The sequence below is a fragment of the Tauraco erythrolophus genome, chromosome 12 (assembly GCF_009769465.1).
Source record: "Tauraco erythrolophus isolate bTauEry1 chromosome 12, bTauEry1.pri, whole genome shotgun sequence".
In the NCBI taxonomy this organism is placed as follows: domain Eukaryota; kingdom Metazoa; phylum Chordata; class Aves; order Musophagiformes; family Musophagidae; genus Tauraco; species Tauraco erythrolophus.
In genome coordinates this window covers 3,534,150-3,678,328 of record NC_141476.1, presented here as the reverse complement: position 1 = coordinate 3,678,328, position 144,179 = coordinate 3,534,150, and the positions used below count along the sequence as shown (strand labels likewise).

The window sequence follows — 144,179 nt, the reverse complement described above, 5'->3', positions numbered from 1 at the left end:
ACCGGTTTGAGAAATAGGCGTAATGGCCCAGGTCCTTGACTGATACAAACGACTGTGGTTCAGCTGAGGATGATTGAGTTACACTGACTTACACCATCTGGGCTTCTGGAGAATCGTGTCCGACGTCGGCGCGGGCTCCAAGCTGAGACAGGCTGCGAGCTTGGAGCTTTCTCGAGGTGTCTCATATCAAGTGACATTCTTGTCTCGTATTTTGACTGGAAACAAATAACCAGGAAACAGGAGTGAATATTCCTGTTTCCTGAGTCATACAAATTCCAAACGTTGTGCTGTGAGCTGTAGAGTAACAGTGATTAAAGGACTGTGCTGGCTGTGCAAAGCAGAGACGTACCTACTTCGTTACATTTATGGGGTTACCACTGAAACCCACAGTGATTGCTCAAGGTTTACTACGTGTGTGACATTTGCCCCTTGCTATTATGGACTGTGTGAGGTTTGGCTTAGGCTTTCACCTAAATCTGGGATTTTTTTATGATCTCTGATTATCGCGTTGAGTTGCGGCATCCCCGCTGGCCGTGTCTGCGCAGAACGCCGCCGGTGCTTTTGCCCACCCTGCTTTTTTGGCTGACACCTGCCCAGATGGTGCCTGCCTGCTGGGAAACACTCTGCCTCGCCTTTTCGGCTTCACGTTACATCCCAGGGACCTGCTGAAAACTGGGAGCTGTTTGAGCTGTATTATAGTAAAAGCTTTATTAAAGGTAAAGTGCAGCAAGTGAGGTGGCACCAGAAAGCAACACAGCTGGCCTGGGTATGCAGCCCCTAAAAAGAAGGAAGTTTCTCCCATTTATTTCCATGTGTGCAGCATCCTTTTGGAGCCTTGTACCTAATTATCCTGCCAGTGCAGCGAATTTTCACTGTCAGCCATTCCCCTTGTCAGACATTGCCGTGCACTGAAACCTCACATAATTCTAACAGCATTGCCAAGGTGAAAATTTCATCTTTGGTGCATAAGGAATCTGCCTCAGTGTTTATTAAAAAAAAAAAAAATAAACACCAGAAAAAACCCTAACAGACAGCAAACATCAAGGGCTATTCACAAATCTTTTCATGTGTATCACAAAAAAAAAAAAGGAATAATCTTTGTATTTAGCAGATACGCAGCATTTTCCATAGAAACCTCTTCCTCTGTCATCCCCCAAAATGTATGCTGAGCTCGTCTGTGCACAAAGCTCCATGTCATGGGTGGTGGCGAGACCAAACTTTTTCTCCTTGCGTAGCATAGGTTATAGGCTGGAGCACTATATTTTTGCCATGTTAATTGCATAATGCACTCACTGGAAAGAATAATGTATGCAAACTTTTGAAGCTCAGGCGATGGCAATCCATTTAACCATTTATAGCTTTATGCATTTTACAATCCCCAAACCCAAATATCCCTAGAGAGAGAACGCGCCCTTAAAAATTTTAGGCCTTTAAATTAAGTGAATTTAAATTCACTCATTTGCATACTTTTTCCCTTTGTTCTGCCTGAATGAGATATTACTTCAGTAATTGAACTGTAACTGTGCTATAGGTAAATAACGTAGGACAGCTTATATTCCAAACGCTTGACCGCGTTAGGGTTGTGCGGTGCTAATCCGGCAATTTGCCACACACCTCGGAGAGGGATGGTGTCCGGTCCACTTAGGATCACCCAGCGCTGGGCTGGAGCTTGAAAGTTCAATTAACGGGTGGTGCTAAATGTGCTTCTTGAACAGGGACTTGAAAGGATGCTGTGAGTGGTAAGAAACAGGCATCCCTGGAAAAAAAAATTCGAAGTTGATCTCATACACGTAGGCCAAAGCTGAATTGTCAGAAAAATCAGATTTTACAGCTAAAACATAACACCGAAGCCTCTGAAAGAGCTTTCATGAGTAAGCTGTGGCATGTAGTGATTAGACAGGAGGCAATGGCTTTAAACTGAAAGAGGGGAGATTTAGATTAGATCTAAGGAAGAAATTTTTCACACTGAGGGTGGTGAGGCACTGGCACAGGTTGCCCAGAGAAGTTGTGGCTGCCCCATCCCTGGAAGTGTTCAAGGCCAGGTTGGATGGGGCTTTGAGCAACCTGGTGTAGTAGAAGGTGTCCCTGCCCATAGCAGGGGGGTCAGAACTGGATGATCTTTAAGGTCCCTTCCAACCCAAACCATTCCATGATTCTATGATATCCTTTGCAGGCTGTATTTTTCTCTGTGGCTGGATTTGGCATCCCTGTACCTGTGCAATGGATAAACTGGGATGGATGGGCAGAAGCAGTGGCGAAAGTGAGAGGCGAGACTAGTCGAAGGGGAAAACATCTATAGGAAAAAGTCTTTTTTAGTATCTTTGGAAAAGATAGGGTGATATATCACAGAAGGGTGACAAAATATTTTTGACTCCATTATCCCACATGTCTTGGTATACAAAGAGAGAAAGCAGAAGGAGGTAGGGAATGATTGTCTGGAGAGTTTGGCACCAATCCCAGGAAAATAATGGATAAGTTGATAGAGGACTGAATTAATATAGAGTTAAAGAATAGAGAGATAATTAAGGACAGTCACCATGGCTTTCTGAAAAGGGAACCCATTCCTGATGGGTTTACAGGTTTGATAGATACCCATAACTAAGTATTGTGACAGTTTTCTAGGTGTTAGAGTTGGTACCTCCTGAAATCTCACTTAAAAACAAACAAAAATCCCCAACAAAGTTAGTATGTAGTATTACTAGCAGGCTTGTTTAATGGATTAAGATTTAGCTAACAGAACTGAAAAGGGATTTATTTGTCTGTGGAGAATCTTTATGGAAAGCTGTGTGGGTTTAGCTCAGCTTCACAAGAATGAGAACTAATCCTGAACTGTTTAACATCTCTATCAATAATTAGGACACAAAAATCAAATGACTGCTGCCAAAGTTGTGGATGAGGCAATATCGGTAGTGTGGAAGTAATAATAATTAATAAGTTACATGGAGCAGACTGACCGACTGGCAAGATGTTGCTTCTTCTCCCATCCACCCAACAGTCTGTGCCTTAACCAACGCACTGGAAGAGTGTCTTCTTGAGAAGACTTGCCATGAAAGGGTGTGGAGGGGTCACAGCGGACAAAGAAAGAAGGATGCTTTCCCAACGTGATGCTATGGCTGAAGGACTAGTGGGATCCTTTGACACAGGTTTTTTTTCTGACTGCATGAGAATGCTGGAAAGCCATGGCCGGTTTGGGTGTCAACAGCTGAAAAAAGAGTTTACGAAACAGAAAAGTCAAGAAAATAACCACAATATTGATTTGAAGAGTGGAGAAAATTCCCTGCAGTGAGAGATTTAGAGAGCTCAATCTGCTTAGCTCATCAAAAAGAGGATTGAGAGGGGACTTGATTACAGGGACAAGTATTTTCATGGGGAAAGCATATCCAGCTTTTTAATCAAGAAAAGCGAAGAAAAATAAGGTCTAATAGCTGGAAGCTGGAGCCAGACAATTTTAAATTAGACATTAAACACAATTTTTTTATCTGTGATTAACCACTGGAATGACCTATTATGTGTTATGTGTTCAAATTGAGACTGGACACCTTGTGTGATAGGATCAGTCAAACACGAGGTACTGGATAAGATTTGCAGGCGATAGGGCAAACAGCAGTCTGTGACGTACAGAAGGGTGCAAAGGCCTTAAAATCTGGGAGCACTGAAAGGGCAATCAAAGGAAAAAGGTAAGAAAAAGGAGGAACATACATGGGAAGCACAGAAAGGAGAAACAGAACCATCAAAATGGCAAAGAAATGAATTTCATCTGGAGAAGGAGCTTCTGTTTCTAAATACGGGAGCATATGTCTCAGCAAAGTGAGTTTTGGCATTGGAAACACCTTGAGTGTTGGCAGAGCTGGAGGCATCTGTTTCATAGTCAAAACAGCAATTTTGGATTCTGTGCTTTGCTAATGATGATGAAGAAACCTCCTTTTTGTGATTTGGGCTTTTGGCACGGTTGGCTCCCCGCTCTGCTGCTGTGAGAGAGGACAGTGCAATCAACTTTGCTTAGACGTGATGGAGCCAAGGGCTATATCCCCCCACGAGATCCGTGCCGCGTTCCCCAGGAGCGAAGGGCATGTCATGTACCGCCTGGGCTAGGGCACAATCTGCCTTTCCAGTGGCGAGCTGTCACTGCGGTCTCTCGTGTGACCTTCGTTTTATTGACATCACTGTTATAGATACAAATTCTAAAAGAAATCACGAACCCTATATTTATACCATTAAAAACACGTTTTTGGGAAATCCAGCAGGATTTCTGTCCTGCTATGTATTGTTTATCCTCTTGAAAGAGTTTCACCAGATCAGTGACTGTGTCTTATCAAGGCAGCAGCACACCGTATTTCAAGTGCTCACGGTGCCTAATAACCAGGTAATTGTTAATTTAAATATAATATTGGGTTGCTTCTGTGGGAAAGTGCAGTGGTTCAGTCAAGATCATGGTCCAGGTGAATTTACTGTTATTTTTTCTCCTATGGCTCTTCAGTTATAATGGAAGCGAAACAGATGCCTTAAGGACTGTAAGTTGCTTTGCTATCGTGGAAGCTCTTTAGGCCAGGACTGAAAATCACTTTTCTAGAAAAATTTTCAAAAGCACTCTCATGTCCACAGTGGAGGATACTACTGTAATTGTTATGTAAAGAGAAATAACTCACATGTTATTTTTTAGAGCTCCATCACAAAGCTATTACCTTTGGTTAGCAGTGCTTCCTGTATCATTTTTGGATTTGAAGATAGTAGTTCTTTCAGGATTTTTTCAATGGAAATTGGCAACGTGTCTCCTTTGGACTATTTCACAGAAACATAAGCTTTTTGTGATCAGTTAGAGGACCCCATTACCTGCAGCTCTACATGAGTCAACTCTTTCTGCCTCGTATGGCCGTAAATGTTTTACATTTCCAGTGATACCCAACAGCAGTTTTGTGACTTCTGGGCCAGAATGTGGGTATTTTTAAGACTGTGCTAGAACCTGAGCTTATTATGTTAATATTCTCCTTGGGACTAGGAAGGCTGATGAATTGTAATAAACTGTTTTCTTGCAAGAAAAAAATATCATGCAAGAATGTCTGCATTACCTGTAATAATTGACTAACTGGACAGTAATTATTCCAAAACACTGTTGGAAGTGTATTGACCTTGACGATCATTTTCTTTCTCAATGGACATCTGAATAATTGTCTTTGCCTAAGGATTCCCTAGAAGCTGTTCTCAAATCAGAGCAGCACTTCAGCATTTAACTCATGACATTGTGACATCCATTAGGAATGCAGAGAGGTAGGAATTACCCTATTCAATCTGATTAAAGATCCAATTAACTTAGAATCCTATCTCTGTTAGTAACTAATACGAGATGACTCAACACCCTGGGAAAAAAAAAAACCCAAAACTACCAAAAAAACCAACCCCACACCTTCTTCTCTTCTCCCCTGAACGCTCATTATCACAATTAAGGAATAAAGTGTTAAAGTGTCTCTGAAATAGTTTCTTTTTTTTTTTTTTTTTTTGTTTTTTTTTTTATTACCCTTCTTACCAAGCACTTGCTGCTTGGCTTCCATCCTGAAACATAAGATCAATAGCCCTTATAAATTCTTATCCTGTGGCTTGGGAAAGTGTTATTATTAGCACTTTAAATATCTAATCATTCTCCTAATCATTGTGCCCTTTGTATCAGTAACGTTCTTGTGTCAGAGAGTTCACAAAGTTAATGATTGTGATTTTTTTTTCTTTCCGATTTTAAATTTACTGTCTCTTACTTCCAGTGTGATCATTAAAGTGACTATTTGACCTTGTTTCACCTGTTTTCATAAATACTTGCATGTCATGGTCGTTCCTTGAAACACTTCATCTGTACATGAAATACTGATAATTCTTTTCATTCCTTTCTTAAAGGGACCTTTAATTTTTTCCTTAATTTTGACATGTCTAGTCCTTTCTATTTCTATAATTTTTGAATACAGTTGCACTTAACGTCAGAGGTAGGACTATATTAGCAACACATCTAAATTACTAATCTTGCACCATACTTATTTTCAGTCCTTCCTAATGCATTCTCTACAGAACCTCCCATCTTAGTTGCATCTCAACCACCTTGGCCTGCTGAGCAGATGCTTTCTATTGAAGTGATTTTTCTTTTTTGGATTGTTTTCCAGTAGAAACACTATTCACTTTCAGCCTTCTGAAGGCCAGGGGCTATTTGGTGAATTTAGCTTCAGTTAAATAAAATGAAACAAATCTATTATGACCCTCTGAGAAAGTCTCGTGTTTTAGATCATAGGCCATTTCTAAATATAGGGATCAGAAATTAATGTCTCCCTGGGTAGATTATTCTGTAACTGCCTCCTGCAAGGTTTTTCACAGTTTCCTTTGAACTGAGTGTCCTGGCCATTTCTTAAGAGACAGTAGTTGGAGTGGATAAAGTGTTGAGATGATACACTATAAGATATATATAGAGATATACATACACACAGAAAATTAGTTGAATTACTTACTAAATGTGTATGTTCTTGCATGGAATCCATCACGGCAGTTCGTGAAAAAGATGATCATTTGGGATATATATACACATAACACATATATATTATTCTAAACCTTTTAGTGCTTTTTGCCTTGGGTTTTTGAATCTGATATTAGTTTATCTTCCCTGGAAATAATCAGAGTACCAGCAACACCTGAAGTGACAGAAAGGGAAACAAGCAAAAATGAAGCAACTTTATATCGAGCATATCAAGTATTAAGATTTATTCCAGAGACATGAATTTTGAAACTTCAAATTGCACACCTATAATGTGTGTTTGCATGAGTATATAGGTACAAGTGCACCTATACCTTCTGTGTATAAATACATGTGTATGTAATTCAGATCTTTGTCTTGTGCAGGCACATGAGAAGTACTCAAAAGCTTGTGTACTAATGTTCATTGGTTCCTGATGTTGAACAGTTAGGTCTTATCACAGCTATGGACAAGTGATTCAGTTTCCTTCTATTTGGGGTATCACTTTTATTTGGGGGTTCTTCTCTGTAGCAGAACATCTTCCCGCATTTGGCTGCAGACACTCGCTGTAGCAGATGTTATGACTCGGAGCAGACAAGAAAATTCAGATGATTTTTTTTTTTGCCTTTTTTTATTTTTTTTTCATAAGTGACTTGCCCCCAGGCATGTTTTGACAGGGAGGATATCATTTCAAATTAAATGTGAATGTGGAGGCTTTCCAAAGCTACAAATTGCAGAGATTTCTCAGCGTGACTCAAAGAAAAAAAAAAAAATAGCGTTGTGTGTTCTGATCGCTTGCTGTGGTGGGAGGGTGCTGGTGTGGTGTAGCTCTGATACTGAAGCCCATAGTTTATTGCCTTGTTACAGATTTGGACACGAGAGGCAGTGTCTATGCGTGAGCTGCTTTGGCTTTGTTCCTTTAATAACCATTTTCCCCTGTAAACTTCGTTAAGGCCAACACGGCAGAGCTGGTTTTTCCCTGCTACCTTCAGGCAGGCTGGGATGGTGACTGGTGGTTTAAGTCTCATTTCCCTTACTTGTTTTAAATGACCAGGTCAATCTCTAGCATCAGTGAGTGGAAGATATTTTTCAGAGGATGAAGAATTCGGTCTGAAAGCAGGGAATTCAGGGGATGCTTCCTGCCAAAAACTGCCGGAGGGCTGCGAAGGGCTTTTTGTCTGCACCAGGATTGCTTTTCACCTTTGGAGTGGGGAGAGGTGCAATGAGGAGAGGAATTCCTTTTAAATGTGTTTTTTTTGTTTTGTTTTGTTTTTTGTTTTTTTAACTATTTCAGGAAAATTAATGGAGGGAACATCTATAGTTCTGAATGTCATCCCATGAGCTATTAGGGTCTGTGATATGTGTGTCCTTCGAAGCAAGAGACCTTAATACTCCATATCTCCAACATTTTAAAGTTTTTCTTGAGTTTGAGAGCAGAAATTTTTCTTCCTAATGAACCAAAGCAAAGAGAAACCCCCCGATTTCTTGCCTTAATCTCCAGATATATGGCAAGCCATAAGGAAGGTCAGATTTGCATTTTTTGAAGCTGGTACCTTTTGAGTGGATTCTGGCTTTCCGTGTATATTATCTCTCTTCTCAGAGTTTATCTTTCATTCTTCCCGCCTTTCTTCTCTTTATTCACCTTTTCTTCCAGCTTTTGACCTGTGTTTCATCTCCTTCTCTGCTTCTCCCTCTTCAGTTTTCCTCCTCCCACCACCCCACCACTGCTGGGTCTCGGGGCAGCTGTACTCAGGCAACAGGGTGTTTCTGCAGCCTCCGGGACCATCCTGACCACAGCGTTTTGGAGTTAACATGATGTCAGTAAAAGGAACGATGCTGATCAAAGACTGCTTTCATCAGTGTGTGACTTCAGCTGGGCTCTGTTAATTTGTGCTTCTCTTGGAAATCAGTGGAAGTTTGTATGCAGGCAGGATCTGTCCCTCATCCTTGGCTGTGATAGCCCCAAGGTCTGTAGCATCTTACCGTCCCTTTAGGGAGACGTGGACATGAACTTCCTTTGTGTCTCCAAGTTCGCAAAGTTTTTCCTTCCGTGCTGAGAACACGGCGTAGGAAAGGAACGAGAGCGAACTCTGATAGCTTTAACCCATAATAAGTCTGATGTCCTTGGGGAGAACGGAGATTAAAGAGCCAAAATTCTCTAGGAGATTGTCACTTGGCTAATGACGATAGTAGCCTATGGCAGTCAGGGATGATATGGCTGATACTTAGCAGGGGTTGTGAACCAATTAGTCTGCTCAACAAAATACTTGGTCCATTGGGTGCAAATGTTAAGAATATTTATAGGGCTGACTATGGAGTCAGCTAATCAAAACTGGAGAAAGCTACTTAAGAGGCTGTCCCGGGCTCTACAGAGGCTCTGAGATTACACAGCAGGCGGATAAACAAATGTTTGCCCATGTAAGTATTAGGACTTAAAGATTGTATTTGGACTCTTTTTTAGTTTTCTGGCATTGTAAAATCAATTAGAGGTGCTTAAAACATGCTAGAGTCAGCTTCCCCGGGGAGAGCTGACTTCAGTGATGGCTCCAGAGGTGATGTCCTGCAGGTTGGCTTCCTTCAGCTTTGCTTTTGGTGTGTGTCAGATGGTCCAGCTAGGAGCCCATTTCCATGAGGCCAGAGGATGTCACTTAAGCTAGCCCAGGTAAAACTGCAGCAGCACAATAATAATTCAGCATATACCAGCATGCTGTTTTGCATTCATTAACTGCTGATGCTCGGAGTATTCCCATTAACTCCTTAACCCATTACCTCTTTAACACACTAACTTGCTGAGTATGAAACTATTGCAACTCGAGGTTGGTATCACAGCCTGGTCTGTGATATTGGTAACATCCAGTGTGTTATACTAGTGGTGTAGAGAGTTAGTGCTTATCTAAGCTCTAACAGCACAGTTGGAGAAGGAATGCAATAATTCATCTAAATTTAGAGTGGTTTAGAGGTTTATAAGGGTTTCTTTCTTGGCTTGTTTATTTGCACCTCATGTTAAGTGCAATTAACAAAATAATTTTTCAGTGTTTTGCCCCTGTAATCTAAGGCATCGCTTACCAGAACCACTTCTGTTGAACAGATAATAGGATGAGAGAAATCCTCAGGCTTCACTGGAAAAGCTTTTTGAAACCTGAGAATATTGATTCCTCAGATTTAAGGCATAAATGTGGTTATACATGTTTTTATGGAGAATGTGCAAATAGAAGAACAGCTTCTAACCCTACTGCTAAGCTTCTGATCAAAATATTCAGCCTTGCCATTTTACAGCTGTTATTTTACAGCAAGCAATCAGTTTGAAATATAGCCATTTTGAATTTGGTGCTGAAGGTGGTTTTCTCCAGTACTTGTTTGAAAAATCAAATGTTAAACTGGGGCATTTATTGTATTTGGCAAGCTCTACACTAGGTCTTTGATTATAGAAAAATGAAGTATTAATAAAAGCCAGGTTGCAGATTGTTCTGCTAAGCACTATGTGATTTTTTTTTTTTATTATTATTATGTTTTTTTTACACCCCCCTGTGTAAAAGCTTTCTTTGTGCTGCTGCTATTCTGGCTGTAAGTGGTTTTAAGTGCAGCAGGTTTTAATATACAGATGTTATTTCTGATGGGTCTTATGTATTGAAAATGACATAATGTCTTTTTTCATCCTGAAAAGCACACTGCTGATTGGTAATGATAATTGTGTTAATAGCTTTTTTGTTGTGTTGGTTTTTTGTTGTTTTTTGTGGGGTTTTTTTTGGGGGGGGATGTGGGGGGAGGAGTGTGATCATTCATATGTGTATCAGAGATACAACATACTGGCAGTTAAATGGAGTAAAAATGGTCTTTTCAAGAGGAAGATCCAAGTCCGTGGAGGCTCTCCGGGGATCTCATTAAAGCACTCTTTTCTTAACATAGTGTACTGCAATAACAGCTATCAGAATCCCCACAGTGTGGTTTCCTGATAGGTTAGTTTACACAGAATTAATTGTCTAATTTCGCAAGCAACCAGTACAGTGCACATTGATTTGTATCTATTTATTTATTTATTTTTACTCCGATGTGTTGCTCTTGTGGATTCTGCTTCATCTTTTAAGACAGTTTTTACAATCCATCTTTGCTTACACCACTTTGTCATGGCACATATTGCGTAGGAATCATGATTTATTCTTACCATTCTTCATTTAGCCCTTCCATTTATAAGAGTCGCTGTTCATTCAAGCAATTCTTGCATAAAGCATTTTTAAACACCACAAATAAAAGGATGCATTGGAAAAACAGATTCAGATTTTATAAGGCTTCTGTGGTTTAGATGCTCCAGAGAGCAATCCTGAATGAGGAGAGGGGATTTCCCTTGTCGTCAGAGGTCAGCTTGCTGGTTTGCCTGGTACAGGAACAGCAAAGAGATGGGCCTTACACAGAACAAAGAACCAGCAAGTTGCAGTCAGTTGATACAGAAGCATGGAAGTATGTAGTTGAATAAAATCTCATGGGCTGCCTGAGAATTTGGCTCTAATGGGATTTTAAATGTATTTGGAGGCTTCCTTTTTAAAGTGGAGTTTTTTAAAAAAATAATTTGCACACGAACAGGAGACTTCTGTCTTACTACCTGTGTTCTTTAGCTGCACGAGAAAGATGGAGTTATGCAGAATATTCCTCAGCTCAGTTCAGGGCAGGACAGCTGCTGAAACCACTGCTGGCCTCAACCAACTGCTCAATATTGCCTTCCAGCTTGACTCTCGTCGTTGTGGCTGCCCTTGGGAGATGACTCTCCTTCCCTTACCTGCTCAGGCTTGTGCAGGTGGGGAAAAGATGATGGGCTCCTGCTGGTTCCTGGCCCCTGGACCTGGCTGTGTTCCTGCAGCCTGCTGATGCTTTTGCCCTGAGGCTCTGCAAAGCCCATCACAAACTGCAAACGTCTCTGCTGCAACTGTGGCCGTTCGCTTGTGTTCGGTGTGTTGGCTGGGGGAACTGGTGACTACATCCTTGGCTACTGTAAAACGGAGTTCTATGAGTAGCTGAAAGCTCTCTCTGCACAGAGTCTGGCAGCAGTAGGGGAGGTGGGGGGTGAGCATGGGCTGGGTATGAGCTGGGAGAAACATGGGAATCCAGAGACAGCCAGAAGAGATGTAGCCTTTGGAGGCTGTGCAGAAATAAGAAAATAGTCCCAAGTATGTGCGTTTGTGGATGCTTGGGTACCTGCTGTCTCGGTGTGGTGCTGGGTTGTTAGGACATCTCCTGTTTCTATAAGGTGAAGAGCTGAGTGGAGGAGGGAGGGGAGGGCTGAGGAGCAGTGCAGAAGAGGACTAGAACTCCATCATTTCAGTTGGGAGTTCAGGCAAAGGGAGTTCTCCAGCTGGGAGTGAAAGGATGTGAAAGTGAAACGCTTCAGTTAACGTAACTGAGGGAGAGTGAGGTGGTAGTACTAGCTGGGAGAAAGGGCAAGTCAGGATAGCTTATTTGGAGGGGGAAAAAACCCCAAACCTGAAAAACTATCATCAAACCTGTCATAATTCAGAGTGTGTTTGTCAATGCATGGGTTTTATCTTTAATTTCTCATTTACATACATGAAACATTCTCCAGGTGAAAACTATGACCTTTTTCTGTAAGAAGAGAGCATTTTGGACATCTTCTGTTATCCTTCTTGCCAGCATGTCTAGGAGAGGGAAATAGAAAGGAAGTCAGTGACAGGTGAGATTCCTTTGCCTTCTCACTCGTTGCCTTTTTAGCTCTTTCCTCTATTGAAGAAGTTAAGGTGCAGGGTACGCTGTGAATTTATAATGCTGTAGCTATTCCAAACTGCTTTTGTAGACAGGGATCATATCTCCCTGGCAGACACTAGATATGAAAAAGCCAGCCTACAGGCTTCAGCATGGATTTGGCCCACCAAGCAAATGAGATGTCTCCATCATGCTGGCAACGTCCTGCTGTTCCCAGGCATTACAGACCATGTTGTGTGCGCTGGGTTGTCCAGACGTGAGTTGTTCTCTGTTGGGAGGCACCTCAAATGTGAACGTGCCACTGTCCTGTCTGGTTCTGTGACAGGGATTTGACGTCATGCAGAGCTTTTGAGTGCTGTGTCCCATCCTGGCACCATTGCTAATGTGCATGTTGTTCTCGTGTCAGTTGTTATCTCAAAGCGTTGACATCATATACTAAATAACACTTAAGCAGGTCTCTTTCCATTAAAAGATGAATTCCCGACACAATTGAAGTCAACGGGGCTTTTGTCACCGACTTCAATAGGCCTCGGCTTCCACCTCATGGCTCCATGGGAAGAATAAATTGCTGCTGAAAATGCAACTGTCTCTGACATCCAGTGGGAAAGGATAATTAGCAGTCAGTCGTGGAGCTGCCACCGTGGTTGCCTGATGAATAATAGAACTGAGTACAAGTGATACGTTGCCTTCCAAGCGGGTAAAGTGATTTTAGCAGATTAGCACGAGTGTAGGCGGCCAAGAAATATGGTATGAAAACCAAGTGTGAGATGAGTTCTAGACAGTAGACATCGACTTTTCCGTCTGTCTGGCCTTCAAAACGTGCCACATAGTTTTGTGTATGTAAACACTAAACCAGTAAGGTGTTGAGAATCAAGAAGACGAAATCTTATGTTACTAGACTTTGTTTCTTTTTTTGTTGAATTGGATTAATGTTCTTAAAAAAGCATGACAGATTTCAATGAAAACTCTTCTCCTGTTTTGCTGCTTGTCAAGAATACCTCTTGAACTGGTTGGAGCTCAGTTGTAAGGCTGATGGTACAAGGTGAAGGGCCGTGTTTTATGGATGTGTGCAGCTTCCATGCGTTGAAGAACTCGTGGTTTCTAACAGAAAGACAGTTGGACCAGCTGGTGCAGCAGGTTGCTGGGATGAAGCACAAAGACAGGTGCTGGATTTGCGGATCTATGCCCTTTGAGCAAAATGAACCACAATTAAAGGAGAAGAAAGCAAGCCCACCGTGGTTTTGATCATCAGTTTCAGTCTGTACTTGGTCTTAACACCGCGAGCAGTTTTGTGAGAGCATAAAGATGGCACTGTAATGCCGTGGCTTTTAACCAGGCCTGTTTGTGCATTGTGATTGGCCAAGCTATTGACTTCGTACTCTTTCATGTTCTTTATGCTCCCGTCTGTTTTGATGTTATCGTGCAGTCGTCTCAGCCACGTATTAAACAAGAGACTACTTCAATGCGAAATGATCAAAGGGGTGAGGGAACACAGGGCCATAAAGAATATATGGAGAGCTCTGGGAGAACGAGAAGTTGAATTTAAAGGCTTTTTCAAGCTGCTTAATTCCTGCTTAGATTTCTGGTGCCACCAATAGGCAACAGTCCCTTTCTTTAAATCTTTTACTAAGGATTGACTGGCAGAATCACTGTTTTACACGGGGTTTAGAGAGTAAAAGGCCACCCTGAAGGTCAAGCCCCAAGAGATTTCCTCTAAGAGCTCATTGATTCTACTAGATTTTTGAGTTGAAAAAAGACCACTCCTTCCTAGATCTGCGGCTTGGATACAAGTGCCTTAGTATGTGCCAGCACAGAAGGCAGGAGCAAAAGTGTGAGTGCAGGAAAAAAAAAAATAGAGAAAGATGCTGTGGGGCAAACAGACAATGATTGCAGTCTCTGGCTTGTACGATTCAAACTGGTGACATTATTAGCTACTGGTCCTTGAAAAAAGAAAGTATTATTTTATTGGTTTCAGAAATGGGTTGTATTAACAGTGAAATTGGGCAGAATAAAGATTTATGGTCGCATCCTTGGCTTGGGTAAACAGGCAGAGGACCTTTGCTTGTGATGGGGAGAGAAGGGCTTGCTGGAGCTGAGGAGCTGGGCTGTGAATTCTGGGGCTGTGGTTGCTGCGAATGCATGTGCATGTAACTGTCTTCACATTGCACAGAAATTAAGATGAGCGTGTTTTGCCTCTCTAACCTCATTATCATCTTGGCTTTAGAAGTTGCCCAGTGCTGTGGTAGTGATTAGCAAAATGAATCTGGAAAGCTTACCCCATCAGCAAACTCTGTATTTGCGCTGTTACCTGCTCCTGTGATATTTCAATCTGATTCATTAAAAAATTAGCATTTTTATGGACTAATTAGGGGAAAATGTTGCTTCTACTCTGTCTGATATACAGAGATTTTCCCAGTTTACTAAAGCCAAATGGAACTGAAACATAATTTCCTCCCTCCAACCCACCCCCCACCAAAAAAAAAAAAAAAAAAAAAGGAAGAAAAGCAAAAGGATTACTCAAATTAACTCAAAAGATTGGGGAGATTTGAACTTCAAAAAAAAAAGGAATTAAGAAAAGATCAGTATACGATTGGCAGTTTATGCAGTTTTTTTGAATTCAAAATTTGAGATCTCTCAGCTATTTTGGTTCTTCAAGCATAAAAATATTTTTAAAGCTGTCAATCAGTCACCATATTTTTTGTGACGGTTGCAAAACGAACAGTAATGAGAATGAATAATAATGAGTGCATTATTCAGCATCTATAAATACCAATTGATTTTTGTTGTAAGTTTATGTATTTCAGTCGACACACATTTTACTTTTTCTCTTCGTTTTGAAACCAAACTCAGGTTTTATTAGACCATAGCTGTTCATTCAAACGTGTCTTGGTTTTTCCCACGTTACGCTAATGAACCACTTGCTTTTGAAGTTTAATTCTAAATATGCATGTGTGTCACTTGCTCCTGCTCACGTTCTCCGTTTGCCAGGAGGGTAAAAACGTGTGTCTGTGACTCAACATCTGAGGTCGTCTTTTTTGCAAGGGAAGTATTCTTTTTTTTCTTAGAGGATGGAATACCATTATTTTAATCAATGCAGGCATCTCCTGTTTTGATCGTTATGTTTTGATAGTGATCTTGATTTACAGAGACACGGAGCAGTGAACCTCTCATTTCAGGCTTCTGTGGAGAAGGCAAAACCCTCCATCGTGCACAGAGGGTAGAAGTTCAATTAGGTGTTTTGGTGTCATGGGAGGTTGATGGTGCTTTAATTGGCTCCAGCTGACTGGCTTTTAGGCCATGATATTCTTCACTTGCAGTTGGATGCTTCTCAACTATGTATGGAATTTTTTATTGTATTTGAATATGTTGCACAAAGTCAGAATAATTATTTCCCAATGATGCGTTACAAGTGAATTCCCTTTGATAAGCGTAAGTGAAGGAGAAAGGGTTAAAATTGTAGAATGATTTAAGTTGGAAGGGACCTTTGGAGGTCCAACCTCCTGCTGAAAGTAGGAGCGACTTTGAAGGTCGATCAGGTATCTCAGGGCTTTGTCCTGTTGCAAACAGTGATTAGCCTTCTCTTCTTCAGGCTAGACAAACACACTTCTCCTAGCCTCTCCTCACACATTACGTGCTGCAGCCCCCTCATCATTTTGGTCCTCTCTGCTGAATTTTTGCCAGTTTGTCAGTGCACATTTTGTAAGAAGGTGACACCAGAGCTGGAGAGCACCTGACATGCTAGGTAATGGGACATTTCCAGTCATCAGGAAACTTGCTATGAGTGTATTCCCTCTCATTGTCTAAGTTGTTAATGAAGATATTAAGTGGTTAAACAGATTGCCTTCAGGAGCATTCATTCTGTAATCTTTTTCCGGATTGGATTGAGGTGAGGCTCACGAGGCAGCTTGATATTTATGTGTGTTGGTCCTTCTTGCCTTTCTTGAGGATGGCCATGACAGTTGCCTTTTTCAGTCGTTAAAAGGATCTCCCAGTTTCTGCAATATTTCAAAAATACAAAGAGCAGCCTCAAAACGATGTCAGCCTGTTTCCTGCGCTTTCATAGACCTGTGTAGGTCAGTTTGATTAAGTGGTCGCTAACAAAATCTTCCTCTGCTGTAGATAGTACTTCCCTCCCTCAAAGACACTGGGAACGCGGACCTTGGCAGCCTGAGAGTGGTTCTTGCCAGTAAAGACTGAGGCAAAAAGTCGTCGTGCCTCATCCTTTTCTGTACCCCGTGTCAGTAGTTCTGTTTACATATTCGGGAGTGACTCACATTTTCCTTGTTTGTGTGTTTTGTTTTTTTGTTTTTGTTTTTGTTTTTCTGTGGAAGTACCTATGGGTGAGCTTTTCTTGCTGGCCATACCACCCCTTGCCAGTTTCAACTCTACCTGGGCTTTGGCTTTGCTAATTTTGTCCCTGCAGTCTGGGCAAGGTTTCTATAGTCCTCCCGGGTAGCCTGTCCCCACTTTCACCTTCTGTTCACTTTCTTTTTGTGTGTGAGCTCAGCCAGGGATTCCATGTCCAGCCAAGTCAGCCTTCTGCCACGTCTGCTCCACTTCCCACTCATCAGAGTGGATTGCTCTCGTGCTTTGAGGAGGTTTTCCTTGAAGATCAAGGAACTCCCCTGTGCCTTTCTGCACTCCAGGGCAGTCGTCCATGACATTACACCTACCAGTCCCCTGACCAAGCCAAACTTCTCCCCTGAAGTTCAGAATCAATATTGTCTTTGATGTATTCATAAAATCTCCATTGCTTTTGCATCCGCAGTGGCCATCTTAGCAGGTATCGGGGTGCTTAAAGTCTCCCAGGGTTACCAGGGTTTTTGGTTGTGAAGGCTGAATAAAGCTTCATCTACTTCCAGTTCTTGATTGGGTGGTGAGCAGCAAACACCCACAGCAGTGTCCTCCCTGTTGGCCTCTCTGATTCTGACCATTAGCATGAGCTCCTAATGAGCTCATCACTTGTTTCGTAGCAGAGCTCCATGCATAGAAGTCTTGAGAAATAAATCTGACTTGTTAGTCTTTTCTAAGGAACATTCTGTTTTCTGAGCATACAGCTTTTAATCCTATACAGCATCTCCTCCAGCAGACATATTTTTTTTTCTGTGAGACAAAAAACCCTCTTGAAATTCTTTTGGACTCCAAACATTTGGGGTACCAGAATAACTTAAGCATATGCTTAATAGCTGGGGGATTGTTTGGTATAAAGTCTTTATGCGTATCTTGAGTTAACAGCATGCTGCAAGTCTTAAGTACCGACGTAAAGCACTCATTGAATTGATGTATTTTCAGTTGCACTTTTCTCTTTGCACTTTCAGCAGTTCAAAAGTTGCCATACTGAAATTGCCCATCTTGACCTCAGTTGTCTTCTGTGTTAACGAAATGCCCTGTGCTGCTGCTTCTCAGTTAGGCCATTAGCCTGCCTCTCGGAAGCGTTATTTCTGGCTCTGCAATTATCCTGCTGCTGCAATTTCCCTATCTCAACTGGGGATGACAAAGCTTTCCTTCTTTATGGAATGCTTTGAGATTTGATTATGAAAAGTGCTGTATAAGGGTTCGATATTGTTACATGAACAAATATCACTTTGTTTGCATGACTTGACCGTCTTATAAGCAAGCAGAGAGCCCATGACCAAATCAAGATTAGAACTGAACAAATGAGTTATAATGACCAACTTCAGTCTATTGGCTTTATTTTTTCCTTCTGTTTGAAAGTCATTAACTCCTGTAAGTTGATCTCTAGAGAATTTTAATCTGTAAATAATTTGCCATTTGAGTTTAGACATCTTTCAAGTTTGCTTGTTTCATGGATTTACTTACCATTTTAGATGCCAAATAAGTTACTTATTGGTTTGTATGATCATTAGCAATCTGAACATAGAATCACATATTATAAAGTTAAGTTTCCAATTTCAGTGTTGAACCTTTTTCAAGTGCATTTAAAAGACATTTGCATGAAAGAAAAAAAAAACCAAAAACTTGAAAATTATGGATTAACAGTGAACAATTTTTACAACAGGAAAAAAGTATACCTTCATTAAAATATACTCTAAATCTATTGTGAACAGGGCAGCAGCGAAACTGTTTATTTAAAAAATAATTTCAAAAACCTTTCTACATTGTTCCTGTTAGACTCAAGGGTTAGGTCCTTCTGAACTGTCCGAGTTCATGTATCGTGACAGTTTGCATATTGACTTTTGTTTGTAGAGTTGACAAAAGCATCTTCAGTTAAATTTGCATACTGCACGCATAAAATTTTTACCCGGGAAACATTAGGGAAATAGTTTGTCAGGTGGTTTAAATAAAAATAACTTTGAAGAACCTACACTGATTTATCCTGGTTGAAGATTTGCTCCAGAATATGAGAGAATGACTATGTTTCGACACGAATGTGAATGGTTGAAATCTAATTTGTATCTGGAAAACACAGAACCAAGTTTTCTGGCTGTGTTCTTTCCTGAAACCCCAGTATTGCACAGGAATCCATGGGTCTCATGAGAAATGGTGGGCATTTTTTAGCTGGCATGCAGATGTTCACGATGCTGCCTTACCAGTCGAGGAGAAATCCTTTCCACAGCCCACGTGCTGTTCACTTTCCAGATACTCCGTGTTGAAGAGCACAGGCAGAGGTTGTAACGTGGAGTTGTGTTGTGCGTCAGAAGGCTACTAAAATCACGTGAGAGTGCGTTCCATACCTTGGGGACGTTAAATACGATATCATTCTAACTAATAAGCAGATACTAAGCGTGCCAAATTTTACCCCAAGGTACACACCGGCTTCTCTGGCGGTGTCGGTTTTGCTCGCTGACTTTTATTGACTATCAGGATTTATTGACCCAGGAGGGACATATTGATGGAGGTCATTCTTCCCAGTCACACTTTCCCTTAAGGGACAATAACACCAGGTGTTCACTGTAAATTTAAACTCAACGCGTGCGTGTGTGTCGTGGCACGGGGTTTAACCGCTGAACGTTTACCTGCCGTGATCCTGTGGCACGGCTGTACATCAGACCTGAGTGCTTTTGCACAGACCTTGACATTTTCTTTTTTTTAGGGAAAAATTCTCCGTGTTGTGCCTGAGAGAGTGAGTGTGTGTGTACGGATTAGCCTTTGCATGTATGTTAGAGCCAAGCTGATTTTCTTCTGGTAACTGTTATAACAGCTTTTACACACCTGAGTTATGTACTGGCAAAGTGCTATAACATTTCTTATACCTGAATTATTGTGGACCAGAATCTGGCCCAGTACACTTGATTTACAAAAACTTGTTCATGGCTGCCGTCTTTTATTGGTACAGTAAATCACAGAAATTGTTGGCTGACATCATGCGATGGTCTGAGACAGTTATGATCAGTATTTCAAGGCTGTCTTCATCTTCTGATAGTCCTTTCAGTAATAAATCAACAGATATTTGAGCAACTTGCAACATTGTGCTTGCAGTAATTATGAGCCACCTTATTCTAAACAGGAGACTGACACGAACCACTTTTCTTTTTTTCTAGTGGGAAAACTGAAATATTGGCAAAGCATGTCTACTAAACTGGACATCTCAATTTTATTCCTGTAAAATAATACTTTCCTACCGTTGCTAAAAAGAAAACAATCATATCATTTAAGAAGTGGAAAAACTGTTGCACTGACTTTTTCTCAGCAGCGCTGCATCTTTGTTGGGTTGTGTTCATAATGCACATGGGTAAAATTGCATGTAAAAATGTTTGTTTCTTCAATAATTAAGATCCCCTTTCATCTCTTGCTCTTTTTTTCTCAACCCATATTAATTTTACGTACTGGATATTGATCTGAAGACGTCATTGAAAATATTCCCTTTAGCACGGCGAAGCTTATTCCTCGTTCGCAGTGGTGCTGGAGCTGATGGGAATGCTGCCCGGGCCTGGGTGCTGGGATTTGGGTCCTTTCATCCCTTTGCCACCTGCGCATCACACGATGCACTCGGCGATGGGACAACCCTTCGTGTCCGCAGCATGAGGCCGAGTCGGGTCTCCGGAGGCTGGATACACGGAGCACGGTGCTGCTGGAGGGCATTGGCTTTGGGTGCTTTTGGTACCGTCCCGCTTCGTCAAGTCCTCTGGGCCAAACCTATTAATTATTTTCCTGGGCGCTGCGGGGATCTGCAGGAGGTGCAATTCAAGGAATGTTTTAAATATTAGTTTCTCGTTTTCAGGACGTTGTCTGAGCCTGACTCAGAGGCTCGCACTTCATCGATTCGTGTGTATTTTAGAGAGAAATGGATGGATGAAATGTGAAGGTCTCATTGCAGCAGGGACCACTCCTCCCTGCTCCGGGAAGCCTCCCATGCCGTGGCCAGAGGCAGCGGGTGATGCCAGCCCTAACCCTGGCTGCAGTGTTTGCTCGTGGTTCTGCTCAAAGACCAAGCAGTGCCCAAGGAGCTTGGCATGGGGATCAGAGATGTCTTAAAGCCATCTTTGTGCCCTGCTGCTTCTCCCCTTCTCTGCCCCGTGCGTAACTCTGTGCTGAAATGCAGTGTCAAATTCAATGAATGATCAGCTGAATGAATGAAAGTGTGAACTGCATTCCCTACCTTAGAAATCTATCCGCTCCCTCTAACCTTTTGGAAAATTGGAAGACCAAGTGACTGTCCTTGCAGAACGTCGTAACAATAAAATGCCATTGCGAGGCCGGGAGCAGGAGCAGCCCTGAGAATCCAGACAGGCAGGCGCTTTGCCCATGCCCACGGAGGAAAAGGATTATATTTTTTATTTCTCATCTTTATAAATCCCAACAGATTTACAAGGCCAGGCCACCTGACCCCATTGATTCAGGCCACGAGGTCTCTAGGACAGTCATCATAAATCCCAGCTGTAAGGTTGCAGGTTTTTCCCTTGTTGTACACAAGATTTTTTTCATTAAGACACACATTGTTTCAGTAATTCTTTCTTTTCCAGGGTAGCACTGGGTGCAATCTTTCTAGACCTTTTTTGCAGGTGCAAATTTTCTGCAACCTGGAAATGGCCGTGGGGATAATAACGGTGCACAGCCCAGTGTGCCACACGTCATCTTCTTATCCCTCTGTGAAATAAGCCTCATGGTCGATTTTTAAACTTAAGTAGTTTGATTTGGACAGAGAGCCATTTACCTGAGCAAGGGAAGCAAGAGCCATCCGTGCCTGTTGCGTAGCTGTTACATGGGGAGGGATGATGGTGTTTTCCTACTGGCAGCATCACCCCCGATGGGAACACCTTGGGACATAGACCACCGAGCCGTAATTCTTCCTTCACGTTCCAGAAGAGACTCGGGCAAAATGTTGGATAACCTTCACCAGGTGATGATGCGTGTTGCCAGGAGCTTGGATCACCTTTCCTGGGGAACTGCAGTATCACTGCGTGGGATATTGGATTTGAGGTGGAGAAGGGTTGTGGAGCTTTATGGTTGGCTTAGTTCCTTCAGCAGGGCAGTCCTGAGAGCTCAGGGGTGAAAGCCTACAGCGATGCCCCTCAGCAGGCTTTGAGTTGAAGCTACAATAGGTGCACTTGAGCCCTGAAATCAGCTCTGCTCCTACTCTGCCTTCTTAATGTTGAACATTTTTAGTGGGTTTGGGGAGTGCTGGATTCTTACTGTCTGTTTATGCTATGCCTGAAACAAGAACAACTGCTATAAATTGGCTGGCTCTAATAAACCCATTAAAACAGTGATACTGACTAGGTTACTGATACTGTATTTTGTGGGGTTGTTTTCCAACTTTTCCTATACTTTTCACTGGAACTGCTTTTGATCTAAATCCTTTCCTTCAATCTGTGAGCTCTATTTACCCTTCCTCTGGCTGTACAGTACACTGATAACTTCAGTCCTACAGCCCTTCTCTCCAGGAAATTCTATTAAGATTTTCCTTTAGCAAAAGTGAGTAGCCCTTCAGAAATCCTTTATCAAGTCTGTTCTTTCCTGTTATGGTTTGCCTCTGCTTCCTTTTTTTTTTTTTTTTCCCATGGATAGCTGTAATTTAAAGCTTACTAGATCGATAAGACCAAGATGCACAGCATAAATGGGAGAAGCAGACAAACAGCTGGTAAAGATAGGAGACAGCCGATTAAAAAGAATTCAGCTATAAAGCATTTGAGTTACTGTTCTCTGCTGTGATTTTTGAGTTAGATTAAAAAAATAGGTGGAGAGGGACATACAAATCATAATTTCCTCCTCCCTCAGAATCTCTGGCTAAAATAATGTTGGATTTCCTTTTTTTTCATGGCTCTAAATAATTTTTTGTTTAGAATACATGTTTTAATCAATTACAAGTGAATTGGCTTAGTACAGAGGTAGTTGGGGGAAATGTCATGGCAGGAAGTCTGGACCTGATGTGATAGCAGCATCTCTGGTCTTGAACTCTCTAAATGCAGCCCTGTGATAAACTGAAATCCTGAAAATAGCTTGTGTTTCACACTGATCCACGGCACAGGGGTTTTCTACGCCGCTTTGCAAGCCCCGGCGGAGGGGCGTGGGTTGGGGTTTGCTGTGCTTTCTAGCAGAGACATGTCTTGCAATCCTTGGACCAGGCTGCCCCAGCTCTGTTGGGTTATGCCCAGCTGGCACAAGCTGTAGCTCAGGCAATTTGCATTTGGCATTACAAATGGTGGTTGCATTACTTTGTGAAGGTAAAGGCGCTGGAAGAGGCTGAGTGGGGCTGTTCAGCCTGGAGAAGAGAAGGCTCCAGAGTGATCTTATAGCAGCTTTCCAGTGCCTAAAGGGGGCCTACAGGAAAGCTGGAGAGAGACTTTTTACAAGGGTGTATAGTGATAGGACAAGGGGCAATGGATTTAAACTGAAAGAGGGGAGATTTAGGTTAGATATAAGAAAGAAATTCTTTACATTGAGGGTGGTGAGGCACTGGAACAGGTTGCCCAAAGAAGTTGTGGATGCCCCATCCCTGGAGGTGTTCAAGGCCAGGCTGGGTGAGGCTTTGGGCAACCTGGTGTAGTGGAGGATTTCCCTGCCTATGGCAGGGGCGTTGGAACTAGCTGATCTTTGAGGTCCCTTCCAACTCTAACCATTCTATGATTCTATGAGTGTAAACATTCCTAAGCTAAAGCCTCAATAGAAGTCAGGAAGGATTAAGGTGTGGTTGAAAGTAGAATTGAGGCTCCTAAATCAGCAGAACTTTAGAAAATGTTTTCTCTTTCCATCAGAAACTATAATTTATTGACTAAGGGGTTGAGCTTTAAAATATATGTGCTAGTGAATTGCGTTTCAGTGAAACTGCATACTTCTTTTGATGGGGAGGTTCACATAAACGTTTTGTGTGTGCCTGTAACCACAGAAACTGTGTGAAAGACTAGAGGAGTGTGTGGCAATAAGCATGTGCAGCTTCTATGTGTACTTCTATGTATGCTGAATTTGGCTATATATACACCAAAATAGCAGCGAAACATTACAATATGAATTTGAAATGCTGTGGGAAAGGAGGTGCGTGTCTACGTGTGCGCTTTGGAAGAAGGATTGGGTCTGTCCGTGGGGAAATATGTCTGTCTGCAAGTGGTGAAATGAGACCAGATAAAGAGATTATCAAGTAGTGACAAGAAAGAAAATAGGTTAGCTGAATTTCTCTTTATCACTTCTTTTCCCTTAAGACATCTCACTGAATATCTTGTCATTCATACAGAGAGTCTGGAAAGAAAATCGCTTTTAAAGGTGACCCACAAAGGGGAAAAAAAAATTTGTGTGCTGCTTTTGTTCCTTGGTGGCAGAGGAATATGGCCTGGGATTTACCCTGTGTATGTATGCTCTTTGAGAGAGCAAGAAAAGTGGGCTTAAAGCTCCGAAGTCTTCCCAGTGCCTTTGCTGCTCCCAGCACGTAGCAGAGCATCCTATGGGTACAGAGCAGGAGGCTGGACGGAGACTGGAGCCTGTGGTGGGACAGGGCTCAGGCAGGAGTGAATGTCGAGGTGCTGGGTCAATAGCAGAGCTGCATACAAGGGATCCATATGGAAGTGCCACTCTTGGTCAATGTGTTTAAAGTGGGGAAATGTTATTGGGGAAAAAAAAAAAAAGACAGTTAAGGGATCTGTTTCCTCTTGAAAACACTTTTCTTTCATGAGCCTTTTTTTTTGTTTTGTTTTAAACGAAAGGAACTATTGAAAATCATTTTGAAATTGTGTTTCACATTAGTGAACTATTGGAGGGCAGTAATGTAAGTGGTGATTGATAAGATTTATTGTTTCTGGTTTTGTGTTATCGGGTGATTTAACTGAAAGCTGAATCTTATCTGTTTGGCACTATATAAACACTTCACAGCCTTTAGAAAGCTTGTAATCTAAGTAGACAAGAAATACGGAGAAAGAGAGGGGAAATAGAGGTGCAGAGGAGTGACTCGTTCCAAGGTCACAAACCAGATTTAGAATAAGAATCAGATCTTCTCACTTCAGCCCATTTTTTCTATTCCACGGGGTATGTTGCTTCTGTTATTCAAATATGGAAAAACCTGTCCTTTTCCAGTTAAATGGAGGGCAAAGAGAATGAGATCAGACATAAACTCAATGATACAGAGAAAAAGGAAAAAAAAAAAGAAACAAAGGAATTGTACTGATAAAGAGGCTATTTTTAGGTAAATTCAACATATGACATACCATTGCTCAAATCACAAATTTGTCTTTCTCTCTAGATGCGGTGAAGTGGGGAGAACGATTCAGATGTAAAACTGCAAATTGACCATGCATTGATGAAGAAACAGCTGCATGTCTGGTTAGAAATGCTTTTTTTTTTTTTTAAATTAAATATTTGTGTGTTGGATGTGAATTTTATTTACCTTTATTTCTGAATCATGACTGTTAAAGTCATCATAACTATTTTTCTATAAAAGCATAAACACGTGTGTGTATATTTATTTATGCATGTATGTATGTTCTGGGATAATTCCATGGGATTTTAATTACTTGAAGTAATGCTTTCACAGTGTGAAAGCTCTCTAATGTCAGCTGGAACTTGTTTGTCTTCTCTTTTTACAAGTTAAGCAAACAGTAATTTGTTATTATATGTGTAGCTGAGCCCTAATCTAGGCTTTACCCTGATGTAGCATCTAATTGGTAAGGAGCTTGGGGTTTTACATTAAAAAAACCCCTCAAATCTGTTTGGTCCTTCAACCTGTAGGAAAAGGTGGTATAATTTTTTCTGATTATTTCAAAGGAAGTCTTCTGCTTTGTGCATAACGGGTTTATTTACACTACAACTTTCTTTTGAGACACCATTTATTGGGATTTTCTGTGCACTGCTCACCAGCCTTGACTACTGCAGAGAGCAGGGCTGAGAACACCCTTCTTTTGTATTTGCTGCTGAATTTCGTTTTGCATATTTTTATGGTCTGTAAAATTCACAATGACAAAGTTATTGGTAAAACGTATTCTGTCTGAATATTGCTTTAACTTTTTTTTAGTAATTTTTTTTTATTCTTTTATTATACCCACTGATAAATTTATTTTTTCCTTACAGCCAGTGATTGTTCCAGTAGAAAATAATGCACTAATTTCTGATAAACCCCCACTAATCAGGCAGTGGGATTCAGGTGCTGTGTGAATCTAGATCTCCATTAAGTCTCGTTATATTTAGATTCATCTCTTTGTAGGAGCAGCTCTGAACTGAAAACCTCATTTTCTTGTCAGTTTGTAAGTTAGCTTATAAACTTTGCCTCTTTCAAGACCAGCCAACTGGAAAGGTCACCATGTGAAGGCTGGCTTTTTTTTTTAGGTATGCTTGAGAAAAGAGAATAAAGATTTACTCTGCTTTTCTTGTGGGACAATCTGTCTTGTTTCTTCTTAGACACCCCCAAGAAATGCATAAGCTTTTTTTTATTTTTTTTTTTTCTCTGCAAAAAACTTCTGCTGTATTCTCTGTGAGAGCATCCCATGGGTTGAGCTATTCCATTTCAAGAGAGAAATTCTGGAAATGTGGACATAACATTCTGAGCATAGACTTGAGCAGATATTATATAGAATCATAGAATCATTTAGGCTGGAAGAGACCCTTAAGATCATTGAGTCCACCCGTAAAACTAACATGGCCAAGTCCACCACTAAACCATGTCCCCAAGTGCCAAGTTTACGCGTTTTTGAAATACCCTGACCTTCTCCCTTAGCAAGAAAGGTCACAGAGTGGTGCAGCCTTTGTAACCAGCTGGACGCTTGGCTCTCAGGGCATGGGCAATGTGTTTGTTCGGGAAATGTGCTGTTTTCTTTCCTTTGGTTCACGACTTTAAGTACACCCACTTTTCTACTTAATATGCTCTTTCCTCTCCAGCTGAACCAGTTTCTCCATGCAGGGATCAGCCTGGCGACCTCTTTACCCTGCATGACCAGAGAATGAACCCGAAGCCATTCAGATGGGGCTTCAGACTTAAGTTAATGTATGCTCCGATGTCTCCCCCACAAATAACCCCATTTACTCCTGTTTTTTTTATTTAAATGTATTTCTCCCATTTGCCAGATAGGGGAACTGTAACTAAGATTTCATTGCGTTTAACTATGTGATGAAGTTCTTATATTCAGGTTTGTGAGTCTGTTGCCTTTAAAAAGTTATTTGGCAATGTGAAAGTTGGTACTCCTTTGTGTTCATTTAAAATTCAGAACATGATATGTGAAGCTGTATTTATAAGGAGGATACACCATCATGTCATTTTCTACTTGCTTAAAAGCCAAATAAGTGGATAAGGAAGCTCCTGTCCTGAGGAGAAGAAAGGGCTCATTAAAAACATTAGCTGATACAGAACAAATCGAGCTTCAGTGCCCTGCATAAAGATTATAATAACTGTAATAATAAATGAATTAATAATGCATTAAAGGAGAATTCCTCCAGTCACATTGTCACACGCTTATCTCTGAAAATTGACTTCGGTGAGGTGTGTCACATGAGCTAATGACCTTAACTGATGGATTTGGGATTTTTCCACACTCCATAATCTGCTTAAATCCATATTTCTGTACTTTTGACAGTTAGTCTTCTGGACAGACACGACGTAGGTAGGACCATTTGGTGTTGCAAGCTGGGGGGTAACTCTTTGCTGAAACAAAGTGGACCTCAGGTAATTGGAGGTGGTTAAATCCTGACCCACTTGCGAGGGAAAACCAGGGCACACACGCCGTGGGCTGATGGGGGTTCAAAAATTTCTACAGCCTCCATCATACAAAGAGCTTCCATGAAGTTGAAGGTTTTGGGTGATGCTCACATTTGTATGTACCACCAGCAAATTCTGTCTCCTGAAACTGCAGATGAGCCTATGGCCAAACTGCTGCTCCGAGGAGCGGAGCACAACTCCATTTGGCACCTTCCCTTCTGCTTCTGCAAGGGCTGAACTGGGGGAAGTGGGCATGTTCCAGAAGTGCCTGCTTTGGTACTAAATGTGGAATAACTTGAAATAGCATTTATGTGAAAATCCCGCTGAGTTGTGGGTTATAAATCTCGTGAGATTATCAGGGTTTAGGAATAAATGGTCAAGTTCAGCACTGAAATACAGGTGTCAACAGGGCTTTAGTAGTGGAAGTGTAGGTGCTGAGGCAGAAAAGTGAGAGTTTGAGGATTTGTACTGTCTCCCCTGGGTAGGGGCTGGGTTTATAATGGTTATGAGGCACTTGTGCTACGCTGCGGAAAAATTGCATTAAGGGAATTGATTCTCCAGACATCGTAAACCCGTGCTGGTTGTAAACTGCATCTTTAGGCACAGAGATACCTTTCAAAATGAATCCATTAGTCACTTTGGAAAACCAAAATGGCCCTCCTAAACCCAGGTGCTACTGAAGATGGAATTTACATTAGTCGTGAGTTGATTGATTTTTAGATATTTTAGAGTTTGTTTTTAAATAATTGAGGCTGGAAGGGACCTAGGGAGGTTGTCTGGATATCTCAGTTCAAAAAGGAATCTAGGGGTTCCAAATAGGGATTATGGGGACACTTGTCCCTGTACTATGTCACGCTGATGCTTCTGTGTGTTGCCATTTATACCTGCAAACGGGTATTTGTAGGTGTTAGCTTGCACAGGCAAACACTGAGCTTTGCCTATGAAAAGTACGAAAGCAAAATTCTTTCTGGAGTGCTTTTTAGGAGAATCATTGAAAATTCATCTTTCATTCTTTTTTTTTTTAAAAAATAAAAATCTCATTCTGTATAAAAAGGTAAGCAAAAGGACAACATCAGTGGGTTTCTTATCAGTGCTTTCCATCATGTTAATACTGTAGCCAACAGTAAATGATGTAGGCATTATTCTTGAACAAAGGAAATGGTAGCAGGGTTTTATTTGAGAAGATTTTGAGTTTGCTTGTCAAGTCATGCAATATGGGGTCTGCTTTATTTGTTGGCTAATATGAGGCCAGCTGAACAGTTGCTCTGGTTTGCACAGGGATTCTTCTCTTTCCCAGTGCATTGGTTTACTTTGGTACGCTATTTGATACATACCAGAAAAATAGGAAGATGTCAAATAAAGGTAATGCATTAATGTACCAAATTGTTACGGCTCAGACAAACGACCGGAGTGTTGCCTATGCATCATGTGAAGTGGTCACTCAGGGAGCTGAGAGCTCAATTCTCTTTTTCAACCCTTCAAGCAATAAAAGACACAGCAGCGCTGAGGATGTTGAATTTTGGAACAGAACAAACAGGTACCTGCTAGGAAACTGCTAAAATAGCGATAGCCTGGGGCTGGCACCGTCTAACAAGGCAAATACAACTCTATGTGCTGAATTGGATCTGTTCCTCAATACTCTCTCTGATTTCTGTATTGACCGCCGTCAGAGGCAGGAGAAGGGGCCAAAATGCTAAGGCTATTCTTAAATTTTTAGTAACAAGACTAGGTTCGTTAGAGCTCTCGTCAAATGGTTTTCAGTTACTATCAGTCTGACTTGTATTTGGATTGATGACCTTGGGATGAAAGGCTTTTTATTCTATTACCCGTCTCCTGAGCCATCAAGTCTTTAATACGCCGTGTAAAATCAGTTTTCAGATGGTATTTCTTTTATATAATATTGTCATTTATTATTAACAATGTCTGATTTTGAGTGCTGCTAGTTATAATTGTGCATAATACTACTTTTGTTATTCCTATTATTGCAAATATATCTGCTATATTATTATATAGTTGTAGACACAGAGAAAATAGATTGGTAATAGGCTATAATCCCAGTTTATATAAATGAGTTAATAAAATCACATAAAAATAAAAGCTAAAATAAATTCAGCATCAGCAAAGCTCATGTAATGCTTTGGTAAATTGAAATATAAAACTCAGTTTTGATGCCGAAATAAGCTTCCCTGCAAAGTACGATATAGGACTAACAAATGCATAATAAATTAAGAAAAAGGAATAAGAATATATAATACAAACCATCACAATGTAGGAAGTATATTTCATACCACCCTTTTCCTCCTGAATGGCTTTTCCCTAAAGGTAATATTGAGTAGACTATGTTAAGAAACCAATGTACACAGGAGTGTTAAACAGAAGTGTAACACGGTAGTTTTTTCTGTTTTGGTTTTATCTGATTGTGTTTCTTAGGAAAAGATAAAACTAGCAGCACTGGGATAAAGAGGCTCCTTTGTGGACAGATTCTTTGCAAACTCTCAAGAACAGATAGCTAATTGTACGTATTTGATCTGATTTGCAAGTATGCAATATGAATTTCGAGAGAAAGCTTCTAGGAAGCTGATGCTGTACTTGGGCAGCAGTAGTCAGTTGTACCAAATTAAATATTTTTTTTACCCTTATTTTCTTCCAGAGGAGATAACATTTTTCTAAGATGTTATTTCTTGGGTTTTTGACAGTGAAAGTGTTAGAATGCAAATCTGGCACAAGATCCTACGGAGTCATCCATGTCAGCCCGCTGGACCACACTACATAGCCTACCTCCAGGAGAGACATTTGCATCAAGGTCTTTTTAGAAGCTTCCAGTGATGGGTCTCAGCAGCCTTCTTGGAGATAACATATAGAAATGATTAACTATCCATCTAGCTCAGAATGCTTTTCATACTACTCGTCTTTAATTTTCCTTTCTGTGAATCAAGGCAGTCGCTACTCATGCTCACGAAGTACAATCGATTGTAGTTCTCTTAATTAAAACCTGTTATGTATTGGAATATTGCTGCTATGTCTTACTTTTTCAGCCCTCTCTCTATACAGAGTGAACAAATACCCTTCTTTCTAGGTCATGTTTTCTAAATCTCATATGAATAATTACCTCCTGTGTCCTGTGGTTAACATCTGTTAATATTTCCCAAAACACCACTTGTCTCTCTGGCAGCAGACTCGCGTTGCTGACTCATGTTCAGGTTTTATCCTTTCTAACCTCTGTTCTTTCTGTATTGCTGCCTACCTGATAAAGCATGTTTTAAAGTGTGCACTTGTTTATTTCCAAAATAGGTAGGACTTTGCCTATCTTTTTATTAAATTACCTTTGATTTCAGATGTGTTTTTTCCAACATATTGGGTAAATTGGTATGCTAGTGCTATCCTCTAGAGCGCTTGTAGATCCTCCACACTTCATGTGATTCGAGTCACTGATGAAAATATGGGACCAAGTGCAAACACCTGTGGATATACACCAGTGTGTTCCCACAGTTTGGAAATGGACAGTTGAAAACTGTTCTTTGAGTGTGTTTATTGTTAGTCTAAAATAAGAAGTTGGGAAATTTACCTTACTGTGATAAAGGAATATGTTTGTCTATTCAAAATGTATCACATCTAATTTCTTCTTATGATAGGGTAATTATTATCTTGATTAAAAAAAAAAAGACTACTGGATTGACATGATTAGTTCTTCACAAATACATTTTGACAGTTTCTTCTCACTTTGTATTCCTCTGGGTGCTTATAATTTCATTATTTAATCATTTGTTCCTGGGTCTTTCAGCGTACAGACTGTAGGCTGTGTAGTCTTCCTTTTTCCCATTTCTAAAAATAGCTGCTGTGTTTGACCATCTCTTAACCTCTGGGACCTCAGCCATTCCCTGAGAGTACTAAATAGTAATTACTAATAGTTTAAAGAGAATTTCAGCTGATACCTGAAGTATTTCAAAATAAATTTAATCCTTAATGACTTATTCAGCTGTATCTTGCCCACAAAGTCTTTTAACTCTCTCCTCAGCTTGTGTTCTGAGCTCCTAGTTAAAATGAATTATATTGAGAGACTCATCACTGTAAAACAGCTATTTGTGAAGACACGAGGAAAAAAAGGAATTGAATATGCCAATCTTTTATACGTGGAGCATGATTTGCTATTCTTTCCCTTTTAGGTAATGGACTAATGTTTCCCTTTATCTTCTAAATCCCTTTTTGCAAGAGAGGTAGGAAGAGGGGATCTTGTCACCAAAAGTAAAAGGTTCTTTAGTAAATTACCATCTTTTATGTTTTTGATTAATTACAGTTAATTCAACTACTGAAGGGTTAGAAAAACTCATTAAGATTTATATGAAGTATTTCTTATTGCTTAATTAGTCTTCATTAGTTGAACTGGAAGATGTGAAGATTCCTGGTTTTGTATTACTCACCAAAACCATGTTAACCATACAGCATTAATAAGTTTCTATAAGTACACTGAGGTTGAGGGTATGTTCTCCTATTGTGTTTTTTCCTGGCTGTTTTTTCAACACCTTTTTGCAGTCCTGCCACCTGATCCTTGCCCTGGCAGGAGTGCTGTGGGAATGTCCTGCTCCAGCAGCCTTGCTTTGGTGATGATCAGTCACTCTGAGATGGTGCATCTTGAGTCGAACAGCAGTAGGAATGAGAGGGATGAGGAGGTGACCTTGGGGTTTTGAGGGGTGGGAAGGGTTAAGCTGTGACATGTCACCAAAGTTGGTGTGCCGTGGGTTTTTGAGAGGATTATAGCTCAATAACGCTGCGATGGTTTTTCATGATGATGGACATGTCCTTGAGGGAGGTGGCATCCTGTGTGGAATTTGGAGGGGAAGTGAGACAGAGCACTTCTAGGAAAAGATCTTAAGGATTTGTAATATGTGCACAAGATTCCAGCGTATTTTTGCTAGTCTTTGCCCTGGGGAAATGGAGAACCGTTTTGGTTGAAATGAGCCAAAAGAATCTGCCCTGAAAACCAAAACTTTGAGAAACTATTCACTCTTTAAAAAAAAAAAAAAAAAAAATTAAAAAATAGAGAAGTGTGGTGGGGGAGGAACAAGTCCTCAGATGTAGGAAAAGCAAAGGTGAAGGCCAGTTCCCATTGTGGATAGGGAGGGAGGCCAAAACTGTGGCATGAATGAGCGAGGATGGACGTTGGAGAGATACTCACCAGTGACCGAGGCAGCAAGCCCTGCCTGAGGCTGCCAGGGTGGCTGATGAGGCCTCCAGCTGCTCGGAAGGAGAATTCCCTTGGTAGATATATCCAGGAATGACAGAGCTGCTGTGGTTGAGTCTGCCAACAGGCTGGATGACTTCTTGAAGTCCTTTCCAACACTCTGACTTGATGAGATAATGTAAATTAGACTTGGGCCAACTTTTGAAAGGGGAAGTTGTCACCAAAAGGAGCTCTTAAAATGCATAGTTTGCTTTGTTAGGGTTTTTTACATGTGGGAAAAAATGTGTACAATCTTGAGGCTTTACTACAGTTCTCTATATAAATATGGATGCAATTAATTAATGCTTTGGTTCCAATATTAGTTATAGGCTTGGACAACGTGTAGTATAGTGCTCTCCTCTGATGTCCACTATAGAGCAGAATAGTAGAGAGTATTGGAATAATAATTTTATGGTAAATATAATAAATGTATTCAAAAGGTGTACTAAATCATGCATTACAAGATTCTTTTGAAAAAGTAGAGCCTATTTTTTGTTATGTTTTAGTAGTTTGTTCTCTTTCCAAGTCTTGCCTCCATAGGCTTGAATGTTAATGTATTTCTTTCTGCTATGAAGAATATTCACCTTTTCTGCAATGCCACGGTCTAGTTAGGTATTTCTGAGGCAGATTTGATAACAGAGTGCCTACAGTTCTATACTTTGGAATAAAGGAAATTATTTTAAAAAAAACCCACCACAGTACCCATGATGAAATGAAAAGATATATTAATTTTCTGAAAGTGACTGAGCTATTGAGTTCCTTTTCTAAATTCATTCTTTGACAGAATAGCGTAAGTTAATGCTAGAGAATGGAAAGCGATTAAAAATGTAGGAATTAATAGCAAAAAGTAGATAAGCAAATGTTATGTGTACAGATTTGCATCCTGTGGCATAAAGAGGATTAAAGAATTAATTTACCACTGACATTTATTTTGGAAGTGTCCTGAGGCCAGTTCACATAAATAACACTCCTAATGTGCGAAGACCCTAATGAATTCAGCAGGGCAAACCCAAAAGAGTCAGATGAAGAAGAAGAATAGGAAAAATAATATTAAAAAATCTATATTGTTTTTTATTCTTTTCAGGTAAAATACTAAGTTAATAAAAACTATGAAGATGATCAGACTAGGAATTGCAATTACAATTGTGTCTGAATGTAGTTTGTAGTAACTAGGAATATTTAGAAAAGAAAAATGATTGCGTAAAGAGGTACGACTTGTGAACCAAATCATTAATAATACCAATATTTTATCTCGAGGCAACAGTAACTCAGTCCTTAAGCGATGAGGAATTGCTGTGTTTTCTGACAGTCTGAAAACCAATTCTGACACCCTGATCCGCCCTTGATTGGATTAACTGAACTGACATTTTTCCAGAAAAGAACAAACAAAACACACGGCATCCATCCGTCGATGAGTCGGCAGAGGCGGTGTTCGCAGACTCCCTCCTCGCCAGCCCGAGCCGTGGCGCCGTGCCAGCTCTCATTAGTATCAGCCCTCCGTTTCTCTTCCCAAACCACATATGCTTTGCAAAGTGCTCATGTCTCCCATGGATGACAAGTGCTTCGGGTAGTAACGGGAAAAGGTTTGCAGAAGTTAATGTTTGTCTGAAAGGAGTGCTGCTTCCTCCTCAGTCGTTTTGTCATCCATTATGGATGCATGGTATGTGCCCATATGGATTCCTGTTTTCCGTGCCACCGTGTACGCCGGGCAGACTTACAAAATTACACCTTGGCTAACCAAATCAACCACATGTTAGAAACTTCAGCCTTGAAAGTCGTTGCAACTCCAGTTTCTAAAAGCTGATGTCTCATTACAGAATGACTTGCATGCCTGAATCGGGCTTGACAGAGACGTGACAAATTACTTGGGGATTTTCTTTAAATGCTGCTATAATATTGACATATTTCCTCAAAACCCGTCTTGTCATGCTAGATCAAAAATTGTTGCAGTAGAAGTTATTTGTGTGTAGCTATAAGACAGATTATTGTTCAATTGTACTGACAGCCCATGTTTAGTAATCTGTTTATTTGGCTGCACCGTTCTCCTTGGCTGTGTAGAAGTAGGATTACCAAGTGGGCAGATACCTCTTGGAGATATCTCACTTTGCATATTTCCTCACTACTACCTTTGAAAAAAGAAAAAAAGTCATTCGCTTCTAAACACTTCCCTGCCAGGCTTAGCATTTTATACCCTGCCAAGAAAAAAGAAATTGCTGATGGTGTCTGAATGTGGCGAAAGAGGAAAAAGAGTAATTACAAAAGTGGCCTAATGCACCTTTTTCCCTTTAGAGCAGTTGCTGTTTTGTCCTTGCGTACAGGGCTAAGGGTAAGCACAGTGCACCAGCTATTCGGTGCCTGAGATAATTTGAATGGAATTTATTATCATTAGCATGCAGGAAGGGCAAAGCCAGTTGCCACAGGAGTTCATTACAAGGGAATTATTTCCTTATATACATTTAGCAAGAGTCAGCCCTAAGTGATGTTGCCTCATTAAATTCAAGAACCTGGATACTCTTATCTCCCTTCCAGATTTAACAGGCAGGCTTTTTCCAAAGGGTTGCTTTTCTATAATCTGCTGCGTCTCATGCGGACACCTGACAGATGCTCAGTAGATTTCTGCATCTGATGAGGGCTGGAGCTTTGATAAATGTCGAAGAAGGGCTGGCAGAAAGGCCTGAGGTGTGAGGGCACGAGGATGCTACCGCGGCAGATTTTGCATCTACTGAGAGCTTGGAAGAGGCTGCTGTGAGATGAACGTTTGTGGTGAGCTGGTTACCCGACAGCTTGCCTTGGCTGGAGGTCACCGCGTGGTTTCTGTCGTCATACGAGGAGTTCTGTCTCCGAGCGAGGGGTGAGGAGGACACCCACTAATAAGGGACTCCGCGTTGTACCCTCCATGTGCCGCGCCGGAAGACAAAGGGACACTGTCTATGCTCATAATCCCTCATTTGAAAATTAATGAACAAACGGCAGGCTCCAGACGTGATGGCTATGAAACCTCTTATATTGGGCAAGAAGTGCTTTCCCACTGAGTGCTTTCTGGTTAATGATTTAGTTTCAGATTTGAGTAACTCTTTGTTGCTGTGCAGTGGTTCTGTGCAAACTAGTTTTGGAGGAGAGACAGACCTTTTCAAGGATGCTTCATGACCACGTAGAGAAATACTTATTTTTCTTAATTCTTTCAAAGGCAGTATCATGAAATCATGCACATTAATGATGGAAAAGGTCTTTTTGGTCATCTGTTGAGCTGTGGTGTCCCTACAGGGGTAGTTGTTTTCATTAACCAACTTTGGTTTACGTTCCCACAATTCAGGTTTGTGTAAAAAGTTAGTAATACTCATACAGCACAAAATAACAGGCAAAGTAATTCTCTTCAGGTAATTAAAAAATCGATCCTTTCTTACCAAACAAGATATTCTGTAACCTGTGAGCCTAAAAGCCTGGCTTGGTTTCCTGCTGACTTACATTCCCAATTGCTCTGCACGGAGCAGTGCTCGTGCATTTTCTTTCTTCTCCAGCAGGCAGGAGATAATACTGGGTTACTCACAGCCTCTGTTATGTACAGACTGACTGGCTTGCCAGTAAATATAGTGAGATTTGCCAGTCAGCTGCTCTCAAACAGAATTTACAATGTCCTTTTTCTCAGTAGAGTCACTAGTTTGAGTTTCTTTCCTTTGAAATGTCCCTGTTCACCAGCAAGTGAGGGGTTTGGATAGATGGGAGAGGCTGCACGAGTGCAAAAAGCCTCGTTTCCTCAACAAACTGTCCCAGAAAATAGCATTTTTTCCTTTGCCAAGGGCAAAAGTTCTCGTCAAACCAATTTATTTCATTATAACCTTTATCCCCCAAATATTTGGCACAGTTTTTGCCAAACCCCTGCTCATTACACAGAGTTTGTACTTCTCTCTGAAGGGCTTAGGCTTGAGTTTCTATATGAAAGTGTGGTGGGTGAACTTGGATTGTGGGTGGATATGTGCACAGGATTACCCCCCTGGAGAGGTCCTGTCTTGTCCCCAGGGCTGGTGGGAGAGGATGGAGTTCGCCCCGCTGATGGAGGGGGATGCACCTTCCTTGGGGGAGCTGGGGGGGCAGGTCCAGAGAGTTGAACGTTTTCCAGTAAAAATCTGAAAACCAAGCCTGGCATCCATTGGGTAGAGGATAACTTTGCCCCGATGGTCTCAAGATGATGATCGAGGTGTTTTTACTTTTACACCCAGCGTTTTGGGAAGTGGTGGCGTTCTCGAAGGTTTCAGTCCGTTGGTGTTGCCAGGGCACTCGCGGGAGCACCGGAACAGCGATATTAAGAAAGCGCCTGCAAAACTATTTGCTTGTTGCTCACTTTGCAGCTGAGAAAAACTGAGGCCAGCTCGTGATGCCACTCATTATTAAACGCTTTCTTTAGCAAATGGGCTTGAATACAAACGTAGTCATTCGTCTCCCTCGGAGCTGCTAATGCTTTTGACATATTTTTTGAAGTTCCCATCGTGAGCTGTAGCCTTTGGACTCCCTGTGATTTGCTGGCAGTGTCCAGACCTGAAACTTCATTTTTCCTTCTTGTAAGTATTAAAAAATCAGTGAGAAAAGGTTGCTTAGTACTAGGATTAACTCAAGCTTCAGTTTCTCTTCAGTCCATTTTCTGTTCAAAGTCATTCTCGCACTTGAAAACAAGTGACCTGTCATTTAATGCTGTGTCTGATGGAGAAGGTGCCCCACTGGAACCCATAGGATCCAACAGCCATAGTCTGAATGCTGGTGGTGGGAGGATGATTGTGCCACAAGCAAATGGATGTTGTGCCATCACTTGGTGAGAAATCTGTGGAAAAAAAAGATAATGTTTCTGTGAAAATAGTAAGAAGTAAAGAATAATATTTTAAATGAAAGGTTAAAGGAATTGGATTAATTCAGTTTTTTTTTTTTTCTGTGTATGTGTGAAAGGGTAAGAAAGTGTTTTACTATAGACTGGTAGATCTGCAAAGAATAAACATTTTCAGTCCTAATATATCTAATTAATGTCATTGATTCATCTTCTTGATGTGAGTTGTGACCTTTACAGATCATATATATTTATCTGCACAGAGAAAGAGTAAATATTGTATTCTGTATCACCAGGTAGGAAGCTCTGACATCAAAAACACAGACTAACACCCTGCTCCTATGGGCTAATGAGGTGTTAATCCCTGCACCATCACTGTGTGTATATATGGGAATATCATTTTGGTATTACTTTCTTCAGACTTCCAGGACTAGTCGTTGTATCTTCTTTCATTGACAAGTAATTATAACATAAAGATACAGCTGAAACAATTATGGTGAATTGTTATTTTTTGGCTGCTTCTATATAGGTGGTTCTTCAGTTCCCTGCTAAGTTGTCCAAATTAGTGATCTGGATGCACTAGATAACATCATTTACTCATTTTAGACAAAGACATGAGACCAAAGCTCTTTTCTTCCTATTTCCAGTGATAAAATCCTTGGATTTAGACGAATTGTCAGATTTCTCTGACTTGGTTCTTTTTTTTCTGTCTTGAAGTCTGCCACTTTCACCCATCTGCAACCTGTCTCCGCTGCCTATTTGAAAAGAGAGCTAAAAATACTTATGGGCATTATCTTGACAGTCGGTTGCAGAGAGACAGCAATTTGTTGATATATCCAAGGCAGGTGCACACTGACATCTGCTAGAGAATTTAGAATAATCAAAAATAATACACTGATTGAAAATTTTATTAAAAAGAAAAGGTGCCACATCTCATAAATTGTTAGAAGGGCTTCTGGTGAATCTTGAGATCTTCCTGAGAGGAACCTGGTTGTCTCTGTAATACAGATTTGCAGCTGGGATACATTCAGTGTAGAAAAATGCACATGTAGAAGGTCCTTTCATACTGGTCTAAGAGAAACTCTTGTTCGAGGCCAGCATAGCCTAGCACATACTGATTGGAAGTGATCTTACTTGGGTAGTTTTAATTGCTTGTGTGCTCCATGGAGCCTCCTAGAAACTCTCCTAGAAAGTGAGTGCAGATGTAAGTGATAGGATGCTGGTAACTGAGAAGAAAAAAAAAAAAAAAGCATTGGAAAAGCTTGACGTTGCTATGACAGTCAGAGACAGAACTGATCTGAGTTTGGGAAGGCATTTAAAAAATATTTAAAATATAATTTGCTCAGCTGTAACAGAAGATAGAATTTAAAATCTGTCTTGTTTGAGTTCAGCTGACTTCTTTTGGAAGAAGAGTTCATTGAATAAAGGGCAGAAGTACAAACCCAGATATTTTAAGATCAGGCTTTGCAGACAGCACACGTAGGAAATATAGTGCTAAATGCTTTCCCCTTGATAAATGTGGCTCGGCTGCCATATGGTCCATATTTCCAGCTCCGGGATGTATCACCCTGAAAATTGCAAAACTAAGTATTAAGAAATCTGCCTCGGAAATGCGCCAGCTGAGTTCCTTAAAAGGATTGAGAAAGGATGACTCACTACTTAAATGGCCATTCATTGCATCTGCAGAGCATTTCAGGTTAAATTCTCTGAAATAGTCATGATTTCTTGCAGAAGCTCCTCTGTGTTGCAGAGCCAGTGCTGCAGCAGCTCAGTGCTGAGGTCCTGGTGAGGCGGAAGGAAGGGAGGTGGCATCAAACTAGAAGAGGGACGGGGTCCAACAGAAGTGCCTACAGCCATCCTGAGCAGTGAGGAGGAGGAGCACTGAGGCTACCCCTGAGAAGGTTTGAGATTCTCAAGTTGATTAAAAGCTGATCTAAAGCAGGTTTTGGGTGTCAAATGGCTGGTTAACCACTAGGGTCACCAGGAGGGAGCATACATGAAATATTGTCTTCTCGTCCCAGCGTGCTGTTTATGGTGTGTGAGGCAGGGCTTGGGCATCAGGGTGATATATCAGACTGCTTTGCTGAAATGTTTGTGACCTGTTGATGCGTGGACTGTAGTCAGTATTTCATATCTATGTCCATCTCTCCAACTTCCTTCTCTCTCCGCTGTTTTGTATCACAAAGCCTTGTTTAAAGCACATCTTGGTATAAGATCAGAGTTTTTTTCTATTGACAGTATTTCTGAATTTCTATTTTAGCCCAGATATTTTGTTTGGTTTCTTTTTTGTTTTTTTTTGGTTTTTCTTACTTTTTCTTCACCCTCTCTCTCAATAAAGCCTGCTTTTTCAATCTCTCCCTGCTGTTCTCCTGCAAGCAGTGAGCTTCTAGAGCACAGGTATGCCCGACGTCCCTTCATAGATCAATATGCTGATGGGGCAGACTTGAAGTGACAAATGTTGAACTAGTGCAAAGCTGAGACGTCTGAGTTTATTCTCAAGTAGCTGATGCTTTTTGCTTGTTAAAACACGCATAAAATAACCTTTACTGGAACAATTCCTTTTAAGATTTCTGTCTTCTTGGTCATTCTTCTTAGGTGTTTGATTTTTTTTTTTTTTCCCCCCCAATTGTTTGCTGACCAAATACACCAGACTTCCTTTACAAAGTATATTTCTGGTACAAAGTGCTTCGGTTTTGACCAACCTAAATTCAAATGATCTGTAGGAATTTACCTTTCCAAAAACACCAACTTCATCTGCTGGAAAGCAGACCCCTTTAAGCATTTATCAGAGTTTTAGAGTATCCTACTACAACCATTTGCAACCTTGAACAGTCTCAGCTGGCACGAGCAAGTAAAGCCACCACCAATGGCTTTTGGACTGGATGATCTCTAAGGTCTTTTCCAACCTAGAAATCTATGAAATCTATGAATGTGCAGGCACTCAATGTCTAATGAGCTCCATGTTTAGCTGCTGTGGTACGTGCCAGGTTTTGACTGACAGCCTTTTTTGCCTCCTCCTGAGAGGAACCAGCTTCTTTCTGTCTTTTCAATAAATGGAGACAGCTGCACGTCAAGGCAGTGTCTTTCGTGGTTATTTCTTGTGGTTTCTGATCCATATTTGAGGAACTTTTACTAAATTTTTCTATTTGGTTGGGTGCAGTGATATATTTTTGCTTCCTGTGTTCAATTATTCCTTTTTCTTCTTTGAACCTTGAGAGAAAAATAAAACAGGAAGAATCCAGTAATTTGTGCTTCCAGATTTTGAAGATTCATAAAAACTGTGCTATAGTCTCTTGCAATTCCTTATGGAGGAGGGATCCAAACTCTGCTGAAGTCAATGTGAATCTCTTGCTTTCATGTTACCTTAATGGTTATTCTATCTTTGGCTCTATGTGGACAGTAAGTAAAAATAAATGTCAATTATCTTTTCAGAGGTGCTTGTAGAGATACCACCCTTAATGGGACTCTGTCCTAGGTTGTTGTCATGAAAGCTCAGAACAAAGGAACTTAAATAAAATGCACGTATTTTATTCCTATTACTGGAAAAACCTCGTGTTAAGAAGTTTGGGTGGGACTGGTGGAGAGAAGAAGGAAGGAAGAATGAGGAAGGTAATCCATTGCCTAACAGTGATTGAACCTGGGGAGGGCAGAAAAATGCACCTGAAAATTAAAAATAACAGTTGTTTTCTCATAAATATCAAGATAGGAATTCAGATTGACATACCATCATCTAAATCCCCCAAAATTTGAATGAACTCTCTTCTTCTCTAGCACATTCTGTGGAAGACAGTGCAAAGAAAGTTCTGAGTTCATCTGATCTGAGGCAGAGAGGCAAAACCCTTGAGTACATCCCAGCACATTTTTGGATTGCAATAAGAGGATGTGATGGGGAAAACAGACATGTGTGTCAATGAATATGATACATGTTGCTGTGGATGTTAATACATACTACTTGTGTATGAAACGGTGTGGAAAACAGGATAATTTTTTTTTCTCTCTGCTGTTAGGTGTGATTGAATAGAAGAAATGCTGTGATTTATTTTACAAAGTTTGCACAAAGGCCTTATTTGCCCTGAGTTTGGGAAAGAAGGGGAATATTCTCTTTACCAATCACAGAATCGATTCTAATTTTAGGTATTGATTCCTTTTGTCTTCGTCAAAGTGTCCTGTATTCCTGTCTGTCCCCACCCTGAAATCCAGGTCTTTATACGGAGCATGTCTGTGTATGTTCCACAGGTGTGTGTTCTGCAGTGGGAAACCAATATTTTCCTTTACAAAATACAAGCAGAGCAATTTTGCCTCAGGTAAATTCTTTCTCCGGGAAAACCCATTCAATAATGCTCCAGGGCTTGTATCTCGAGATGAAACAGAAATCTGTCTTGCTGATAAAATGTGAGTAAATTTTCATGTCTATGACAGCTGAAGGAAAATTAGCAAGGAAAAAAAAAAATTATACTTTGTAAGGGGTTGGGAAAGCAACCAAACCCTCAGAATATATATACTTTTTCTTGGCTCTCGATGTGAATTTCTGTCTCCTGTGAGCTGCATGATGCTGTTTGAGCCTTTCCCTGTTTGCCCACTCGATAAACCTCCCAAATCTTTATTGGATTTCTTCCTCTGTCTCCTTCTCTCAGGCTCTGGGAAAAGACAGGTGATGGCCAGGCTGTCCTTGCTCAGGGTCTGAATCTGACAGTGCCAAATGATACTGGGTAATCTGGGGGTTTAGGGGGGGTTTGCTTGCCCTGGGGTTCCCTGGGGCCATGCAGGACCCCCGTGCAAGTCCAGTGCTGCTTGGGTGGGTGACCAGTGCTGTTCTGCTGTGTTGGATCTACACAGAAACTAGTGGGAATGGGTACACGTTGGTTGCCTTTAGAAGGAAAAGTGACATTTATGGTGGTGAATTTTCTTATTCTAAGGTAGAAGCTGTGTTTTTGAGGTTTGACTATTAAAGAAGACAGACATTTGAATTTTTATTTTTTTCTTCTTTTTTTTTTTTTAATATAAGGTCACATAGGTTTGACAAAGTATAAGGTACACACCTAATATTTAATTAGTTTACTTTTCTGGTTTGATAGCTGCATTTTTTTCATCACTATATTGTATTAATGCAGATTTGGTCTTCCTCTTTGCTCAGATCTGGAGGTTTGTTCTGCTGGAGCTTTCCAGGCAGCACAGGCACGAGCACGGCCACTGTCAGTCCGGGGTGGCTGTGCAGCAGCAGCAGAGCCTGTGACCAGCTTATAATTAGTTTGCATTTCTTTACGCCTCCTTTTTTAGGCAGGGGAATTGCATAACTTAGCATGAGTAATACTAATTATTTTGGATCTGTCATTGCACAACTGATGATGAATAATGCAGGTACTGCTGTGACACTAAATGCAGTTGTTGGGGATTTTTTGCCTTTTCCCCTCATCATCTGTCTTGAAGTATTGTGACATTGGATGACACAGATAAACCTGAATTCTGTAATTAAGTTTTATTTTAACGATCCTGGAAAATATTCAATTTTGCATGTTCTTGTAGTTTAAATGTGGCTTAATGAGTCTTTCAGCTTTCCTGTCTGCTTAATACACTGCTGACATTTCTCCATTTGGATAACAAGATTCAGTAGGATAAAACTATCTTCAAAATGCACCATACTGGCATATTTAGGTTTTCATATTAATGGAGATATCTTTGTGCCATTAGATCTATGGTTTTTCTTCATTTATCTATGGAAAGCCAGATCAGGCTTATTGCTAAGCAAGTAATACCAAAAGATGAGGGTAGGAAATTTCAGTGACTATGAATTTGATTTTTCTCCAAGAATTCATCTTATTTTCCATGTGCTTTGGTGTGATTTGGATTTTTTGCACTACTGCTTTCAGAAAGCAAGATTTAAGCCTCCTTATACAGGCTTTTGAGTTGTTGTTTTTTTTTTTAAATATATATATAAATTTTAAAAAACCCCATATTTGATGAAAGCAGTGACTGAAACCACAGGTTTCTCACCCCCTCACTGTAAACTGTGCACGGAGTCAATTGAATATGTAGCTATGCAGAAAAAGCTCTGGTGAGGTGGGATCTTCTCAATTTTTTCCACCGTATGCCAGCAGAGCTGCTGGCTGCTTCGCTGCAGAAAAGGCAGTTACATGTGTTGGGTGAGGAGTTTGTGTATATTAAGCTTGACTGTCTGAGCTGATGCCCATTTTATGAGAGCTCTGTCCACAACATGTCCAAACTGGGATATTTGTAGAGTGAAGTTGATCCCCTTTAGACATAGAAACGTATGAATTTAACAATCCTTTTTTTTTTCTTCCACTTTCTCCCTCTTTTTCCCCCTGTGGGTGTTTAATATTAAAAATACTGCATCTTTTGGTTTTAAAGTCAGCAGGGATCCTGCTGCTGCTGGATGTTCATTATCAGGGGTACAGAGTTCCCAAGCCCCTTGCCAGAGCCTTTGGAGCAGCCGAGGCAGCCGGCACGGTCGCTGTGCCATCGTGCCTCACCACGTGCTCCCAGAGGGTTTCGGGGTGTGCACAGAGCCCGTTGGCTTTCACGGGCTCAATGGGTGTTTCCTAGTGGAAAAGATGCCCCAGATTTACTCTGGCAGCATGAAAAGCTTAGCCTAATTTTTGGAGTTGATTCCTGTAAATGGAGGACATGCTGATGGTCAACTCTTTCCCAGAAGAGAAGTTTTGAAGGGTTCTCCTGGGCTCCAGAAAGGTGATTTTATTCAGTCTTGGACTTGGAAATAAATCTGATTATATTTTTGTTTTATCCAGCTATATCAGAGTGCTTGGGAATGTGAATGACACGTTTCCAACTGTAGTTCTCCTCCTCAATTGCAGTTGGAAAGGCTATGGAAAAGGACTAGGAACAAAATTGGCTGTTTGATGATTCTTGCTATAGAAGAGTCCTTTGAAGTTTAGCAAGTTACCTTCCCGAAGTCATGAGCCATTCGGGGGTGATGTGTGTTACAGTACAAACCGAGTTGGTATTTGCAGAAACGAAGTGCATTCAGGACATATTTATTACCTCTATGGCTTGAATTCAAAGATCTTCAAATGAGAAAGAAAGGGTTCTTCAATTTTCCCAGTAGAAACATTTATAACAAGAAGAAATAGTTTGAAAGTCTGGCCTTTAATTTCTAGCCCAAGGCCACGCAGAGCAATCGCGTATAGACGTATCAGATGTATTTTACGTATAGAGTGGTGGAAAAATCTGTGATGAAGCATCAGTTAACACTGTCACGTTATGATTTTTAGGTATGTAATTACAATCATGCAGTATTTACCAAGTGTGAATGCTTACATTTCAATGATTTGTTATCAAATTGGACACGGAGCTTAATTTAGATTAAATTCAAAAACTTTGTGTGGGAAAATTGCTCTGTGTTTTGTCTTGTAGGCATAAAATGCAGAGGAAAAACATTAGAAGATGGAGAGGAAATAAACACCCCATTTCTAGAGGAAGCGATACACTTATTTTTCTTTTTTAATTTACAATAAAAGTCCATGTATGATCATAGAAACAAATCAACTTGACGTAAATCCATTGCAAACCAGAGGTGTGCTACATATATCAAAGGGAAGATTAAGCACCCTAACTAGAGTCCTGTGAAGTTGTTTTTTTGGAATTAATTGTTGTGAGACTGAGCCGAAGTAACAAACATGAAATATTAATTAGGCTACTAATATATTATATAATAAGGGCGTTTTAGCATTAAGAAATGAAATTGAACCAGATTTAGAAGAAACATTTCAAACTGTTCTGTGCAATAGGCTAAAGCAAATATTGACTCACTAGTATGTTAATGCAAATAAATTAAATTATTAGGGATTAGTGACCGGTTTATTCTGTAGAAAATCCAAAGCAGAAAGCTTTAACCCTTTCACTGGTCTTCTTTGACTATCTTTGTCTGTAGCAGCAGTCACATATGTCTTCTGCACGGAAGGACTAGTGTTCTCTGGGGACGTCTTTGGTCAAATGAGTCCTTAATCTTTTGTAACACACTCTCCAGAGGGTCTCATTACTAGAGGCTCTTAATAAGTAATAGTATATGCAAAGTAGATCTGTACTCGTAGGTCCTGCCAGGTAATAAGTGATTGAAGTATAGCAGGGAAGTGCACTGCAGTAAAACCTCTATTAGCTGAACACAAGTTAGTAAAACTGTTGTCATGTGAAATTCAGGCAGGTCCCCCAGGCTTGCTTATCCACACTGCCCTGGATTTTCAGCAAGTCAGGATCATTCTCCAGTGACATATTGGTTGCCTGGGTCCTGGTGGAATGAGAAGAGGGAAAAGCACCAAAGGAGTAAGAAACAGTGAGCAGTTCTGCTCCCTTTGACAGGGTGAACTCGGTGAAGCCCATGAGGAGATGGGTAGGGGTGAGTAGGGCCATGGAGGTGGGATGTGCACGGAGTCGGGTATCGGTGCTTATCACATCTATTAGACCATGTGGGGAAGTAGCAGGAAGGAATCACTGGAGAATTTCTGGTTTTTGTCCTTGTCACTGATTCCTCCAGAAAGGAAGATCCTGGATTATCTCAGTTGTGTTTTAACGTGTGTGCCTTATAGCTCCTGCCAGTCGCCTCTGGACCAGAGGAATTCTGCCAGGATTTTTTGCCTGGATTTCCAGGCAAATTTGGAACAAATGCACCTCAAAATAAGGCTTAAATAGTACTTTCATGCCATGGTTAAATGTATTAAAATAGACCTGTATATCTCATGGGAAGACTAAGGAGCATACTCATTGCACACAGGTCCCATCCTGAGAAACTTATGGTATGAATAGAGAAGGTGTCCAAAAGATGGAAGAAGAAGGTACATCATGGCTGGACACAAAAAGGTTCAGTAAGATCACATGTGAGGTCTGTCAGAGTTGGGATTTGAATTTCTGCCTCCAGTCCAAGACCCCCTCCTTAATTAAAAGCACCACAATGAAAGCAAAGGACTGCAGCGACAGGGTCAGATTTGAGGTTTGTAATCCACGTCATCCTTTTCTGAGCTCACATTCTGCCCTTGCAAACATTTCATGGGGTGCAGGGTTGTGTACGAAGGTGGTAAGGTCGAAATGGAGACTGATGTGGGCCTCAGCTGCCCACCCTTACTGAGGAGAGCCTTTGTTTAGGTCCAGCAGTTTTGCTAGTGCGCCATATATGTCATTAGGAATCACTAGCCTAATTTCTTGTTTCATTATGGATGACAAAATAAAACATTAATAGGTTTTAATATGAACTGGAAGTTAAATATTCATTATTTCTTATTACTTCAATGTCAGTAAGCCTTTAATACGCTGTAACTCAAAAAGTCTTCTCTCTGCTCTCTACTTTGTACCGTTTGAATTTACGAGTGTAAAGGTCGTCTGAGCGTTGCTTCTGGCCTGTTTCAATCCTCAGCACCTCCTGGCTGTATGTCATGTCATCGACGGTGTGTCCTCATGGATGGCTGCTCATATGCATCAGGAATGTTATCTGACTTCTTTGTTATCTGACTTCTTTTCAAGCCATCTGACAATGGCTTTGAACTGAAAGAGGGCAGATTTAGATTGGATATAAGGAAGAAACTCTTCACTCTGAGGGTGCTGAGGCACTGGAACGGGTTGCCCAGAGAAGCTGTGGTTGCCCCATCCCTGGAAGTGTTCAAGGCCAGGTTGGATGAGGCTTTGGACAACCTGGTGTAGTGGAGGGTGTCCCTGCCCATGGCAGGGGGCTTGGAACTAGATGATCTTTGAGGTCCCTTCCAAACCAAACCATTCTATGATTCTGGCATGCGCTTTGGTTTTGGGCTAACCTCTTCCTAAAGCTGGACCAGTCCTTGATAAATGCTTTTTCAGCATGTTTCAAATGTGTGATATATAGAAGAATGGTCCTGTTAGGTGGGGAAAGAGAAGCATTGGGCCACCCGTGTGTGCATAGTGTGCCTTCATAGTTTCTTCTTCTCTGGAGATGTTCAAAACCCACCTGAATGTGTTCTTGTATGATCTAATCTAGGTGGTCCTGCTCTGGCAGGGGGATTGGACTAGATGATCTTTTGAGGTCTCTTCCAATCCCTGACATTCTGTGATTCTGTGCCAGCGGGATTTGCTGCTCAGCATCGTGGTGGCTGGGGAGCCATAAGGGGAATGCCGTGTTCATAATAAAACAGCAGTAGCTGAGGTGAGAGGGACCAACTTTGCAATTTCTTAAAGCTATTTGTGTCCTTCCTTTCACCTTCACAGCCCTTTTTTGTGTCTGGATAGTTATCTCATTTCTGCATCCTTCCAAGCCAGCTTGCATGCAACTTTCTATCCTAAATTCTCCCCTTCAGATTTGATTTTTGTTCCAATACGATGTGTTCATATTTGTTCCTAAGTGAGTGTGCTGAAAATATTGGCTGCCTGTTGTCCTTTAATGTCAAGTGTTTTACATAAAAATCACATTCGAATGCCATCTGCGTTTTTGTGGCATATTTCTACAGAATAGGAGCAGAATCTGTATGCACATATATAAAGTCGTCTTTGTGTCTTAGTCAGAACCCAGTCATAACTAAACCCTGCTAGTTAACACCAAAATACCTTCATCATTAGTTGTGCAAGTCATTGGATGTCCCTGTTAAGTATGGTCTTAGTTCTGCTGATGCAGATAAGCAGCAATGTGAAAATTGGTGTTGAAAACAGGGGGTTTTAAGGGGAAAAAGGTACAAAACTTGATTTTTATTTGTTATGAATAGCCAGTAATTATGAATAATGGGGTAAGTGGGCCTGTAATTCCAGCTTCTTGTCATACAAATTGCATCCTGTGGATCTGGGACTGCATTTGCTATCTCTAGAGCACGATGGCACCTTTGCTATCCTCCTAAAGCTGGAGCCACCAGCGAGCGCTCGGTGCACGTCCTGCTTATGGGTCCTGGTCTCTGCCTGGCATCAGCACAGTCCTCGATGCCCAGAGAGCAGGCTGCTGCCCTGCCATTTCTGTCCTTAACACCATTGAATTCCTCATTGCCCCTTTTTGGGCCATCTCCTTTGGATTGCTGAATGCAATGATCACAAGATCCTGGGAAAACAACTTGTTTCATTTCAATAATCGAAATGCAGTTCACAGCGCCGAGGCTGCAATGACACATGGAGTGGGATGTTCTGGTTTTATGCTATATTGCATCTGGACATTTTTGAGTAATAAGTTCCTCACATCCAGGTTAAAGAGAATTCTTTATTAGATACATAATCTCCCCTGAAAGAGGCTGCACGTTCTGCTTTCTGTACGATTAAATATTTTGCTACCAAGAAAAGCAAAGTAACTGGGAAGTTTGTACAACGGCAGATCTGCAGTATGGCAGACACTTACCTGGTGTGGTGATTGCTGTGCTCTCATGACCTGGGTTTTGTCTGCATGCAGTAGGATGCCGAGTAGCAAAAAAAAAGTTGCCACTCATGATACAACCTTAGAATGATAGATATTTTCTTTTCACATGAACAGACTTCCTCGAAAGTCCAGATTTCTGCCACAGATGAGACACAAACACTAATTGCTTACTACTGGGTGTAATGTTTACCACCACGAGTAGGGCTGTGGGTGATTTCAGCGTGGTAGGAAGGAGCTGGAATAGCAATAGTCCTAGAGAGAAACTCCAGCACTTGATGAAAAAATAATACAATCAATTAATAGATAATCAAGTGTTAATAATTTAAATGAACTTGGAGATAAATGTTGTTAATATTTAAACATTATTCTGATAGATTAAAATTAATCACAGTATTACCTATCTGGAGGCATCTTAGTGATAAATTCAAGCCTACCTCCTGATAAAATGGATTTCTGTAATGCACTTCGACGTCAGCGTATGTTTTGTGATTCAGGAGACATTGAACGCATTTCCTACATGTTATCTACATTTTTACAAGCATTCAGGGAAAAGAACCTCAATATCTACAATGAAAGGTATTCAAAAGGAATTTATTTTATTTTATTTTATTTTGGGAGGGGGTGAGAATTCAAAGGGTGTTGCTTTACTTCTGTACCACTGTGCTACTGTATTTTTTGCTAAGGGCAATATTAGTTATATTACAGGAGGAAATCACCTGTTTCATCTTTCTAGATCTTTCCTTTTTCAGCTCTCTACCCTTTTTGTATCATAGCTACAGCTGCAGATATTTTTATTTTATTTTATTTTGAGACACAAGTGAATTCTCCCAAATCATCTGTGGCTTTACAGATCAAAACGGTTATTGCCCATCTGAAATGGCAAGAGTGAGAGGTCAGGGAGCTTGAGGAGAGAGCTAAAGAGCTTTGGTTGTATTAAGCTGGGTGTGACGTTAGCCTAGGTGGACCAAAGTGGCCTGGATAGAAAATGGCAGATTGAGTTGGTTCCATTCAATTATGTGTGAACCACTTTGGAAAATTTAGTAGGTAGGATGTCACCAAAGCAAGCAGGGCTCAAACTACACAGATTATCTTGAAATAAAGAATAAAGTCTAGACTCTTATACATGCTTTAATTTTCCAGGTAATTTTAACCTCACAGATTCATAGCAATAGATATATTTCAGTCTTGAAACATGGCAGTTCTCCAGGTCCTTAGAAAAACTTGTTTATGTTGTTGTCATCCCCTTTCCCAGTTCACCTTCCAACTCTAAAGGCAATATTTTATTGGCAGCATTTTAGATCCTAATGAATAATGCTTTATTCAGGGACTCTGAAAGAACGGCCAGGATTAAAATTTGTATATTTATACAACTGTATGTTGTTTGCAAAACACATGGTCGCTCTTCTTTTAAGTGCTCTGACCTAGAGTTAAGACCATCTTCAGGTCAAGTCAGTGTTAGAAGAAAGTTCAGGTCTCTGGAGCAGCGCAGCCTACGAGCAGCAGATTGCTCGGGATGCTGTACTATGAGTGATTGTCGTTCGAGCTGATTTATTCTAAAATTACAGACTCGCTGTTCCCAATATGTGAACATCAGACAAAGTGTTTGTTTCGTATCTTTAATCCGTCACGGGCTTACATGCTAGCAATATTAGTTGAATGGTATAGAATAAGATACTGAGATTTGGATATATAATATGAAGAATAAGATTTAAGCGGTATAATTAGATTAATAGAATCTTTTAATTACTTGTATCATTGACTGAATCATCTACATTAGATTTCGAAGCATCTCTAAACCAGAGGAAGCAGATCCTCCAAGAAGATCTGGTTGAGATAATTGAAACAGGAGATAGATTTACACAGTCGACATTACAAAAAGAGAGACAAAGGATGTTTCCTTTGAGGTCAAGGTGCTTCTCTCTCCTGCTTTTAAGGTGCTTGAACAGAGTGCAGTTTCAGGGCCCCAAAGGCTGTTTTTGTGCATGCTGCAAAGTTCAGATGTGGAAGTCATCAGTGCATTTTGAAGAGGAGTGACTTGGATTTATATTCCGGCACTCGCTGGCTCTGGCTGGGGAGGGGTGGGAGAGCCACAGTCAGCCCGTGGCTCCGCCAGCCCACGCAGGATGGGAAAACACTGGAATGTTTTTTCTTCTTCAGAGCTCACTGCTACATACAGAGGGTTTCTGTATTTCAAATCAATACAGAATTACTTTGAGGAAAGTTCCCTGTTCATTTTTATGTTTGTCTTTTGTATTTTTTTTTAATTTTATATTTATTTTTAGAAGGGTTATGATTTTCATTGAAATGCACTTGATGCTTTTCAGTTTTACCAAAATCCCTGACATTCCTTGGATCTGTTGAGGTGAGGTGATATCAGTGGAATATTCTCTTATGAGGACAAGCAAATTATAAGGTCTGTGCTCGTGCTGCAGAGAGCGTTGCTAATCACAGAACGGCCTGGAAGAGGCAAGAAGGTAAAGTTGGGCAAAGTAGAAACTCTCCTGCACATCACTTTTTTAGGAAATCTTCCCTTAGAGAGGGATGCTGAAGGAAAAGGTGTGATTTCTCAGAGCCATGTTCCCATTTGAGCACGCCAAGACCTGTGAATCGAGAGGTGCTGATGGCAGCTCTTCTACCTTAAATGCACTGACTTTCCCTGGTTTAGCTGTTGTCACCTTAGAAGAATTGCTGATTGTGGGAGGGTGGGACTGGGCAGCAAGGCATGGCAGTGCTTTTGACAGCCAAAATCAAATCTTTCTGGTGACAACAAGGGAAGGAGTTTGTTGCTGTCCACCTCGGTCTCTTTTTCATGTTCCTACATATATAACCTGCACCCGTTCCTGTATATATACCTACGTGTATGCAGTGGAGAGCTCCAGCAGCCCACACGCACGCTTAGGAACAATACAGAACAACTTGAGATGTTACACCTACCTGAAATCACCAAGCCCTTACCAAGCTCTGTATTTGCTCACAAAAATATCTGCTCTGTCTCTCAGCTTCCCACCTTCCTAATGGGGAAGAGCTCTGTGCTTTCTCTTAGTGTTGCTTGTGAAGACAATTATAGGAAGAGGTGGTTGGAATAGTCTGAAAATGAGTGTGGCCAAGTGGGGAAGGGATATGAATCTCTGGAAATAATTCTTCATCAAATGGCTTCCAGTTTTGGGGCTTGTGTTCTTTTTTTTCTCTCCTGACCTGTTTTAATACTACTTTTGTCTTTTTTTTTTTTTTTTTTTTTTTGGTGAGGGTGTGTGTGGGAATGAAGGTAAGCATTTAATAGACAATACACTATATAATGACTGTGATTAACATTCACACAAGGTAACTCAGGGATGGGAAAAAGACAGCTCGGCAAATCTAATAAATGCTTTCGTAAGTGGATTTGCTTCCTCAGGGCTCGGGGAGAATACATAAACCAAAAAAGAAAACCAAAAACCCACTCTGGGCTTTTCCAATTACCCCTAGAGATTGGCCACGCAGATTGCTTCTGGTATTAATGTGAACAGAGTATCCAAATCCCTTGAAATATTGGTCTCAATCATGTCAAATGCCTGGAGGACTTGGTGCCCTGGAGGGAACCATTTCTGCAGAGAGCTGGGAGTTTGTGCCACTGCTCTGGGCTTCAGCGGCTCACAGGTTTCAGGCTGTTGAGTCCCAAGGTTTTAAATAAGCTGTGCTGGGTAAAGGCCTTAAAACTGCAAGTGAAATATGAATTAGGGAATGTTTCCTGCACTCTGCAGAGGGCAAAGCTGTCCTAGTGAACTGGAGCCGATCTGATATCTAGACAGCTTTCACCAGGACCTGCCCCATTATGGACATAGGCTTATTCAGAAGTCACCTCCAATCTGTCTGTTCTGTGTATGTCATCTGTCAAAGCTGCTCTGTCTGCTGGGCATCAGTGCCCTTGTGAACAGATTCGTGCTGTATACCCTGCTTGCACTATGGCCAATATGATATGAAACAGCAAAGGAAGCAGGTGCATGCTATTTCTCACCATTGGGTTTTTTAATTTTATTTTGATGTAAAAATAATTTCATTTTTACCCTCTTGTTTCTCATTTTTTTCTCCCTCTAAGAACAGGTTCCTATTTGTTTTCTTTTTTTTCCCCCTTGTTGTTACTGTAATGGGATGTCTCGGCTCTACAGCCATCAGAAACCTTGGTTTGATGAGGCTGCTATGAAACATTTAAAGGTTTGAATTATAAACTCAGAGTGAGAAAATCAGTGATGCATGATTAGTTGAAAGTTTTGAATATAATAGTCGTATTTTTCACATTCGTGTACAGGAATGGCTTATGTCAACTGTAAGGTGACTTTTAATGCATATTAATAGACTCTGTTACAATATAGATGGTTTGTACCCCTTTTGGCAGATGGCTGTGGTATTACAGCCTGCACAGTATAAATTAGTCATTTAGTAAAAGAAAACAATACACGAGCGATAAGGTCAATTCTCTTCAGAGAGGCAGTTCCAGTGCGTCGCTCCTGCTACCAAAACGATTAGAAGCAGGACCAATTTTGCCAGCGAAATTAAATAAATGAAGAGATAAATTCCCATGTCAGGAAGGAGCTCACTGGCGGTGCAGCTGGTCCACGTCCCTGCCTGCATCTCCATCTTTTTGCTCTTGTCTTTTTAGAGGTCAGATGGCTCAAAGCTGCAGTTGTGGCTCGGCTCACCCCTGGAAGGGCTGCGGTGGGGTAACATCTCCATCACGGAGCCCCACAGCTGCGTGGTTTGGGCAGCTCATGTGTAAGGCAGTAAGTAGTCTGCCTTAAAACTGGTGTAAAATACAAAAGGAGTTGATGCCTCAGTATTACCTCCTGTGGTTTTGGGTTTTCTTGTGCTGTTCAGGAAACAGAATGAGCTGGTGCCGAACCTGCAAGTTCTTTAAGTGTGTCACACTTTTCAGGTGGTGGTCTGACAGATGATATGGGTTTCGTAGGAAATGGCTTTAGCAAACACTGAAAGGGACTCACCTCTGAGCCGAAACGCAGCAGCTGCTTTGGCAATTCGTTGCTGGGCTCAAACACCTAATCGAGTCGATGGTTTGTAATCGCTTTCACCTTGGCATCACTGAAGTAGCGTATAGAGAGACTTTTTTTAAAGAAAAAAAACCCCTGCATTTTCTTTATTTGGAATCTTTTGAACCGTTCTGCTTCCTTAAGTTTTCCACAGTAGCTTTTGGCTTATGCTTTATCCAAACGACTGTCAGGGCGCTTAACGAGCTTTGTGCCAGACCGACTGCTTCAGGAACATATGTCTCCTGCAAGAACCTTGCTCCTGCTGGCTGGGCACGCCGCTCCCCGCTTGGCTTATCCATGGAGCATTTCAATGTTTCAAGACACCCATTTTGCATTAGGTTTTATAATCACCTTTGTATCGAGCTGGTCCCTTTGAGCAGCTGCTCTGTAGCGAAGGAAAAGTGGAAACGATTCCTAGCGCCAATCACGAGCTGGGAGAAAACTGCTGCTTTTTACTAGTTGGGGTTGTGTTTTCTCTTTAAAAGCAAATGTGAGAAAATTGTGCTTTAATTCTTTGAAAAGAAACGTTATGAGATAAGGTCGTAACTAATATTCATGCACAACAACAGCCTGACAGGTTTGCACCACGCGCTGACACGTCGTGTCAGAGTTGCTGTAGATGAAGCCGAGTTCTTTGCTGGAGATGTAGCAATTGCAGATCAAGTGATATATAATTTACTGAGCTGCTTGTTAATTCTATGATGTTATGAAATCTCCTGGGCATATAATTACTACAAATGTTTACTTGACTTCACCACATCGCTTGACGTTATAATGTAGAAGTTTGTACCTCAATGAAATGATGGCCTGGCTCTAAAATGCAACTATTAGGCAGCAAAACATTAAAGAAGTGTGGGTGAGACTAAAGGCATTTTAAAAATGCTTTCTACGCCTCGGAATTACAAACGTTCATCCCATCTCCCGCTGATTACACGCTTTGTAATAGCTATTGTTTCCCCGGCTGGGGTTTAATTTTCCGCAGCACATTGGCAGCGCCGGCGATCTCGATAGCGATCCCGCCGGCACGGCTGCGGAGAGGCTGGCGGGGAGGCAGCGTGATTGACAGATATTTTAAGCCTTTTTGTGGTTCAGGATTAGCGAAACGTTTGCGGGCAGACCTGTTCGAGTGGGCGAGGCGTGGGCCGACGGCCGTGCTGGGATGCTGTGGCACCCGCTGGAGGCTCCGTCGCCGGTGGGGGAAGTGGGATGACTTTGGGAGCGGGTCGGTGTCGTTGCTCCCTGCGGGTCACGTTTCAGCTCCCCATCTCTGCAAAGCCTGGGGCAAAGGTAGCACCAGCTTTCCGATGAAACCTAAAGCCACCCTCCTGACTATTCATTGCTAAATTGCTGCTGAGAGGCTTTGTGCCGAGGCTGGTTAGCCCCAGAGGAAAGGCGTGTGTTTTTTTTCCGAATATTTCAGGGTTTATGCTGCACCTTCAGCTATTTCACAGGCTGCTGACCTGTCACGTTAACCAGGAGTTAGGTTAGGCTCAGCCTGCTTTGCACTGGGACGTGTTCTGCATCACCAGTCCTGTCTATACAGCAGTCCATTAGGTCTAAAACCAGATAAGCCACACCATGCACCCATCTGGATATTTTTCTGGAGTCCTGGGTTATCCCTTTCGAGAGGGAGAAGTGGTTCCAGAGATAGCAGCCAGCTCCTGGGACGCTTCCTCCTGGCCTGCAGCTTGATGGTAGCAGCCCCAGAGCTGATTTTGCAGCTAGCAAGAGCCACTCCCAAACGCTTGGGATGCCCAAACTTGTCCTGGATTATAGAGGCTTAAAGTATTTGTTAAAAACACTGATTTCTTTGAGTGCAAAAGCGCTATTCCTCATGCCCAACAAGTTCCCATGAGCCCGTATAAACATTAGACGAGTTGAGAATGAAAACAGCTTTCACTCTCATAAAGCAAAAGTTGCAAAGTTAGAAACACTGTTACAAAAGAAAAGCAGGCAAAATTAGGAAACAGAAACTTAACGTTTACCTGGGGCAGGTTAGCAGCTGCCAAAGGCGTTACCTCTGAATGAGAAAACTTGTTTGTCTTTACTTTGATGCTCCCAGCCTAGTAGCGCTCAGATTTTGGGGAAGACTTTGAGAGGTGGGGGTCTGCCTGGAGATACTGCTTTTTTTTTTTTTTTTAATTTTATGGCTACTCCTAAATGTAAGAGGCGTTTTAAAGTAGTTCTCAGGCTCTCCCTGATTTCTCTATGGATTTGAAGGGCCTGTGTGTGTTCCCAGTTTGCATTGACCAGCCTGGTGCCCAGGACAGAGCTAATGAACTGGGGTCTACTGGTTCTGGAAAGCAGAGGGACTTGAGATACTAGAGATGACTTTTCTGTTCCTCTCAGGAAACACACTGAATTGCAGCTATTTGGTAACGCTTTATAAACCATATAAATTGTCAGTAAATTCCCCCTGGAAAGGTTTTCCTGGGGTGGGTAACAGAGTGCCCACAGCCCCAGCCCTGCTTTGCTTTACTAGTGGCTTCTGTGAGCTGGCAAGACAGGGCAGAGCTCTGGTGCGTGAGTGGAATTTGATAGGTTTCCCATAGAAACAGAAGATTCGATTTTTTTTTTTTTTTTTTTTTTTTGCCAGTGAAGGTGATGTCAGTCAGGAGCATCTATCCTGACCTCAAAAGGTACAGTCTGGTGTAGAATAGGGTGAGGGTCCTTATGTGCCAGTGTGCTGATGTAACTGAGTCACTTGTACAATCGTGTTTGTCTCGATATTTCTCACTTATATAGAGATAAATAAAATTTGCTTGGTGCTATTAATCTTTCTTTTTGAAATAAATTCCTGCTGTTTCTCTCAGCTTGGAGAGTTCAGGCAGGTTTGAAATACTCTGTCGAATGAAGAATTCGCTGCCGTGCTCTGCCTGGGTGAGCTGCTCTCCTCTCCTCTCCCATCCCCGCGGGCTCCCACTGCTACTGTGGGATCTCCTGGTCCCTGCTTGGTGTGTTGGGACCCCATCTCTCTTTCATTGCCTCCCCAGCGAGTCCCTGCCCTGCCTGTCTCCGCACAGACTCACCCCTCCCTCCTCTGCCATCTCTATTCCGACAGCACTGGTCCCCTCCCAGGATCTATCACTCGCTCGTCTACATCCAACGGCAGCTGCTGCCAGGCCGCACGTAGCTGTCCCAGCCTCCTTGGTATCTGCTCTAATTTCCTCACGTATTCCTCTTGTTGCATCTTTTTTGTCCTGAAACCTTTCTCTCTCCATCTCCCTCTTCCTCCCCCAATTCCTGAGCTCTCCTGCGCAGCTCCACAGCGCTTCGCCCGTTCAGCCTCATCCCCCACTGCTTTCTCACCTCTGCGCAGAGGGGTACCACGAGTGCCCGTGCCCACTATTGAAACATCTTAGTTCAAAGAGCATTTAAAATTATTTTCCTTTGACCTTTTCTACCTCCAGTGTCAAACTGGTTCTCTTGGATAGGGGTTTTTTACACACTAAGTTGGCTCTGTTGTACCTGGTGTGGAACCAGGAGAGAATCTCCAAGTCATGCTTGGACCAGGGAAGGATGAGTCAAGACACACGTTGGCTTTGTGAGACGTCGGTAGGAAAGCAGCTTTTCCCCCAGCAGGTCAAACCTTTTCTGATATTGGGTCAACCCAGTTGCCTTTAATGCTATTCCCAGGGTTACCTGCTGGGAGGAACATGGTGACAATTCTGTTAACACATATGGACGAGTGAACCCAATGCCTCACTCATCCTGACTGGGAAATATTGTAAAGCATAACGGAGGCATTGCTGAACCTGGCTGCTGACTAGGAAGAAATTATAAGTGAAAGAAATTTCTAAGAAATCTGCTTGAAATCCATATTTCTCAAGAATTCTGTTGTTCACATTGTGACGTTTCCCTCCTCTACACAAATCTGCTTAGTACGTGTTGTGATATCATTTGTCTGATCTACTTTTCAGTTACTGGTGGGAGAGAAGGAAGAGAAGGAAAAAACACAATAATCACTTTGTGAAGTGCTCTGCCGATTTACCATGCCATAAAAGAGATACGCCATAGTTATTACTAAAGTCTAATTATGTAAATGACCTAATTTAGGACTGATTATTATAGCAAGTTTTGTTTCTTTTCCATATCGTTGATGGTTGTCCTTGAATGCAAATGTCACGGTGAGTATCATAAAATTAATTTTTGTGGAGACATGTCGTTACAGGGGCTGGGAAGGCAGGAGGCATGGCGGGCAGCGGAGGCTGCTCTGCAGACCTGTTATCTTTGCAAGAACAAACGTCGTCCGCAAGGATGGCAGGGAGGGGAGGGAAAACTCACGCAGCAGCAAATATTTAATTAAAAGAGCTGCTTGGACCGACTAGTTGTGGCAGCAGCTGCTTAAACAGAGATCTGTCCTTTAAATAACTTCGGCTAAATAAAGGGAGAAAAAGGAGAGTGGAGAGAAAAGCTCAAAGGGCATGTGCTGTAATTGCAGAAGTGGTTTTCACTTTTGCATCGCAATGTCTTTAGCAGCCATTAGCTCCTTCTCTGCCTGTTTTCAAAACCAGGATGCTTCAAGCTCTGGGAGTTTTAGGCAGTCATCGAAACGTAGAGAGGGGAGCGTCAGGGAGGTCAATGCCTCACCTGGCAGCTCCCGTTACCGTGGCTTAGGTGTGCATGGTCTAATGAGGAAGGCTCCTGTTGGCTTTTCTGCCACGAAGAATAAACCCAAATGCGGTAGGGACGGGATTAGTTCTCTTCCCAGCGTTCACTGACTAAATTCCGGATGAGCACATGGCTCCTGCAGCAGCAGGTTTGGCCTCAGCCCCCGTGCCAGAGAGATCAATATCGATCTCTCTGTGAGTTCCCTTTGGGCCTTCTTGGTCTGTGATGCTGCAACCTGGACCTCTGCAGGATTTGTGCTATTCGTTTAACGTGAAATATTATTTGTAATAACATAGCCCCATTTTTCAGGTAACACCTAAGAGCATCCATCAGGCTTCCAGACACAGTTCAGCTATATAATAAATGATGTTGTCTGCCCCAAGGGGATGAACCTTATGGACACACCAGCTGGGTTGGACAAGCGAGAAGAGTGTGGTGTGTCCGTGCGTTTGAGCGTGCTGGGCAGAGCTGTTTGAAATGCTCAGATCTGTGAGGAGGGACCCATGCAGCTCATCTTCACCCTGCTCTGGGGACCTTTGTAGGCTCACAGCTGGCCGCAGGGAAGCGTGAAGCAGAAGTTAAGTCAGAGTTGTTTGAGAGCAAAGTGTATGAAAGGGGTTGTGCAGTTCTTGTCTTCTTAATAACTGGCTCCTTGTGGTTCACTTAACTGTTCTCTGGTCAGCCTTTCTGAGGTGAGTAATCAAGTACATGAGATAATGATTAGATCCAATAAAGTGGATCTGTCCACATGATGCGATACAAATGAGATAAAAAACAATATGACCAACAGTATTGGTGATTTCTCAATATTTTTTTTTTTGTTAAGAAAAAGGTAGAACAACATGTGCGATGCTCTAGAAGCTCTATATGACGTGTATAATACAGTTTTCATGTGTGTGACATGGAGAACACTTTTTCTCAACGTGCATGTAATTGATTAGTACGATACATCTGCAGACAGACTGGCGAGCAAAAGTCACACTTGTTCCGAAGAACATCGTGTTATGGGCAGAATGGGTAATGAAGACCGTGGTTCTGTGTGTTTGACATTTAATATTAGGATTCTCCTTACAGTTTTGTGCAAATTTGACAGATTTTAATCATTCAGGCAGAATTTTTCACTCCTAATATATGTTTCTTGACTTCTAATTTAATTTTATTTACTTTCATTTCCAGCAAGTTGGAGGTCAGGTTTTTCCAAAATTGAGATAGGGGAAAATATGGTGTGTTTGTGCCCAGCATTTGTACAGTCACATCACGGGGAACTGGTAGCAGCTCCAGCCTTTACAACGAGGACTGAATTTTGGTGGTGTAGTTTAGGTGCACGTGTTCTACTGTTCCCACAGAAAGCAAAACACCAGGAGTAAAGAGAAAGGAGAAGTAATGATGTAATTACACTTGCTTAGTTAGTGGGCTCTGCCTCTGGGCTGTTTCGAAACCATGCTTCTGGGGAGATGCTTTCCCCAACTTCCACCAGCTAGCTGAGGGAATGGACTTAATTTTGCCTAATTTCCTTCAATACTCTTTTCTCCTGGTATTTAGAAAATCAGTGAATAATCTTCTGTGTTTCAAGGCTTTTAGAGATTCTGGATAGTGTGTGTGCTGAGTGTTTTGCCTCCTCCTTATTCTCTGCTCAGGCACCTAGTTGGACACAAATTGCATCTCTGAAGATCAACTGTTCCTTAAAACATAGAATGCGTGTATGTGATCCGTCTAATCGAATATCTTCTGTGTGATCACTGAAAATAACACAGTCACGGACAACCACTGTTCTGCATCTTGCCTGTAGTGAAAGGGATGAGGAACGTGGATCCAAGGGAGAGAGAAACAGAATTACCAGGTCTTTTCCCTTTCTTTCACAGCTACAGTAGATGCATTCAATAAATTGTCAGTTAACTGTCTGCAGTTTAGCTGATTGATGTTTTGATTCAGTGCTCTGAAAGAAGGCGTTAATGGAGAGAAGCAACTGTTGCAGCTGAAAAATCATTGAGATCTGGAGCGTTTTGAACAACGAGGCTTTTCTCTTACAATGGTGAAACTGCCTAAGTGAGTGCAGAAAACTGCTACCCGTGCTCAGAAATAATCTCCACCTTATCAACAGCTCAGTTTTCCTGAAAGCCTTGGTACAAAATGTTTCCATTAACACAAGCCGTTGAAACAAAATGATGACCAGGTGAATTGTAGCAGTTGTGCTGCTTAGAAGAATGTCTCAGGCACTTCCATTAAGGTTATAAACACTTTCCTCCCTGGAGGTCCTAGTCAAAAACTTGTCCCATCAGTTTCTCGTATGCCTCTGCTGGGATTGGAACAGCTCCTGAAGAATATGAGTGAAACAGGAGTGTCTCTCCTATGTGGGCTGGGCTTTTGCCTGTGTATTTTTCTTTAAACTTAGTGTTTGTTTTTCAGCTGTAAAGTTCTTCATGGGAAAAAGGGAATCACTGTAGACTCCAGCATCTAAGGCAAACACAAGGAAAGCAGGAAATGCAGAATCAAGTTGAAACATCCATTCCTCTCTAAGGCTACCATGTTTACTCTCCTAATACATGAACGGGGCCAAATTCTACATTTATTGCCCTACGTAAATTGTAGTGGTACTTCCTTGGTAGACTGCAAATCCCACTGGTAAGTGGGGATGATCCTCCTGTAAAAGCAAACCCAAACTGAGATTTGACCCAGTGCCTTGGGAAGAGATGCTCCCTGTCCAGGCAGGACGTGCCAGGATTTCAGAATTTATCCTGTGGTGGCATGGGTGGTGTTTAATCCCTAAATGCTTTCATGCAGTGTCTGTGCTTACATCATTACATCTCACTTCTTTTTTTTTTTCCTTTTTTTTCCTTTTTTTCTTTTTTTTCTTTTTTCTTTTTTCCTTTTTTTTTCTTTTTTCCTTTTTTTTTTCCTTTTTTCCTTTTTTTTTCTTTTTTCCTTTTCTTTTCCTTTTTTTCCTTTTTTTTTCCTTTTTTTTCCTTTTTCCTTTTTTTCCTTTTTTTTTTCCTTTTTTTTCCTTTTTTTCCTTTTTTTTCCTTTTTTCCTTTTTTTTTTTCCTTTTTTCCTTTTTTTCCTTTTTCTTTTTCCTTTTCCTTTTTTCCTTTTTTCCTTTTTTTCCTTTTTTTTTCCTTTTTTCCTTTTTTCCTTTTTTCCTTTTTTTCCTTTTTTTCCTTTTTTCCTTTTTTCCTTTTCCTTTTTTCCTTTTTTTCCTTTTTTTCCTTTTTCTTTTTTTCCTTTTTTTCCTTTTTTCTTTTTTCCTTTTTCCTTTTTCCTTTTTCCTTTTTTCCTTTTTTTTTTTCTTTTTTTTTTTTTCCTTTTTTCCTTTTTTCCTTTTTCCTTTTTCCTTTTCCTTTTTCCTTTTTTCCTTTTTTCGTTTTTTTTCCTTTTTTCCTTTTTCCTTTTTCCTTTTTTCCTTTTTTCTTTTTTTCCTTTTTTTCTTTTTCCTTTTCCTTTTTCCTTTTTTCTTTTTCTTTTTTCCTTTTTTTTTCTTTTTCCTTTTTTCCTTTTTTCCTTTTTCTTTTTTTTCTTTTTTCCTTTTTCCTTTCCTTGTTTTTCCTTTTTCCTTTTTTCCTTTTTTCCTTTTCCTTTTTCCTTTTTTCCTTTTTTCCTTTTTCTTTTTTCCTTTTTTTTCCTTTTTTCTTTTTTTCCTTTTTTTTCCCTTTTTTCTTTTTCTCCTTTTTTTCCTTTTTTCCTTTCCTTTTTTTCCCTTTTTTTTCACTTTTTTCCTTTTTTCCTTTTTTCCTTTTTCCTTTTTTTCCTTTTTTCCTTTTTTTCCTTTTTTTCCTTTTTTTCCCTTTTTTCTTTTTTTCCTTTTTTCCCTTTTTTCCTTTTTTCCTTTTTTCCTTTTTTTTCCTTTTTTTTCCTTTTTCCTTTTTTCCTTTTTTTCCTTTTTTTCCTTTTTTCTTTTTTTTCCTTTTTTTCCTTTTTTCCTTTTTTCTTTTTTCCTTTTTTCCTTTTTTTTCCTTTTTTTTTTTCTTTTTTTTTCCTTTTTCTTTTTTTTCCTTTTTTTTTCCTTTTTTTCCTTTTTTTTCTTTTTTTTTTCCTTTTTTTTTCTTTTTTTTCCTTTTTTTTCTTTTTTTTTTCCTTTTTTTTTTCCTTTTTTTTTCCTTTTTTTTTTACTTTTTTTTTGCTTTTTTTTTTACTTTTTTTTTTACCACCCAAGTAATCCCTTGTATCTCTGGTAATGTGGAAAATGTTGGAAGCTTAATGGCCTTGACTTATCAGGAAAAGCAAGCGTCATGAGATCCTCCACGAAGCTGAAAGAGCTAATCTCTTTTATTGCACAGAAGGAAGAAAAATCAGAATAAGGCAGAAAGCACACGAGATTGCTTGCCGTGAAACTCTCCGTTGTCATGAGTCGCTGGCTGCAATTTAAATTAGAAACACACAGTGTCCCAATGACTTTCACTGTCTTGTAGTGCTGTTGTGCTGAGATACAAGAATAACATTGATGTAGAAGGAGATTTGCTTCGGTTTTGATGTTTTTCTTTGGTTTTAAGATTTTGTATGTGAAGCCTGATAGGATTTTCCTCTTGAGTTCTGGGGAACACACTGAGCCTCCCTTGAGTCCACGAGGGAGAGAAGTGCCGTGGACCTGTGTGTTACATGGCATGGGTGAAGCAGTGGGCTCAGATTTAGGAGTTTTGATATTTGACAGTATTTGCCAGTGATGTACATTAGGAGTGGGTTCACCTGTCTGAGATACATCAGGAAAAATCAATCCATAGTGGGTCAAGTGGGAATAATAGCTGTTTTCTGCTGTTTATAGAGGTAATTAATTTGCAATTAAATACCTTTTTTCCCCTCACCCCGTTCATATTGTCACCTTGCTGCTCGCACAGGGAGTAAACACAAACCCATGCTGTGAAAATCGCTAACACAAAGCAGAGCCCTCCTCGCTCCGCAGTGGTTTCTGTCATTGGCAGATGATTTTCCTGGCATGGGGGATGCTCCTGCACCACGAGCACCCCACACCCTTGCGTGGAGCCCGTTAGGTGCTGGGTGCTGGAAATTTCCCTCCTCCTTTACTGCCCGATGACGTGCAGCACGTCTCCTGGGGCACATCCCCCTCCCATGTCTCTGCGTTTGGGAGGGGGATATGATGTTTTCACTCAGCTTTATGCTGAATGAACAATCTCATATGAGATTCCAGGCCTGCCAGGAGCTCTGCCTGGCAGATCCCCTGCCCACATTTCCAATCCAATGGGGCTCTGCCTGGCTTTGTGGCTGCAGAGCGATGTGCTGCGGAGCAGGAGCTGGAATGGCTCAAACTAACTGTGGCATGAGCTGGTTTTCAGGGGAGGTTTTTAAGGTGAAGCAGGATTTCTCCTAGGAGGTGCTGCTTTGATAGAATGCATTTGTTTGTTGTTATGAATATGAGAAAGCTCATGATTTTGCTATTATTTTGTGCTTTGAAAGAGGGAGAACGGGCATACAAAAGAAGAAAGCGCCTTTGCCGCAAATTCATTTTGAAATTCCGGAGAATTTGCATTGCCTCCCTCGGAGGAGGCTGTCAGTAGCAGGCTCATCTGGAAACAAACTGCAACCTGCTTTTATTCCCTTTGTGCGCGGCTGACGCGCTGTGGTTCCCAGTCATCCAGCCCAGTTGCCACTGTACTTCGTTTTATGCTTCATGCTTGACCTATGAGCTGAAATGCTAATCGCTGATGAAAATTGCAATTAATATAAAACTAGTTTCAGCCAGAAATGTGGTAAGCTCATTTAGGGGATGTACTCTCTCAAGGAAATATAGGATGGCGAAAACCTCAGACAATAGTGTAATTTCTAACCGACTGGTGTGCCTTCAGATGCATCTGCAGAGCTCAAATCTGGGGCTGTTTTGTCACCAGTGAGAGGGGGTGGTTGTCACTGCATATTTGTAGGGCTGTGAAAAAGCCATTCTCACAACATTCCCCTACTACAGCGTTACCGCCTTGTGCTGGAATAATTTCTCTGTTTTCATTGGTTAACAAAAGATGAATGAATGTACAGCCATACTTTTAATAAAAGGAGATACAACAGATACATGTGGGGGAATTAGGCTGCTCTTACATATGTAAATGTACATATATGTAAAGCCAGGAACCTTATTTTATGGTGACTTGTACAAGTATTATGCAAAATACACTTTATAGCGCAATGAAATATAATCTAAAATTTTATTAAGGTATTTTTAGTTCAGCTTTAACTTTAGACACCTTAGGAACTTACTAATTAAATAATTGTTGATTTCTCAGAAGTCTGCAGAACGTTTACACAAGCAATTTATGCTGCAGGATGTGGTATATACAGCTCAAGTACACTATCTTAAATCCAGATTTTTCCCATGAAAGAAAGATTGCTGCCAGAGTAGAGCTGAAAGAAGGCTAGAAGATGACGAATATAAAGGTGTGGACTGGTTCCCACTCAAGGAAAGGCTAAGTTTGTGTCTACAAGACCTGAACTCATCTGTTACAGGAGCTGCTGTGTAGCTCAGCGCTCCCTCTGCTCAGAGTCGCTGCCCAGTTGACCTACTCCAAAAGTCAACTGGAGAAAAACAGTGTCCCGTGCAGTGGGGATGGCCAGGGAACCTGGACCTGAGACCGGACTAAGCAGCGAAGTTGCCCCACCACATGTGCGTGCTCTGGTTAAGCTGGTGCTCTTGGTGGGGTTCAGTTTGGGAACAGGATCGCGAAGGAGGGATTCGGGGAATTGCACAATCATAAGTGATCCGGAGGGGACCCGCAGAGAGTCAGTGAGAGCCAGTGAGACTATTGAGCCACAAGTTTAATACGGCACATGTTGAGGGACTCGTTATCTCAGGTGATGGAGGTCAAAGTACATCATCGATTAAGAAAAAGAAAGAGGTACTTAAAGTTGTGGAAGAAAGGCCCATTGGTAGCGATTATGAACAGAAGGCTTGATGCAGCATCTGGCTCAGAAAGTCCCCAGGCAGCTGTGGGAGATGAGGAGGATGTATGTACCAGGAGAGGATCCTCCTGCATTCCCTCTACTGCTTATCCACACCTTCCCCGTCAGGAGGGCTGACCCAGAGTGACTTCGGCGTGACCTGGTGTCCCGGTTGTTGTTAGGCACCGTCATCCTCCTGCAATCAACACAGATGCTTGTATTTATTTACATATTTAAGAACATCCATAAAGGTGGAATAAGGCTGCAGGGTGTTCAGGTTTATGTGCTCCTAATGGTAGGAACAACCACATCAACGCTTATCTCAATTTACTCGTAAGCGCTGCGTCAATAACGTTATAAGTGAAGTTTAATGACGTATTCATCATAAACGATGTGCTGCTCACAGTTAACAGTTACTTCTTTGGTTATGAAAAAGCCAAACCAGGTATTGATTTCCACACTGGATTTTCTCTTGAGTCTTTATTACAAGTGCTGCTCGGAGGCATTTTGAGCTCAGCGGAGGTGATGTGGCAAACCTGGTCTCCTGACCGTCTTCTCAGAGCTGCTACTGTTTGAGTAGCTTTCTGCTGTGAAGATTCACAGCTGCAAAAGTGAACTCCGTTTTCAGCAGTTGTGTAATTTGTATTAAGTTGGTGGTTTTATCAGACGTTCCAGGTCTTAAGTTTGCTCACACAAATTGTCACAGGAAGCCAATACAAAAGTGGGGAGTTTTATTCAAGATTGCTGGACTTAAAGTTTACAAATGATCCTCCACTGGGCTAAGGCAAGTCCACTTAACATTAGATGGGTTGAGCAGATAGACCAAAATGGGTACTGACAAATTATTTATGAAGTTTAAATACCACATGTTGCCAGAAACATTGCTCAGTTCGGCATTGTTTTTAAAAAATAAACCCTTGCAGACTTGAAAGGAGCCGTCCAATGGAGCATGTTGGAAGATGCAAGGGTGAAAAAGAAAAAGGAAAAGAAAAAAAAATCAGATAGCTAATTTATCTGAATCATATTGGTGAAACGATGATACAGAATCCATTTATTTACTTATTTTTAGGAAAACCTGAAGACTTCTCATTCTTTGTGGGCAAGTACCTTTAGATCCTGGGAAGGAGGCTTCACATTAGCAAATGTCAGCAGGCAGCTATCAACAAGCAGATCATTTGTACTGATTAGAAGCCACATTTCTTTGGTTTTCAATCATCGTGTGTGTGTAAAAGACGTGCAAGGCTTTAAGAAATATGGTCCTTGTGCTCTGTGATTTAGCAGTACAGCGCTTCAGCTACTAGATGTACGAAACAAATTAAATCAAATCTGTCAGGTGCTGCGCCGTTACACGGGCAGAGTGATGACCAAGAGAAATCTTTAACCATTTATAGCTAGCTTTTAAATGGTTTGAGAGCACAGGGTGCAATCTGCCGGGGCTCCAGGGGGATTGTGTTTTAGGATTTTGTTGGGAACAGCTGGGAGTAGATAAGGCAGCATTTGCAAAAATGGATAGCTGGTGCCGGCTGCCTTCTCCCGGGGTCGGACACTTGGAAGGGAAGATGCTCGTACACCTTTTCAGCTTCCACTCAGCTCAGGGTAGATCTCAGACAGACAGAAACAGCATCGATTGAGTTTCCACACAATCAGCACAAACTATCAAACGGAGAGGTCGGTCACGGCCGGGTGGCAGCAGATGTTGGCTCAGGGAGAGGTCCAGCCCTCACCCTGCTGTGTCCGCCTGCCCGGGGAGGTGCCCGGCCTGGTCCAGGTCTGGCTTCTCTTCCAGGAAACCAGGGCCTGACAAGCTGGGCTCCCCAAATCCCTCCTTACTTCTCACAACCTTGTCCCAGGGAAATTAATTCTAATGCTTACACCGTTTATTGAATTGAGTGTTTTACTGCAGCTTGTGCTGCAGTAAAACATTTCACAGCCTTGTGTGCGTATTTCTTTATCATTTATATTCGTTCTGTCATGTTTTCAGAGGGGTTTTGTGGTTTCAGAAATTGAAAGACTGGTGGATTACAAAATTGGGAAGGCATAATAGTTGCAATCATATTTGAAATGCACAAATTTTGTGAAATAATGTTGAAGTTGTTTAGTTGTACTGGAAACTTTTACTTTACATGTACTGGCCAATAATGTTTATAAAGTCCTTGGCAAGATAAATAATACATAGACTTTTCTCACTAAACCTCCTGAGAGCGGAATTGCATCTAAAAAAAGATCTTCATGCTTATGTGCTGCAGCCTATTTGGAAATATTTTACCACGGAAGGAAGAACGTCTTTCTGATTTGGATGATTGCTTTAATCACCCCCAGCGTATGCATCATGGGCTGCTTTTCTGAGAGCTGACAACATCCAAAAATAGGTGACTGGGGTAGAGTCAAGTGAAGGTTATCTTCTGGCTGGTGCTAACACTGGGATGTCAAAAAGCTTTTAGGGGAAAAGCTATGGATAACATTGACACCTGAAGTAAAACGATGGGTCCTTATGAATATTCCTTCTCATCTTTGCCAAACACAAGTGACTCTGCATGTGTGGGGTTTTTTTTGTTTCAGGGTAAAAAAGAAGATCTATAGCTGCATAAATACTGTAGCTGTAGCGTTACGTTTAAGGCTTCACTAGCATAAATCTTAACCTTTCTTAGCTAATTAGTGAAGTAGGGAGGTATTCCTGCTCACGGCATGGAAGAGCGCAGAGGTGATTAATCCTGCATGCTCCCCAGGGCTCTGCCTGTGTCCCAGGGGACCGTGGCTCCTGTTCTGGGAGCTGCTGGGGGAGCACTTTGTCCCATCCTGAACACATTTCCTCACCTCCTGTTTTTTTTTTGTCATTCATTTGCTGGAAGGCTCTGCAGTGGAGGGGAGAAACAGGCATGGAGGCTCATTGGGGTGGAGGTGAACGCTTTTTGAGTAGAAGTCCTTGTCATTATACATCTTGATATCTGTCCTTGACATCTGTGGTGTCCCCTGAACCAGAGCATGCAGCTCGGAGCAGCAAGTGTGGAAACAGGCAGGTGGAGCATCCCTGCCACCCTCCACTCTAAAATTCCTTAGCATGCTAGATCATTCACTATGATCTTTTATTGAGTCTCAAGTTTTCCAGGTTTTGCGCCACCAGCCTCACCAAAGAGACCTCCAAAGGTGGTAGGGCTTCAGGAAGCTTTCCTTCAGAGGGTGATGTGGGTAGGAGCTGCGATCCCAGCCCCTGGGTCCAGGCTGACCTTGGGCTGAGAACTGTGCAGGGATGGGTGCGGACACGTCGGTGCTCTCCAGGCTGGAGAGCGGCCGCGTGGTCTGGGGCTGGCTGGGACACAGCGTATGGTTCCCAGCACAACTGTCTGCTATGGGTATGACCCAGCCATCGCCCTTGGGGGGAAGGGACCACGGCTCCTTTGGGATGGGGGATGTTTTGATCGTGTCTGGGGCTTTTTTCTTCTTCTTCTTCCGTGACTGTAGTCGAGAAAGAGTGAGAGTACTTAATTAAGCTCCTGTGCTGTGTAGTCACTTAACTTGCAACATATGGTATAATTATATAACCAATTTTTTATTTCTCATACCAGGAAGCAATTTTTTTCCAGAATTTTTTTTTTCTATTATTCTATAACTGAGGCCACACCGAAGGCTGTAATTTCTAATTGCCGATGGCTTTTATTTAACAATCCTGTAACGTATATGTCACTGAGAAATTAAATCTGATTCCAGCTAATGAAAAGGTCAGCCCAGGAATGTCCCAGTATTAAGCTGTGGCAATCCAGTACTTTCATGAATATTGTGCTGTACAGGACTTACACGAGGACCAAATCTTACATATTTTAAGAGGGCACCAAATAGCTGAGATTGATGCCATATTTAGTAGTGCAATTTAATTTCTGTTGGAAGCAGTAGACCAGTAATCTGGGAATTTTGGCTGTCATCCTGTTACTATTTATGAGCAATTTTAATGTAGTAATTACATGTAGGGAAAATTGTTCACTAGGTTGATGAGATAAATGGAAATTTAATTTTTTTGTTCTCATTTAGTTTTCCGATGTTTTTGTTACACGCTTCTGGAAGCAATGGTATACAATAAAAGAATCTGGAACTGCATCGCTCCCTAGAAATACTGATGTTTTGAAAGATTTGCTCACTGTAAGTTAAAGGCAGCTCATTAAACAAACAAATGAGCTGTCCTTAGAGCAATCAGTATTTACTATTAACTGAACAGCACAGCAAATAATGAATTGCAGGTAAGGAAGTACAGATAAGTATTTGCAGCGAATTCAATTTACTTGACTTAAGCCTGAGGCTGAGAAAAATAAACACAAAGATAGGAATGGAAGGAGGAGGGGGGAAAAGAGAAAGGAAGAGGAGGGATCATAAATGGAGCGTTTGTTGTAACGTAGGTGTTCGTTCATCGTGCCCAGGAAAGGTTTCCTTAAGTAATCTTTTGCCCCCACTCCTTGGTGCGAGGGATGCTGCAGCCAACTCCTGGGGAGAACAAAGGAGGATGTGGAATTCCTGGGAAAGAGCAGGGACACACGGCAAGCTCTGGGCCTGATCCAGCACACTGGCTCGGGGCGCAGGGCTGACGTTTTTCCCCAGGTCAAGACTGTACAAGTTGCTCCCTGGCACTTGCGAGACCCCAGGAGAGTGTTGGGCTTTGGCACCAGCGAGACCGAAACCTGCCCGTCGCTGCCAAGTGCTTGCAGGGCCACCTCGTTCATTCCTCCAAATTCCTTAAGCAGTTAAATTGTTCATTTGCTCTGCGTTGGCGGGAGATGAGAAATTTTAGGTTGGAGTTTAATCATCCTGGGAGCGAAACGTCGTGCTGCCTGGAGTTTGGGTACGCAGCTGCGTAAGGCTGGGATGGATGGGGTGTCTGGGGGCCGTCTGATATTGCTCATTTCGGAAGGGGCTCGGGGTTATTTGGGCGCTGGAGATGAGAGGGAAGGCGGGTGATTTAATCAGGGACTCGGCAGTTTCTGCCGAGCTGCAGGCCTGAGGCTTGGTAGGACGGCCAAACGCGTGACAGCCATGCAGAACGCCCAGCACTTGGCAGCCCTGTCTGTACATCACCTGAAACACGGGGAATCGCCTGACACAGGTCTCCTTGTGGGGAGGATGTCTGTCTCGACCTGTCCATCTGCTGGGGACCATCTCAACCAGTGACTGGTTGAGTGGGGCACGTCGGGGCAGATGTGTGTTAAGTGTTACCCTTCCATAATAACCGCGGTTGCAACCAGCACATCAGGATAACGCCTCCATTACTCCGTTAGGGATAATACATGTAATATACGAACAGGAGGCTTGTCTTGCTGGGTGGTTATCACCAGGTCGATACTTCCACAAAGATACTGCTGCTTAATTCACGTCACCTCGGGATCGCACCTCCTGGAAACCGCCGCGGAATCAAACGGCGGAGGTTAAACGCAGCTGCAGGGAGATTTCCGCGTGGCCTTTGGAAGCATCCGATGGCTGCGCGCAGGTCCAGCGCCCTGGGCCCCCAAGTGCTCGCTGCTTCCCGATGCCGGCGCTGTCGGCCCCCTGCATTAGTATTCAGCCCAGGGAAGGAGTGCCAGGCGCTAGACAGAGCGGCTAATTACAGCAGCCTGCAGAGGCAAGGCCGGCTGCACCGCGTGATAAAGGATATCCGTTTTATTTAGTACATTTCTTCTTCACTCTATGTCGTTTTATGGAAAAAACCCCACAAAAACAGAAAAGAAAATGTGAGCTAATGGGTGTAGTTAAGGAATCAAACTGTTTTCCTGTTTTTTTCTTGAATTTAATCTGAATCTATCCAACATTCCTATAAAAAGAAAGTTTCTGCTTCTCGATCTGTAGCCTTAGCAAGCTGCGTACCTCCCATAATCCCAGCTCCCCCTCCTCTGCTCGGCATCCCGGTCCCCGGAGCTGTCTGGTGGCACGAGGAGGAGAGGGCTCCACCGCCACTCGTGTGCCATCTGCGAGCAGCAGCACCAGGCAGGTTTTTATGAGCCTAAATTGCAATTGTGTGGCTAGAGGGTTTGCTGTCAGAGCATCTGTCTTACCATCGATGGCACGGATCTGGAACAAGAGCAGGTAAGGTAGGGCAGGAGAGCGGGGGCTGCTGCATGGCTGTGGGTCGTATGTGCCCCCCACCCTGGGATACAGCCCGGATTTTGTTGGACTGAGGTTTGGAAAGGTCTATTGCTCACAGGTTAGAGCCAGGAGAAATCAAACAATGGGAAATATTGACTGCCACAAAAGAGAACTTACCGATGTTGACTGATTCTGCCTGATTTGCACCCAGACACAACCTGGGATTGGCAGCTCAGGCTGTGGGTCCCTGTCCCCTCCGGTGCCCTTCTGCACCGTCCCCCTCTGCCGAGCGAGGCACTAAGCAGATTAGTCAGCTTCTTCCATCAGCGAACACTCGCTGCCTAAGATACTTAGAAGACATCTGTTTTTTAGCCTCATTTCTAAACAAATGAGGCTTATGTGATTACACTGTCTGTCTCTTGTCCCCTTGTTGGCCAATTTCAATCTTCACCCAGGGATTTTGGTCTCAAAGATGTCAACTTCCAAAAAGTTTCCATGAACTGGTGACCAAGTGACCAGAAATTATCATTCTAATGCCTCTGGAGAAAGGGCCGCGGCACAACCTGTTGGCCATCTCCGAGAGCCGAAGCAAGAGGGAGCGTGCTGGGTAGAAGGGAAACCTCTGCTGCTTCGTGCCTGTGTTTTGTAGGCAAACCAACCATCAGGATCAAAGCATTATGGGCTGGCATGTGCTGGCTGCGTAGCTCGGTGCTGGTGCTCCAGCAGCAGCCAGCTGTGCTGGGCAAGGGCGAGGGTTCCACCTCCTGCCTGCCCCCACATGCCAACTGCTCTTGGTGATCCCAGGATTGCTTTTCTGATCCGTGGATTAACTGGGTGGTATGTGCAAAGATATGAGAGCTGTGTGCGAGTCAGGCTTAGTCTGGAAATACATTGCCGTGGTCGTACAGCTCAGCTTGGGAACTCAACGGCTTGAGTCAGAGCTGGCGGTGGCGCGCAGCTTGGGCCTCTCCTCCCTCATAGCAGCCTTGTCTCAAAAATTACTCTTGCAAAATTATCTTGACAACTGAGTTCTACTTTCTCATGAGACTGATGTCCCATAGTGCTCTGTGTTAGAAAATGCATGAGTACAGAACAAATACCTGCTAATATTTCACCGAGATACTGTGAACGATGCTGACGACTGAAACCCTCTGAACACCCACGTTTGTAGAATTCTCTCTCCTTTACTCCGCTGTGGATTACACTTAAATGCTCATTAGACCTGAGTATGTCTCGTTTTGGCAGCCGCCTGATGCTTTTGCCTTGTAATGCAGAACCTCAGGATGTGTAATGAATTGTGTAAAACTTACGTGTAGTAGTTCTGGGATTTGCAGGAAAAGCAAAGGTTTCGTGTTCTGGTCCTCGTTAATGAACTAAACTAGATTGTGTCCTTTCTTGTACATAAATGAAAGATAAAAGACATACGAGCTTTATGAACGAGGTCATTAGTGTACCCAATTTCGCTCATTAGATCTGTTACATTACTTTCCAACTTACACAACTCTCATTAGCAGAATTTATGAACTGGAATGATTACAAATATGCCATCTTTTAAACCATCCTTACTTTTAATTGCAAAACAAAAAATAATTATCCTTCCGTGCTATAATGAATTTGTACTTTTGTGCACGTATTTTTTTTTTTTTGTTAGTGCTTTAATAGAGGACCTTCCCGAAACCAAGGGGTGGGGAGGGAGGAGAGGAAATTGTACCACTCAGTGCAATTTGCAATTTAGCTGCGAATCCTGAAGCATTACTTGAATTTAGTAACCTTGTTAGAACTGAGTTAATATTGTGAGCTAATGTGGCTGTTTCTTTTCCTCGCTAGGCTCTCGATTTCACATCCTTACATCTGATTTGAAGTGACGGGGAGAGGAAGCATAAGGTATCTCTCATTCTGTTTGGACTCCTTGTTTACAGAAGAGTGATGGAGACACTATTAAGCACAAGAGGGATCACCATATGCCTGTTTTTCTTTGTATTGAGTTTGGCAGCAGCTATTGAAATACCATTATCAGGTGAGTTGTGGCTATTTACTGAACACTTTGCTGGTTTGTTTTCCTATCCTTTTTTTTTTTTTTTTCTTTTTAAACATTTCCTCATAGAAAAAATATTAAATCCTGCCTTTCAGTTGAATTTAATTCTGCCACAACATGGCCTTTGGGAAATTGAGATGTGATAAAAATGTAAGTTACTTTGTTTGGACCTGTTTAAGTGTAGCAGTAAACTTGTCTAATAACATATATCTGGTGTTTGTGATCCAGCACACCGCTTGGCTCCAAGGGTTTGCTTTTGTCCTTCACATAAATTCCTCATTTTGGCTCAGAATCTCCCTGAAGCTTGTTTGATATACGTATACCCTTACTGGCTTGTCTTCCAACCTGCTGTTTCAGTCTGAAAAAGGAGCAGGTGTATGTCTCGGGGCGTACATTAGTCCCCAGAGAAGTATTTTCGACGCCTCGTGTGCCACCCTGGGGAGCACCTCCCTTATCCCTGTCTGGCTGTGATGCATTCAAACTGCCTGTTTTACACGGCTGGTGTGGTTTCAGGACACATGTAAAATATGAGATGTGGCTCATAGGGGACAACCCAATGAAAGCCAGTGGACCCACTGCCTGGAGTACAGCCCAGACCTCCCAAGCTTTGCGTTTTTCAAACATAAAGGGACCGAGAGGATTACAACCGACAGGTGGTTTTTTGGGGGAAAAAAACCCAAAACCAACAAAACACAGCAAAGCAAAACTCAACAATATTGAGTTTTGAATGAATTACGGTGGGGATAACTAACTAACTAACTAAATAAACCTAAGGAAAAAGAAATATAGGGTCTTTGCAGGGTGCTGTAGCCTCACAGCAGGACACGGGCCGGTTCCAGGGCATCATGTGGACCTGCCGTGAGCTGTTAGCACTCTGGAGTCTGCCAATAGCCCTGGCTGCAAAGGAGAAGGCAATCGATTGGGTTTACAGGATATTTTTCCAAGGCTATTCAAGCTTGTGTTAACAGCATTAGAAAGTAGAAGTTTTTTGGAGGAAGGTACTGTGGTGGCTCCTTATGTTTTAAATAAAGCAAAAGTGGAGCTGTGACTGTCAAGTGCAGGACAAACTGCCTGGGCATCCACTGTTTTTAAGTACCTACACAGGAGAACCATCTAGTCCTTAATTTGCTTTAATGAAGCACTTTATATTTTAATAAAAAAGGAATTATGTCTGATCAGTGGAGCTGGTGGGCTTGGAAGTGTTCAGCTTTGAGACCACGTGGTACGACAAGACACCACGTTTTGCTCCAGCTTTGAGCTTCCTGGACTTAAAAAAGCAACCAAAGAGCACGTTAATTTTCTTCCTGGCTGCTTACAGCAATGTGAGGATCCTATTATCCCCAGCTCCACTGCGGGGAGCATTCTCCCTCGCGTGGCTCTTACACAGACATTTGCAATGCTTTAATTCCCCTAGAAAAAAAATAAAATAGTGAAACATCATTGTGTGACCGGTAACAGCTCTTCCCCTGCTGTACCCTGGAGCGGGTACTAAGTCATCTTTGCAGTCCATGGATTTCCTGGCAATTTTATCCAGGATGGAAAGGGGAGTTGGCTACTTCATGTGTGTGTATCTGTGCCTGGGTTAAAAAGCCAGTTATTGACTTTACCGCTGAATGAATGTACCAGTCTGCACAACTGTGCTTTGGCTTTAGCTTCAGCATGGCCCCAGCTCTCCTCTGCCCTGGATGGGTTGGTCATACATGGAAGTGTGGGCAGGTGATGCCCGTGAGCGGCTGGTGGAATGTGGTTGGTGCTGTCGAACCTTGCTCCGGCTGCCGAGCCAGCAACAGTGTTCAGGTGTGGGAGCAGAGAGTACTGTCCATGCCAAGCCTCACTCTTTGCAGGATTAAGGTGACATTGTCCCTTCCGATGAAAGGACCTGAGCAGAGCACAGTTTTGCTTAAATGACGTTTTAACCCAGTACCTCTTTGTGTTCAGTTGCGCAGCTTCCAACAATCACGGAGCAATCTCACACCCAGGTTGCTTACCCTTTTGATGAGGACTTTACCATTAAATGTGAAGCTAGAGGAAACCCACAGCCCACGTGAGTACTGCTTTCACTGGAGAAGCACGTAGAAACCGAATTTGCCTTCAGCCTCTGCCGAACATTGTTCTGGTTTTGAGGAGGGGAGGAATAGCTGATGTACAGTAACCTACTCGTCATAGTAAGACGAGGTCAAGGGTTGGGTTTCCATTTAGGCCATTCAGCTTTTGTTGTTCAATCACTTCCACTCACTCTGTGAAGAGATAGCAACATGCCTTTTTCTTGTTGGGAGATGTCCCGTTTCTCGAGCATGTGCTAAGTTCACCCTGTGATTTACAGGGTTTGTCTGGGCTGGGCTGCAAAAGATAGGAGGTGTGTAATGGTAATCACAGGGTCCCAGCTGGTCTTCTGCCTTTTCTAAAACAGCCCTAAAAACATCAAGGACATTATATTGTGTATTCAGAGATCACATTTGCATTTTATCAGGTACCTCGTCTGTACCTGACATCATCATGGCCATGGTGATGTTACAAATGTACACATGAGGAGTTATTCAAATACATATCTAAAGATAAGCTTCATGTATTTTACGCCAATGTAAAAAGGAAAAAGATTTTTAATGAAAACATGATTAACAAAAATGTAATAATAGCATAGTAAAAGCTCCTTCTGAGACTTCTGCCACTGGAAGGTGTATGGGCTAAATTAGTACCTGGTTTGCATGAGATTTTACTCTTTAATCCTTTCTTTTTTTTCTCTGCAACACAATTTAAATTTGCTTAAAAAAAGCAATTGCTATTTTTATGTCAAGACGATTTGATCATTTTTAATTGAGCTCTGAATGGAGATTTGTAGTTTTCCTTTGTTTCAAGTTGTCAGTGGATCGATGAAAAGTTTTCCAGTATATTTAAATGTACATGATAGAGCTGGTTAGACGACAGGAACCCATATTCCTCTCCATACAGTTGGAAGGCAGTTTGCCTCAGCGAAGTGCCAAAACATACATTTCTTTTAACGTTAATTTATTCTCTTAAAGCATTGCAAAATGTTGAAAAAGGTGCGTGTCCCACTAAATGCGTGTTATACTGTAATTTCCAGTTGTCTCTGCTTTTGAATCAGTTTAGCCCAATTTGAAGCCATCTGAGACTTCCAGATACATGAACTATGACCAGATACATAAACTATTAAATACTTCAGCATTCATCAAAATCACACCCCACGAGCATCGAAACTACAAGTGATCCTATGTCAAGACCAGGAGAAATTCAGTCGAGTCACCTCGGTTTCTCCTGGGTTCAACCATGTAACCTCCTGTAGATGGTGAGAAGAGCTCCTGTCCATCCTCACCAGTCAAAAGTGCCAACTCTCCTACAGACACAGCTTTTTTGCAGACCTCCAGTTCCTTTTGCTGTGTGGCTCTTGCTTTCACAGATGGGCTCTCTCTTTTATTGTCCTTGCCTTAAGCTTTGTCTCCTTATTTCATGTCACAGTCAGTTATCCCAAAGTGAAGTGTCCAACAGGAGAGACGTGCCCAGTAGCTAACACAGGTTACAGTAGCACAGTGGTCATTTTACCATTCAACTCTCTCCTCTTACATCAAGCTGTTCCTTTTCTTTTAATAGTAGACTATTTGACCCATATTTTCCACTGTTTTTGTACCGTAGCACGCTCTGTTCCGTGACCTTTTCTTTGTAATACTGGTGTTATTTTTCAGCTTTAACTGGACTAAGGATGGAAAACCTTTCGATTTATTGTCTGACCCAAGGATAGTTGCATCTAACAACTCTGGAACATTTGTGATTCAAAATCGAGGAATCATCACCAATTTTCAAGGGAAATACCGTTGCTTTGCATCCAATGTGCTGGGAACTGCCATGTCAGAAGAGATCGAACTAATTGTTCCAAGTAAGGGCTTTTGTTTTGTGGTGGTGTTTTTTTTTTTTTTTAAGATGGAAAACTATGTTTCCTTGAGTTAAATGGAGAAGAACTAGGTACTAATAGGGTATATGCAAAACATCCATTGTTTGTTGTTCAGTGCATACTGGAAGGAAAAAATCAGCGTGCTCGCTGGGATGATTTAATTTCATTCCTGGTTTTGATGGAATTTAAACGACCAAATCGGAATGCAGGAGTTCAGACAATGCCACTGGACTATCAGCCTCATACAGGTTTCCAAGTACTGATGCTGGCACTCCTTATGAACTTGAATTAATGCAAACACAACTGGGGAGATGATGTATATGCTTTCCCGGATATATTACTTTGGAAAATGCCTATTGTTTACTTTTGCTTTCTGAGTTTTCGTCTGTTCCACTTTTCCTCTAGAGGGTGACTTAGTGGGTAAATTAATATAAACTTTTTAATAGCCATCTCAGGAGAGCTGAGTGTTCAATGACAGAAAATTATTGTTTGCTTTGACTTTACTATTTAAATGCCTTTATAAAGCACTTGCTTTGCCTTTGCCATAAACCCCATAGGAATTCTTTTCTGATTTGTATTTGGTTAGAGCCACTATTTGCTCTTCTGATGTTTCCACATCTAATATGTTTCTCTTTCTGTAAAGAAGAAAGCATAAATATTAATGAGAGTTGTAGTCTGGTAAATCCTCTACCTGATATGAGTGGGGACAATATGTTTGTGAGCTGATGCCAGCATATTATGGAAATAGAGAAATTAAAATATTTGGAGAGATAAAACAAATAGCAGAAAAATGACAGAGTAGCCATCTTTCAGTTATTGAAAGTACAGTACAGTTATTCAAAGATATTAACTGTTCATGAAAGAAATAATGGCATAGATGATGAAATAGTGTTAGAAATGTATTAGAAATTAAAAATGTAGTGGGCAATAAAGGAGTAGAAAGTCATTGTCAAAGAAAACGAATTTGGTTTGAGTTAAGTCACTTTGAGGAAGTGTTGTAAAAGACACTTCGTGAGTTGGGGGAAACTCCTGAGTTCAAGTTGGAGTGATCTTTCTAATAGTGGAGAAATTTATTTGATAAAGAATTAGGAATTGTGGGATGCTTTCACTTTCCAAACATTTACTGGAAAGCAAATGCTGTTAAGAGTCATAAGACTCTAATATTTCAGTTTGGCAACCGTGACTGAGTGCCCACAAATTGGGAGGACAGTATGGTCTCCGTGTCAGAGCAAGGAACACGAAATCAGAAGCTGGGGGAAGGATGGGAGAAACAGCAGCTTATTACTGCAAAATAGCAACCGATGGAAATGTTTGAAGGCTCAAGGGGAAGTGATCCAACCAACTGTGAGTTCATTAGTCTGATGTCAGCAGGATTCAGGGTTTGGTATAAATACTTATAGGGAAAGTATTAAAGACCTGGAACTGAATGGAAAATGAGCTCAAAAATATAGTGGTGAAAATTATTGACCCCAGAAATGTGTGCTTTCATCATTAGCACAGAGGAAAGACAGAGAAGGAAATGGGTGATTTTGAGGACCAGGGTGACAGAAGTGGGATGAAATTTACTGATACGAAGTTCAAGGTCCTGCTCAGGACAACGTTTATACAACCAGCTTTGTACCAATACATTTAAGCCTTTAGTAGTTTGGAAGTACCATAGGAAGATGAGGAAACAATCGGTCATAAATTCAGGATCAAAATATATGAAATGAGAAGAGGAAAATTTGAGGCAGAATGTTTGACTATGAAGGAAGGAAGGACCAGGGTGAGAACATGAAGCAGACTGTAGGATGTAGTCAAGTGGCACAGAAGAGAAGCAACAGTGCAGCGGAGGGTTTTTTCAGACTAGACCCTGCATTTCCAAGTTCCTACCATATTTTGTTATTAGGGGATCTGAAAGAACTGGGCACATGTGGAATTGATGTGTCCACACCTGCACAGTCTTCTCAGCCTTTGCAGTGACAAGAGATGGCCACCCAGCTACAAAAGCTACTTTTTCAATGCAGGTGAAACGAGCTATGAGAAACATGCATAATAATTTCTGTCGTGTTTTTGTCATAGGAAATAATTCTGAGAAGTATTTTAGGCGTAGCTGGGGTGGGAGAGTCATCGCACTGTCGTCACGTTGGAAATAAGACATGTTGCAGGTGCTGGGACAGTTCCTGGAACAGGGCTGCTAAGGATGCCATGTAAATGCAGTGTTATGAGTGCATGAAAGACGGGATTTATCTTCCTTCCAGCCAGTTTTATGTTTTTTTTTTTCCTTTATTGCATAGTATTCCCTAATGCAGTAGCTTGGTGTTTGGTAAGGAATTACCAGGATTACGTATGTTGCCATATGGTTTAGTCTCTACCAACTTGCAATTGCTTCAAGGGACTAGCATTCCTTAGTAGAGGAGAACTGTGGAAAATTTTAGGACAAAGTTGAAGTTTATTGAACTAACGATGTAAGTTGGCTTTACAGGTAGGACAGCAAAGCTGTGTACCTGATGTCAACTGGAGTTTCAGGCAGGAACAAGGGAGTGATGCAGTTACTTAGAGCTTCAGACTGGACAAAATTATTCTCTTTGTAGTCTGGCCAGGACAGTGGGGTTAACATGACTTCTCTCAAGCAAAGTGTCTCAGACTCACTGATTTTCAGAGGAGTTCAAAGACCTCAGTGTCATGTGTCATGAAGGTATGTCGCTTCCAGTAGCAGAATATTCTGATACTCTGTTGCTACGGAACTAAAAAAGATGCTTAAAAATGGAAAACAAGAACAAATATATGTCTGTATCTGGGGTTATTGAATCTGTAGTCAGGGCAGATAATTTTTACTTTTAATGAAAAATTGTCTGTCCTAGCTTGAGTAGATATTAAATATACTGAGGGTAGGTAGCAACAAATTAATTGAGTTACAAACATGGTTGTTATCAAATGTGAGAGGAATTTTAGTGCTAATACATGCAAAGTCCTAAATCCAGAAAATAAATAAATGGTACAGACAATACACTAGAGGGATTTACCCGACTCCCACACCTTCTAAGGCACATTTACATTCATACTCTTGTGTCATAAATTCTTTCATTTAATGGTGCAATGTAGATGCTGCAAATTACATCAGGATTCAGAGAGTAGTAGAAGACACCTTTGATTTTCTAAAGAGCTGGATAGTCTACAACTGTGCTCAAGTGAAAGAGAGCTGCTGGTGCACAGATCCGCTGTAAATTAGGCAATCACTGACACAGAAGAGTTTGGGATAAATTGCCTCTATTCACCCACAAGTTTTGAAGCAGAGGCTGGTACATGTGAGATCACTACATGCATTCATGATAATGATGCAGAGGTGGCAGTGCTTTGCCAGCTGTATTCAAGTAAAATGTAAGCTGCTTGGCAAGTCACTATGCCAATGAAGGGAAGAAAAACCCAGCAAGTCAGACTAGGCCAGGTTTTTTTCTTCATAAATTACATTTACACTGCAGAAGGAGAATACTGGGTCTGTAAGGAAAGTAAGGTTGCTGCTGAAAAGGAGAACAAAAGACTGTTTACTCGCGGTAGTCGTTCCAGGAAAGCAACAGAAATGTCAGCAGAAATGATCGTTAAATGTCACCTACATAATGAAAATACCACACCTCCCCTATACATGATGACATTAAGGAGAGTGGGGAAGAATGGGGTCTGAGGATCTCTATATGTTCACATTGTTTACAAGGTCCAGATTGGTACAAGATACACGCAGCATGAAAATGAATTTAAATGGTGAGAACACACAGACCTCAGCTACCCTCCTCCTGTATTTAAGGAATCTGTTGCTTGAATTACTGAGTAGGCTCGATGCCAGAGAAAGAAGTATGGTTTAAACTTCTTTAATTAACTGTAGTGTAAAAGACTCTTCATGGTAGACTGCCTTAAGATTTATGCTCAGTATTTCTTAAGCTGTTCCTCTAAAAGACTGAAGATCTGAGGATGGAAACATAGCCTAAAAATAAAATTGTCTAGTAGCAGGCTATGCTGTGTCAATGATGTTAGTTCTAGTGTTCCCAAAGAAAGCAAAACCTGTATTAATATTAAAAAACCACGGACATGAATATTGTGAGATCATTAAAAGATATGGAGCTGTTACTAAATTAGGAGGTCTCAGCAATGCTTTGTGAAGGTGTTCAGTATAGCCTTTTTGGAAGAGAAAACAAAACAGAGTAACTCACTGACTTTGCAGGCGTTGGGAACAGAATTTAAACTTCTTGCCTCCTCAGGCAGTCCCCTATACTTTTGACAACTTTTCTGACCATCTAAATCATTTGGATCACTCTGACTGTTGCAGGTGACCATCATTTTGGAAAGAGCAATAGAGAGGGATTTACACAGAAAAAAAGACTGTCACTGGTTCCATCATAAAAGCTTCTTTGAGAGTGAATGGACTGACAGCCAGACTTTCCTAACTTTTTCAATTTCATGCAGCAATTAAAAAATCCATAAATAAGCAGGATTGTATCTCATAAACAGTTCAAAGGCTGCAATGAAAATTACAGATTTAACTACTGCATATACTACATGGATCAGAATATCAATTGATGTACTGAGATGAGTGCTGGAAGCTGCCCAAGCTGTATCCGGTACAACTCGTGCGGTCCGTGACTCTAAGTCACGCTTAGGATTCTTTGATGTGTTGGGCTGTTCACTGCACAAGATATAGATCTGTGTAACAAATCAGTCAGCTACTAATTACAGCGTCTGAGGAGCTGGGAATTTCCAGGATACAGAAGTTTCCACTTTCCCTCACTCTTACATCCTTTAAGGGTTTATTTGCACGGAAGAACTTCAGAATATCCATGATGTGTCAGGCTAAGCATCCATCTAGTCCAGGACACATCTCCAACAGCATCCACAGAGAAGGTTATAAAAAGAGACATAGCGTGTGATGATGTTTTCCTACAAAAGTTTCCCAAAATGTTGGCTAATTGCTTTTTTAACATAAGGAGTTCACTCCCATTTTACACTAGATACTGGTAGAAACCAGACACAGGGTTGTCAGGACTTCTACAGTTGCCTGGAGAAACACTTTTCCTTCAGTTCAATTTCTCAATACTTTACCCAGAAACATGCAAAATACCAGACTGAATGGAGTCCATTCTTATATGAACTGGTATAAATTCCATACTTGATGCAGTTATAGTTGTGTGAAGTCACTGTTGTCAGCAGTAGGACAAAAACTAAGCTGTAGGACAAAGCGTGCTAACCTGAGTAAATCTGAAGCAATCCTGCTGGGAACTGGAGTACCCCAACTCTGGTTGCTCTATTTCTGAACCTATACTGCTAAACTTCAATTTAGATTTCATATTGCCTTGTATTTCATTGAAATACTGCGTTTTCAGAACAGATAAGAAGTGGGAGGGAGTGACCCAGCCTCCTTTTTGAAATTTCTCGTAGCCAACCTAATTTGCCAGTGGTATTGCAGCCTAATCTCAAGTACAGTTCAGTCATTAAACTTTGAGTCACCCCAGGGATTAATCAGAGCCTGGTTTCTTGCACAAATGACTCTGGACACTGATAATCTTCCATTTCCATGGTTTACACGCTGTCAAAGCACCGCAACTCTGGTTTTTGAGTGCTGTACAGCTCTCACAGCACAGCTTTGTCAGGAGTTAACACTTGGGCAGCAAAGACTTTCCCAAGACTGTTTTGAGAGCTTAATATGTCACGGTGGGTTTTTAGAAGAGGTCTCCATAACGGAAGTCAGGTGTGCAGTGTTTCATCTTCCCTATGGCTGTTCCATATGTGCCACTTCATTGCTCGTGTCGTGAGAGCCGTCCCGCTGGCGCTTCAGCACGCCCTTCTCAGAGCCATTAAATAATGTTGTTCTCCCCCGTGTTATGGAGCTGTGAGAGGCAGCACTCGGAGCTACGCTGGATTCTCTGTCCCCTCTCATTATGTCTGTGCGTGGGGAATTGCATGAAAGATTGACGTGACAGCTTTAATGGTATCGCGGCAAAGAGATCAAATGGTTGAAAATTTTACGGTGTCCATGTGCTGCGTTGATAACTCCATACAGTATTGAACACTTTCATGACACAATTCATCTTGTATGATACTTTCGAGCTTAATTCAGCTGTGATAGTTCTTGTGATCAGCCACAAATCAGTAGTGATTGATTCTGGAATATCCACTAATTAAAACAGAGGAACATTGTAAAAAAAAAAATAAAATAAATGCCTACATGTGCACTGAAGACAAATGTGCAAGAGCCAAAGTCTAATGTGATATCAGCTTCTTAGTTTTAATAAATCTCCTCATGCAGAATTCAGAAGCAGTTATTTTCTCTTTGAGACCTATGGGACCCCCGCAAGAAAACATGCTTGTCAGAAGGTTTGGTTCAGGAATTTATCATGAAAATTAAGTTTTCCTCCCTTTTGAACCCTTCAAGGGTTCAAAACACTCAAGGCTATGTGTTGAGGTGAAAATCAAAGTTTTTCAATGTTTTTCACAATGAACAAAGTGAAACAAGACACCAGGAAGAACCCAGAAGCCCTGACCACCTGTGCTTCAGTACTTCTTAGGGATGGAGGACACTGGGGTTCAAGTTGCCTCTTCGCCCATTGGGGGCCAAAGGCAGACATGTGGGCCATGTGTTGGAGACGAACGCCTCTGCTGTAGCTAATGACACCTAGACTATGATTTTTTCACTGTCTTCTGGTGAAAATTGCTATCTTTTTGTATAATTCTGTAATTATTGGCTACAGAAATTGACTGAGAAGACCAGTAGTTTTGGCACCCAGCTGGGATATTGGAGACCCAGATTTAGTTGTGCCAAATGAGACAGAAAATGGGTTTGAACAGGAGTTTCAATGTCCTAGATGAAGTAATCTCACTATTAATCTATTTGCTGGTTTCTTTGTTTGTCTCAGTCAGAAATCCCCTGTCCTTCACCTGATCCAGCTTTCTTAAAGTTTTCTTGAGAGTAATTTCCTTTTGGGAATAAATAAGCTTTAGATCAACAAATTGTCTTTTTCCTCCTGGAAAACGTTCCACCTCTCCAGCAATCAGTAGATGTGTTTTCCAGGGCTTGAAGTGTAGAAGGTATTGAAAATACTGGATTTTAACAGATAGTTCCCTTCATTATCGGAAATTTCACCTACAGAGTGGGTAATGCTCATTAGCTCCATTTTGCCTCTCCTAAGAATTCATAACGTGTTAGTAATCCTCCTGGAGATAAAAATCTATGCACAATCTGCATTCAGGCAATCAGCATTATAGTGATTGCTTCTTTTTATGTTTACTAATCCTACAACGTATAAAGTCTCCCCAGAGTCCTGGCACTGCGTTTCTCACCCTCCTTCCTCGGTTCGACTCCTGTGATGTGACACTGCAGAAATCCCGTGGAGCTGCTGGACCACTGACGTTTCGGATTGTTTATTTGCTATCAGAGTTCCCTGCCATGACTTGAACTCCGGGATGGCAATTTTTGCTGTGCCAGGTTTTTCTGCGCAGCCAGGATGCTCTCATTCCTTTGCTGTTTAATTGCTGTTAATTTTGCTGTTTAATGCAGTTGCCTGAACTGGAACTTTTGCTAGTTTGAACTTGCCTGGAATGAAAGCAAAAGACGACGCCTGCCCTGAAACTGTCTTAGCTAAATTCATTTCAGGAGTGGTTGCATGCTGCAGACTGACATCTTTGCAATAATTTCTGAGCTGCAGCCTCCTGGTGCTGGGTTTGCCATGGGCTCCAGCCCAGCTCTGCTCCCCTCTGCTTGGATACGCTCTGGTTGCCTTTTGGGCTGCTCAGACTGGCCACGTTGCCCAGGTTTGCCAAGTGTGGTTCAGGCTCTGAACAGTCTGCTGGCGTCAGTGGTGATGCTCTGGGTGACTAAACAAGTCCTTGATCCGTTAATTATTTAACCTATATTGGAGCCCAAATATCGCAGCCCTCGTGCACCCCTGGGTGTTCTTTTGTGCACCCCGAAGGACAAGCTTGCTGAGAAAGCCTGCAGGTCTGCTTGGCAGAGGTTTTACACCCGAGGGGCTGAGGAGGCAAAATAGTCTTTAAACCAGACTTCTGCTTCACCTCGTTCTTGAGATGGGCAGGAACTGGAACATCTCCTGGCCCGAGGTGGAATAGCTGGCTGGTGGCTGTCCTCTCCTGCATTCACTTGCCATGGCTTTTTGGGAACCACTTCTTAGCCAGGACTCCCGAGGACATCCTGAGCTCCTGGACTGGTTTCTGATCTCCCAGGAGCAGCCTGGGACCTGTCCATGCACAGTCTTCTGCTCCTCAGGCTTCAGTTCTGTGTGGCTTTGAGCTGTCCCTTCCACACAGTACAAATAAGTGAACTACAGAAGGTGTTTGAAAATAAATGTGTTAAAATAAAGCCTAAGCAAATCTCACGGACATCACAGGCAACACCACCATTCAGTTGCCTTTCAGTATTGCAGTCTGTGCTCTTTGTGAATGAAGAATGCGAGCAGAGATCCCTTACTCTTCCTAAAAAAGCATCGTTACTCTGTATCACTTTGTAAATAATAGTAGTAACTAAAGACAGAGAATGCAAGGCATGGTGTTAAAGTAAATATTTTATTAATAACTATAGTAATGGGGAAACAAGGGGCAAAATTTCATAAAGGTAACAATAAAAGAGGAATTTATTTGTTTTTGTACAGGCGTACCAAAATTCCCCAAAGAAAAAATTGAGCCCCTTGATGTGGAGCATGGTGATTCTGTGATTCTGCACTGTAACCCCCCAAAAGGCATCCCGCCTTTGCACATCTATTGGATGAATATTGGTAAGTAAACAATTTTTACACAATTCATGCGAAGAAACTCAAAACATTTGTCTTCCAGAGCAGTTTCATTACAGATTCATAATTGATGGGAATGGTAATTGTGCTAGTGCTGAGGAAAAAATCTGCATGCTGAAAAACAAAATTGAAAAATGGAGAATGGAGATATGTTTTTACATAACACAAAGTTAAATTGCAGAGTGCATTGGCACAATGTATTATTCAATCTGAGATATCAGAAAGCTTGCATATCAGTAAATGAGTCTACCAGTAATGAGGACTACTGCATTTACAGCAGAGAGGATAGAATGTGACAATATATTATTTCTATCATTGCTATTTTCCTCTTTTTATAAACTAATGGTTGATTTATGATACTAAGAAAAAAAAATCTGTCAGGTATATATAATTAGTTCCTTGTGGGTTTCTGTCACGTTATCCTTTAGCATTTGTGTTCTGCAGGAATTTCTGGCTCTTGGGAAGCAAAGTAACTTGGATTGCCTCCATGACATGAAGGGTTTGTTTCTCATGCTGACCAAGTAGTTGCAGAGACAGGGTGCCAGATTAAACCTCTGATCTTATAAGGCAGCCTCTCTACTCCTGACATACATATTTAGCACAGACCTGTATTTGGCTGGATCAGCAAGGAGACAGTGCAGCAACCTTAGTTCCTACTAACACTCCCCTGCTCTAATCTGTAGTTACAGAAGAGCTGAGTGCTTGGGAGGCTGGACGTGGGGGACATCTTTAAGTGGCGACCTACATAGCATCATTAAAGGCCTTTGTATTGGGGAGAAGGACTGGAAATTTCCTTTGACCCGAGCAGAAACTTTAATCTGAGTGTTTTTAAATTATACTTTTTCATTATCAATTGCTTTTTGTATATTTCTATATATGAATATGTTGTTATCTGTATAAACATGTCTTACCAATTATCAATCCTATGTTGAATAGTGGTAAATAACCCATTGGTTATGCTGAGTCTTCTGCTTCTTTCGCATCAAAGTCACATTCTCTATCTGGAAGCGAACACATGACAGCAGAGCATTAGTAGTCACATTGGTGAACCCGCTCAGTATCATTACCATATCATAATTATTTTTTCTTGCTAGATTTGCAGCACATTCCGCAAGATGAAAGGGTGTCCATGAGCCTTAAGGGAGATCTCTACTTTGCAAACGTGGAAGAAAATGACAGTCGAAGTGATTATTGTTGCTTTGCAGCATTTCCAAGACTGAGGACGATTGTACAGAAAATGCCAATGACGCTGAAGGTTTCCCGTTGTAAGTCTGTGGATGAGTAGTTTCTTATTTTCTGCTGTTTTTTTCTTTTTTAACATCTCCAGCATCAGCCAACGCAGATGTGTGCCCTGTGTCTCTGATGTGATTCTCTCTGAAGAAAATGCATGTTACTGTGCCTATTCCTGCATTATTAACCTTACTCTAAGGGCTAAATTCAACCAATAAAAGCTTTTTACAGCTGTCAGGCCCCAAAAGTGCCCCATTCTTCCTCCTGTTCTCCCCCCCAGTGAAAGCCAATGATGCATTAGGGAAATCTGTTTCTTTTGTAGTCCAGTGGGTCACCGATGGATGAGACTTCACTGGGTCTTGAGGACTTTATGTGGCCACCTTCTCCCTGGGTGCAGCAATGCACTTGGGAAGGACTCTGCTTTCCAGGTCTTTGCAGGCTGCCTTGAGCACCAATAGTGCCACACGAGGCATTTGCCATTTCCTTAATGAAACGTTGAGTAGGAAGCATCAAATTTTATTCATTTATTTATTTAAACATCTCTGTATCCCTGTAGACTCCAAGGATCTTATACAAAAGATGGTTTCAGGTACTGCTCCTGCCCCTGGGTGTCACTGGAGCGGGTGGGGTTTGCTGTCCCATCATCCCACACATGCAATTTGTTTGTGTGGGTACCTACCCACTGCAGCACCAAACTGCTCCTTCCAGCTGTGTAAAGCCCCTGAACACATGGGATGTGCAGGGTATTGGTGTTAGAAACAGAGGAAAAGAATACCAAGAGGAAAAAAAGCAGCCTTTTGGGGCACACCCTCAGCAGCATTAAATCAGCAAAGCCTGACAGAAGCTGGTGGAAGTAAGGCAGCTTATACCAGCTGGAAACCCATCCCACTTTGCTCCAATCTCTTTGGGCTGTAATAGTTTCTGGTATCACTCGTACCGCTCGCCGAGGCTGCCTGTGCCCTTAATATCAGTCTTCTGTTGCACTAATACTTCTGACCTTTCGAGCTTATGCAGCCCAGAAAGCCAAGGAGATTTTTCTTCCTGAATGAAAGCCTAATATTTAATATATGGTTTTGAGCATTTTCTTGTCGGGATAAAAAGATAAAGGATTAGTAGTGGGTTTGTATATCTTAATACTTGCTTAAACCGTATCTTGGGATAATAATTGTGAGAAAAACATCAAAATGAAACGTTGCTCTCCGTAGCTTTTCTAATGGGTCTGGTCCCACGTATGTGCAGGCAGAGGTTACAGAAAAATGAGGCAGATTTGGTTGTGGGGCTGCTGGTAGCCCTGGCAGTGGCCCAGCAAACCCCTCCGGCGCGTGCACCTTGCCACTGAAGCCACGAGACTGGGTGCAGGCAAAAAAAGTGAGATATATGCTAAAAGGGTTTTCTAAACTCAGCCTAAGACTTCTCAATCCTCTCCCTGCCGAGTCCCTGTTTGAGGGACTGTATAAAAATAAAAAAAAAAGAAAAATGTAGACAGTAAGAAAAAAGAGACTAGCTAAATTTTATAAAATTTCTTTTTAGTGGATACTTGGAGCTTAGTGATTTTTTTTTATTATATTGGGTAGCCAGGATGAAATGATGATTATATCACCCATGAAGTATTTTGCAGAATAACACATATCTTTGAAGAATTTGCTTTCTATTTTCAGAACTTTGTTGTTCATCTGTTGCTTTATATTTTTCTTTACTTCTTTCTTTTATGGCAGAAATTGGGGGGGGGGGTCATGTTTTTGCTTTGGTTGATTTATTGTTTCTTTTGATTCCATATCAACTATGCATGTTTGTGTTTGGTTGTCACTTTTATTTATTTCAGTTAAGCATGCTAATGACTCAGGCTCACCTAGCGCTGCGGTTACTAAGGGTGAGTTGAATGCATCTGTTATTTAGCCTTTAAACTGAGAATCTACCAGCTGAGATGAAATGTGAGCTGCTGCTCAGGAAAAAGGACAAAAAAAAAAAAATCACAAAAGCCTTTTTATTGCAATGAGGTGGATTTAAGTGGTCCACGGAGTACAATTTGCTCATCTTGTACTTTTTGACAGAAATCTGAAGGGTTTTTAACAAAGAGGTAGTTTTCTTACTCGAGAAAAGAACATTCACGTTTCCTAATGTGATGTGAGTACGGAGGCTGCATCCCGCGTTTCTTGCGTTCTCAGTTCAGAGCTGGATGCTCCAAACCTCCTTCTGGCAGTTAAGAAGACACTGGCGTTAGGTACCCACGCTTTGAAACCATGAATTCATGTCGAAAGGGTCACCCTGGGGCTGCATTACTCCAGGGTGAGCTTGAGGTGGGGATTTATGGAGCTTTAGGTGCTCTGTGATAATTGTCCCCACCTACAGCTGTGCCTCGCGGTGGGTGGGAGGGGGCTCTCTTTGGCCGTGTGTTGCCCTGTCTGATGCTCACCACAGGTAAGCACCACAGTGAAGCACTTCTTATCCTGAGGATTTACGTCTTCCCTCGCTTTGTGTTCCCCTCTTTGTGGAGCAATATCCTGAAAATATTCTGCTGAGCTTTATGCAGGCAATGTGGATAAGGCAGAAGGCAGCCAGCGGCTATTCCTGCAATTCTTTACCCAGTTAATTTTGTTTAAAATATGTAAAAATGAGAGTCTTGGGTTTTGCGTGTAGCTTTTGACTCTCATTCATTTGGTTGAATCATATTTGAGAGTCTGTTACTTGAAATGCCCAGTTTGAAACTCCTGAATGACTTTCTTTGCTGGACAAGCACTGCAGTTTTTTGGAAAGGGGGTTCTCCTCCAGTGTTTTGGGATGGATGACTCCAAGCACTGGTCTGTGCTCAAGCCTTGGCCCGCAGAAGCTGAGCCTTGTGAGCGGAACAAGCAGGGCTTGTGTAGAGTCACAGACACTCAAAACCCGATTTTTCCCTTGGAGAGATGTCTGAACTCCTGTCGCCGGTTGGGAAGGGGGGACTGTCTGCCTTTGGCAGCAGGAGGTGGAGGGCAGATGGAAAACGTGCGTGCGTATCCAGAGGCACCAAAGCATTTTGCTGTGGCTCTGAGCACTTGTGACACAGATTTGTAGAGATACAAAGCAAGGGGAGGAAAAAGAAATTAGAAAATTGTTCAGAGAGATACATGGGGTCTTTTACCAAATCATCCGTAACTGGCTATTTTTGAAGAACTAGTACCATTTGGGGACTTATTCATTACTGTGCTAATTGTTATTACAGTGATAACTGGATAGCCATTTAACTCTATGCATATTTCATCACAAAACCTTTGTTTGGCAGGCTGGAACAAATGGTCCGTTGAAATCAAATGCAGGTCAATCTTGTTTTATTATTTTAACGGTCTTCCTTACAAATTGTGTCTCCACTACTGTAGATTTAATAATTGTAGCAAGAAGGACAATTCTGTGGGATGTTCAAGTCAGGAAAGATGGGTTTTCATCTGAGATTTAAAAGGTGATGGAGTCATTGCAGAAGAAAGGTGCTAAGAAAGATGGTGTGGACCAGAAGATCAGCAATTGAGAAGACCAGAGTACCAAGACTGGCTGAGATGTATGATACAAAGGGCCAATGCTTGGAAAACAGGACATGAAACTGTAGGAAAAGAGGCTTCACCACTACTGCTGCCTGTTGTTATTACTGTAGCCATCTTCTGACTGTTATCAGGAGAAACAGGAGAGTCCTGGATTGGTCTCAAACCATATAAATAAAAAAGAAAATTTACAAATTGATGTCCAAAACCTTCTGACAGAAGTAATGTTTGTGACGTTATTGAAGGACAAGCAAAGGCTCTAAGATTTCATATGTAACTTTTATTTCATTTTATTTTTTAGCAAATTTTATCAAGGAAAGAAAACCCAAACTGCTGATCCCTCCTGAATCTGCTGGCAGTAGCTCATCAGTCACTGTCATCAAGGGAGGTGTCCTGCTACTCGAATGTATTGCTGAAGGACTGTGAGTAATGCAGAATACTGCACAAACTTAATCACCTTTTGAGATAGAATCAAGCGAAGAAAAAGCTGTATTAAGAATAATACGACTATAGAGGAATATACCTACCTGCCTATATAGTTTTCAACATCAGAATTCAGCTTCTGTGGTTTGGCTCACAACCTGTCATGTTTCTTTTCCAGTTTTGCCAGTTCAGTGTCCGTTCGATGCTCAAAAATTAATCAGCGTTTTTCCAGGTGTCAAATCTCAGGATTTTAAAAGCAAAGTTCTGGAGTGATGTAATACAAGACATCCAATAAGGAAATGCCCTGTTTTGTGAAGCCAGTGGTCCATCTAGCCCAGTTGCAGTGGAAGATGCTGGCTTGGGAGTCCATGTGAACCTGGCTGCTTTCTGTGGTCTGGTCACCAGCATCCAGAACTTCCAAACAAAGGATGTTCCTTCCATGGTGTTCTCAGAGATGACTGTAAGCCAAGGAACGAAGTCCACAACTACGTAAAAATATAGTGAACCAGAGTCAGCCGTATTGGTTTGATCCTGCTAAAACTAACAGTAATGACCTAACTTCAAACTTAGGTCCAGTCCTATGTTTTCTGCTTGGGCCCATTCCTACGCACGCCTCGGGGCTTTGTGCTGCACGGGTGTCTCAAGCTTGTTATTGCCATCAGCATTTACACTAGAGCACTACTCCAGCTCTGGTTGTGGATCTGGCTGTACCCAGCATGGCAGAGTATCTCGATGAGGAGATGTTAGCTGTAAAAATATAGGGCAGGGTTAAAGTAGATAGTATGTGATGGGAAATCAGGACGACTTTGTTCCTTATTGTAAATAACACAGGACAAAATAAAGGTACATAAGGAAAGGGAATGGCTAAATAAACATGAAGTGCTGTCCTCACAGTGAAGCTGTGAAAACCTCTCTCAAACCTGGTTCCAGCTGCAGTAACTCAGACAGACATAAGCTCTGCTTTACCCTCAGTCCAGTTTTCCAATTTTTACTGCGCGCTCGTAGAGGCGATGTTCTGCCCAGAAGAGTGGCCACCAGAGGAATAGGCAAAGCGAAAATCTCTCCAACCACTGAACCCACAATAAAAGCACAGTTGCTTCTGGTTTATTTGTGATAGAGCTTTTTGTTGAGTGGAGACTTAAATCATCGTCTTGCCATGCTGCATGGTAGAGCTGCAGGTCTGGACAGCAGATAGATAATTCGTGTTAAAGGCTGTGCAATTACATCCCCTCTATAAAATTCCAAAATCAGGATGTTTTATCTGCCTGAACAAACATGCTTAGGGTATTTTGTTTTTCCATGTGGACTTGAAAGGGCATTGCTCATTTGAGCTGGCAAGATTCTGCCTCTGCAGTTGGTTGCCGTTTCTGAGAGAAGGTGAGTTACTTGTCTCTGCTGGAGTCACTCCAAGTAGCTGCAGTGAGTTTCAGTTCCCTGTTGCAACACTTCCTTGTCTAATTCACTACCCATCAAGCTAATTCACAGGCCCACGAACCTCCACAAGTCCACAGCTATGAGTTTATAGTGTTTTCAAGGTACCTGATAGGCAAATCACCTTGGAAATAGACAAATATGAATTTTCATGTCTGAGAATTAATATCATGCACAAGAAGAGAAAGCTAAAAAAGGACACGTTATTTGGAAAAAAGTGTTTGCTGTGGTTTTTTTTATTTTTAAATTATTTCACTCAAAATTTTCCAAGAAACTTTTGTTGAAATTATTTTTCAAACAAACAAGATGGGTTTTTTTGAGGCAGTCACTTTTGAAAGAAGACAAAGTACTTCTTTGTCTGATCACCAAACAAATATATTTTGTTGAAACCCTTCACAAATACAACATTTAGACCAAAATAAAATGGTCTTTTTCTTTGCTAAAATTCCCATTTTCAGCAGAAAAATGATCAGCTTTGCCGATATCTCTGCCAATCCATCCCACCAAATGTCCACAAACCATGGAAGCGGATAGACTGAGCCAGATTTCGAGTAACTAGGATCGGGGGCAGCCAACTGCAAAATAAGGAATTAAGTACATTTCCAATCTGTCATTTTTGAAGACTTATATTCTGAGCAATGACAGTGTCAGGAGGGCATTGCCTCAATACAACACCAAGTCAACGCAGTGCCTGACTTTGGTACGAGAGCAGGACAAAGACCCTTGCAGGAAATAATAGGATATTTGCACGGTGGTGCTCACTGCTCATGGAAAGCCATAATTTCTTGGTACCTGGGGCTTTGAGTAGCTTGCACCCGGGCGTTTTGCCACAGTAACAGATGGGCACGAGAGTAAGCAGATATGACACTGTGTATGTGCATCGTGTACAGTGCCGGGGTCGCGAAGGCCAGCTGGGAATGTGCAGACAACAGTCTGTCCCGAATTTCTGTGTCACTGCCATTCGCTTTCTAAAAACGTAAAGAGCGTTTTCAGCCATCCCCAGTGGTTGGCCACCTTTCTAACGAGGCAGGGCACCGAGTGAAGTCACTCTCATGAAGTCTTTACCGCCTTCTCTGTCCTCAAATGCCCTTTTGGAGCAGGACGAAATGAGGTCCCTTCCCTCTCCCGCAGTCCATGCTGATACGCTGACAAGGAATGCAGCCTCGTGCCATGGGCTGGTGTTGACTGGAAAGGGTTTGTTCATAGGGGTCCTTCCAGTCAAGAGGCAGTATAGACTAGTTTTAGTCTATAGTATAACCCTTAGTGTAGCCCCAGTGTTTTAAAAGGGCTCAAAAGACTGAAAACATCACCTTGCCAACCCTGTGCGCGAAGTCCAGCAGCTCTGAGCCTCATATTCCACTCAAAATCATCTTTTTTTTATTCTTTTTTCTTTGCTATTAGCCCAACTCCTCATCTAAGCTGGGTCAAGGTCACTGGGAACTTGCCCAAGGATGAACCGGAAACAGAAAACTTTGGGAAGATATTGAAGATAGACCAAGTGACTGCAGCTGATGAAGGAACGTACCAGTGCACGGCGAGCAACCCCATGGGCAGAGCGAAGCATGAGTTCCACGTTCACGTGGAAGGTGCTGAGTACATTTTACTAAGCTTTTTGATTTTGAGCGGAGGGGTGGTCAAAGAGGAGTGAATAAGGACCTTTGTTAACATCACTTGGTGTAATGCATAAATTCCACCAACTCTATCAATTTATGCTGGTCAAGGACCTGCCTTATAGTTTTGGGAAGCTTGCAGAAAGTAGCACCTTTTTTTTAAATAGAAATAATTTTTTTTCCTGAACCATGAAGGCTTTACAGAGTGGTGAACAGAAGTACAATTACGTGAGCAGATCCATCACTTAAAGATGTTAGTCAAGCGGAGACATTGATGAAATGTCTTGTATTAATCTGGAAGTCGGACTAGAAGATCTGATTATTCTACTTGCTCTTAAAGACTCTGAAAATGGCTATACTGGGCCAGACCAGAGGTACATTTAGCTCAATTTCCTTTCTTTGACTTCTGCCAAAAATGAATGCCTGGGAAGGATTGTCAAAACACAGGGAGCAAATGTGGTATCACCTCTCTCTTCCCCTCCTTCACGTGCTCCCTTGCTATCATTTTTATATAGGGTCAATCTGAGCCAAGAGTGGTTTCTATAGCCTCTGAAAAGTATCAGAAAAAGTTACGAAGCAAAGTAAAAAAAAAAAAAAAAAACTTTTTACTAATTTTTAACTGTTTAAAAAATTTGAAATATGAGCCTCATCCCACTGAGTATCCGTGGCCCGTTCCCACTTTAGCCTGCGTGTTTGGAAGGATGACCAATACTATATTGGCATTTGCAAACAGTCTCAGGGTTCCACTCATGCATATCACACAGTTGGGTGGTGCATCCCCGTGCGTGACCGTACACAAAGGTCTGGTGGCTGCACAGGGAGCGTGCTGGCTGCTGGTGCTGGGCTAGCAAAACAGAGAACCTGGGTTGTTCCTGCATCCCTTTAGTCGTCATTTATTGATGTTGCTGCTAAAAGAAGGCAGATTAATGAAGCCAGCCAAGATACCTTCATAACAAGCATCTTGCAGAGTGCTCTCCCTCCATCCTATTTTCTCCCTTTTGCTCCCAAAACCCTGAAGGTGTGAGCCCGTCACACGAGGCAGGTGTGGATGCTCTTTTCCAGGAGCAAAGCTGAGCTCGGATGAGACTTAGCAGAGACAAGGGAGCCCTGCAGAAGTCTCACTGCCACTGCAACTCTTTCAGCAAGGCTGCCCATAAATAGTCACAAAATGAGGCTCCTGAAGCACAGCTGAAAAACTTGCTGAAAACATTTTCGCTTTACTGATGAAAAATGCTCCAGCCTCTGCTCTGCAGAGAAAAAAAAATAAAATAAAATAAATCACAGGCAGTATTAAACTGTCGGAGTCTGCCAACTGCTTCATTTTAATCTGTGATTCTTCTTACCCCGTGGTCACAAGGAGTCCTGATGGGAGGAAAGGCACTTTCGGATACCTGCTCTGTATTTACTCCTCCTCTGTGGAAAAGTCTTTTCTCCCATTCTCCCATGAATCATCCCCATTTGCTTGACACAACCTTGTGTCTTACAGTCCTCTTTCCCTTCGCAGGAGCGTGGCAGAGGGGGACACCAGGGCATGGCAGGTTTTCAGCTGCGATGGACGGGAAGTGCTGACTCCTAGAAATCATTCCAGATGGTTTGGAGCATCTCTGCTGTAGCTGAATATTTTAACAATCTGGCTATGATTTTCTCGGCTGTAAAAATTGAATCCTTCAAAGAAATTGCAGGAGCTGCAAAAACTAAAATACCAGAGAAATAACATCAATTAAGCAGTTCAGAATATTGACCCTGTTCTCCCTCAGTCTCTAGAGGGAGGAGAGCTTTCTGGAAAAGTGTTCCTGCTCATTAACAAACAAGTCCTTTAAAAATAAAAAAATGAAAGGAAATATTCCCAATCTAGCCATTGCAATGTAAAAAATGCTTTTGCAGTTGCTATTGAATTCATTTTCCATGTATGTAACTAATGGTGGCTACTGTCACTAGCAGGAATTCCTCCTATTAGGAGTCACCTCACATGCAGGGTATCAAGGTAAAATTGAGCCCAAACACCATCTTCTTTCAGAATTTCTAACCAGAAAATGTCACTGCCATTAATCAGAGACGGGCACGCTCATCATTCTTGCAGTGACTCCAGTGTGCACGCTCAAGGGCAGATCTTGAGTTGGTGGAAGTGAGCATTAATTTCTGTAGGTTTCAGGGAGGTCGTGCTGACGTAGGGCATCCTCGGACCTGATGGGCTGTCCTCAAAGGATGCATGCAGGGAGAAGAGAATTAAACATGGAAGAGGAATTATCTCAGTTATTAACCACCAACTGTTCTCAGTCTAGTGCTGGTGTGTAAATCAGGATTTTGCTATCATTGCTGCACTAGGTCACATTTTCTGTTCTTCTTTCTGGTATTTGAGGATCTCAAACCAATACCCCAGCCTTCTAAATAACAGCCTTAATTAACGGTATTTGCATGCAGCCCACTTACTAATCCTACAGGAGTCTGAGGGCAAAGATTCAGGCAATTATTAGCAAGCATATGAAAATATTCAGTTCACAAATTGCTTGACTGTTTGAGCACTTTAATCTCTTTTTGCAAGGAAAGATGTAGCCTGGAACATTGGAGCAGACACAAAAACCCCATTGTTGTTATTAGAATGAGAGAGATTTATTAAAAAAGGAAAAAAAATTTGTAGCAAGCCCACAAAATGTCTTGACTTCAAATGTTTGTTTATTTGGTTATTGTATAAAATCCTCCAAGCTCAATATAAAAATTACATATAAAACCTCATTGTTGCTATCAGAGCGCCTGATCCTACTCGTACCTTGATCTTGACTGAGACTCCCAGACTGTGTTTAATAGAAATAATTATTACAATATAGTGATTAATTATAGTAATGATATAATAGCTAAGGGCCTTGGCAGTTATGTCTCATAATACTTTCATTACTCAGCTAGAGAAGAGAAAAGTAAAATAGATGAAACTAGTGTGAGGCAGAACCATGGCTGGTTGTTTTGATCAGGCTCGAACTGTGGTTCTGGGTTTCACTGGAAAACTGCTTCAGTTGGGATGCTGACCCCAAGGTGGTGGCTGCATCTGAAGCTGCAGACAATACCCTCAAAATGGGATGGATTGCCAGCCCTTGGGAAGACGTGAGGAGAACTTGAAACAATCTTGATAAATTGGGAAAATTGTCTGGAATAAAACGGATGGGCTTCAGTAAGAACAAGTGGAAAGCAGTTCTCATCAGGCAGCACTAATTGACTTCATGAGCACAGGATGGAGAATTTTTGGTTAGACTAGTGTGGAGGATGCACTGGATCACAAGCTGAACATGACTTGGATATATGGCAGTGAGGCAGTGGAACAGGTTGCCCAGAGAAGCTGTGGCTGCCCCATCCCTGGAAGTGTTCAAGGCCAGGTTGGACGAGGCTTTGGGCAACCTGGTGTAGTGGAGGGTGTCCCTGCCCATGGCAGGGGGGTTGGAACTAGATGATCTTTAAGGTCCCTTCCAACCCTAACCATTCTATGATTCTATATTAGTCTTGCAGAAAAAGTAAAACTCATCCTGGAAAGTATAAAGAAAAGTGTTAATTTAAGAAAGACTACTGAGAATTGATAAGGCCTCACGTAACAGAACCAGTTTTACATTGTGCACTTCGTCAAGGCGGGGGTTAACTCAGGACAATTCAGGAGGAAGCAGCAACGGTAGTCACAGGGCTCAAAAGCATGACATTTGAGAAAAAAATTGATAGATATGTTCAATTTAGGAAAGAATGAATCTGAGGAATGCATAGCAGCCTTCTGATGCCCCAAAGTTTCTTCACAATAGACAGTAACAAAGGGTTCCCTTAGTTCCCTGGGATAATGCAAGATTGCAGCAAGGCAGAAGTTGGTTAGACATCAAAAGTTTTTTCGAGTTCTAGATGCACAGGAGGCTGTGAAGGTTTGGATCCATCGGGGATGTTTCAGGTGTAGATTATCCTGCTTTGTTGCAGAAGGATGGACTAGGTGCCCATTTTAGATCCCTTGTTTTGGGACCTGTCATTGTATTTCCGTAAAGACATAACTCTCTCAATCAGGAGATTGAGATAACTCTCTCTTACCAAGAAGAACATACTATGCAGTGAAATACCTGCTGTACCATTAACTATTTATTTGACTGTCAACCATTTTTTTGTAGCTGCTAAAAAACGTGTATATTTTGTTATTCTTATGTTTTGTATACTTATAAGTAGTATAGCATATCTGCCACACAGCATAGAGGTTCTTCAGCCTTTCTGTGAAATTACATTTCGTGCTTGACAAAAATCTCATTTCCTCTGGCTTCGCAGCTGCATCACTTTCTTGGGGCAACTGCAGCAATTCCCACGCTGAGGAAGGAAAGCAGCGGTGTAGTATATCTGCACCTCACTTCCAGAGTGTGTGCACAGGTGAAAATAGGAAGAGATCTGTTGGGTGGTTTGCATTCAGCCTCTGCTTGGTGTCTCACCTCCTCCAGAACAAGGAAATATCCTGAGTGCTGTGTTTGTGGCAGACCTAGAGGGGAAAAAAACACCTCCAAACCCAATTAATATCAGGATTGTTACAAACCTTTTCACTTCCATGCCTTTGACTTGTCTTTTCCCAAATAAATCATAAGGTAGATGAGAGAGAGAGAAGTGAAAAGATTTGCAAAACCACAATGTTCTGCTGCTTGCAGGGTTTTTTCCTGGAGCCAAATCCAAGGAAGCATCACAAGTACGGTCGCGTCACACGCTGCGCTACGGGAGGGCGACCAGCAGTGTGGTGAGGAAGGCGGTAGAAGAAATCTGTACTGTGTGAAGGAAACTCAAAGATGTTATAATTTTAGATAAGCTTTGCTGTCTTGAATTTTATTTCAGTCTTTGGCTGTTACTTAAAAATGTCTCTTCACAGATGCTCTACTGCGAAAATGGTGGACTTTGTGTAGAAGTTCTTGTGTGTCACACTTCAGGGGTGGTTTTTTAATATATCTGTGTGAACACGAGCAACGACGCTTTGTTTTAGCATATCACACTGATAACATCTGGAGATGTATTACCAGGCAACAGCTCTGTTAATCTTCAAAGCGTTTTATAAGCATTAACTAATGAATCCTCGCGTTTCCCATACATTAGCTCATCTTTTTCTAACTGAGAAAGAGGCCCAGCGATCTGCCCAGCACGTGCAGAAGTAGTGTCAGGTCTGGAATTAAAATTTGGAAGTTTGTTGCTTCTCAGGGAGAAATACTGATGAATTTAAGGATGTGTTGTGGATTGAGGCTGCCCACTGAAGTGTAGGCAGGCTCAGGGACCTGCATGCAGTCTGTAGAGAACAAAGCATTCATCAGATTCATGCTTTTTTTACCCTCCCTTATTCCCTTTCCTCCTTTATAGTTGTGTTTTTCCAACAAGGTTCGGATACCTGATGCTCAGGGGCTGCTCTGCAGAGGAGAAGGTTTCCCCAGAGCTACCCCAGTTTGACTGGCAGTGCTGGGAAAGAGAACACGGGGAGTGCAGCAGCACACTGCCGCTCCTCTACCACCACCCTGTGGGCAACCTTGCTGGACCGCTCCTCAGGATGGTGGTTCTCCCATCCCCAGCGCTGAGAGAATGTTCTGTCATTCCTAAATATGTTTCGACTCAGCCTCTCGGCTGAATACACGGTGGAAAACCAGAATATCACGATGCATTTCCTCGACACAGGTAGATGAGCAGGCGGAGGTGCTGCACGCTGTCCTGGAGCTCTGCAGCATCACTGTGCTCGGCCCGCCGGCCACTTCTGGGCAAGTCAGTGGAAGCTGCTTGCTTGTGCCCAGTGAGGGGAATTTAAGCTGGATGGATATTTGCATCTTGTTTGAGATGCTGAAATAGTCTCACTTCATTTCACAGACCAGAGTCTCGTGTCTGAGGGTCCTTGTGTGAAAATGCCGACCCGTTCAGGGTTACCTCCTTCCCCAACCTCTCACCTCCCATTTGCATTTGTTTTCCACTTGGATGAACATTGCCCCTTCCCTACGCTCTCTCACTGGCAGTCACGTTTCGCCAAGTGGGAAGGACAGACGGACGTCGACGTGTGCTGATGCTAATTCTGCCTTTTGTAACATCAGTTTGCGAGAAGCACGGTACAGCTGCACAACGTTGGCAGCTTTTGCCATCTCCTGGAGGACCACGGCAATAGCAGAGGTAGCTTTGTCTCGCTGTGCACCTGACACCCGCTATGTCCCCTCTTTACAGAGCCTCCTCGGTGGATAAAGGAGCCCGAAGGGGGTGTTTACAGCGTAGGGACAAATCTTTTGCTGCTGTGCGAAGCTATCGGCAACCCGGAGCCAACCACTCAGTGGAAACTTAACGGGATGCCCATCGATAGTAAGTGTAAGGTCCAGTGGCCTTTGGGTGGGGGTCAGGTGGGATGTCCCTGTGTTGCACCCGGTTAGAGGGAGCACAAGAATCCCAACGCGCTGAGTGATGTCCGGTTTGACGTCTACTTAGACATGACTGAAGACTGATCTGCTTAATAAAGGTAATTATTAAATGTGGTCTTGGAGGGAGTAGGGTGGAAGGTGCGGGGCTGTGGAGTGGTGGTATCCGTGAGTTGCTGTCGCTGCCTCATCCCGTGATGCTCTGGTCTTTTGGGGGATCTGTGGTAGCTTATGGTCATTGAGGGCTCCTGGTCTTTCTTTGTGCTTCCAAATAAGCACAAATGACGGCGTGGCTGGGGAGCACAGGCCCTGCTCCCTGCTGTAGCAGCGTTATTAAAAGTCCGTGTGGGGATTTGACTGGGAATTGGTGGTCTGGAGCACTTTTTTCAGGCCACAGGGCTGCCGACAAACGCAGTGCTTTGCAACTTGCTCTCCAGCTGCTGAGGAAGGTCCTGGTTTGGCCCTGAAGATGTGCTTTGCCTTTGATTTTCAAGCAGTGAGGAGAGACTGTGAACTCCACAGTCGTGGTGTTTCCTCCATCTCCTGACACAGTCTGGGTCTTTCCAGGAAGGACGTTCAGAGGGAGAGTCTCTGCCGGAGAGATCAGCCTTACCAACCTCCAGCTTCAGGACAGTGGTGTGTTCCAGTGCGAGGCCAGCAACAAGCACGGCACCATCCTTGCTAGTGCCAACGTGAACGTCCTCAGTGAGTACCTCCCGGCCTTTGCTGTCCATGAGAAAAGATCTAACTGAGGTGTCCCATTCTGCTGATTGAATGCCTCAGAGCAGCTTGGGGATCATAACCATGTCATGTTCTCTTGCATTGGCCCCAGGTTTTAAGCAATACATTGTCCAAACTAATGCAACAAGCCTTATCATGGGCAATAATATATGCTTAGCTTAAGTGCTCATGAGCTTTGATATAGTCTTTATTTTAAAAACATGGTTGTGGTTGGGCTCAAACCCTTTTGAATTCAAATGTACTGAAACCACTGGAGGCTGAATTGTGACCACAACTCTGGTTTTGAATTATTAAGTGTATTGTTAATCTTTAATTTCGGTTGCGATGCTCAGCCTGTTCTTTGAAGAAAGAGAGTGATGGGGATTTATTTAGTAGAAGAGGTCTCTAGAGGAAGCAGAACTGGGTCTGTTTTCTCTCCTGGAGCACATTGAGGTTTCGTGTTCTGACATGTCCAGGAGTCAACCACCGTTATTTTTGCCAGTGAAGCTTATGAGAGCTCAGTTGCTCAGTGCAACTAGTTCCAAAAGGCAGTGAAATTCCCGTTAAGTGACTCAGCCTTTGACCTTGGCTGGAAAAGGGGATGATGCAGGGACAGTATTTATATTCCCGGTTCTGAAACACAGTGCTGCTCGTTTTGCATTCTCTTTTACAGATATTGCTCCCTTAATACTGACCTCAGATGGTGAAAACTATGCCACAGTCGTGGGTTACAGTGCCTTCCTGCACTGTGAAATTTTTGCTTCGCCTGCAGCAGATATTAGATGGTAAGCCACTGAGAACTGCTGTTTTCATGTGCAACAAGTTCATCCAGGCTCCCCAAACATTGAAAAATATGCGAGTTATTGTTTTTATGGAGTTAAATTTTTAACAAAACTGTATATAAGTATTCTGTGTTTAAATGCATTTTAAAGAACCCTGAGGCACCGATTTATAAAAAAAGGGTTAATGGAAATCCTCAATACCTGTGTGAGACAGGTGCTGGGATGATTGTTAAACCAAGCTGTGCCATATATAGCCAAACCCTGCTACAGCTTCATCAGCCTTAGTTTAATGTTGGCAACTTTTTAAGTTTGGACACATTATTGAGGTGGAAACACGACGACTTACAGAGCATATTTACCTGGAAATGGTTCCATACGGTTGGAAATCACAGGATTGTCATAGCACTTGACAGGTGCAATAAAATTGCACATGACAGCTGTAGATTAAAGACTCAGCCAGACTCGGTTAAAGACCTTGCTAGACACTGTCAGTGTGGTTTTGGTTTGCAGGAAGCTTATGTCCCTTCACGATTTGCCTGCACGTGGGTGAGGTGACTTGCTTATCTTGACTTGGTCGCTCAGTGGCAGATCTGAGAACAGCTTCCAAAATTCCTGTGTCCCCTGCAATGTCTGCTAACCGTGCAATAACAGTTCCTGCAGCCCTAGAAATAACCCATAACTATTATTATCCTCTTTAGGACTAAGGATGACAGCATAGAGCCACTCTCAACACTACGCTATGAGTTAAATAAGAATGGCACCCTAGAGATCAAAGAAACTAAGAAAGAAGACTCCGGATCGTACGCTTGCTGGGCTGCAAACTCTGTTGGAAAAAGAGCAATCACTGCCAATCTGGATATAAGAGGTAATGTCTCACTTTTGAATAGAAACACCTTTGACATCTGCTAAGGTTTTATATTTAAAAAATTTCAGTAAATAAGCAATGAGTAAATATTCAATCCGAGATACAGATTTATTCTGTAAGCTATAAATTCTCTGTATACTAAGACCTAAAATACAGATCTCATATATATGTAGCAGTTAGTATTGTCTCCATTTTTCTCTGTGATTTCTCCGTGCTCATACATGACGTTTACTTTCTCCTTGACGCTTGCAGAAGCTGCATAAGCCACCACAAGCTTGCAGTTTACTTCCTGGAGTTGTGAATTTTATTAGTGTGAAAATATTTTCCCTCCTCCTTGCCATCAGCCCTGTTACACTCAGAGCAGGCTCTTGCATGGCCCTTGGGAGCCCAGAGCCCTTCCTGTGCTCATGGGCTCGGTGGGGTGTGTGCTGAGTCAGACAGGGTCCCTGCATCTCCCACATCTCCTTCCCTACAGCTGCTTCCCACCCGTTGATCAGAAGGTACATCCCAAATCGAGTTGTTACCCTTAGCAGACACCGAGCACGTTGCAGCGGGATGAGTTAGGGGCTGTTGCTGGTTTCATAGAGTCATAGAATGATAAGGGTTAGAAGGGACTTCAAAGATCATCTAGTTCCAACCCCCCCTGCCATGGGCCCGGACTACCTCCACCACACCAGGTTGCCCAAAGCCCCATCCAACCTGGCCTTGAACGCTTCCAGGGATGGGGCAGCCACAACTTCTCTGGGCAACCTGTTCCAGTGCCTCAGCACCCTCGGAGTAAAAAATTTCTTCCTTAGATCTAATCTAAATCTGCCCTCTTTCAGTTTAAATCCATTGGCCCTTGTCCTGTCACTACACACCTTTGTAAAAAGTCCCTCTCCAGCTTCCCTGTAGCCCCTTTAGGTACTGGAAAGCTGCAATAAGATCACCCCAGAGCCTTCTCTTCTCCAGGCTGAACAGCTCCAACTCTCTCAGCCTGTCTTCATAGCAGAGGTGCTCCAGCCCTCGGATCATCTTCGTGGTCCTCCTCTGGACCCGCTCCAACAGATCCATGTCCTTGTGTTGGGGACTCCAGAGCTGAAGGCAGTTTAAGGGCTTTGCATTGGCCTTGTGCCTGATTATCCACTTGGCAAATATTTGTAAATAGAGAAAAAAAAATAAATTATGGCTTTAAAAATAAATTACTGAAATGCTTTTACTTATAAATTTCAGATACATACCTTGTGCTCTTATTCTGTTTTAAGGGATTTATTTGGTTGGTTGGCAGGGTTTTCCCCTGGCAGGACGATGGCAGTGCACAGCTTCTGGATACAAGTTTACTTAGCATTTAGGGCTTGCCAATAAAAAAATCCTTAAATAGTCAATTAGCAAAGTTCTCAAAAGGACTCTCAGATGCAGGTTTGCTGTGAGAAACTTGAGGAAAAAGACCCACTCGTTTGTATTCTTTTTCTACCTGCTCCCTTTGCTTTGTAAATTTTACAGTGATAATAAACATGAAAAGTACAATGAAATTCTCACAGAGCAACAATTCATTGTGAAAAGAAATTCAGCCAAGTGCTTTCTTCTTACTTATTCATCTGTTTCTGCATTCAGATCAGAGTCAATTAAAAGAACAAACTTGATTGCAATAATTTTTTCTCACTTGACTTTAATAAGCTTGTAATTTTTGTTGGATCATTGCCAAAGCCTATTTCAAATGGCAATTGGACATAAAAATCATATTCAAGCTTATTTTATCATCCATTTCATGACAGTCTGCTAACAAGGATTTTCACCTGCAACATTTTTTGTGTTGTTTTTTTTTTTTTTCCTCCTGGAGCTCTTTGGTTTGGAGTAAACTGAAAAAGAAGTTTTTGAGATAGAAAGTTAAATCCTAGGAAATCTCTATTTAAAAAACAACCATCCTTCACTTGAAATGTTTTTATGTATAATAAAAAAGACATGATCATTGCTCCTAAGGTTGATGTTTATATATGAAGTGCTTGGTGAAAATTTGATACAGTAGTCTCTCTCTCCTAATCAAAGTGTTTTCCTGTGATCCATCAGATGCTACAAAACTTGTTGTTACTCCGAAGAACCCCCGAGTGTTGAAATCACATTCGATTTTATTGAAATGTCAGTCTGAGTATGATTCACACTTGAAACACAGTTTTAAATTATCCTGGAGGAAAGATGGAGATGAGCTGCCAGTCAACAGCACGGAAGATGGCAGGTAAGCAGGGAAGAAACGAGTTTTCTTGATCTCAGCCAAATAATACTGTATGGTACTGGAACATGAGTTTCAATAAACATGAGACTTAATAGCTTGAAATGCAAATTTATGTCTGCAAGAACTCTTCATGTGACGCGTGAATAGATCTGCATTTTATGTACATAAAAATGTAAATGCATCTATATGAGTTTTGAGCCATAAGCAAATGATGTTGGTTTTTATTAACTCTCTCACCGTCACAGCAGAATATTGCAAAATGTTGGTTCAGCCCCAAAATACTACTCTAGCCCCAGTGCAGTCAACTGGGGTTTTGTTTCTCCACTTCAGTGGAACTGTTGTTTTCCTGTGTTTTACACCTGTTTGGCCAAAGCAAGTCCTTCTAATGATGAAATGAATGTAAATCAGATTTCTGGGATTCTGCCTTAAATCGTACACCTTAAAAGTGATGAGTTTTTGCTACATATGAGTTCAGGGCTTGGAAGTGCAGCTGAATTTTGCGCTTCTCTTGTATTTCCATTGACCTTAAGGGGATGGAGCTCAGCCTTTATTCCATATGAAGGGTCCCACAGTGGGCAATCAGATGTCTTTATTAATTACCACAGCAGAGGGATGGTTTCCTAAATACTGCAGTGCTGGAGAGGCTGAAGATCCTGCTGAGGCCACGTAGTGTGGGGAGATAGCGCCAAGCAAATGCCATGTCTGCAACAGAGCCCATGTGCCTGGGTTCATGCCAGCTTCCCCTGGTGCCTTGGACATTACACAAGTGGGCTGGGATTGCTCAGTTTTACTCAACCCTTTCCAAAATTCGGACATAAAGATCCATGTATTTGCCTCATTAACGATGTGCCAAAATCCTATGTTCCAGACGCTCGGTTGACGCATGTCAATGTGACTCTTTTCAGACCAAGAGAGACATGCCAGCTTCCAGCCATGGAGGCTAAATTACTACAAAATACAAATAACAGTGTCTGCAGTATGATGTATAATGCAACTACAATTACATTTTAAAATAACTGGCCTAACGTGCAATTATGCTATTCAAAATCTCCCGTTACTGAGTCTTTTTAGGAACAGTTTTTCAGAGAACAGCAGTGTCCGTCTGTCATGTGCTTGTCTTACAGATTTTTCTCTTCCTTATTTGTACTTACTTTCTTTTTTTGCCCCGTAGGATAATTCTGGACAGAGATACACTGTTCATATCAAGTGTGACTCTGGAGGATCAGGGAGTGTACACGTGCGTGGCCAGCACTTCTCTGGACAGCGTCACAGCTGAGTCACAATTAGTTGTTCTTGGTAAGAGGATATTTTCCCGGTGTGCAAACAGCTCCGTGCAGCACATAGTGCCATTGCAGCACTTTGGCTTATTTGCATCTTCTGCCCAGTTTGGTTAAAGAACCTCAAAAACCCAATTTCACAGAGGTGCAATGTACCTCTCACTTGTTAATCTCAGTTGTGTTATCTTTGTGTCTCCTGGAATGGAGATGCTGATGCAAACATTTCATTTATATTTAATCAGCTCTTTGTTATACCTAAGACAAGGCAGCTCTTCTCAGTTCAGGAGTTGCCCACAGTAGGAACTTGCCCAGACTGGAAGGTGCAATAGCGTATTAAGAGCGACTTTGCTTCTGCTTTGGAGTCCTTGGTCAACCCTTCACCCCACTTTACTAGAGATTTGCACACGTATTACCACTCAGCCTATGTTTTGAAGAAGAAGGACATAAGGCCAGTATTGAGATGCCCAAGTCCTCTGAAGATCACTGAAAGTTAAGCACCTAAAAGAATTAATTATCTCTGTGAACCTGAGCATAAATTATCGTCCAGTGGCAAACAGCAAGTTCACAGCAGAGAAAAGCCTCGACCTACTGAGTCTGAAGCTTGACCCTGGGTGAGCATCCTTACAGCCTGCCTCCTTCCTGAAGGACCACTTGAAATTAAGAGGAGGAACTTGTGTAGCAATGTGCCGTCCTTTGCACAAGTACCTAAGGACATCGGCCAATAGCTAAGATGCTATTTTGCATACAATTTTGCATCGTTTTAATTTCATTAATTTTTGCTTCATTTTACTTTTTTTTTTATTTCTAGCAGTGATTGCAACGTGGACTAAGACAATATGACCTTCAAAAAGTTTTCACACTTTAGATGAATGGTATTTTTCAGTAAATAGTAAATTAAGAAAATGCTATGCACCTTATTTATGGAACTGTGTGCTTTAGTGCTGTATAATTCAAAATGTTTGTAGACTATTTGTTACATTACTTATGAAAATTTCATGAAGCACTTTATTCCCTTTTAAAAAGGTGATTTGCAGAAGAGGAAAAGCAGACTTGTGCTCTTTTCCCCTTGTTTATTGTGTATAAGAAAGATCTTGGTGGATTAACAGTATCTATTATTTTCCAAATGAAAAATTCAGGCTTCTTTTGCAATGAAAGACTTGTGAGATGACTGAAGAACTAAATATGGCACAGATGGAGACCTCAGAATATGGGCAACTAAGTGCAAAAGAAATATTTGGTTAGAATGCTCCTAAATATTTGTTCTATGATTAATGAACAGATAAAGGGATGAGTATCTTTAAGATGCGCCATTGCTATCTTCAAATTAATATAGTGAATTTTAACACCAGATATGCTCCAAGAATAGAACAGCAGAATGCCTGTAGGTTAAACTGTGCTTTCCTGATTTTTCCCAAGTACAACAGAAATAGAGGAAAGAAATGCCAAGAAAACTAAAACAAAAAACCCAACCCAAATACAACCTTTTTAGCTTTTTTGATGTACCCTGAGATAAACAAGAAAACTCAGTATTGTTATTATTAAAACTCAGTACAAAGACAATGAATTTCTTTTACAATGAGAGAGACAGTGTCGGTGGTCGAGGCAGCTGTTTTTCCTGTAAGAAACAACATTGTCAGCCAAAAACGTAGTTGGGACATCGGGGCAAGAGCAGGTCAAAGACCTGAAATTGTGCAATCTCGTTTCCTTAGTCTGCACATTTTTTAGATTTTGAAACACCAGCCCTATATTTAAGGAGGAGGAGTGTGTATGTGCGAGTTTGGAAGGATGAGGGGTTACCATCACCCCCTGCAGTGAGAAATTACTCTTTCCTATCCGGCCCTATATGTCTCAGTTACCAAACTAATCCGGTGCAATCAGACTGCAAATTGCCAAAGCAAGCCCTAAGGAAGATAAACATCTGTCAGTCTGAATCCACTAAATTTGAAAGCATTCATTCAATTACTGGCAATTTGACAAACGACCCATGCCACAGGTCATTTCTTCTGCCCCTGGTGCTCTTGAGAATCGGGGTGGTGTTGCAGACATGTGCCCCATTTGCTGTCTGCCCGGGCTGGAGGGCGAAGTAGCCCATTTCAGTGGTGCTGGCTTGCAATTTTTCAAGGACCCAGCTCAGCCCTGGTTGAGGCAGGAACCGCATCCCTGAAAAGGGAGATCTGACAGCAGCAGGGTGGTCTTGTGCTCAGGACTTGTATAGTCCCACACTTGTCCCTGGGAGGCATAGTGCCCTTATCACACCAACCACCACCAGCTCTGACTCCAATATGGTCTCTGGACAGCATTAGTTGAGCTGGCAGGTAATGAATTTTCTTGTTTCCTTTTAATATAGATCCCCATGGCTGGGATAATAAATGTTATCCTTTCACTCATACTCTAAAAGGCCAAGTCCGATAACTGTCGGAGCTGAGTCACCTTCTACCACTCTGGTTTGCACCAGAGTAAATCCAAGTGATGCTGATGTACCTTTCTGCTAAGAGCAGTGTCAATATCTATTAATGATTAAATAGATCTCAGTGTTGATTTGAAAAGAAAAATCTGTTGCTGCGAGCAAAGTGATGAGAGTAGATGGAAATGAACTCAAGAAGGGATATTGCATTTATAAGGGAGAAGGCAGGACGAGGAGGTTCAGCTTGGTTTTCTGTAATAAAAAAGGATCTTTAGAAGCAACTCTCTAGTTTTGTCCATTTTGAAATCAAAAGATGTTTTATCACCTTCCTTGCTGGACTTGCTCTCCAGTCCTTTGGAAAATGCCAAGACAAACAGAAATGTCTCGCCGTGCTCCTGACATTTCTTCCTTTTTTCTCAGATGTTCCTGATCCGCCAGAAGATCTTCGACTCTCAGAAAATCAAAACCGAAGTGTTCGACTATCCTGGAAAGCTGGGGCCAGTCATAACAGCCCTGTTAATGGTACGAAGGATTTTAACATCATCATCTTGCACTGTTTAGTGTTATGGCACGTCATGGCTGTTAGAAGAAACAAACTGTGCTCACAGCCATACTTAATTGGTTTTACTATGACAGTTAATTTGTTGTAAGTTCATTTCCATCCTTGCTCTTTATAAGCCGTTTACACAGGCTCTGCCTTTTTTCTTTCCTTTCATTTCTTTTCCTCCCCAGAGTCAATCATAGAGTTCGAAGAGAACCGGTGGGAGCCGGGGAGGTGGCAGGAGCTGACCCGAGCCCCGGGGAATGACACCACAGCCCTTTTGTCACTGGCCCCGTACATGAATTACCAATTCCGTGTCGTGTCCGTGAATGCCGTGGGAAGGAGCCAGCCTAGCAAACCATCGCTGCGCTACGCAACGCCTCCGGCTGGTAAACACTGCCATCTAGTTCTCTGAATAGTCACAGTTTTTGTGTTTTGCTGGGAATAACGTTGCCCTCCCGTGCAATGGGTAGGTGTAAGGTGGGTGTAGAGGGGTGTAAAGAAGTCACAGGTCGCTTGTGCTGCTTTCACTGCTCAGCAGCAGTGAGGGGTCTGTTCTGCTGTTTCCTACCAGGGTACCGGTAGCCTACAGCTTTCCTGAGCTCTTCTTGATTTTACACCTTTAAAGCCCATTGCAGCCCTTTATGGACAAGCAGTTGCTGAAAAGGATCTTTGAGGTTTATGAGGAGCCTTTCAGCAGCGCTAAGCTTGTCAAAAATCTCCATTCCTGGTGCGTTTCTCACTGTGACAGAAAATGTTTTGTCCCTGAAAGTCATTTTAGAGGCCAACTGTTCAGCGCAGCATTTGCATTCACCGACATTTTTCTGTCTTTTTTTCCCCCCTTTGCTTCCATTTCAGGTCCTCCTTCAGCTTTTCAGCTGTGTGCGTCCCACTAATGATATACCTTCTGTTTACGATCCCCACAGGGAGAAAAATCTCTTTCTCATAATCCCCCTACATCTGGTGCTTTGAAATCCAAAAGTCACAGTTTCGTGTTAGCTGGTGGCTCCAACCAACAAGGGCACTTAGGAATCAAAACTGCATGAACAATGTGTTTCGGTCACAGCAGCTTTGCTGATCCAAGTAATTAATCTCATGAACGTTTTTTGTTTAGGTGTCTTTCAGTAATACAGAAATCAGAAAAGTTTTTTGCATCTTTTTTTTTTTTTTTTTTCACTTAAATAATAAATGCAAATAAACTCCAGGATATGCAAACTAACCTTATCACCTGTGTGGTTCCAGCTCCAGACAAGAACCCAGAAAACATCCGAGTTGAAGCTTCTGAACCAAACGAAATGGTGATGAAATGGGAGGTAAGGCACGCGTGTCCGTCAGGGCTGCGGTATCGGAAACAGGTTCTGCCTTCAAGCAGTGCTTTGTAAAGCAGCATGGAATTCATCAGAATGTTGTTTTAATAGAATTATATGGAAAAAGAAAGAACAGATCCCTTGCTTTATCTCCCCTTCCCCTACCCCAGTTTTTTAGGGAATACTGGCACATTCCATAGGTAGGATCCTTGATGCTCCTGAAGTCAAAGGTGAAGTTGGTTTTGACTTAAATGTGTTTTGGATTTCCTCCCTTAGTTTCATTTTTGTTTCAAAAGACGATTTTTACGTCTAACTTTGCAGATTATTAAGAAACATGAAAGTCCTGTAAATCACAGTGAGAATTCCCCAGAGCATGCTCTTCTTCTGTGCGTCTTGCATACAAGAAAGTGCTTAAAATAATTTGGTCTTACCCTGCTCTGCAGGAGAAGCAGCCAGGCCCAGGAAGGGGCTGGTTTATTACAAGTAGCTTCTGCCCTTCCAGCCTGGAGGTTTAAAAAAAAAAAATCACTTGGCCGAGAGAACGTGAATTTGAATTTTTACATCAAGAATAAACGAGTCTAGATAAAGCTCCTAAGCATGTGTGTCAAAGGAATTGTGTAGAAGTCTTGAGGATGGTTTCCAGTCTTTAAATTCCCTGGCTTTTAAGCTTACAGCTTCTATGCCAGCAGTTTAGAGAGATATATATTCCTTCATTTAACACAAATTTCAACAACTGTGGAGGGAAGCATGTTTTTTTGTGGCTGGAATTAAAGACAATTTACAGGAGATTTACTTCTCAATCTGCTGCTCGCAGCAAAGAACAATAAATATTTCCCCAGCGTGAATTCGTGGTTTGGGCTATAATTACGCCGAAAGGAGATGGCCCTCTATATCTATTGACTTGGATTTGAATGGGGATTTTGGCTGTACGACATAGCCCAGGGTCAGAGAAGACAAACCTGCCTCTCAGAAGAAATGCAGACTGGTAGTAACCAGCATGACTGGGAAACGCTGTTGGAGACTGGACGCTTCGTTGGAGAGAGGATGAGCGTTCCTCCTCGCCGGGAAGCCCGTAATCCACTGCGCAGACGGGGCAAAAGCAGAAGTGAAAACTGAGACTGAACAGAGGGAATGGGATGGACAGGCTTTGTTAAATCTTGTTGAATCATTTAAATGTCGTAAACAGGATATTCATTTATTTATGGTGTTTCGTGTGTGCTTTTTGGAGGAAATGCTCGGCACCGAACATGCTATTTCTGGCAGACAAAGGCTGCAAAAAGGTGTTAATCTGCCTACTTTTGAAGAAGAGACCAGATGAGCATTAGTGACTAGCTTTTCAGCCAAGGATTGCAGCATTAAGGGAGATCAAAATAAGAGTCAAGCAATGCTGCAATTTAACTCTAAACAAGAAGTTATTTTTTAGTAGGAAGTTTTTACTTCTTCTTGCAAATCCCATTCCCCAGGATCTTGGCCATGGAGGTGATTCTCCCAGTGGTGCCTGTTAGAAAGCTGCCCAGTCTACTGGCTCCTTCACCACAGTCAACCCAAAGGTCCTCACACCCTTAGAGCAGAGAAATGGGAATTTTTGCAGATCCCCCAGACCTAGGTCCCCCCATGCATGAGGACTATCAATGGGGCATCACTTTCTGCTGGCACTTGCAAGTCGATGCCATTTCGTTTCAGACCTCTGTATGCAGCTTGAATACATATCAGTTATTGTATATTTAATATGTACAGTATGTAATTAAAATATTATTAAAAGTAAGGTATGTGGTGGGAAACAGCCACAGCTGTTCCACCGAACTGAAATAACCTTCATCATTTTTGGTAGTGCAGGTGACTGGTTAATCTTATTAATTAAAGAAGTACATTTTCAGAGAAATAAACTCAACTGGAGAATGTCTCATGACAAGCCATTGCTGTGCATCTTCTAATATTTTATAAATTAATGCTAATTAGATGGGAACCATGCTGTGATGAATTCTTCAGCTGATCGGTAAAAAAGAGTAGCACAGCAGTTGCACATTAAATGTCCAGGCGTAGTTTCAAGCATTTGGTGCGTATTTAGAACAAATCTAAATTTTAATGACCCAACTTGCTGTGCTACATAAAATTCTAAGATAAAAACGCAGATTTTAGCTGTACTAACTGGCACACACAGCCTTATGCCAAAATATGCATTTTAGTTGTGCTAAAAGGCATGCGGTTTTACATCACACAGGAAAAGAAAAACCTGTGGCAAAACAAAAACTGATGTATATAGCATGCAGAAATATGTCTGCTAGCAATGAATCTCTTTTTAATCCAACTGTTTCTCTGCCTTTCCCCCACCTTTCTCTTGAAGTCATGGTATTTCTCTTCCAGTTGTCTTAAAATTAACACGACAGCGAAAAGTTAAAGCTTTCCTTCCCCCCCCCCTTTTCTCTCCCAATGTTGTGACACACTCTCCAAAATTACTCCCCCCTCCTTTCAGCTGCTGTTTCATGATTACTGCAACAAAGGCAGACAAGATCTCTTTTAACTTCTTCCACAGCCATTGAAACCCGTGGAGAGGAACGGGCCGGGGCTGGAGTACAAAGTGAGCTGGCGGCAGCGGGGAGTCGAGGCGGACTGGAACGAGGAGATGGTGAAGAAGCATTCCCTGACCCTGCGAAACACTCCCACCTTCGTGCCTTACGAGATCAAAGTCCAAGCGGTAAATAATTTAGGATCGGGTCCTGAACCAAACGTTACCATCGGATATTCAGGAGAGGACGGTAAGTAGCAGAGATGTTCATGTAAAAATATTCTGAGCGGGAATCCTTGGGATGCAAAACGATGGGATATGGAGTGATGGATTAGGCAACCCGTGGCCAAAAGTGCTTAAATGCCAACGCTCGGCGTGATGGGCTACGTGAGACGCAGATACAACTGATGCTGGGCACTGTGGATGCCAGCTTGCTGGAGTGGGAGGGGTTTTTTGGAAAGGTCACTTGTGCTTTCATTAATCTCAGTTGCTGGCTTAATTTGGAGACTTGTTTGAAGGCCACAGTCCGTAAGAAGTCTATGAAGTGCAGCAGTCGTCGTGTTGTACTTGGTGGGAAAAAAGTCTTTAGCTTGTCTGGGGCCCCATTCAACAGTTTAACACGGTCAGAGGTTCAGTTCTCTGGCAATTCCGTACAAACACACAGGTGCTGGGTGTTGTAAGTGAGTTTACAGATGATTCCACATTCCCATATATGCTGAGTGTTTCCTTGTTCATTGAGTTCTTGAAGAACAAGTCCTCTGCTCCAGCCTGGGTGTCTGTCCCGTGAGTTTCTGTGGCTCACGGCTGGCACAGCCCCCTCCCCTTTGGAAAGTCTGTGGTGGGTTAGCCCACTAAGACAAGGATGTGTTTTGCTAGTTATTAAAATGACCAGACAGCCATGTCCTTGATTTAACCCATTGCATCCCGCAGCAGTCACTCCCCAATAACATTAATAGAGGTTAGAGCTGCCACCTCTCCACTTGCTGCAGCTTCTCACAGAAGCCGTTATGGAATATCATGATCCATGGTAGGTGATATGAAGCAATCAGTAAAGTGACTGTGATAACCACAGAGGTAAAAAACGTTACTGGCTTTATAGAGGGAAACGAATCCTAAGGCGAGCTCTCTGGAGTGCACCGAGATCTGCGTTATCAACCCTGAATGAACCAGTTTGATGTACACAACTTGCTGAGTCTTCCTGGTGTTTCACCAGTATAAGGTTTCAATGCTGGGAATGGTCTTGGCACTGTTCAGACAGGAGAATGCCCACTGCACACCTGAAGGTGGGCAACAGGAGGGTTTGGTGGTCCATCTTCTCTCCCCTCTAGAGCATATGGCAGAAGAGGTGGTGAATAGTGAGAACAGAGAGAAAGAAACCCCACAGCATGTTTATTTTCTTCGTGTGTCTGTGATGGATCTAATTTTATGTCTGTCAGTGGAAAATCTTCCTTGCAATTCAGTTGTGAATGGATCAAGGCCTCTTTTTTTCAGGTGCTATAATAGCTCTCTGTGTTGTGTAGTGATTAAAATCCTACTGTTTAATGAGCTTAGTTGTAAAATGAAATTGATTATAAAAAAAACCCACTTTATGATTACCTTCTTGAGTGCTCTGTTAATCATTTTTTTATTCTTCTCACTGCTGTAAGCATTACTTGAAACAGGAAATCGTAAATACTGGTGTAGAAATTCATATGTCCCAGTGCACCTGTATTCCAGCCCTCAGCAGAAAGCCCTGATACGGCAAAATAACATTTATTGGCCCATTTCACCCACTGCATGAAGGTGGAATGGCTTTTTTCTTGCCTGCAGTAAGACTGCAGGAACTGCCACAGCTTGAGCTGGAAAGCCATGCCCTGTAGCTGTGAACGGTGTGGAACTGAGCTCTTGTGAGTGTCTCTGATATGCAGCACTTTTGTTTTTTACAGTTCCAGATGCTGCTCCTTCTGGCATATCAGTGGACGTTGTGAACAGCACTCTGGTCAAAGTCTTCTGGTTTGGGATACCAAGGGACAGAGTTCGTGGACATTTAAGAGGCTATAAGGTTACAAATTTCTCTTTGAATATTTGTATATATGGTTGAATAAACTACTAAATGAACCCTAGGTCAAGGAGATGAGAGAAATCATATAGTGTTCAGCTCTGTGCAACATAATTTGTTACAGAAATACCAATCTCAATGCAGGTCAGTTGGTGGAAAACGAAAAGCATGCTGGATGGAAAAAGGCATCACCCAGAGAAACACTTCCTAACGTTTGTAGGAGACAGAAACTATGGGATGATTCCTGGTCTAGAACCCTTCAGTGAATTCCGCTTAACTGTTTTGGCTTACAACGCCAAAGGAGATGGCCCGGAAAGCTCCCCTGTTGTGTTTGAAACTCCGGAAGGAGGTAGGACAAAATGAGAATATGGGATGGAGGGACATAAATAGAAATCATCCATGTAACAAGGAAAGTTGATTTCATAAATTGAAGTGATTGTAAAATCTCCAATATTCATAAAAACCCATCACCTGAAAGCAGAACTGTAGGTGTTGAGCTGAAGTATATCCTCATTTAACAAATATGTGTAGAGACAGACCTGTTCAGTTTTCTCTGTAAGCTAATCCCTGTATCTTCCAGTCCCTGAACAGCCACGTTTTCTAAGGATCCTGAACTTCGACAAAGACTCTGTCACTCTGTCGTGGGGTCTTCCCAAGAAAGCAAACGGCCACCTTACTGGCTACATTTTGCAGTACCAGATAAGTATGTGCTTCTTTTACTTGAATTTTAGTATTTTAGCATTATTAGTCAAAAAAAAAAAAAAAAAAAAAAGATTTATGTGTGCACAGATATTTAAAACAGAGGCTGATGAGAAGGGCTGTTTCTGAGATCCCTGTAACAGCCATAGCATCAGAACAGCGTGTTTGGAGCTGCGATGCACGCACAGCCTGCTAGAGGGCAGGCCAAAGTCATCTTCCAGAGCAAGAAGTTTTCCATGCACTTTTCCGATGTAAGCTCACATTGCTGCCATGCCCTAGTCTGCATTTATAGACTAATTCAATAATTTCATATTTGCAAATGATACTTAATGTAGTAGAGCCATAAACTGCAGGTGCTTTTTACTGATGTGAAGCTCATTTGACACAAAATAATCTGTAATGAGAGCACTTTGGTCACATTTATTCAGATGTTCACATTACGTTAGTAAGCACCTCCTCCTTGTGCAATGTCTCTGCAGAAATTCGGACAACTATCACCTAAGTCATGTTATTGAGTAGCCATGTTGAGAAAAAACTAAATACCAGGGGTACAGAAAATTTTCTTTCAAGCCTATGAAGAACTGAGTAGCTGGGACACAGGCCTTGAGCAGATAACCTCAGGCAGGATCTGGTATTGGCCCCAGTCTGCCACAACACCACCTGTGAGGTGTGGTGACAATTCAGGGCATTTTATGTGTTCTTCGAGGATGGAACAGGATTAGATGTGTCCTGTTTACAAACAAAACCCCTGTACTTTTCACTTATCTCTGCTGATAACAGATCTGCCCAGTTGCCTTTGCAAGCCGAGGCTGAAGACTGGATATTCCCTTCGTTTCTGATGACTATGGACAGAGGGTGGATCTATTTAGGCAGTGGCAACCCCTCCTTCAGCAGCCAACTGTGCCAAGGCAGAGCAGAGCAAAGCAGAACAGCCATCCGTTAACTTGCTTGCAAAAGTTTGCAGATGTTTGGAAGCAAAGCAAGAAGCAATTCATATATATTTAATGATGTAGGAGACAGTAATTTCTGCCTCCCACTCAGTATATGCATATCTAGAATCAGAGAGCTTTTTTAAGACCAGTAATAGCTCACGGAGTAGTTGGGAGATTGACACGGACGAGATAAATCCCATTTGAGTACTTGGCAGGAAGGGGATGTGTGCTCATTCAGACTCCATCCTTCCCGCTTACTGCGGAGTGCCTCGCTGGCAGGAGCCTTCACGACACGTTTTGTGTCCGTAGCCTTTCTCTGCCGGATCTGACTCGACTGCCTTTTCCCTTTCAGTCAACGAGACGCATGAAATCGGGCCCCTGAACGACGTCAGCGTCGCCAACCGCTCCACGCTCGGCTGGAGGCTGTCCGGTCTCAGCTCCAGTACCAAGTACAAATTCTATGTAAAGGCTTGTACAGTCAAAGGCTGTGGGAAGCCGGTCACAGAAGAAGGACTAACGATGGCTCAAGGGAGTAAGTTAATAGGCAATATGTTTTTATGTGGAGAAGCTCTAACAATAATGGAAAAATCTATTGATAATATTCCAGGCTTGACATTTCCTTTGTAATTAGAGGAAATAAATTTGGGTTTCTTTCCATGAGAAGAATCAATGAACTTCTCAATGTAACCATGCAGCTCTTCAGAAAAGTATTTTTTACAGCTTATCTGTTTCATTTTGCTGTACAGCACTGCGTTTCTATTCCCACCGATCAACTCTTTGAGCCTGACTAGAATAAGTGAATTGCATCTAGTCACGAACAGAAAATTGAAGACTTAGATAATCTGTTCTCAGTAATACTATAAAAACAAATTCTGCCCTGGCAGGAAGATGGGGGACTCCCAGCAACTTTAGAGGCAGGTATTTGACATGGAAAATCCAGATGAACATGAAGTTGACTGCAGTGCATTTGATCCATTATTTTATTACTATTTTATCGGAGACTGGCAGTGAGCATTTGTGTGCCACTTACACCCGGTCCTAAACCACTGATGTTCAGTGATTTAAAGGGAAATCGCAAGCACAATATGATAGCTCATCTTTCACAGTCAGCTGAAATGAAATAAAATGTACTGTGCTCAGCAAGTCTGAAAACTCTACAATACCGAGGAGCAAGTCCTTGCTATTAATCAGAAACCATTGCTGTGCACTTACCACAGGGAAGGAGAAAGAGAATGTGATAAGCAAAAGAGTCCTGGCTTCATCATTTTTAGCAATGATAACAGTCTGGAACAATGGTGCTATAAAATTAAAAAACGGTCCCTGTCGCACAACGTCCTATTGGACTTCCAAGTTGCAGAATCTCTTCAGTTACTGGTAAAACAAATAAAAAGTATTTTAAACTTCTCGTGTGCCAGTTCAGGATCCAGTCATGAACTACCATCTGTTTTCTCAAGTAGTGAAACTCCTTCTCAACTGTCTTGTAGCCTCCAGACCCACTCTAGTATACAGGTTCTCACGTGGTAGTAACTATTAATCCATCAGCATGGATTAAAATTTATTCTTCATTAAGGAAAGTAAAAGATTGTTGTTTTTTTCCCCGAACTAAAAAGATGCAATTTCCCCTCATTAGTTACCTTTTCTGGCCTTCATTGGGCAGCCAGAATAATGTGTTTTGGCCACTAGACAGTCCATAACTTCTTGAATAACCTTGTCAGGTTTTATGAAATGCATCCCTGCCTGATATGCTTAAAAGGATGATAATGTTGCCATTCATTTTGTTCTCATTCTCTTCTTTGCTAAGACTTTGCTTTGGCAGTGACAACAACTGATTCTGATGAAATGCTTGTAGAATAGAGCAGTGTAATTAGTAAAAACTGCAAGGAGGGTCCAGTTCTGCGATTAATGTATGCTGCCCACTGGTTTTCAAGCCACCCTAAATTAGGACACTGCATCTATCACTGAGATGCCATTAGAGTTTTGTGTCATATTTGCTGGCTAAATTGTTTGGTCATTTTTCAACTAAATGTGATATGCTGAAAAAAAAAAAAAAAAGCACTCTTTTCAGTGACCTTCTTGGGGTTTTAAGCTGTGGTATGGGAAGCAAGACGATTGCTCAAAATTAAAACAATCGCTCTTTTTGAAGAAAGGGAGTGATTTCGAAAGTCAAAGTTTATAATTTAAAATGACCTACATAAATGACAGATATAAAATGTGGTGCCCTCTGAAATGAAACTCCGAGTAGAGCACTCTGAGTTTCTTTGGGTTTTGATTCAGTGATTCTATATCCACTATATTCCAGTTTTAGTAGTATAACCATAAAGCCCTCATTGTTCATTTTAAGACTTTGAATAGCTTCCACTGCTGTAATACAGCCTTTGCAGGCTGAGCCATGAGTATTTCAGAATTTCGTGAAACATTCTGCCAGGAAAGTGATGTTGAGGTGGAAGCTGTGGATTCTTTCACATTTTGTCATTGATATACTTGATCTGCATCACTGCTATTGCTTTCATTTATTTGCAGTTATCCCTGCTACTATAGTCCAGAATCAGAAAGAAATCTCAAATCTCTTTTTTTTTTAATATGTGCATATGTGGGTACGTATGTATCGCCACTAAACAAATTTCGTGTAGGGAAAATTGTTGTGCTTCAAATTATAGTTTTGCCAGTCTGTAGTTTATGTGCAACCCATCTCCTGATGATGATGATTTTGTAATGGCACGAATGACTGAATTTAGTAAAAAAAGTTTCTCTCAATTAAATAAATGTAACTCCCTGTATAGATAAATGAGTAGATCATACCCTTTCTCTGCAACGGCAGCATCTTCCTCTGGAAAGATGGAATCCTCAGATTCTTTTTTTTGTCAGGAGTAACACATTCCTTTGAGTTAGCAACACTTTGCCAAATGGTCAGTGGGTGGATACTGATAGGTAAAGACTGTCTCACACTCACATCTCTATTTCTTTGTTCTCCAGTGGAGCAGTGCCCCATTCTGCATGTCCAGCAGTGGCAGCGGTCAACCCTTGGCTCTGCAGTGCTGCCTCTGTTGGAAGGGACTGTTTCCATATAATTACTTAGCAGAGGAAAACCACTCTTTTTAATATTTGTCTCTAAGTTTAAATGCAGGCCCACTGGAATTAGTGAGAAATAGAAATAGGCAATATAAAAGCTTTCATTTATAGCATCCTTGTTGCATGACCCAGCATCACTGGCGTTGGCAGCTAATACAAAGTCAATGAAATAAAAGGCCTCTTTCTTATGAAAGGTCTTAAACTTAGCCAAAATAGCTCAGATATGAAATGCTGATATACGACCAAAGGTCTTTATCTGTTGTTGATAATATGCTGTGGACAATCGTGAAGAATCTGGGTGAAAGGATATTTGCATTGTACTGCAAAATAAATAGTAGTTTAATTTTTATGGCTTTATCTTGGTTTCATTCCACAGAAGAAGGTGTGCTGTCTTTAGAAAATGAGTTTTATCTCTGACTTTTCATTCTCAGGCAGTATTTCTTAAATGACCTACAAACTAATTAATATTCCCCTTGAAAATGTTGATTTCCCAATGATCATTAGCCCTCAGAAGCATAACACAAAATAATGCTCTTATGTAAGTGAAAAGAATTAATTTAATATAGCAGTCCTTCTATAACACAAAGCTTCTTTTCATCTAGAGTTGCCAGTGTTTCTTGAGGATTACTAAACACATATTACATGTTGAGAATGTTTACTGTGTGTCCAGAAATTCAAACCTTAATGAAAAATTTGTCCAGAGAAAGCCTTACAACTGTGGTTTTAGATTTCAGAGAAGCCGTAGAAAAGTTCACCAGTTTTGTTATATTTCAGTGGCAATTGGCACATAACTCCCACAAGCTTTTTGAAAATCTTATCTGGAGGGTACTAACCTTCATGACACACCATAAGATGGGGAGAGTAACCATTTGTAACAAAACACATGGTTCTAGTTCTCTTTTGCCACTGGCACAGGGAAAAGGGAAAAATACAACTGCCTTAGCCAGGTGTAGCCACTGGGATTGTTAACCAGCAAACCCCTAAAATACGCCCTATTTTCTCACGAGCAAGAGAATCTGATGAAATCTTGGTGAAAAGTTTCTTTTTCTGTCATTTATGCCACTCCACTCTGCTGCCTCTTTTTCAGCTGAGGGACCTGTAGCCCATCAAACCTGTCGCTGATGATAAGCAACGACCCGTCCTGCCTGCCCAGGTGCTGCACGCAGGCTGGACTGGGGAAAGGAACACGTGGAATGTCACTGTTTCAAAGCCCTATCATTCTGAGAAAGAAAAACAGACGTGTTAAATACAATGTGCTGGAGAGGGACTTTTTACAAGGGTATATAGTGATAGGACAAGGGGCAATGGCTTTAAACTGAAAGAGAGTATGTTTAGATTAGATATAAGGAAGAAATTTTTCACTCTGAGGGTGGTGGGGCACTGGCACAGGTTGCCCAGAGAAGTTGTGGCTGCCCCATCCCTGGAAGTGTTCAAGGCCAGGTTGGATGAGGTTTGGCACAACCTGCTCTGGTGGAAGGTGTCCCTGCCCACGGCAGAGGGGTTGGAACTGGATGATCTTTGAGGTCCCTTCAAACCCAAACCATTATTCTATGAATATATCAGTCATGGAGTACGTGAAGCAGCTTTGTGATTAACTGTTTGTCTTTGCTATTTTTTTTTGTTATTTTTTTCCTCTTGTATCAGCCCACCCCAGTGTAGCCAACACAGAGATCTAAAGAGAACAGCAAGAGATGAGCAAGCTGTAACCTATCTTCTCATCCGAGCTCAGATTTCTCCTACAAATGACAATCAGTACAGATAGATGATCACTAACTCACCTATGAATTCTTCCCAATAGACTTTAGATACAACAGGTTTACTCATCTCTATAGCTTAAAATATTCCCTGTTTAGCATGAATTGCCTCCTGCACTAAAAGATTTATCCAGAAGATGGATACTTGTGATGCATATTTATACACTTTTAATAGCCAGGCAGTAGGGGAAAACTACTGAAAGTTCAACTTTCCATTTATTGCAAGCAGATGTATTTAGACAGGTATGGTTATAAATTAAGATGTTGCCCACAATTAGTATTTAGCTATTAGGCTGCCAGCTTTTTTATATAAGTGTATTTTATAACAGATGTGCTAACTTTTGGAGAACTAGCACTCTTGTAAGTCTTTGGGGGCAGTTTATATTGTTTTTCCCTTTATACCGTAAGCTTCTATAAAAAATGTGTGTTCTGTTGTTCTCATAAATCTCGAAGCCCGGTAGGAATATTGTAAAATTGCAGTTCAGTGTTTAATGTTCATGCAAGTCCCATGGTATGGCTGATAAATAGTGGGGGAAGATGAGAAGTGCTGGTGATATGCCTTTATTACTAATGCTTCTTCTCCCTTATTGTAGATTAAAAAGCTAACCCAACTGCTTTCAATTTTCTGGAGCTAATTTCTGCAGCTCACTGACCTTTCAGTATGTTGAGCTTTTCCTTATCTGTTTATCTTTGCTTTTATTTTTCAGGATGCTACACTGCTTTTTCTATTCCAACCACCAAACTTGCCCCAATTAGCAATGCTTTCTCCTCTGTAGGTGCTATATTGAGTGTGTAACACAGACCAGAAAGAAATCGCATGGAAAGAAACCTCATAATCACCCGTCACTGGACACCTGCACAGAGTTTTAAAGAAAAAACATTTTCTTTAGTGTTTTGGGATAGGTGATGTTAAACAGCCTGGAGTGCTAATGGTAAATCCCCAGTCCCGGGTCAGGTTGGGCTCAAAGCCCCATTCCCTTACAGGTATCCCAGCCCTGCACAGAAAAAAGGGATTTTTTTTTTTTTTAGCCATATCAGTTCTCCTTTTCTGCTTCTGCAAGGAGCTGACTGTTCAAAAAGAAGAGGCTGGCAATAAATAGGGGGTAGATATGGACTGGTTAAGTTGGTTTAAGATCACGCACACCCAACCGTACCGCTGAGCTCAGGGTTAAGTGTTTTGCTCACCAGGAGGTCAGGAGAAATGCTTCCTAAGGAGACCTGGGCTGTGTGCGAGTTGGACCATGTGGTTATGATGTCGTGCATCCGTGTTACGTGGTATTTAATGCATGAGGGATTTAAGGTTCACGTTCATTCTTGTTAGTTTATGGATAGTGTTTCCATTGAATACGTTTTTCTGATGTCTTGATTTTAGAACATGTAATTAAAATATACCTGTGGTATCTTGTTGCTTAATTTGCAGTTTGATTAAAAATTATAGCCCAGTTTCACATACTTCATTTAGCAAAAATTACCGATAGATGGATTAATTTATGCTAATAAGCTGTGCTTCAGTATCAGCAGTATTTCAGCTGTATGTGTTCTCTCTGGGTCCCAATGGTCTGGTAATTTAACTGCTTATTGTAATACATGTATAGCTGCCGTGGAAAACTTAATCTTGAACTGCTGCTTTGATTGTGCTTGGATTCATCTTAATCTTTTTTTTTTTTCCCTTCAGCTGTCAACTAAGCCTTAATCTCTGAAAGCTTCCTGCTTTTCTTGTTTACTAAGTATTAACGAGCATTGTTTTACTGTCAGTGCTAATTGGTCAAGTAGTTTTCAAATTATACTGTGTGCTCAATCTTTCGTTTAGACGACTTTGGATAAAGCAGGCAAATTAGGCAACTGAACACAATTGGAGAGTTCTATTTGTTGAGTGCAGCCCCCCCAGATCTCTCTCCTGCCATCAAGGGTGGGCACACCCCCGTGCTGTACCCACTGATTGACTAAAGAGATCCCCTGTGCCCACCCACAGTTCTAAATTTGCTTGTATGAACAGGCTTTGCATGTTCAGGCAGTGGTTGCCAACATCTGTAGATGTCTTTTTTTTTTTTTTCTGTTATCCACAAATACTCTTTTAAAAAAGCGTATTTAATACCCTGCAATCTTAATGCAGACAGAAATTACAGTAGGTGTTTTGCAAGTAAATGGGCTCTAAATTTGGGCTACTGGAATTTCCCTTCTGCCTCTTAACCCAATATTAAACTCATCAGGAACAGTTAAATGCCTAAATATCTATTTGAAAGCAAACTTTGGCTATATCTAAAACAATGCTTTGTGCAGGCATTGTGGAATTTAAAAGGACATGGAAAATCAGTGTCAGGAGAGAAATGAGTACAAATCCCAGTGTTAATATTTTTCCATGAGACGCATAAGAATCCATTTCCAGATAACAAGCTGCCTGTGCTTCCCCGCTGAGTTGAGTTCAATGGGAGAAGCATCAAACCCCAGATTATCTATACAAAGCAAGCCCGTTTCCAAGTTGTAATTTTTTAAGCACGCATTAGTTAAAGCAGATCCATAATCCCCCATCAATATTAACTTTCATCCTGGGAAATGTACAAACCCCTTCATAAACATCAGGATTACTTCAGTCTGCTGTTTATTTTATCTGATGGAATATTAAAAGTCAAATAGGGGGAATGTTTTTTCGTTTGCTGCCTGCTTTTGCAAATCAGATCACCTGATGACGAACGTTAAGAAGCCCTTGCGTGTCGTATTTCTGTGTTATTTACGTTCTTTGTGACTGTGCATTTCACGGGCCTTTTGTTCAATGACTACAATTAATTAATATGACTTGAATATGTGCATTCCGTAGGTAAAGGGATCGGCAAGATTTCAGAAGCAGTAAAGCCCACCCAAAAGTTTCACCCCGTTGAGGTGCTTGAGCCTGGAACTGAGTATACAGTTCGCCTAGTGACTAAGAATTGGGTTGATAACAATAGCATTTTTGAAGATGTAATTGAGACAAGGGGGAGAGGTGAGACACGAAAACCTTCAAGGTGATAAAGATTTATTTTGAATGTAACTGTATGTTGAGGTTACGTCTTCTGTCGTGCAGTGGAAGTGTACCAACATCAGAGTTTCCTTCTGCGATTTTTAAGTTGACCCTGGCAGCTGAATCCCATGGGAGCGTAAACGCCGAGCCTCATGCTTTACTTGACACACAATAGCCTGGAACAATTACAAACCTTTACGAAACAGTTCTCCCTCCTATGCGATTTTGAAAGGGTAGTGCTGTGCCATAATCCATTTTCAGTGTGCCAGTCCAGTGGTTTGCATGTGTCAGGTGCACTTTTAACTCTGTTTCTTTCGCAAAACTGCTTTTGCATGAGAGGCTTAACAATTCTCTGTTCGGCTTTCCTATTTGGCTTTAATCCTTTGAGTCAACTACTCGCTCGGAATTACCTTTCCAAAACGTCTGTATTGTGCCTTGTAGGCTGCACATTCCCCTTAAGTCTAAAATCGTCACGCTCTGGGATGTATTTCTGTCTTGCATTTCTTTAAGTTGAACACAACAAGTAGCGATAGTCTGATTCAATTAAGATTCAGCGAAGAAAATGTTACGTGTTCTTGTTATAGTAGGGTGATGCCCTTTTCCTCTGATTAATTTTTTTTTTTTTTTCACTCCCCTTCTGTTTCACAAAGCCTATGCTGGCATTTACGATGGAATTTCCACCCAGGGGTGGTTTATTGGACTGATGTGTGCCATCGCTTTGCTCACCCTACTGCTGCTAACTATTTGCTTTGTCAGAAGAAATAAAGGAGGAAAATATTCAGGTAAATGGATTTATTGTCCTTTCACTATGTTCACATGTCAATAATAAGCATCTTTCAGACTCCTGTCTCTGGAGGCTGCAAAGCCGCAAGCAGAAACATCCAATTAGGATTTGTATCTTTTGATAAATATCTGCAGAATGGATTCTAATGAATGTAAGTGAAGCTGTGCTCCCTGGGTGAGATGGTGCTGTCCACTGGTCAGAGATCTTGCCAAGGCCTTTGATAGTGCTCGTTGAATCTTCTGGTATTTAATCCAGCTGTAGAGTCAAAGTCCTTCACCAGCTGCACCTCTGAGCCTCCGTTGGCAGGGCCACCTGCTCACTTTCCACCTGATATCTGCCACTTGATGTATCAACTGACAGGACTTCTGTGGGCAGCCAAACTGCTTAACAATAGAATATTTTGCTAACAGTAATTCTGTAATTTTCAAAGCAATGAGTAAAGATTTAAGTACAAATATTTAAGCATAAATCTGGTTGCCCAGAGAGGTGGTAGGTGCCCCATCCTTGGAAACATTCAAAGTCAGGTTGGATGGAGCTCTGAGCAACCTGATCTAGTTGAAGATGTCCCTGCTCATTGCAGGGAGGTTGGATTAGATGACCTTTAAAGGTCCCTTCCAACCCAAACCGTTCTATGATTCAGTAAACACTTGTTACTTACTTAAAAATTAGGGAATGGCCCCAAACCCTTGATGGAAGCATGCTGGTTGTCTCCAGCCAGACACTCAGTGTGAGCTGCAGCCCTCCAGACTAGGCTGTAGGTGCTGACAGGCAGTTTTCCCATTGCACCTGCAAAAAGAAAAGTCCACGGCGGAACCTGGCATACAGATCTGTGCTTTATTTTATTTGTACAGTGAAAGAAAAAGAAGATTTGCATCCAGATCCTGAAGCTCAATCAATAAAAGATGAAATCTTTGGGGAATATAGGTAAATAGGACCTGCTTTAACAAGCGTTTGTGTTTGTTGAGGTTTTGTTTGTTTCCAGATGTCATCATTATTTAGGACATTTTTATAGCATGCAATTAATGCTATTTTTCATTTTCAAAGCAAACCTCACCGGAGTGGATAATAGTAGGAATATAAAGGTATATCCAGTATACTTAAATCCATCCAAGTTGGGATATAAGTAAATGTTAATGTATCAGTGGTTATTTTTCACTTGTTTTTTGATTTTCTTTTTTAAATAGCATTGTATGAATAATGTAAATATATATGATAATTTGGGTTCCCACTGTAATGTCCATTGAAGTCAATAGAAAGACTTTTATGTCTTTGATGGGTTTCTGAAACCCAGTCAGGCCCAAATTATGTAACATGGAGAATGTTCATTTTGTGGAAGATAACAAAAGTTTGAAATGCAGTAAGAGATGGCAAAAAAACCAACAGCACTCACTACAGAAGTTTCTGTAGGAGAACTGAAAGAATCACTTTGGCTGCTTTAAAATAACTAAAGCTTACAATATAATGTAACCATGGTATGAAGAAAAATACATAATTTCTGTTGAAATCCCACTTATATATACTACATTATTTGTACTGGATTAGGTTTTTTTTCTGCATAATTTCATCTTTATTTAATTTTTAATGCTTTCTAATGGGACAAATATTTAGAAAGGTAAGAAAGTCCTGAGGTTAATAACTTTGACCCCCTCCTTTCCCCTTAAACTTCAAACTTGTCTTTTTTATAAATTGAAATGTCATGTGCAGAAAAGTAGCAGGTGTTTTTACTTTATTGATTATACACTTTATTGATTCTACGCCGAAGAGGTAAAGTTGAGGTGCGTTTCTCTGTCCTTCCTCAGATGACATTACCAAAGCTTTGACACTGAATTGGCATTAGCAAGGACCTCGATTGAGTAATTATGTACCTAGTTCAGAGGCCTAATTTGAGATTTTTTTGGTAGTCTTTTCATCTATGTTCCCAATCCCCCCCAAATGTCCTGTTCAGTCAGGAGAAGTCGGGCTGCTTTGGTGGTTCTTCTGCAGTACCGTTAGGAGGAATGGCCAGTGGAATTTCCCTTTTTTCCTGAATTTTGGTGGTGGGTCTGTCATTTTTCCTGAAATTGCCATTGAACATAGACTGCGTTTGAGCAGATACAGACACTGTGATCTGCTTCCATATTTCCCTGTTCCTCCTCTGTAGCAGAGAGAAACTCCATCAGTTACAGCAGAACAAATGAAAAAAGGGAAAAAAGCCACCTTTGTTACTCATCTAAAACCAAACAAATGCTCACAAAGGTGTGAGATGTAACCTACAGCTTATGCCTCATCCCAAGACTTAATGGCAGTTCACCCACCCACCTCAAGAGAAAAATAAGGACATAGGCCTTGAATATTGCCCATGGTTTTGTAAAGTGGAAATGTCTCTTTCTATAAGGTGCTGGGGACTTGACACCAGCACTGATCACTGGAATGGATCCCTCAGATCCTTCCCAGCATTTCCTTTTCTTTCCCCTTCACTTTCTGTCCATTCTTCTGTCTCTCCGAGGCAAAAAAGGAAAAAAACAAAACACGTGCAGTTTGCATTCATGTTTGCCTTTTTAACCAATTCTGTTGTTGCAATAATCACAAAATCATATATGTGGGGAGTTGGGGTCGGTGTAGATGACCTGGTTGAGGTGCACTGCACCAAGGAGGACTCACGGGGTCAGATCATTCTCAATGTACCACCCACATAGAAACGTTTCCCTCGCTCTTCCCTCCTGCTGCTTTCTTTCACAATAAAAGAGCAGTTTCCGTGCTCGTGATGAAAAGCTAGATTTTTGGAAAGGCAATTTCTTTGTTTTGTAGTGACAGCGATGAAAAGCCGCTGAAAGGCAGCCTCCAGTCAATTAACGGGGACATTAAAGCCACCGAAAGTGCTGATAGTCTGGTAGATTATGGAGAAGGGGAGCATGGGATGTTCAATGAAGATGGTTCATTTATTGGAGCTTATTCTGGATCTAAGGAAAAAGGATCAGTGGAAAGCACTGGGAGTTCTACGGCAACTTTTCCTCTCCACGCCTAAAATACGAGCAAGAATGATTCATGTTTAATTGTGATATTTATCTTGATTAGTCGTCCACAGTTACCACGTGAGATTGGAAGCAGGTTGCCAGTTGAGCCAGTCAGGAACCTGACATCCAGGTAATATCAAACCAAGTCACTGCCACTAAAAGCTGATTTTCCATCCTAATTTCTAGGTGTTTTCTTCTAATTAAAACAAAACAAACAATTCTTTACTATACAAAATGTCTTACTCAGTCTTCACCAAAAGAGAATTTCTCAGTGTTACATCTATATAGTGAACTGCTGCTCCGTGTGTTTCTTAGGTTTGGAATATATTTCTCTGTGTGGCATTTTTTTCTCTTGTATGGCTGTTGTCACTTTGTACACACATTTATGTGTAGTCTTCCCTCATGTGCCATGGCCTCGGCATTGTAGAGGTTCTAACACAACAAGAAAATCAAACAAAGCCAACAGGTTACTCTGCAAAGTGATGCGACACATCCTACTGAGAAAAAGGGTAATTGAAAATACTGGAGAAATATATTCTATTTATTGGATAATTTTTCATAAAGAAATAAACTCCTTTGCTTATGATACTGTAGAATTATTTTAGTGGTTACAGCTGACTGCAATTACCGGTACTTAGAGATGCAACTTTATCCACAGAAAAATTGCTCTTAAAAGACAAAGCTCTGGCCTTGTGGATGAATCTTTTTCTGCCCAGTAGCTGGCACTATTTCCTTAAATAAGTTAAGCTGCAGTAACTTTCCTGTGGCAAGGCAAAACAGGGTTCCCATCCACCATCACTAGAAAATATTTTAATTTGTTTTCCCGAGTCTCTGCAAGCTGCATTTCTAAGCAAGACGCTTGTTGTCTGTCTCATATCTGTATATTTGTGCGCTAGCATCTCATGCAGACGTTGTACATATGATATTAATATTGACACAAGTAAAAATCAGCCTTGTTTTATTTTGAAATGAGACATGTTGCTAGCATGAGTCTGTATAGCTGTGTAGGAATGAGTAGAATTGCTTCTCAATATGAGTTTGGACCAGCAACTAGTTTTCAGAAGGAGTTGTGTGTATACCAGTCATATAAACCTCACATCTTTCTAGTGTCACAGAAAATAGACCTACCTGACTCTCAAGAGATCATTTATTTTCAAGCTATTCCTTGTTAAATAAACACAAGCAAAAGCAAAGAGAAAACACTATGGTATAGTTTCTTTTATATTTTGTTTACGCTGGTTTAAATCTGGTTCTTTTCTTTGCCTCTCCAACGCTAACTCAGCAAAGCTGTACAGCACATTTTTTTGGTCTTTTTGTATTGGAATCTCCTGAATTTCTTTAAAAGCTTTTGTATTTTTGAATATGCTTGAGTAGAGTATCAATATGGCTTCATTTCTTCTTGCACTTACAAATGACTGTCACTTCAATTATAACATTTTTTTAAATAGTTACTGCAGGAGGAATAGATCCTAAAAGCCATTTTGCATCATGGTAGTAATTAGGCAAATATCCCCAATGGCTCCTTTAGGATCTCCATTACTTCAATGGAAGAAAGAGAGGAAGCAAGAATTACTCACACGGTGACGAGTTTCCAGTAATGGCTACAATTAAGACCCGTTAGTTGCCCACAGAAATGCAGGTTGGTACCAGTAGAAAGGCAGTGGTTCATGCTCAGCTCCCCTTACTCTTGGGATGCTCCCCAGCACTCATCGATTTCTGAAAGCAGTAAGTGGCCTTTGGTGCTCGATGCTTCTGCATATCTGTTCCTCTTTTTTTTTTTTTTTCTAATTTTCACTCGTAAGGGGCCTCTCTTACAGCTTCTATTTGGGAAAAGGAAACCCCAACCTGCCAGCCTAAAACCCCCAGTGATGCCGTGTGGATGAGTATAAAACAATGAGTGGAAAATCTGCCCTGAGTCAAAAAATCCCCCCACTCCATGTCAGTGACCCAAGTCATTCACTTTTCAGTATTTGTCAAGTTTTATTTTCTGCATTTCACTCAATCCAAATGCTGAAAACGTCCAAAGTAATTTTCAGTTTCGGAAAAAAAAAAATCTTCATTTTAAAAAGAAGGGAATGTGTAGTTGGAGAAATGTGAAAATTGGCATCTCATCAACAGGGACATTTCCCACCAGGATCTTTATCTGCTGGCTCTTGTCTGCTCCAGCCCAAACCAGATAAAGTCTAGAACTGATTAGACTTGCTTGGCTGCAAGCTTTGGGCTGGTTTTAAGGTTTTTCCTTTAGGAATCATCCACACTAGCACGTGATCGAGGATCTTTGAAATAGGAGCAGAATCAGGGAACAAAATTGGGGTGGACTCTCCTGAAGCCTCGCTAACCTCCCTGGGGCAGGGCTGTCCCAGCCACGGGGTCGCTAACCAGGGCAGAGCTTTGGGCAGACACACGTGCGTGGGGCTGGATGTGACCCATCCGTGGTCCCAGTCATCCATTTTCGGGTACTTTGGGTCACTGCAGATCAACTAAACTCCTCGTTCCAGAAAATGCCGATGTTAAACAGACACAAATTTCAAATCACATTAGCGAGTGTCAAATTATCGAATAATGAATATAAATCCCCTGTGCTATCACTTGCTCAGTTGCTGCTAAGAGATGTTTATGACATTCCTGTGATGTGCTACTCATCTGTGCTGGTATGAGTGCTTTTTCTATTAAAATTTTAATTCAGATCCTTAAATCTTAATATTGGTTTTTCATGATGCCTCAGGGCCTAAAAATCATGCAGTGACAAAAAGATGTGCGATGGAATTTGTACAGTGAGCACTGACTTTTGAGGAATATGCCCAATGAATATTAAACAAGTGGCTAAAACTCCTGGGGACTTTCACTCACCTGAGCTTTTTTTCTCTTTCCCAATCATTTCTTTTCCTTTTTTTTCTCTTTTTCTCCCCATTAGGGTTTTATTTTCTATTGTAAGGGTACTGTTCATACAGTATACCTTGGAAAGTGCAGGACACTAATAGTTTTTGAGATATTTGCTTTCAAAAGTAAACTCATAGAGCAAGCCTAGATTTTCCTGAGCAATTTTGTGTCATTGCCAGGAGATGGGCTCCACTTTTTTCCAGGGCAGTCTTTTACAGGTGAAAGGAATTGTGGCCACGTAGGCTGAATAAAAAGTATCACCAACTGTGCTGCAGTTCTGAAATACCACGTTAAATCCAATAACTTTTTTTTTTTTTAAACTCTAGCCAGGAGTGTTTATTAAATTTAGTTGATGGAAAACTGTGATGATTTCATTAATTAATACATAGGAAGGAATTTCAGGCTGCCTGCTGGGAGGGGGCAGTCAGGGACAGGCAGCAGCATGAGCGTGCAGACCACGCTGGATGGGGAATTATTAATTACCTGGTTTGGTTACATTTGGTCACGATATGCCATTATGTTTTGCTGGTGGGACGAGTGTGAGAGGGGAAATGACACTTTCAGATTTGATACTCAAATCAACCCGGGATGCAATTTCATCTGGCAAAGAGGAGGTATTTCCCTGGCCCCAGGAATCCTGGCTTGTGGATTTAAGCAGCCTCCACTGGAACAAGAGAGCGATGGATGTTTCTCAAAAAGTTGTGTGGTTTTGACTGTGCATAAACTTAAACAATTAAAATCAGCTCTTCCTAAGTAATTGGAAAATAACCCTCTGTGGTAGGTCCCATGGCAGCGAGCCGTTTGCGCTCGCAGAGCAGCGTACCATTGGTTTGGTATGGATTGTAATCTCAGATTATTTTTTTTAAAAAAAGTATATAATGTAATTGCACAATCAAGAACTTGTAGGAATGGCCCCAGCTTCGTTCTCTGGCAAAATCTGGGAAGCCAGACTCCAGAAAATCCTCACTTTGCTTGACTCTGCTCTTCAGCCTATCTAACAGTACATGACTGGGTATCAAAACCCTTTTGGGGCTGGATTTTTAGGAAGAGCACAATTAGGAACCAAATCAGAAAATGAATTTTCCCTCTTGATAAAATGTGTATGTATGTATAATAGACTAAAAAAAAAATTCTCTGTAACTCAAGTTTTAAATGGATCTAATTAGCATATCATTTAATGATTTATGGAATTTGTTCTCTTGTGTTGTTATTACACAAATTTTAACGAGTCGCTCTTTTTCTCATAACTACTTCCATTGACTTAGTGGGTCAGATCCAAGGCAAGAGAGATTTCAATAAAACTTTTCAGGACAATATTATTTTTGAGATGAAAACCAACACTAGCACAATCTTTCTATATAAAAAGGAGAGTTTTTTAACAGTAATTCCATATACAGTTTTGTAAACTAAAGTTAGGATAACATTCACTGATCCTTGCACGCTTCTGAAAGGAAATCTCATAATTTTTTATAATCATTATTTTGCAGAGGAGTGGTAAATCTAGGTTATTTAAAGTAAGAATGGACATAAAGAAAGGAAATTCTTCATTGCAAGAGAATTTTCTTTGTTTGGCAATGGATCAAGCCCTCAGCTGCATCTCTGTTAATGTTTAATATTTCGAAATAAGGCATATAAACTGTGTTGGAGTACCAGTACATGTTTACATTGCAGCTCCCTATATTTCATGTAAAAGTTCCAAGTGATCTGCACTGATTTGTTCAGTTTTCGGGCAGGAGCCAGTCGGTGGGTTTGAGCCAAAGCACATTGTCTGTTTCTTTTGTTATTATTACTTTCGACAAGCTACTTTGTAACTTCATGAGAAAAGATCAAAGCAAATGTGGTGTCACCGCTACAATGTTACTTTTTGAGCTAAATGTTAGTGTGCATTTATTAAAGTTTAGAGAAACGTGTTGTACTGTAGTTGCTGTTTGTATCACGCATATGTGCACGTATGGTTTTAAAAGATATTTTCATTTTACATGAAATACAACTTTGCTAATAAAAGTTTGACTTGATGTAATCTTCAAAAGCCTTAGCTGTAGTCAGCAAGTTTTTATTTCCTTTAGGTTTGTGTTTTTTTTCCTCCTGACACCTTTTCTTTGCTGGGATTCTGGTTTATTTGTCATTCATGGCCCTCTCTAGCTTCTGGTCCGTGGTGGGTTCTCTTGGCCCGGCACCAAGATCAAGCTGCCCTTGGCTTTCACCAGCCACCCCGAACAACCAACCATCTCAAGATGATCTAAACCAAAGCAGAGATGATCCTGAACTACGAACACCCTGAATTCAAATGCCTCAACTATTTCATAGTATGATCATCTCCTGGCTCACACTCTTGTCCTGTATAATGTCAGCATCTGGAACATGATTGCTATACTCTGCGTTGGTTAACGTCACATAACCTCCCAAGCACACAGAGCTTTAAGCTGTGGCATGTGAAATACTTGCAAAAATAACATTATCTGGTACTGAGATACACTTAGCCGTGCAATGGAAGACAAAAGTTCAAGATACCAGGCATGAACAGAGGTGAAAGGAGGTGACCCAGTTATACGTGGTGGAATCCAGCTGTAAAGATGAGCAGGTTGAATTTCTACTCCTCTTCATTAAAGACCACCACAATAATGGCACTTTGATAAATATCCGAGCACCTAGAAATCCAATAATACTCATTCTTTTCTTCTTATCCCTTAGTTAGGGAAATACACTAAAAGTCTGGAATCTATATGTATTCATTATTTAGAAAGAAAACAAGTGTGCTTTGTTTGCCAAGGAAAATAGGAAAAGACCAGAATATTGTAGGTTTTTTTTGTTACTAAGTATTAAAATGGTCATCCTGTCTTCCTCCCTCCCCTAATATTCAGTGGTATACGATTTCTTTAATTTTACTCTGCCTGTCCATGGAGAAAGGTGAACCAAGCGGGGCTCGCACGATGCACATGGGTACACTCGTCTGATACCCAAACTAGCAAAACTGCCACTACTGAGGACTCATTAACAGTCAGCTGACAAATCCATGGCAGCTGATATTGCTGCAAAATCAGGTTTCAAAAAACCAAAGATATTTAACAGAAATTTGAAAGATCTAGGCAGTGCTCAAGCGTGAGACATAAATCGATCACATAGACAATAACCCCTGGCTTCCAACCCTGGTGTGTTTTCTGTGTCTCAGTGAGAGAAATACTTTTTTTTTTTTTTTTCCCCCCTTGTTTTAAGCTTGTTCACTTTAGCAGGAAGGCTTCAGGACTTTTCTAATGCATTCTTCACCTGCAAAACTCTCTAACACATTCAGTGCAAATGCAGAAACAAGTAGGACTGTGCTAACCAGCATTCACCTGTCAGGAAGGCATTGTGGGCATCCCAAGAGATTTTTATTATTATTCATATTCTGCAATAATGAGATTTACACTTTTCTCAATACCACAATGGAGAGAAAAAGTCTCACAATCATGTGCTTCACTGGAGTGAGAATAAAGATGCTGCTGCCACCGTCAGTCGCGGTTTGACTCCAGCTGCCAACTAAGCCCACCCCGTTGCTCGATCACTCCCCTCTGGTGGGATGGGGGAGAGAATCGGGAGAGTAAAAGTGAGAAAACTCGTGGGTTGAGGTAAAGGCAGTTTCACAGGTAAAGCAAAAGCCGCACGCACAAGCAAAGCAAAGCAAGGAATCCATTCACTCCTTCCATGGGCAGGCAGGTGTTCAGCCATCTCCAGGAAAGCAGGGCTCCATCACACGGAACGGTGACTTGGGAAGATAAACTCCATCCAGTTCCTCCTTCCCCCAGCTTTATACACTGGGCATGACATCATTTGGTGTGGAACATCCCTTTGGTCAGTTGGGCTCAGCTGTCCCAGCTGGATCTCCTCCCAACTCCTGTGCACCCCTAGCTGCTTGCTGGTGGGGTGGGATGAGGAGCAGAAAAGGCCCTGACTCTGTGTAGCACTGCTCAGCAGAAACAAACACATCCCTGCATTACCAACACTGTTCCCAGCATAAACCCAAACCACAGCCCTGTAGAAGTTACTGTGAAGAAAATTAACTAACCCAGTCAAAACCAGCACAGGGACCAATATGCCTTTGTTTGCCATTTTGCTTTCCATACCCAGCAGTCATTATTGGCACAATTTTGGGGGCAGAGCATTACTCCTAATGTTCAAACTGTTTCACTTTGTTCTTCAGTATTACAATGAAATGTCATCGCTTTTGGACTTTTACCATCTGCTGATAAGCTTGAAAAGCAGAGAAGTCAGTCCGTCACCCGGAGGGGAACGCCAGCAGCTTCACTCGTGGGAAACGTGCGAGCTCTGCACATCCCCGTTTGCTGTGCCTAAACCTGCACAGAAGAGCTGTCCCACCCCATCGCTGCCTGGAGATGTGGGTATTTCTGTAAAAAACCACCCTGCCCCGCAGCCTGGCCATGCTGGGCCCAGCTGGCATCACCTGCCATGCTTCTTCCTTTTGTGGAGCATCTCTGCAGGCGCAGGAGACGTTCCTGCCCAGTGCAGGACCACAACACTCTTTGCATTTAAAAAAAAAAACAACTCCTGTAGAGCTTGTACTCCTCCTCTGCATATCCAGCCCAGCTTGAGGGTTGCAGAACGGTCCTCCACATTTGCCTGGGACATCAGGACAGGAACATTTCAAAACAGAATGCATTTAGCAGCAGGTTTTGTTTGGTTTTTTTGCTTGTTTTGGAGTTCCATGGCTTTGTGTCGCTGTGCTTTTTCAGCTCGTCTGCAGCACTCATGGATGGAAAGCTCTGGGGACTGGTGGCTTTGAGAGCTGCTCTTCACCTGGGATGGAGGTAAGAAGCAGTGCCTGGGGAGAGTGTGAGACGAGGGGCAGCTGTGGCACAAGGTGAGGGGTACCTGCTGCCCCTGCTTAGCCTGTGCCAGGGCAACCTGTTGTGCTCGTCCCCACAGGCAGCAACGTTCAGCCATAACCAGAACTGGCTCCTTCTGCCTGCTCCTCCTGAAGGAAATGACATACAGGTGGTACTTCTTTACTAATTATCCTGGTAACAAATTAGCAGCCTTTCCTTCCAACCTGGAATGCTGTTACCTTTATGGCTGTAAGGTGTTTCCATCACCTCTTGATGGATGAGGAAGTACCGCAGTGGTGCCTCAGCTCCTGCGTGACAGCAGGATGAGGAGGTGAGGCCACAACTCCTGTGTGTTTGATGGGCTGGGGATGGAGGTGGAGGAAGCTGTGTGGCTGTGGGGAGGTGACCCAGACACCCAGGGGAGAGCACACCAGCGTGGGAGACAATAGATTTGTTACTGCTTTTATCCTAAAGAGCAGCGTGGGAAGGCCAGGAGATACTGCTGAGGAGATTCCCAGGGCTGTGGTTGCTGCCGAAGGGCTTTGCTACACCAGGGCTGCTTTACAGGGTGTGCTGTGGGGTTTTCCCCTTTCTCCTGGCTGGATGTTGTGGCTGGTCTGTGTTTCTTCTGAAAAAGGTCTGTTGTTATCCCTGAGGCAGCCCAGCTGCCTCTCCTGCACCAAAGTTTTTTTCTTCTTCCTCTTGACTCTGTATCAGAATGTGTCTGTATTGATCCCTCAACTCCCTGGTCCCTGAGCTTGGAAAATGTCCAGCCTGTGTGCAGCAGGGCTGGATCCCTGCTGCTTCCTCACTATATGTTTTTCTCACTGTCTATAACCTCCCTCATCTCTTTGGGGTGGAAGATATGTTCTACTTACAGATGTACTTAGGATTTTGAAAGTGTTTGAAGGTATCTTGAACTGGTTTAGACTTTTTCTGTGTGTGCTTTTTTTTTTTCCTAATTAAAAAATAAAAAGGGTGGGGTTAATCTGCAGGTTTTTAGAATCCATACAACAAATGCTCGTTTCCTTGGAGAGTAGAGGTTCAAAGGGGAGTGGGACCTGTGCTGTGTCCCCATGCTCCATCTCGGAGGGCACGCCAGCCCAGAGTGCCCCGAGGGAACGTGGCCCTCCTTGGAAAGCAGAGGGCTGATGCTGAGTATTGAGCTGAAGACACAAGGGTTTGTCTGAAATGATTCCTGTTTGCTCTTCAGGGTGATGTAAAGAAGATCTGCGCAGGTGTTGAGGTCCTCACCAGTGGGTCACTGGGGTAGAGACCTTCCTGGTGCAGAAATAAACCTGGGAATGACTCACGTTGCTCCCACCTGTGCTCTTCTGTGTGTCTGTGGGTGGCTGGAGATTGCTCATATTTTTAAGTAAGATCTTTTTATGATCATTTATTAAATAATTAAGGCACAAATGCAGTTTCTAATAAAAATAAGCTTACCATGTAAGAGGGGTGTTATCCTTTATGGCTTCAAGCAGTTGGCATTTATTTTCCTCTAAGTGGCAATTTATAGGAAAAAGAGTCCCGGGGCTATTCAGACTGACAGTGGAGTAGCAACTTCCAAGAGAGAGGGAGTTCTGGTTAATTATTTATAATTAAGAAGAGAATATACTTTTTTACAAACTCAGCATGGAACCGAGAGGCCACTAAGTAAATAAATTTACATAAAGTGCAGTGAAATCAAATCATTTGACAGGCTAATTCACCTAATAGAAAAAAAACTTTTAACCAAAAAAAAAGCTTTTGTGGAAAAATGTTGCAAAGAGTGGTGTCAGCAAAGGGATCTGAGAGTGGCAATACCAACCAGGGGGAACAGCTCAGGCACACGGGTCTTGAGGGGCTTTGCAAGATGGGGGGTTGGGGGGAAGCATCATGGCAGCTGTTAAAGCCATTTGTTTCCATTGTTTCGTCCTCAGGAGTAATTGAAGTGATTATTTTTGTTGGGGAGGGGGATTTCTTTATGAAAAAAATTGGTTCATTTCATTTCCCAAAATCAACACTTGTTGAGGATTTTAATTTTTCTCAATATGTCTTGAAAAAAATTTTGCTTAAAAAAAACCCACACAACTATTTACTCTCTCTCTTTAAAAAAAAATTACGTTTTTTAACAACTCCAGGTATGCAGATGGAATAATTATTAATGATGTCATGGTTGCTGTCACAATGCCTCTTAGCTGTGTGTTTTACATGTTTTTCTGGGGTTGTTTTCTACATGCAGCCAGTGCTGACCTCTGCTCTCCAGCGCAGGTTTCCATCCTCTGGCCTCTGTGCATCCAACTTTTCTGAACCTCTCTGGACTGCAGACTTGGGAATAACAGGGAGATCTCAACTCTTCTGTTTTCAGATTGTTTCAACAGGGGAAAAAGAAAAAATACAGTCTATCTCAAGGAAGAAAGGCTGTCAAGCTCAACCTGTGATTTATTGAGAATTTCAGATATTTATTTTTTTAAAAATAAATAATTAGAGCAAAATCCATACTCACCAGCCTTGTGGAGCTCTGAAAGCATGAACCCATGAACTGAAAGGTTTGTAGAGCCATTGGGAATGGAAGAAGAGCACACTAATTCCTTAAATATGCAGGATCGTGACTCTGTAGCTGACTCTGACTTTCAAAATTGAGAGTTTAAATGTCTGAATGAGAAGCTCATGTTTTGACTAATTTTGGCAAACCTCATAAAAATACGCGTTTCTCAATCCTATTATTTATGAGTTTAAATTTGACTACATCTCTCCTTGCCTGAACGCTAAAATTTTCTCCAATCTACAATTAAATTTTCCAGTTAAGGAGAGGAAACTTTAAACTCAGCTGGCTCGTTTCATCAGCCCGTTGTATTTTCAGGTTTGTCAGCTTGACAAGACGTAGCCAAATCCGTTTCTTCTTATAATCAAGATAATAACTACTAAAAATTGATGGATTTCGCTGCAGTTGAAAATACAGACTAATTCTTGCCATAATTATCAAGTCTTTAAATGGTAATTGCACACTGTTACCATCTATCTGCTGTCAAATTTATTTCAGTAATTGACCTCCTAGTCCAGGAATTAGAGATAGCATTTGATTACTGGTTCCATTAGTCTTAAACTATCATGTCTCTCTTCTTTTTCCCCTCCTTTTTTTTTTTTTAAGGTATTTTAGCTATCCAGCCAGTTGAAGAAAGTGCCAAGACTGTCTCTAAAGATATCTTATCTTTATCACTTTCTATCAGTTCTCGCGGCATCTTGTTTTAAGGGTGTGTATAGATGCATTGATGAGCTTTTTGATGAGAAAGTATTGACTGGCTTTGTGCTTTTTCTTAGTTTCAACCTTTAGTGACACTTTTCTTGGGCAAGAGACTGGGCTTTACTGCAGTGACATAGCCTGTAGCTATTTCTGACAAAAGTCAGCACTTTGGCTGTTTCTGAGCGGTGTGGTGGAGCTGCTACATCCCCAGCACTGCCCAACCGAGCTGTTCCCATCGGGGCTGGGGCACTGCTCCAAGCAGGCTCTTGGTTTCCTTCCAGGAAAAAAAAAAAAAAAACAAGAAGTCAGGTCTGGGTCCTATAGACTCTGTTGTACCCACACTTTCAAATAGGAGGAAGGCAGAGAGAAGAATATATAAAAAATATATATATTTTTTTTAGGATCAATATTATAAGAGAGGCTTTCCACAGAAAATGACCAGGGCTTGCTTTGGGGGAATGGAAGAAAAGAAAATACTGTGTTCTTGACATCCACAGCCATGTGGAGATGGAGAAACCTGTGCAGCTTTACTTCTTCCTCACTTTGCACAAAAGCAAGGGTAGTGCCATGGAGTTAAGCAATGGTTTCTAGTATGATTTTACTCATTTACATGAAAGCAAATGCATGTCAACAAGGGTCAAAAATAGGTGTGGTTTTGCTCTCTTGTAATTTATTAACTATTTAGGTGTGTTTTTTTCCTTTCTAAAAAGGACTTTAAGTCCTTTATTGACCCCTTGACCAGGGAGCACGTTGTTTTCTGTGGCTATAATTATTTTGTAGCTGGGAGATAAGGAGGGAGAAGGACATGAGTTTTATTCTCTGTATTCAAGTGAAGAGTCTATGCAAATGCTGTGGAAAACCAGCTGTGGTGGTTTGATTCCAGCTGACAACTAAGCCCACCCAGTCGCTCGCTTAGTCCCTCCTAGTGGAATGGGGGGGAGAACCAGGAGAGTAAAAGTGAGAAAACTCGTGGGTTGAGATAAAGACAGTTTAATAGATAAAGCAAAAACTGCACCCACAAGCAAAGCAAGGAATCCATTCACTCCTTCCCATGGGCAGGCAGGTGTTCAGCCATCTCCAGGATCCACTATAGTGGTCTTCAACCTGCCCTTCCCTCCCTTCCCCAAGATTGTTTCCTGACGCTTGCACGTTTTTTTTTCCCAGTCTTGCATGTTTTCCTCATGGAAATTGAGTGTATTCCATAATTTTGGGGAGAATGTATATTTTTCTGCTGTCGTTGCATGTACACAAGTGAACATGCATGCAACAATGGAAGAAAATGCATGAAATAAAACAGAAACCTCTTTTCTGGTTTCCACCCTAAGATGAACAGTAAGCATTCAAACAAACAAACAAAAAAAACTCCAACAAACCTTCTCCTGTACATAACAGATACATGATATAGACTTTTTAATTATTTTCTTGCAATTCTATTTTATTCAGTTCTAGCTCAATTTTAGTCATCATTGTGAGGCATCCCTAAGTTCCATTTTCCATTCCCCATCCCTCCAGGCTGGCAATGAGAGCCATGTAGCACAGCTATTTCTCATCCAGCCGTCTTCAGCCCACCAAAACATCTGCCAGTGATGCAAACCAAAGTCACACTTGGCTTTTTAATTCCAGATGATCGCTGTTTGATAACTCTCTTTCAAGAAAAGCGAACGATTGCTAAATATAAACAAATACAGCCTGGAATTTCCTATTCTGTAGTATTCACCTGGTGTTTCTGCTCCCTGCTATTATCCCAAATCCCTTCTGTTCTCTGCCAGTCGGAGCAGAAAAGCAAGTGTTGCTGTGGTTACACCAGGGACATGGGCAGATGCTGCAATATGCATGATGACTCTTCCAATAAATGCTTCAAGATAATTACAAGTAGCAATTGTGCCAAGGATATTGCTTGTTCCTGTGTCTCTTCAGACAATAACTTTTATAACCTCCTTGGTTGTGTCCTCTGGAAGGATTTGAGGACACAGCGATTGTACGAAATCACCTGAGTTTATTATTTCCCTGTGTCTTCTCCCTCCTGGACTGAACGACAGCCTTCCCTGCACCTTAATAACGCATGCTCTAACTCTGTTGCCTCCAGTTCTTGAGCTTTAACTGTATTTCAGCATCTATTTTTTTTTTTATTCTTGAAACTTTAGCTGCCTGAGGATTTCAGACTAGACCTTCAGCACAGCTAAAGCCCCTGAGTCCAGCGCTTAGCTGCTGCCTAACTTGCAAGTGCTTGACATCAGAGGGTATATAGGTACAGCTGTATCTTAACACCAAACTTTACCATCTCCCAGGAGCTCCTTTCCTGGGCGTACGTACCCCAAAGCTCTCATTCTGAACGATGCGAAGCACCTCGTGCACGAGCTGGGGGAAGGATTTCCAGCAGAGTTTGCCTGTGTCCTTGGGGCTTTACTTCTGCAGGTGTGACCAGGGCAGACCCAGCTGGGTACTGAAAACAGATGGATAATGGCATATATTTTTTGTCCAATACACCTGTACTGGTGGGACTGGGCCTCCAGCAAGGTACCCTGGGAGCAAGGACCCTGCAACAGGAGATGGGATGTGGAGACCTGATCCACCTGAGGCTGGAAGATCCCTTTCTGAATGGGTGCTCCAACCAGCACAGGTGGGCAGCAAGAATGAGATGCTTTAAATGAATTAACCTCCTGTAGCAGAAAAACATCCTTTAGTCTTATTTCAGCACTAGTTGCTACTCTTGCCTAGAGGTAAAATGCAAAAGCTCCAGAGAGGCAGAAGACTTAAGACACTTGAAAGGCATCTTGAGCTTCAATGTTCCCTGTCTCCTGGGACCTGGCTCCTACCGATGCTGGGAGGGGATGTGCCCAGATCTCTCCTGATGTGTTTGTAAGGACTCAAAGCACTGTATGTAAGCTTGAGAAAACAGCAGAGGAAGCACAGTCTTTCCCAAGTCATCTGTGAGAACTGGTCTTCAATCAGTTTGGTCATCACGTTATTAAAAAAGCATAAACAGTCGGGGAATTCAGAATTCCCCCTCTCTGTAACTTTGCCATCGTGTCAGAGTTGCCAATAGATATAATTTTTTTTTCCCCTTTGTACAAAACAAGTTTAGCTGCTTCTCTGAGACTATTCATTTTCACCACATCAGGAACTTATTAATTCTTGATGAGAATTCAAGCATTAATCAATTCTTGATTGAACTCTCCCCAGAGGGAAAGAGGAGAAACTGGGCCAGGTTTGCCTTTTGGCTGCTTTGAGCTCTGTCTCTGACTTAACACACATGGCAACAGTGATATAATCAGCCTGCTCAGCTTCGACTCCATATCAAATCCATCTTCACAGCTAATGAAGGACTCCAAAGACAATCTACCTGCTACAGGTACTGTCTGATGAGAAGAAAGTGGCCAGAGCCCCCGTGGTGCTTTACCTTTGCAGTCCTCCTGCAGCAGCCGCAGCAGGCAACAGCAAGAAGAGCCTGAGGGTTGCTCTAACAGAGGTCAGGCACGCACAGAGCTGCAACAAGATCAAGGAAATTAAAAGGAGGAGAGGAAAAAAAATAATTAAAAAAAAAAATATAGCATCCTTCAGTTGGGTGTTGTGTGTTGCAGCCATAGCTTGGGGTCTAGCCAGCAGGTAAGGATACAGGAGGACTGAGCAATGGGAATCTGAGTCATATCTAGAGTCAAAGAGCCTCAGTCTTCTGCTGGTCTAAAGTTGGTTTAGGTGCAAGGATGTCAGGTTTCTGCAGGGGAGTCTGAAATCGGGCCCTTGCTCGCTGTAAAGAAGTTCTTATATTGAAGCTGTTTGCTTCTAGTGCAAACCTTACCAGTAGGCTGTCTGCATTAAAGACAAATCAAATCAGACTTTTAAACTGATATTTCCTTATGGTTTCATTTAGTCATGGTACACCAAGGAATTTACATTTAAATTTATATAGTTGACCCGCTTCCCTGTAACCATATTTTGCAGAAGGAGGACATTTCCGTGTGAGATTTTTAGAGCTGTTTAGATGAATTTTACTTGACAGGTCCATGTCATTTATTTTATGACTCCCTTGCAATGAATTAGAAATAATTTAGCATTGTGCCAAAGATTTGCCTTATTTTTGTAGAGAGCCACACTTGCTTTATTTTTCTTACACTTCTGAAAAGTAAAACATGATGACTTCCATTTCAAGGTGAATTAGACATGGCACAAACTCTAAAGGGATGCTTACACTATACTTATCTGAGCTGCACTTTCATTGTCAGCTTGTATATCTCTCAACTCAGGAGCATGAATTTATTGTGTTTTTTTTTCCAGTAAGTTCACTATTGTTTCTTCAGAAAAGATTTTTCTCTTCCCTCTTCCTCCTTGAAGGCAGAAGTCCAGTCAAGCTGCATTCGTACTCAATAGATTTCCAAATTCTAGTGTTTACATGTCTTTTTTCTTAACTATCATACTCAGGAATTTGGCATGATACATCAAGCAGCAGTTTTGCATGGACGATGTTGCATGTGTTTCCCTGACAAAGTGAATTTTCTGATATGAGCACTTACTAGAGGGAAATATCAAATGAGACAGGAAGTCAGTCCCCTCTCCATGACTACATGAGCCACCTACATGGACCTGCAATGCTCAGCCTCAGCATCTTGTTCCTTCCTCCCTCCTTCATGCTCATGCAGTTGAAAATTGTGTTTCATTTTTACTCCTTCCAACCCTTCAAAGACAACCTCTGCTGCTCATTTGAAGAGATGGTGGCTGGAAACGGTAACCTCACCTGCATTAGCATAACCCCACTTTGATCACTAACTGGAGGCTCTGAGGGCTGTAGGAACTATCCTGCCCACCTCAGAGGAAAGACAGGTTCAGAAGGGAATCGGAGCCTGGGACAAGGACAAAGCATTTGACCATTTCCTCTGGGCTTGGGCAGAGAGCTGAGCAAACCTACGAGACAGCTACTGAGATGCTA

At 41.8% G+C, this 144,179-nt stretch overlaps 1 protein-coding gene across 4 annotated transcripts; it reads left to right on the top strand.

Annotated features, from left to right (window-relative positions):
- Positions 1 to 73,105: 73,105 nt before the first annotated feature.
- CHL1 (cell adhesion molecule L1 like) lies at positions 73,106 to 128,340 on the top strand. Of its 4 annotated transcripts, none has more exons than XM_086619133.1 (26): positions 73,106 to 73,196; positions 75,153 to 75,258; positions 76,913 to 77,103; positions 85,749 to 85,871; positions 86,981 to 87,151; positions 88,939 to 88,986; positions 90,927 to 91,047; positions 93,881 to 94,065; positions 100,270 to 100,401; positions 101,022 to 101,159; positions 101,848 to 101,959; positions 102,655 to 102,821; positions 104,868 to 105,033; positions 106,202 to 106,326; positions 109,132 to 109,233; positions 109,444 to 109,641; positions 110,495 to 110,565; positions 113,093 to 113,315; positions 114,991 to 115,106; positions 115,248 to 115,452; positions 115,684 to 115,806; positions 117,087 to 117,266; positions 124,373 to 124,534; positions 125,203 to 125,334; positions 126,188 to 126,260; positions 128,124 to 128,340. In XM_086619133.1, the coding sequence occupies exons 1-26, from the start codon at positions 73,106 to 73,108 to the stop codon at positions 128,338 to 128,340; spliced, it is 3,678 nt and encodes a 1,225-aa protein (XP_086475259.1). The 4 variants fall into 4 exon arrangements, with proteins under 4 accessions (XP_086475259.1, XP_086475260.1, XP_086475261.1 ...); XM_086619134.1 differs by having other exon boundaries at positions 100,270 to 100,405; positions 101,026 to 101,159; XM_086619135.1 differs by lacking the exon at positions 88,939 to 88,986.
- Positions 128,341 to 144,179: the final 15,839 nt, after the last annotated feature.

Excerpts from the sequence above, each read along its gene's own strand:
- CHL1 (XM_086619133.1), top strand. The coding sequence starts at position 73,106 with ATGGAGACACTATTAAGCACAAGAGGGATCACCATATGCCTGTTTTTC. Across the intron at positions 77,104-85,748 it reads GATCGAACTAATTGTTCCAA|GCGTACCAAAATTCCCCAAA; the intron begins GTAAGGGCTTTT and ends GTTTTTGTACAG. Across the intron at positions 125,335-126,187 it reads TAAAGGAGGAAAATATTCAG|TGAAAGAAAAAGAAGATTTG; the intron begins GTAAATGGATTT and ends TTATTTGTACAG.